The 104,124-nt window shown below is 40.3% G+C and overlaps 1 protein-coding gene, 1 long non-coding RNA gene and 2 pseudogenes across 2 annotated transcripts; 1 reads left to right on the forward strand and 3 right to left on the reverse strand.

Annotated features, from left to right (window-relative positions):
• Positions 1–16,619: 16,619 nt before the first annotated feature.
• On the reverse strand, positions 16,620–66,128 carry LOC116812611 (probable C-mannosyltransferase DPY19L2; annotated as a pseudogene).
• LOC116812610 (E3 ubiquitin-protein ligase ZNRF2-like) lies at positions 29,611–30,904 on the forward strand (annotated as a pseudogene).
• Positions 66,129–80,175: 14,047 nt separating the features above from the next.
• On the reverse strand, positions 80,176–80,286 carry LOC116809588 (thymosin beta-4-like). Its single transcript, XM_032753418.1, has one exon. It carries the CDS (start codon positions 80,284–80,286, stop codon positions 80,176–80,178), a length of 111 nt encoding a protein of 36 aa, XP_032609309.1.
• Positions 80,287–81,786: 1,500 nt separating this feature from the next.
• Positions 81,787–94,671, reverse strand: LOC131382288 (uncharacterized). Its single transcript, XR_009211610.1, has 3 exons — positions 94,506–94,671; positions 93,668–93,757; positions 81,787–81,833 (listed from the first exon to the last, which is right to left on the reverse strand). It is a non-coding gene; the product is annotated as an uncharacterized LOC131382288 (long non-coding RNA).
• Between the last annotated feature and the right edge of the window lie 9,453 nt (positions 94,672–104,124).

Below are 104,124 nucleotides of genomic sequence, written 5' to 3' on the forward strand. Positions count from 1 at the left end.
CAATAAATATTTTGAATGAATAGATGCTCAACTACTCATAAGAGAAATCTCTACTGTAGATTTTTTGGAAAAAAAAATTATTTGAAGATACTCTAACCAAATCAATGATTAATGAAAGTCAGTATAGCAAGAAAGGTATATATATAAAATATATATGCTATATATTATATATACTATATAATATATAGTATAGTGTGTATACATAGTATTAACAGATCCTGATATATGTAGTATTAACCGATCCTGATGTTATGAAGAAAGATCTAGAGAAAAGTAACATTTGTCTCTGGATGGTTTACTAAATTTTCCCAATTTAAAGACTCTATGATCATTTAATGTAAGTTTTGAAGATGCAAAATATCATTATTCAGAGAGAGAGAGATTATTATGAAAGATTGGCTCCTGAGATAATGGAAGCTGTGAAGTCCCATAATCTGCCATCTACAAACTGGAGGCCCAAGAAAGCCAGTGGTGTCATTTGTAGTTTGAGTCAAAACGTGAAGGGATAAGGGTCAGGTGAGAAAATAGTATAAATCCTGGTTCAAGTCTGAAGGCCTGAGAACCAGGAGCACCAACGTCCAGGAGCAGGAGAAGATGGATATCCCAGCTCGAGCAGAGAGCGTTTGTCATACTCGGTCCCTCGATGGATGGGATGATGCCCACTTGTGTTGGTGAGGGAGATCTTATCTTCTTTACTCAGTCTAAAGATTAAAATGCCAGTCTTTTCTGGAAACACCCTCACAGATACGCCCATAAATGTTCTACCAGCTATCTGGGCATGCCTAGTCCAGTCAAATGAACACACACAATTAACCATCCCAGAGATACTCTGCACCAGCCCTTGTTGCTGTCTTCTGGGGCTGAGTTCAAGCTCCAAAGCGTCCCTCTGGACAGATTTTGTCTCATTCAAACTTAAGGAGGACTAGGGCTAGACCCTGTTTCCCAACTGCCTCAGAAAGCTTTTTAGGCTTATGCCTTGGTAAATGAATCCCTCTGTGAGGATTCAGGACTAATATTACTTTTAGTTGAGAGCCCTGGATCACAATTTGTATGGATGTTTGCCTATTTGATTGGACTACACTTGTGGATTTCTTTGTCAGACTACATGGATTAGACTTTTTTTTTTTTTTTTTTTTTTTTTTTGAGACAGGGTCTCATTCTCTTTGCCTAGGCTGGAGTGCAGTAACACTGTCTTGGCTCACTACAGCCTCAACCTCCTGGGCTCAAGCGATGTGCCCACCTCAGCCTCCAGATTAGCTGGGACTACAGGTATACACAGTAACATCTGGCTAATTTTTGTATTTTTTTTTTTTTTTTAGAGATGGGGTCTTTTCATGTTGCCCAGACTAGACTTGAACTCCTGAACTCAAGCCATCTGCCCACCTTAGCCTTCTAAAGTGCTGACATTACAGGCGTGCGTCACTGAGCCTGGCTGGACATTGTAAAATATCAGTCCAAGGAAGGGACACAGACGCCAGATGAGCACCCACACTTTTTTTGCTACTGCAAAAGCTACAGAGTTACACTCCTAGGAGTTACCTGATTTTACTGTGCTAGAAAAGATTTTTCTGTTGAAGTAGAATTACATACCAGAAGAGGTTAAATGTAGGCCAAGATTAAATGCCCATTATCTACCAATTCAACAGTACAGTTTGGCTGGTCAAAAATCTGGAGGTAGGGACTGGGCTTGATGCCTGACTGTGGATAACAAGGACTAAATAAAGAGGTGGTTGTATAATAGTTATTGAACTGATTGAGGCTACTATCTACACTTGGTATGTTACTCTAGGTCTGCTATTGCCTCTTCTTCCTGATTCTTTAAGATGTAGATCAAGAGCACTTTGCTTTCGCTTAACATGACATGTAGTATCTCTTTATTATTCTGTTGCAGGGATGTTTGAGCTCACTAGAAATAGGGTCTTGATCCCTAGCACAATGGCAACAACTCATTGAGATTCAAGTATTTTATTAAATTTATGACATCTTAATCATGGCTCCAACTAAGAAAGTGGCTTTTACTGTCCTCCATGCTGACCAGACAATGCTATTCACAGTCAGCTGGGCCTTGAATCAGAAGAGAGTCAACAGCCCCACTTCCCAGATGTCTTTCTTGAAGGGTACTTGGGCAGCAGTCCAAAGAGCTACTTTACAACTGCCAAAGACACATTGCTAACCTTATAGCTATAAGGTACAAAGAAAGAGCCCTAACGCCTAGTTTGCCTCTTTGGAAACAGTGACTCACACATACACATTTTATCAAAGCACTTGTGATACTTCACTGGACAACCAGGCCGATTTAAACATCTTCCCCCGCCCCCCCCACTCTCTAGTAAGAAGCCTTGGAAGCTGTCTAGGGTACATTAACACAATCTCTGGCCTTAAGCCCCTTTTCCCCTTCAGACCCTGAGAAGTTACATGTATTCATGACTGATTGCCTTGGTTCATTCCATCCTGCTGCAACAGAATACCTAAGACTGGGTAATTTACAAAGAAAGGAAATGTATTGGCTTACAGTTGTGGAGGTTGGAAAGTCCAAGATTGAGGGGCTGACATCTAGTGAGGGCCTTCATCACATAGAGGAAGGTGAGAGGGCAAGAGGGGTCGAGAGGTCAAGAGGTCAAGACAGAGAGAAGAGAACTGAACTCTTTCTTTTGTAACAAGCCTACTCCTTCAATAACAAACCCACTTCCATGATAACAGCATTAATCCATCCATGAGGGCAGAGCCCTCATGGCCTAATAACCCCTCGTTAGGCTTCAGCTCCTAAAAATGTTGCATAAGGGTTAAGTTTCCAACACATGCTTTTTGGAGAACATATTTAAACCATAGCGCTGATCTCATAGATTATTGAAATTTTTGGCAATGAGATTCTGTTAGCATTTTTTGATCTTTAAATTTTTGCACTTTGAGACTTCCTTCCATTGCTGAATATTTCAACCCTGTTTCTGAGCTCTAACAGGGAGAGATTGTCTCACTAAAGAAAAAATGTGACACTCTAACCTAACAACCCACCTCACTCTCTCTGAACCAAAGAACTTTGAGGTGGGAAAATGCCAAGAAAACTCCTATGAAATGGAAATGGTATATCCAATTGCAGGCCAAATCTGGCCCTCAAGTCCTGAGCAAAATTCACGAGCAAGTGGCTGTTCACATCTGGTGGCTTATAGGAAGAATCCATTGAGTGTGTTAGGACCCTTGTGTCTCTATACCTAACCACTTTCCTTCTTTTTTCATCCCCACCTTGACTCCAGTAGGTGGCTGGGAAGGTTAGCCTGGGTTGGGAACAACTTCATGGACATAAATTTGGATGATTTCTGCCCTGTGAAGTCATTTCATGGTAATTGCCACAAAGTAGGTGACTGGCATTTTTGTGTGTGTTGACTTTTCAATGCTTCTTGCATGTTCTTCTATGATGGGGATGTGGTTGTGGCATTAGGCCTATGTAGCAGGTTCCCTCTTCTCTGTAGTAGACCCTCCTTGATCTGTGAAGGTAGCCTGGTGGCCTTTGGTGGCAGAATGATGACTTCCTGTCTGCACATAGCTTTTGCTGAGGGAAAAGGAGGGATGGTTTGGATCAACTCAGAGTTGTACTGGGAGTGGGTGGAGCTGAAGGTATGAATTACCTTTCTTCCATTCCATTCCAGATATAAGTAGGGAATATATTCTTTGGGGGACTCAGGCAATGGCCTATTGTGTAAACTTAGTGTCACCCTTAACTTGAACTGGAGGCAGGGGATTTTATTAATATTCTGCTCTCTCAGACAATGGTACAGGAGTAGCTGTCATCTAGCAGTGGTGCAACTACTTCCCTTGGTTCCATACAACCATATTCCTATCTTCTGCCCAGATGATGCCTCTGGCAACTTGATACAGAAAGTCACCTTAAACCAGACTCAGATTGGCACCATGTGACCCCAGGACTGATTTTTCTGCAAGGCAAGCAGGCCCTTCCTTGCTTTTTCCTTGGACCTAATACTGCCTGTTCCCTGAGAGTTATACATGACCCTTGACAAGGACTCAAGCCCTGATAGCAGCAGCAACATCTTAGCTTCTGGTGCCAATGGCAACAATTCCCTGAGGAAGACAAGGACACAGTTTTAACCATTTTACCTAAGTTTTCCTCCCAAAGGCATGATACAACATCTTCCAGTCACCCAAGGGAGATATTGCCAATAAGACAGTTAAGCCTCTTAATTTCAAGAGACTAGCTTTGACTCCAGAGTTTAGTTTTGTTACATAAACACTAGCTCTGAATTATTTGCTGGTTAGCCAGTGTGTTTATATATAATGGTCACCACCTTCCATTGCTTCTAGATTAATATATTTGGCCCAAAGTCTGGCCTTATTTGTAGTACTGCAGGGCCAGTCAAATGGTTGCAAACCCCCTCAAGCTGATCCTTGGGATTTTTTCCCTCCTGGATTGACCTGGGATCCGTGACTAAACACTCTGGGAGGCCCTACAGGCCTTCACAAAGAACTTTTACTGTGCTTTCCCTGTTTATGAAACTGTCTTATTTGGTGATGTCAACAAACGCTGAAATCTCCACTGAAAATTTCATGTTTCTGCCCCGAATGGGCAGGCTTATGTTTCATGGGTCTCCAGGGTCACTGGATGGATTGTTGGAGAGAGGCAAGCAGGGCTGTTTGTTGAATGACCCCAAGAGCTCAGGCTGACTGATAGTGGGAACACTGGGATGCTAACTCAGTTGCCCTTGGAACTGGGTGACCCTTCTTCTACCAGCCTGAATCTAACTTCTCACAAGGTTGCCAGGCACTGAATGCCTGAGTTTGCAGATAATTCCCTGCAGGGGTGCCTGTGCATTCAAACTGCTTGGTGCTTATGCCCCAATAGTTTATTCTTTACCTTCAAGGTTGTTCTCGTATTTGCATTATAAAAAGATGAAGAAGCAGAGAGGCAGAGTTCCTCCTCTGGGCCATAAGTGTGCCGTGTGGCCCGCAATATTGCCTCTCTGCATGGGATGATGAGAGAATGCGTGGGGAGGGGCAGACTGATGCCCTTTCTGGCTGGCCATGTAAGTGTCCCCCAAGAACCCTGGTTCCGTTGCCCACACCACAGGATACTTGGTATTTGGCTTCGTCCACCTTGCCACGATATCCTTTCCTTTATTTCACAGTACCTTTATAGGCCTGATTTTTTTCCCTTCTACCCATCTTTAAACATTCTCTGCTTAAGTCCTAGAATTTAGCAGAGATGCTTTTTTTTTTTTTTTTTAAACAGAGTCTTGCTCTGTTGCCCAAGCTGGAGTGCAGTGGTGCAATCTCGGCTCACTGCAACCTCTGCCTCCTGGGTTCAATCGATTCTCATGTCTCAGCCTCCTGAGTAGCTGGGACTACAGATGTGTGTCACCACACCCGGCTTGCTTGCTTACTTATTTATTTGTTGTAGAGATGGGGTTTTACCATGTTGGCCAGGCTGGTCAACTCCTGACTTCAAGTGATCCGCCCTCCTCGGTCTCCCAAAGTGCTGGGATTACAGGTGTGAGCCACTGCCCCCGGCCCATGTATTTTTTTATGTATATTCTTTTCTGTCCTGAGGAGAGATCCCCTACCTTCACTGCCTGGTTCTCTATTGGAGTCCATGAAATATGTACGACTCTTGCCTCGTCTCCTGACTGCTCCTGATCATCTCACAGCTTGAATGTCGTGCCAGTGTTGGTCTTCCCTACTTTTTCTGCTGTTTGTTTGTTCTTTTGGAATTGCAATCTCAAATGCATTTACAGACAGTGCTGCAGTGGGGGAAATGTGAATGGCACTCTCATCAATACCAAAGGCACCCAGGAGAGACAGCTGCCTAGTTCCCATGGGGTTCCTGACCCTGTCTCTCTGGTTCTTTGAGCAGAGGAGAAACATCTTTCAGGTGGACTGGCTTTGCTGTTTTATGCTGTAAAGTATTAGAAGACAAATAAGTATTTTTCTAAATATAGCTTCACTATTATTTTCTGTGACTGGAGAATCACATTCTGGAAATTTTTGGTTTTCCTTGTGTTACAAGTTTCCACCTTTTTCTGCATCTTCATAGGCATTTTAACTGGAAGTTCAGAGAGACTTTCTCAGGGGCTGCCATCCTGACAGCTGTGAAAAAGGAGATGTCCTGTTTCCAGCTCTTCATGTGCACATGTTTGATTTGCCAGGTTACACTGGAAACTGTTCAAGGGAGGGGACCATTGCTTCGTTGAATCTCTTGCACAGAATAGGTGTGTAATATACAGTGAGTGATTAATTAATTGGCTATTTATTGGCCATTTTTTGTGATGGATTATGTTTTTCTAGAAGCTTATTTAGTAAATCTGTAGCCTAGGTGCAGTGAAGAAAACGTAAAGGCAGACTTTAGGACTGAGAGTGATCCCCTCTCAGTTCACCCTTCAGTCTTCAGATAAATTTTTACTATAATTAGCTGAACAATAAAAAATTTCCTAGTGAAATCTGGCTTTTCCTATTTGTTTCCCACATAAATCTTGACTCAAACATCATATTATTATAAGTTCCCGAGCAATGTCCTATTCCCCAGTCCCTGAAAATATTCATATAATAAATTTCCCTAACTATTCAACTATACAATTTAGAAAAATCTTGTTTCAAAAGCATATGGAATATCTGTGCTCCAGAATGAAAGAATTATGACATGTCCATATTAATTCACTGTGACTCAATTGAATATCATGTAGGATTATGTTCTGTTTAGGCAGCTCATTTAAACTTGTTCAACTTTTAGAGAGCTAGCTTAACTTCTGTTCCTCAATTAGGAGTAGTTCTAAGCTCTATTTCAATGTTGGTTATTCCAGAGCTGTCAGAAAAATAGACGTTTTATGGTCTAAAAATAAATATAATAAGTTCCCTTCTTCAAAAATGGCAGAACAGATTTTATACAACTGTTCCACCAAATTTACTGCATGACACCGGGTTTGGAAAGTCTCAGCAACCAGAATAAAACCATGGAAACTTTGGGGTTGGAAAACAAGGGCAAGAATGGAAAGTACTTCATTTCCTTCCTTGTGCGAAGAAAGATAACATTAGCTCAGTGTGCTGGCCAAGAGGTGTGCAAATGTATACAGTGTTTCTGCAATCCACATTGGACCACCACCACCACCACCACCACCATAAACAACAAAACCCCAAAACAAAAACAAAAAGAATCCCCACAACCCTCAGGAATGCAAAGACAATTTGTTTGCAAAGTTTTCCTTGGCATTTCCCCAAGTTTATCAAGAATGACCTCTATTAGTAGCCAGACTCTATTACTTATTATCACCGTTTAAATCATTAGACCAGTGTTTCCTAAAGAACATTCCAGGAATTACTAGCTCTTAAAGATAGGTGTTACTGGCCGGGCACAGTGGCTTACACCTGTAATCTCAACATTTTGGGAGGTCATGGTGGGCAGATCATTTGAGGCCAGGAGTTGGAGAGCAGCCGGGCTAATATGGCAAAAACCTTGTCTCTACTAAAATTACAAAAAGTAGCTGGGCATGGTGGCATGCACCTGTAGTCCCAGCTCCTCGGGAGGCTGAGGTGGGAGAATCACTTGAACCTGGGAGGCAGAGGGTGCAGTAAGCAGAGATTGCGCCACTGTACTCCAGCCTGGGCAATAGAGCAAGACTCTGTCACACACACACACACACACACACACACAAAAGATAGATATTATTTAAAGAAAAGCTTTCAAGGTAAAAGAAGTTCAAGAAATACTGACTTAAACATGACTTTACAGGTTTATCGATTTCAGGACCTCCCAATGTGCTGCTATGCAATGCAAATATCTAAAAGTGAGATATGGAATATAGTCTGGGGACTCCATTTTCCAGCAACATAGTGAACCAGCATCTTAAAAAGAAAATCATCTTCACAAAACACCTCAGAAACTTTGGGCAAAATACAGAATTGTATATACGTGCTTGAGCAAAATTAGAGGAATCTTCATGGGAAAAAAACAAAGAAGAAAAAAACTGGACCAGTAAGCTAGTTATGCTTCTGCCTATCAAGTGGCAGGCAGGTTAAATAGGTCTAATCTCTCTCATTTGCAAGCCCACATTTTTCAAGAAGAGGGTTATAATAATAAACTATATATGTGTAGTGCTTTTTAAATTTACAAGATACTTATCACTAACATTAGGAAAGTGGCAATCAGGACATAACTTTACCTGGAATGCAGATGTCCTGCCCCTGCTCCCTCACATGATGTTATTTATGTATGCAAAACATACGTAAATGTAAATGGCACAGGAGAAGAATAAACATCTACTGGTTTTGCCAGGCCAGCATTTGTTTCTTCTTCCTTCTGTTAAAACCTCCCAGTTTTGCTTTGGGAAGCTGTCCTTTTGAATATAGTGTTGTTGGAATGGTCAATCATAGTGCTGAGGGGCAGTCGTAGGAGCAAGTAGAACCTCTTACCATGGGTTTGAATCTTGGGAGCAGGCTCTTAAAGTGGGGAAAGGCAACATCTTTAAGCTGTTGCATCCTTGATTCTTATGGGCACCTTAGTTCTTAACTTTTCTGAGGCTATTGCATTTCATTGGATTCTGTGATCCAACCCATATGCTTTCATTAGTTTTATTTCCTCAACTTAGCCAGAGTTTGTTTCTGTTGCTTGCAACCAAAGATCTCTAACAGGTTAAAGTTATATCTATACAAACGTAGATGATGATGATTATTATACGTTGGTGTGAGCCACTGAATTTTTTCCTAATTGTCTTACATTTTACAGAGTGGTAGTATGTGAAAAACTTCTCCCAGGGTCAGGATTAGGGTGAGTCAGGGCGGTATCTAGGGTGCAAAACTGAAGGAGGTGTGTACTCTCGGATTCTTGCAAGAGCAGAAGTGGTACTTAGGGTCAGTTTTTTCTTAAGGGCCTGAGAGAAGCACTTACCTCTGCATTAAAGTGAGCCAATCCTACAATGTATGCATTATAAGCAAGTAAAAGGTTTGGAAATCCCCCATGAAGTATCCTTACCTCCACTGCCTGTTCAGAGATTGCCCCTTGGAGAGGGAGGAACAGATATTATTCCAAAGAGACTTTTGATATGAGGGTTTTGGGAATTTCTTTTTAAAGTTTCATATATTCATTGAGAATGGCTTTAAGGGGAGTGGTTCTCAACTCCAGCCACCCAGTAGAGTCATCCAAAGAAATCTTACAAAACGTCCAAAGCTTTGGTCCCACCTTCCAGAAAATTGAATCCGCGTGGTCTGAGGAGGACCCGGTGGATCAGCTCCCCAGGTGATGATCTCACGTGCAGATGGAGTTGAGAACCAGTGCTGTAAGTGTACTGCATCATCTACATTCCCTGGAAGCTCTGAACTAGGCCCAGAGCAGAAGCCCGGAGCCATAGCGTCGGGGCAGCTGAAGAGTTACTTCCATATCGTCGGATAGAATTAAAAATCTAATTCCTCTCTTGCTAGATGTATGACTTGAGTCAATTACCTAGATTCCTTTTCTGTACAATAAGGATAATGATGTTATCAAAACTAACAGTATTGGCTGGGCATGGTGGCTCACGCCTATAATCCCAATACTTTCGGAGGCCAAGGTGGGAGGACAGCTTGAGGCCATGAGTTTGAGAGCAGCCTGGAAAACATAATGAGACCCCATCTCTATAAAAAAGTTAGCCATGTATGGTGGCACATGCCTGTAGTCCCAGCTACTTGGGAGGCTAATGTGGGAGGATCACTTGAGCCTGGAAGGTACAGGCTGCAGTGAGCTACTCCATTCTAGCCTGAGTGACAGAGCGAGGCCTTGCCTCAAAAAACAAAACAAAGCAAAACAAAAAAACCAAAACCAAAAACCTTACAGAGACGCTGTCCCAAAAAACAAACAAAAAACCCAAAAACGTACAGTATTGTTGTAGGGATTAAGTGAGGTGACATGTGCAAAGCACTTAGCGCAGTACGCAGCATGTTAAAAAATCCTAGCCTTCAATTTCATCACAGGTACCCCTAGGATTAAGTTAGGCTAGGTACCCACTGCCTGACAAGACACAGAGGTTCTCATGCATTTCTGGCCACTTATGAAGTAAAGGGTGTTCCTTTAACCAGGTACCATTGAGATGTGCAGAACTCTGTGGCTGCAGACCCTGAGTGTCAGTGTGCATTGTTTCCTGATAGGTACGAAGGCTTTTCCTGGGGTAGCAGCCCCCAAAGCAGAGCAGCTTCTGACCTGGGAGTCTGGCACAGTTCCAGCCACCCAGCTCTGTAGAGTTGAGGAACTGAGGGCCAGTGGGGCTACTTATGCTGCTTTCTAGCTGCTCCCTGGGCTGTGGGCAGCCTTCCTCCCTTGGTTTCACTTTCTTAATTTCAGTCTCTAAGGCTCAGCCTTGAAACTCCAAAGGATACTGATGCAGGTTGCCCTCTCTAACCCCTGTCGGAAATTTTGCACAGGGGAAGGGAGCTGAGGAAGTCACAGAAATTCATGGGGGTGCCAGGCCCACACATACCTGCCTGTGGGGCTGAGTGGATTGACAATGACAATGATGACAGCTAACATTTACTGAGTACATGCTATGTTCCAGATGCTGCGTCTCCGTTTCTCAGATGAAGAATCTAAGTTTCAGGGCCTCATCCAAAACCATACAGTTAATAAGCAGTAGAGTTGGGATCTAAGCCCAGGGAATTTTACTCTAGAACTCACAGTATTAACCACAGTGCTCTCTTGGCTTATATTTCTAAGGCACATGCTGTAACTACCTTTTTTTTTGTTTTGTTTTTGAGATGGGGTCTCACTCTGAAACCCAGGCTGGAGTGCAGTGGCATGATCTTGGCTCATTGCAACCTCCGCCTCCCAGATTCAAGGGATTCTCCTGCCTCAGCCTCCTGAGTAGCTCGGATTACAGGCTCCCGCCACCACGCCTGGCTAATTTTTGTATTTTTAGTAGAGACGGGGTTTCGCCATGTTGGCCAGGCTGGTCTCAAACTCCTGACCTCAGGTGATCCACCCACCTTGGCCTCCCAAAGTGCTGGGATTACATGTGTGAGCCACTGTGCCCTGCCTATAACCATTCTTTTTTAGGGAGATGTGGTATATGGCACTACCCTGGATCTGTAGTCAGGATTTGAAGAGGGGAGAACAGACCAGTATAATTCTTCAGTATTTGCTTGTGAAGAAGGCACCATGCATTGTGCTCTGTAGTGGTGACTGGAGAGAGAGCTGGGAGGGGCACAGGCAGCAGGGTCCCTGCTTAAAGGCAGTTATCTAGTTTGGAGAAACTTAGCTGGATAGTCAGTTGTTACATGCATTTGGCAAGCACTTATCGTACACTGTAAAGAGGCAATGTGTCTAGCTTGTTAGAGGGTGGGCTCTGGAGTCAGACTCCTGGCTTTGAACCCCAACTTCCTTGCTATTTTCAAATGACACTGAAGAAGTCGCAAAACCTATTTCTGTCTCAGATTCCTCCCCAGTAAAAGTGGGATATTAATAGTACCTCCTTTGGCTTGATATGAAAATTCAATGAGTTGATATATGCAGAACATCTTAGAACAGCGACTAGCTTAGAGTAAATCTTCAGTAATTGTGAACTGTGAATATACTGTGTTTTTGGCACTGAAGCCACGTCGTGGTGAGTAAGACAGTGCCTGACCTCAAGAAGCTCAGAGTCTAGTACTGGAGACAGGTAAACAAATACTTGCAAAGTGTGTGGTGTGAGAGAGGTGTGACAGGTGGGCGGGAGCCTGCAGCAGGCACATCTGACCCATCCTAGGTGTGTATGGTGCAGAGAAGTTAGCCTCGGCTTTCTAGGGGCACTGATGTCTGGGCTGAGTCTTGTAGGGCAGGGGAGTTAGGGGGAGCTGTGGTGATCCAGCTGGGGGCTGAGCAGGAGCTGAAAGTGAGTAGCTCACATCTGTAGGGTTGCCAGATTTAGCAACGGAAAGTACAGGATGCCCTATTAAATGTGAATTTCAGATAAAATAATGAACAACTTTTAAGAATAAGTATGTGTCATGCAATATTTTTAGTATAAGTATGTCCCAAATATTGTATAACCGCACAAATTATTCGTTGTTTATCTGAAATTCAAATTTCACTGGGCATCCTATGAAAAGTCTGGCAATTTTACCTTTCCACATTTAGGAAGGTGCAGTGTGTTTCAGAGTAGCTGGAGTGATTGATGCAGGGAGGAAAGGCAGAGTGGGCCAGATGGGGCTGAGAGGCACGCAGGAGGCAGTTCATAAAAGATGTATGCTATGTTAAGGGTTTTGGATTTTATCCCGAAATTAATGATGAGCCCTTGGAGAGCTTTAACCACAAGGACCTGAAATCACGTAGACAGCAGTGTCAGGTACGATGAAATGAGTGTTAGTTTCTATGGACGAATAGCAAATTACTCCAAATTTAGAGTCTTAAACAGTAAACATTTATTATCTCCTAGTTTCTGTGGCTCAGGAATTCAGAAGCAACTTAGCTGGGTGGTTCTGGCTGAGGTTTCTCATGATGTTATAGATAAGATGGTGACCAGAGTGGCAGTTATCTAAAGGATGCACTGGAGCTGGAGAATTTGCTTCTAAGGTGACTCACTCTAATGGTTGGGAAGGCACTGCTGGCTGTCAGCAGGAGAGCTCAGTTCCTTGTCACAGGACCCACCACAGGACAACTTGAGCCTCCTCACAGCATGACAGCTGGCTTAGTGATCCGAGAGAGCAAAGTGACCTTAACTTTGGAAGTCACATGCCGCCTTGCCATTCCCATATATCCCAGTGCTAATACAGCTCAGCCCTGCTCAGTGCAGGAGGGTCCTACACAAGGATGAACATACAAGGAGGTGGGGATCATGGGGTCATCTTGGAGGCTGGTTTTCTGGGATGGGAGGCTTACGTGGTGATGCCTGTGACCTTGGAGGTGGAGGAGAATGGTGGGTCTACAGAGGAGTGAAGAAAGACTTGGAGGAATAGAGATGTGGGAGAGGAGGGGAGGCAAAGAAAAAAAAGGAGGAAGGAGTGTTGGAGAAGAATGTAGTCTGTCCGCAGCAAAGGGCATCACCAAAGCCATTCCAGGAGGAACTAGATCCACCTCCTTCTCTCCTGGGCATGCTCCAAAGATCGTTGTGACCTCTAGAGAGGACTCCAAAAGAAAGCACAAAAACTAGACAGTGGGACGGCAGTACCCAAAAGCCCTGAGTTTCTGAGCAAAATATTGAACGTTTCTGTGGTGAAATAGGAAGTTAACACGCTTAGGAAGAAAAAAGTGGTAATGATTCAAGGAAATATAATCACACACGGTTTCAGTTTTAATGGACATGGGAGGAGCTATAAAAGTAATCTATCTATCATTTATCAATTATCTATCTATCTAAACTATCATGTATGTATCTATCCATCTATCAATCATCTATCATCTGTCGATTACCTATCTATATCAACTATCTATCATCAATATATCCATCAATCATCTACTACCTATCAATTATCTATCTATATCAACTATCATCTATACATCTATCCATCTATCAACCATATATCTAATTATCTATCATCTATCAATTATATCTATATCAACTATCATCTATACATCTATCCGTCTATCAACCATCATCTATCTAATTATCTATCATCTATTAATTATCTATCTATATCAACTGTCATCTATATATCTATCCGTATATCAATCATCTAATTATTTATCTATTATCTATCAATTATCTATGTCATCTATCATCTCTTATCTATATCTATCATCTTTCTCTATCATCTATATCTATCTATCTATCTATCTATCTATCTATCTATCTATCTATCTATCTAATCTGTCATCTATTTTTTAAAGGGCCATAAACTTGTTAACATATATATACACGGGCATTTTGACAAGTGTTTTCCTTGGAGAAGTGAGGATGGAAACTAATCTGTAGGAAGAGTGCCCTCTGCTGCCACTTCTTCAAAATAGCTCTTCTGTCTGGCCATACCAAGGAAAACATCCTAAAAGGTTCTTTGCCTTCTGGCTGCTGTCTATAACAAAAAATAAGTAGCATCTTTGCCTCTTAAAATATCTTTAAGATTTCTGTTTTGTAGACAGCCATGTTGCTACATTTTTCCATTTGGTTTTATTCTTTCCATGGTAACTGTAAAGCAAACATAACTAAGAAACAGACATTGGATACTTATGCAATACACAGAAAGCATTTCTTCCAAACTCTTCACTAAATAAAGTAAATCCTTTTCTAGGTGCACAAATCCATAGGTCAGAGGTGAATATTACCCCACCAGGAATAGCTCATCATTGTGGGCAGGAGGAAATGGCTTTATTTACTCCAGAGCACCCAGGAAAAGGTGCTGACCTTTACAGCTAGCTCTGCTTGCTATTCCAGGGGAAAGCAGGAAGGGAGGGGCGGAAGGACAGACCATAAATGTTCTATGACAATTACTTGGCAGCACCGTTTCAAAGAAATAAGGGAAGCCTTTACTTGGCATTCTGTACTAAGCAGTGCATGGAAATGGGTTGGTTCCAGCTCTGGACTGCCCACCCACACCTGGCCCCTCTGGGCATAATAAACACAGACAGGAATGACACTACTGCCCCAGGTGTTAGCCTGGAAACTTCCCTTCCTCCATGCATCATCCTTGCTTTCATCTCCGTAGTTGACAGATTCTCTGGGTCTGTTGTGTGGACTTTGGGATCAGCTTCTGAGCTCTTGCTCTTCTCTGAAACATCACTGTTGGCTCAGTCTTTAACTCAAGACTCTGCAGGGCTCCTGATTCTGAAATACTTGCAACTTCAGGGAGAAGACACTCCCTTGGCCAGCTTCATCCCAGCCTCTATCTGGGGAAAGAGGATTGGACATGCTACATTTTTGGGCAAGGTATTTATCTTCTCCAAACCTGTTTCCTCATCTGTAAAATGAGAATGATAAGAGAACTCACATCATCAAGCTTTTGTGAGAATTGTAACTGATAAAGGATAAATGTCGATTATTATAACATAGCAATAAATGTCGATTATTATACAATATTAATAAAACAAGTATTATGGAATATTATTAAGGTTTTCTTTTTCTTTTTTTTGAAACAGAATTTCGCTCTTGTTGCTCAGGCTGTAGTGCAGTGGCACAATCTCGGCTCCCTGCAACCTTTGCCTCCTGGGTTCAAGCCATTCTCCTGCCTCAGCCTCCCGAGTAGCTGGGATTACAGGTGGCTGCCACTACACCCAGCTGATTTTTTGTATTTTTTAGTAGAGATGGGGTTTCACCATGTTGGCCAGGATGGTCTTGAGCTCCTGACCTCAGGTGATCTGCCCACCTCGGCCTCCCAAAGTGCTGGGATTACAGGCGTGAGCCACCATGCCCGGCCCTGGACAGAGGACAAATATTAATATACGGGTATCTAGTGGCTGTGGCCAGGCCAGAGGGAAGAAGTTTAAAAAATCAAGGGAAGGAGTTTTGTCCATATGTTAAGTTTAAAAATACATAACATTAAGTCTGGAGATAAATAGACCAAATACTAACAATGGTTATCTTTGGCTTTTTTGTTTTATTTTCAGCTTTAAGTTTTTCTTTTTATTTTTTGTGGATACGTAACGGATGAATATATTTATGGGTTACATGAGATATTTTCATACAGGTATGCAATGTGTAATAATCACATCAAGGTAAATAGGACTTCCATCACCTAAAGTGTTTATCCTTTGTCTTACAAATAATTCAATTGTACTGTTTTATTTTAAAATGTAAAATTACATTATTTTTGACTATAGTCACCCTGTTGTGCTATCAAATATTAGGTCTATTCATTATTACTTTTGTTTTTGAGATAGCCTCACTCTGTCACCCAGGCTGGAGTGCAGTGGTGTGAACCCGGCTCACTGCAACCTCCGCCTGCCGGGCTCAAGCGATTCTCCTCCCTTACTATCCTGAGTAGCTGGGATGACAGGCACATGCCAGCATGCCCAGCTAATTTTTGTATTGTTAGTAGAGACAGGGGTTTCACCACTTTGGCCAGGCTGGTCTCAAACTCCTGGCTTCAAGTGATCCTCCTGCCTCAGCCTCCCAAAGTGCTGGGATTACAGGTGTGAGCCACCACACCTGGCACTATTTTTTGTACCCATCAACCATGTCCACTTCCCCCCAATCCCCAATTACCCTTCCCAGCCTCTGGTAACCACCATTCTACTCTCTGCCTCTGTGAGTTCAATTGTTTTAATTTTTAGCTCCCACACAAAAATGAGAACATGCAAAGCTTTTCTTTCTGTGCTTGGCTTATTTCACTTAACATAATAAATTCCAATTCCACAACAATGGTTATCTTTGAGGGGGGAATTTATAGGTGATGACTTTTTTTTCTTCTCCTATTTTTCAAATTTTCTAAAAGAGTACTTTTTTAATACTTTTAAAATAAAAAATATGAAATTTTGTGTTAAAAGGCCATCATTTGTTCTTTCTTTTCACTGACTTACACATTTAATACATGATTTTATTCTCAATCTAAAGCTTACAAGCCAGAGGTAAGGCTAAAACCCCTCATGGACACACGCACAAACACGACTGCTGTCACACCAAACGCAGTCACTTCCCAGAGGTAGTCATGATATTAATTTTGTGCTGACCCTTCTAGATATTTTTCTATCCACTTATGTGTTACTGGCTCATTGATCAAGGACAATTTGTGACATGATTAAACACGCTTTATTTTTCTTCCCACCGTCTCTTCAGAACGTGTGGTAGGATAATCATCTCTTGCCACTAGATGAAGAATAGGGCCTTTCTGGAGGCTCTATGGTCAGTCATAGGTGAGGGACACTTCCACATTTTCTTCCTTGTAAGACAGAGGGTCCATTTGGAAATTCTGAATATCCAATGTAAGGTACACAACAAACCGTCCTATAGCAGAGGGGAAAAACCTGAGCCTAAATATGATCAAAACTATAGATCAGTGGTTTTCAGTGTTGGTTGCATACTGGGATCATCTGAGGTAGTTTAAAAAACTCCTGTGTCTCAGTTCCCGCCCCCACCCCCGGCCCGAGTCTCTGGTATAATTGCTCTTGGATTTGCCTGGGCTTCAGGGATATTTATTTATTTATTTTATTTTTTTGAGACCCAGTCTCACTCTGTTGCCCAGGCTGGAGTGCAGAGACGTGATCCCAGCTCACTGCAACCTCTGCCTCCCGGGTTCAAGTGAGTCTCCTGCCTCAGCCTCCTGAGTAGCTGGGACTACAGGCACCCGCCAACACACCTGGCTAATTTTTGTGTTTTTAGTAGAGTCAGGGTTTCACCATGTTGGCCAGGCTTGTCTGGAACTCCTGACCTCAGGTGATCCGCCTGCCTCGGCCTCCCGAAGTGCTGGGATTACAGCTGTGAGCCACCGCGCCCGGCCAGCTTCAGGGTTTTTAAGAGCTCCCCAGATAATTATTGTGGGCTACCTTTGAGAATCACTGCTCCGGATTTAACACCCAATTTATAGAAAATACAGGGGAAAGGACAGAAGAACAGCATGGAGTGCACTAAGCAATAGCCACACTGGGACACGCTATAGGACAAACACTCAGTTTCTTTATAAAAAGTTGTGAGAAAAAAAGGTGAGGAGGAGAGAGGAACCTACAGGTTAAAAGTGACTTACAAGAATTACTAATTGCAATGTGTAAAGAGATCTTTTTGGATCTTCTGGTGAACAAAGAAAACATATGAAAAGTTTTGCACATCAAACAGGAATATTTGAACATTCAGTAGATATTTGATATTAAGGATTGTTTTTAATTTTGAGGCTGTAATAATGTGGGTTTTTTAAATTTTAATTTTTTAAACTTTTATTTTAGGTTCACCGGTACATGTGCAGGTTTGTTATACAGGTAAACTCGTGTTATGGGGGTTTGTTGTACAGACTGTTTTATCACCCAGGTACTAAGCCTAGTACTGAATAGTTATTTTTTTCTGCTCCTCTCCCTCCTCTCTACCTGAGGCCTCGGGTAGGCCTCAGTGTCCGTTGTTTTATTTTTAAAACAGTTTTTCTCTTTCAGAGACATGTTGAAATAACCGAATGAAATATCTCCAGATTATATATCTGAGATTTACATGAAAAGAAGCCTATGAGAGGGAGGAGTGGGTGAGGGTGTAGATTAAAAAAAATGATTGGCCATGAGTTGATAATTGTTGAAGCTGGGCAATGGGTACATAGGGAACTCGGTATTCTATTTCCTCTATTTTTGTATGCCTAAACGTTTCCAAAATAAGTTTTTCTGGAATGCTCAGTCCAAGATATTAACAATTTAGTCCTTAAAGATAGAACATCTTTTTCCCCCTACAGAGTGCAGTTCTTGGCCGTCCGCTTTTGGGGAGCCAGGTGTGACCATCTGTCCTGCTCCTTGCCCATCCCCACCACCTCTCCCTTGCTGAGCGTTGCTTCCCAAGGCCAAGGCCAGAGGGCGGAGGAGACATGAGGGCATGAGACCATTAGACAGCTCTCATCTACTGGGTGGCCTTGGGCTCCCACCCTGGCTGGTTTTACAGCTGGCTTTTCCTGGGTTTGGTCACTTTGCTTGTGTTATGAATCAATTCTGTTCTCCCAAAAGACTTTTTTTTTTTTTTTTTTTGACAGAGTCTCGCTCTGTTGCCCAGGCTGGAGTGCAGTAGCATGATCTCAGCTCACTGTAGCCTCTGCCTCTCAGGTTCAAGCAATTCTTCTGCCTCAGCGTCCTGAGTACCTGGAATTACCTGCCACCATGCCTAGATAATTTTTTGTATTTGTAGTAGAGATGGGGTTCACCATGTTGGCCAGGCTGGTCTCGAACTCCTGACCTCAGGTGATCCACCCGCCTTGGCCTCTCAAAATGCTGGGATTATAGGCGTAAACCACTGCATGGTGGCTTATGCCTGTAATCCCCAATACTTTGGGAGGCCAAGGCGGGTGGATCACAAGATCAGGAGTTCGAGACCAGCCTGGCCAACATGGTGAAACCCCATCTCTACTAAAAATACAAAAATTTAGCTGAGCATGGTGGCACATGCCTGTAATCCCAGCTACTCAGGAGGCTGAGGCAGGAGAACTGCTTGAACCCGGGAGGCAGAGGTTGCAGTGAGCCAAGATCGCACCACAGCACTCCAGCCTGGGCGACAGAGCAAGACTCCATCTCAAAAAAAAATAAAGTACTTCTACCCTATGAAACCTGTGTCATAACATATTAAATATTTTGCTCCCAAGAGCTAGTAGTCAGAATCTCTCTCTTTTTCATTGCCATATCCTCAGCATCTAACAGAGCATGGACATGGTATGTATCAATATTTTGTTGAATGTATCCATCGTATTTGAAATAAGCTTCTATGAGCTCTTTTTTTTTAATTTCATGACCACATTTATTTAACCACACTGTCATACTAGGGTGCACTAGAGATTTAAATGGTAGGAAGACAGAACAGGAGATGCAAAAGATTAGAAAGGGCAAGAAGCACTTTGATTTATCAATACATGAGCACCGTCCCCAGCACCCTGTCCCCCAACACCCCTTTAATGAAACGCTGGATTTGGTGGTGTGATATAGCACACACCGGTGGACTATGTTTCATTGGGCTGAATTAGTAAGTTAATGTCTATTTTGAATTCAGCATTTTGCATTACTGAACAGATAGCATGACATAACAGAAAGAAGTGAAGCGAGCAAGTGGCAGTGTCTTAACTGTGTCCCTGCTGTCAGGCCTGAGGCCTCTTTCATTGTTGTTAAGGGGAGTGCAATGCATAAAGTTTCAGTTAGGCAAGATGAATAAGTTCTAGAGATCTGCTATACAACATTGTGTTAATACTGTATTTTACACTTAAAAATCTGTTAAGAGGGCAGATCTCATGTTACTTATTCTTACCACAATAAAAAAGTTGAATATATGTTATATATATAAAATATATAGAAGTTTTTATAAAACATAATTTTATAATTAATAAAATATAAATTAACATATATGTGAGGTTTTAGAGGGAGACAGACATAGAATGGGAAATCCAGCTTCATCATGTAGTAAATGTGGAATGTGGATAAGTTAACTTTCTCTAAATTTAAATTTCGTAACTTGTATGGTGAGGCTACCACCACCCACAAAAAATGTTTAGTGGGAATAAATCAGATAATGTGCATGACGTGATTCAACTCAACAAGTACAGTACTTCCTTTTCTCTACAGAATATATGTATATTTATATATTTACCAAAAATAAGGCAAGAGATTTCATGTTTGAAATTCTAGCTATTTAAACATTTCGATCAGCATGATTAAAATATCAACTTATAACACAGGGGTCTTTAAAATATTGTAAAGTCATAAGTAGTACACAATTATATATTGTTTTGATGAGTATATTTCCTTGTTCCTCTATAACCCCTTCTATTTCATAAAAATTGCTTTCTAGAAAACAAACCTCTCCATGGTTGAAAAAGCAGCACAGTGCTCTAATAAGACCTCCTAGTTGAGTCCCACTGTAAAAAATAATAATAATAACAGAGTATACAATCAAAATTCATATAAAATATAGTGAGTTTTTCACAAAATTAACTCAGAATTTACAACCATAGTTTACATCATATTTAAAACATAATAGTACTAAACCATACCCATGTGGTTGATGTTGAAATCCTGAATGTACAATTCTAAAAAGTGTACACATAATCTCAATTCTATAATTTATTATAGCTAAAATACTTTCTAACTAAAATACATAAGGTGTAAACATAACTTGTTTTTTTTTTTTTTGAGACAGGGTCTTGCTCTGTAGCCCAGGCTGGAGTGCAGTGGTGAAATCTCAGCTCACTGCAACATCGGCCTCCTGGGTTCCAACGATTCTCCTGCCTCAGGTTCCTGAGTAGTGGGATTACAGGCGTATGCCACCATGCCCGGCTAATTGTTTTACTTTTAGTAGAGATGGAGTTTCACCATGTTGGCCAAGCTGGTCTCAAACTCCTGACCTTGTGATCCGCCCACCTCAGCCTCCCAAAGTGCTGGGATTACAGGTGTGAGCCACCACGCCCCACCACGTAAAATAACTTTTAAGAAACAGGCTAGCACTTTAGAGTCTAGATCACATCCTTTGAATACCCTGAATAAAGGCAAATTTTTATCTTTTGAAATTGGATTTAAGGGATTGAGAGATGAAGACAAGATTCTAACAGTTTCATGTAGCATGAACTTAGAACTCTCTAAACTACTGCAAATATTCTTTACTTGAGTTCCAGAGAAGCAATAATGCAGAATACAAAAATCAGATGAAAGATAAAAACCATTTCTTTTGTTGTTGTCTTTTTGTTTTTTTGTTTGTTTGAGAAGGAGTCTCGTTCTGTCACGCAGGCTGGAGTGCAGTGGCGCGATCTCGGCTCACTGCAACCTCCGTCTCCCCGGTTCAAGTTGATTCTTCCGCCTCAGCCTCCCGAGTAGCTGGGATTACAGATGCCTGCCACCATGCCCGGCTAACTTTTTTTTTTTTGTATTTTTTTTTGTATTTTGTATTTTTGTATGGGGTTTCACCATGTTAGCCAGGATGGTCTCGATCTTCTGACCTCATGATCCGCCCGCCTTGGCCTCCCAAAGTGCTGGGATTACAGGCATGAGCCACTGCGCCTGGCCCAAATACAGAACGTTTTTTAAAAAAATAGAACATGTTTAAACCTGCCCAAACAATCTCCAAGCAATCCTTTTCCCTCAAAATACTTTAATGAGCTTATATTTTTCTATATGACATATAGAAAAGTGCATAAAATTTCTAACTTATAGAACTACTGTAAAGGGAATGTCCATGTAGTCACCATATAATTAATTGAAATAGAGAAGTGATTATACTGAGTCTTCATTTGCCAGCCTCCAAGATAAGAATCAGCTACTGACCTGATTTTTGAGATTATCAACGTAACTCTTTCTATACACATCTCAAACTATTATTTACTTTAATCTGTTTTTAAACAATAAACAAATGGAAGAATGCAGTATTTTTTAAAATTTTGTACCTGGATTCACTCATTCAAAACTATATTTGTTAGATTCAACCATGTTGTGTGTAGCTGTATAATTCATTCATTCTCATTATTGTATACTGTTCCACCATGTTAATAAACCAAAATGTATTCATTTCTCTGTTAATGGATATTTGGGTTCGTTTCCAGTTTGAAGCTCTTGCAAATAATGCTACTATATTATTGTATGTACTTCCTAGTACACATGTGCAAGACTTTTTTGGGAATATATACTTTATATTAGAATTGCTGAGTTACAAGGTATCTATCTATACCTTCAACTTTACCAGATAATGTACACTGTTTACCAAAATAGTTGTACCAATTTATATGTCCACCTGGGGTGTATGAAAGCTCCTTTATCAATCTATTAGATGTGAGTTGGTATTTCACTATGGTTTGAATTTGTACTTTCTTTACGACTAATGATGGTGGTCAACTTTACATATGTTTATTGACCATTTGGTGTTCTTCTGGGAAGTATCAGTTCATAAACATTTTGTCCATTTTTCTATCAGGTTGTCTTTCTTCTTTGTCTTTATCTTCCCACTCTAATATAAACTTCACAAGGACAGAGATTTCTGTTCTGTATTCCAAGCACCTAGAACAGTGTTCCTGGTCACAACAGGCTTTCAATAAATATTTATCAAATTAATGAATGGAATTTCTGGATAGTAGATGGGGTATATACTTTGTAAATACCTTCACTCACTTTCAGGTTTTTTTTATCCTACAGTTCTTTTGAGGAACTGAAGTTCTTTTCACCAAATTCATCAGTTTCTCTTCATGGCTGGATTTTTGTATCTTGTTTGAGAAATCATTTCTTATTCCAAGTGACTTTTTCTGCATTATATGCTGAACACTGTTATAAATTTGCCTTTCATATTTGAGTGTTTAATCCAGCTTGGATTTATTATTTATATAGTTCCAAGTTCTCTTTGTTCCATATGATCTCTCAATTATTCCAGCACTATTTATTAAAATGCCTGTCCTTACCCACCAGTCTGTGATACCCACTCTTCCATATATCAAATGCCTTTAAATGTACATTTCTGCTTCTGGGCTCTACTCTATTTCAGTTATCTATTTGTCTATTCCTGTGCCAATATCATAGCATCTTTTTATATTAGCTTTATAATATAGCAACAATTGATAGTGCAAATCCTCCTTTTTCAAGAATATCTTGACTGTATTTGGCCCTTTGCATTTCTGAATAACTTTTTTTTTTTTTTTTTTTTTTTTTGAGACGGAGTCTTGCTCTGTCGCCCAGGCTGGAGTGCAGTGGTGCAATCTCGGCTCACTGCAAGCTCCGCCTCCCGGGTTCACGCCATTCTCCTGCCTCAGCCTCTCCGAGTAGCTGGGACTACAGGCGCCCGCCACTACGCCCGGCTAATTTTTTTGTATTTTTAGTAGAGACGGAGTTTCACCGTGGTCTCGATCTCCTGACCTCGTGATCCGCCCGCCTCGGCCTCCCAGAGCGCTGGGATTACAAGCGTGAGCCACCGCGCCCGGCCCTGAATAACTTTTAAATCAGCTCATCAAAGTCAACAAAAAATATGTTGGAATTTTGACTGGTAGAGCATTGAATCTATAAATCTTTTTAATATCAAGTCTTCAATCAATGAATGTGGAATATCTCTCCACTTAGATTTTCCCAGACATATCTCAGGAATGTTTTAATCATTTTCCCATGGCTGTCATATATATCTTTTGTTGGATTTATTCTGAGGAATGTCATGCTTTTAATGCTATTCTAAATAGCATCCTTTCAAAATTTCATTTTCTATTTGATCCTAAAGTATAAAATTTATAATTTTGAATTTTAATATTAATGTTTACATCTAGTAACATTGTACATTTTCTTATTAATTTTCTTATTGCAAATACTGTATCCATAAACTTGTAAAATTTTTCTAGATCTATGATGTAATCTACTTTTAAGAACACGTTTCTTTTTTTTTTTTTCAAGTTTTCCAATCCTTATACTTATTACTACTTTTCTTTTTATGTACTGTGCTGGATAGTATCCCTGGCACAATACTGACTATGTCACTAGTTTTCATTGATTCTATGCTAGTCTTCTTTACGCTGAAAACTTCCTAAAACAAAGAGTGTGTATATTTACTAATCTCTATATTGACATAAGCCCTATGAAAACTCAACAAATATTTGTTGAAAGAGTAAAGCTATTAATTAATTTTAATTTTAATTTTAAATGTTTTGCATGACAAGAATAACATTGTAAAGAAATCTGATGATTCAGCTAGGAATATGCTCCACTGAAAGAAACAGAAAACCTAACAAAAGTGGCTTACACAATATGGATGTTGTTTATTATATCATTCAACAAGAAAATGAAAGATAAGTATCTGTTGGCATTGGTTCAGCAGCAGAAGGATGGTAGGCCAGATATATCTGCTATTTTTATGGCCTTTCCCTTATGGTCACAAGATGACTGCTGCAGTTCTGGGCATGACATCCTAGTGTAATAAAAGCAGGAAGAAACAGAGAAGGGGCAGCTAAGTCTGTCCTTTTGTGAGAAAGGCAGATACTTTCCTAGATGTAACCAAAACTGACTTCACCTTAGTTTTCATTGAAAAAACTCGCTCATTTGGCTATCTCAGGGAGCAATTAAGTGTGGGAGCAAAACACATGACCGTTGAAATTAATTTCAACTTACCACCTGAGACCGGCCTCACTGCTTCTTCATGGTGGTACTCTTATCAAGATAGGCAGACTAGCAGATGTAAGTGCCTGCCACATGTGATACACAGTTTTTCCTACTGCTTGCTTAATTTCATCCTTAGAGAATACAATTAGAAATAAGCTGCTGTTACTGCTAACCAAAGATCTCCTCCAATGTTTCATTAATTTTACATATGAACTAGGAGATATTCCATTAAAGCCTTTGTTAGGAAATCTTAATTAGTTAAAAAAAAATCCTTACAGGATAAAAGGGATGCCTTTGAGATAGAATTTTAGTGACATCTCCAGTTTCTGGTTACATGATATTGGTTAAGCTTCTGAAAAAATCAAATAAATCCACAAACTTTCCTGATATGAATCTAATCTCGTTAATTTTCCTTTTCATTCAATCAAAAAATATCAGCCAGTCTGTATAAGCCCACTGAAAGGTCTCTTAATTCAGTAGTAGTCTTACCTCAGGTATGCTCCATACATGAAGAACAATCCCATCATTAGTCCATTTAAAATAAAGACTACACCAACATAAAAGCAAGCAGGATCTCCTAATCCTTTGAAAAGATACAGATAATCAGTGTTTAATGAATATATGACTCGAAAGCAATTGGAAATAATTATCTCAGTGCTTTGCAATCAATAGCTCATGAATTTGCTGAAAGCATTTGCTTTCCAGATTGCTGCTGTGTTTAATTCTTTACCCTTATAAGAGTTTGTGTGTGTGTGTGTGTATGCAGACACATATGTATGTATGTGTGTGTATATATACACATACACATATGTAAGCTCACCCTTAATGATGTATTATATAGTTACACTTTATACTTTTTATAATTGCATTTGTACTTTCCTCTAATGAATTACCATTATACTGTAATGATTTGTTGGGGATTCACATTTATTTAGGTGATGCTGCTAGTGTTCAGTGTCTGGAACTGTCTGTAGAACCACTTAATGAATACAAAAGAAAATCCATTGCATTATTTTTATCTTTTGCTAGGCTCTAGGAAGAGTTAAGATATGGTTTTGACCTCAGGGTACAGCTTTAGTCTATACAAAATGATCCAGTCATTTGATCCATTATTATGTATAGCTAGAATCTTAGTATATTCCATGTAGAAGATCGTGTGTATGTGTGGCAATATGTACTTTACAATCATCCCACATTTTTCTCAGAACAAGTTTATGATATTAGCTGGTATAAAAATACTTTTCATATGATTAAGAAAACAGAACATAGAATATTCAACTTGTCAAAGGTTAGTTCACTTTAACTGGCTGGAGCCAAGGTCTGAAGGCTGGCCTTCTGATTCCCCCTGTCTCTCTGGTCACTCCTTTCAATCAGTTCCAGTAACTTCTCTTGTTTTATGTACCACTCTTTAATACTGGACCACCTTAGGTTCTGTCATATGCCCCCTTCATTTCTCCATCTGCACATTCTCCATAAAGAAATTCTTCCACATACATGGCTCCAATGATCTATATACAGATGACTCCAACTCTACATTGAATCCAGAACTTTCTCCTTATTCTTATACCCTGATAGCCACTTGATGTCCCCACTCTAAGGTCTTTCAAGTACCTCAAATTCATGCATACACAATGAAACATAACAATACAAACCTGCTGCTGTTCAAATGTTTCCTACCATTCAAAGGAGCTCAGTTACTTAAGCTAGAAACCAAACTGTGTTTCACATGATTCTTCACTCACCTTCCCCTCTCTTACCAAACAATCACCAAGTCTTGTCCATTCTACTTCCAAAATCTCTCTCACACCCAGGCATTTCCATATTATCTTTCCTGCAATCACTTGCTGAGAACATAATAGTCTCCTACCTGGCCTCCCTGAACCTACTTTTGTCCCTTTACTAATATTCTTTCCATACCATTGACTAAACAATGTTTTAAAATGAAACTCTGTTAAAATTCTTCAATGGATAAAGTGTAAAATCCTTCACCAGTGCACGCCTTTCATGATCTGATCCTTGCTTATATTCCCAGCACCATTTCACATCATTTTTCTTCTCTATCGCTTCCAGGAATTCTAGCCTTCTTTCAGTTCTCTCTTGCTTCAGGATATTTGAATATGTTATTCCCTATTCTTAAAATACTTATCCTCTCTTACTCCCAATGTCGGTAATCTTATTTTCTTATTTGTAATATCCATCACAGTTGTAACTGCTAACGGCCCCCTTACAGCATAAACTCTATGAGGGTAAGGCCCCATGTCTAGCTGGTTCATCTCTGTGTCCCAAGTGCCAAACAATAACTTATCACTTATTGGGAATGTAACTAATACCATACTTAGGTGATCATTTTCACCACTCAGACAGGGTCACACCTAGCTGATTGAATCATTGCAAAGTATCTCATTTTATGAAGCATTTTCTCCAATCCTTTACATTGTACACAAAAAAGTATAATTGCCCCTCAAACATCCTCATCAATTCTATTTTTACTGAGGGAATCAGTAAAAAATGTAAAGAAAATAGATTTAGTTTATATTCCAAGAGTTGAATGTTGTTACAAACAAGTCTAAAAATTTATTCATAAAATATAATAAGTCATGTTGTTAAGAATTTGAAGAAATGCAGAAAAAACAACAGTGTTAGTGTTATAAAAAGAGATACATGTGGCTCTCAACAAGAGTCTCAGGGGACAGCACCATATTTGAATTATAAAAGTGCTGAAATGCAAACATCTTAAATGCAAGTGACCACTATGTATCCTGGAAAGCTGTTAGATGATTCCAAAAGTGGTTCTTTGACAAAGAAACCAATGTAGAAGATAAATAGGAAGAGTTTTATTAATACTACTCATGGACTATGAGCATATATAAAAAAGTAATGTTTCTAAATCAATCTATTATTGCATATCCGATTTTCAAATATGTATGCATAATTAAATTTATACATTAGCTATTACAGATAGATATTTGACTATTTAATCTATCCTCAAAATTTATACGTTGAAGCTACTCCAAAAAACATCTTTCTGTTATCTTCACATTCTGAAATAGAAGACTAACTTATAGTCAAGATTGCCTTACAATGGGATATGTTAATACTCAAATTCCAAAATTTATACTCAAATTTGTAAGTACACAGCCTTCTCAGAAAACTACTTTAAAATGTAAAATACTCATTGAACTGAGTCAGTTCTAATTTGTTTTAAATCAACAACAGTATTTTACAATAATTCTTAATATTATTCAATCAATATTATTAAGTGTTTACGAATGTTTACAAATGACAACATTTTTGGAAGAAACATGCCTTCACAGCTTTGAACTTCATTAAGAGGTTCTATTCTGGTGACATTCCAGCAGGTCTTAGTTGCTAGTCCAAATAAATTCATTATTCCCATGGATGTGCGATACCAGGAGGCTATGATTACCTTTAAAAAGATACAAACAAAGAGATAATGGAGGAAAATATATTCTCTTCATAATAATAATCTTTCCAAAATACCATTTTGTGATGGTTGCCTTAGACATTATAAACTCAGAAAAATTTATTTAGATCATTTCACTTAGGAATCAGTCACTTCAAAATTATACATTATGCCTCTATATAGAAAAATATTATATATGTGGTAACCAATTCTGTAATATAAATAATAGTAAGTCAATATAAAAGTATATAATTAAAATATGGTGATTAATAGAAAAATACAAAGATTTATAGAAACATTTCATAATTCACTTCATTTAGATCCTTGAATTTATTCCTTCATAAAATATATAAAATATATTATAAAAACTGGAACAGAATGGAATAATAGCACCTGTGCCCATTACAATTTTAACCAAGCAGAAGATTTAATTGACCAATTGTTTCCAATCCGCAAGCTATTTTTAAAAGTTCAAAGACAAAGAAAAAATAACAACAGAAAAAAATTTCCAACAGAATGTTCATGTCTCAGAGGTTTTTTAATAATAACACTATACATTCTGGAAAACTAATGTGAAATCACCGGGGGGGATAAGTCAAAAAATAAAGAGTTGAAAAGAGAAAGTAAGCATCTCTTAGAGCTAACCATTTTTAATATTTTGGTGATTGGCCAGGTGCGGTGGCTCACGCCTGTAATCCCAGCACTTTGGGAGGCCAAGGCGGGCGGACCACGAGGTCAGGAGTTCGCGACCAGCCTGGCCAACATGGTGAAACCCCATCTCTATTAAAAATACAAAAATTAGCTAGGCGTGGTGGCAGGCGCCTGTGATGCCAGCTACTCAGGAAGTTGAGGCAGGAGAATCACTTGAGATCGGAAGGCAGAGGCTGCAGTGAGCCAAGATCACACGACTGCTCTCTTGCCTGGGCAACAAGAGCGAAACTCCATCTCAAAAAAAAAAAAAAAAATGTTGGTGATTATCTTTCCAGTCCTCCCCCTAGGCATTTAAAACATGAAATTAGAGTTACTCAATACTACCTAATGAGATCACATTATCAATGTTAATGTAATATACATCACTAAACATCAGAAACATCTTTCCACGTTTCAGAAGTGTAGTTTTATTATGCAGGTTGACATAATAGGAAAAGCATAGCTTTGATGTCAGAATTGAACTCAAATTCTGACTCTGCAAGTTATAGTTTCCATGGTCTCAAGTAATCCTTAAACGGCTGTCAATCACTTCACCTCTCAAATGAGTTTAATAATAACCATTCTACAAGAGAAGTGAGATAAGCACTCACATGTACAGTCATATATGTCCTAAGTACAGTGCTGGCACATAGTATGCAGTGAATGCTTTTACCTTTTTAAAACATTCTGTTCTAAACTTACATTTTTATTTGTAAATGAGAACTTAATCCCCTGTGAAATTAATCTCGCAGGGGGAGCGAAGCGACGGTTGCCGGGAAGCGCGCGCCACCCCTTTTCTCCCTCCCATTCTTCGTCCTCCCCTCCCGCTCCACCCGTTTTTCCTCTTTCTCCATTAATAACAGCTGGGTGGCTAGGGGAGGAGGGAAGGTGGCCCCGGCGGAGTCTGGGCGGGCGCCTCCCACTCAGCCGCCAGTCGCCATGGGAGCCGGAGGATGGCGGAGGTAGCAGCGGCCGCCCGAGAGGAGGCGGTGCCGAGGCCCGGGGCGCCAAGCGCGGCGGCAGAAAACGGCAGCGGCCCGTCGTGGCGCACCAGAACCGAAACCAGCCGCAGTTACACGGCCACCTGAGCCGCCCCTTCCTGCTGGAGCCAGCGAGGGGTGCCTGCAGCCGGGACACCTTCCTCTCCGCGTCTCCTCGTCTCCCGCGCCCGCGTCAGGCAGCCAGCTTTGCCCACCGCCCCGAGAGGAGCGCGCCGGGCGCCGACTGCCTCTCGGGGCGCCGGGCGGCGGCCCTGGACGTGCGCGGGCCTCTCTGGGCTGGCTGCGGCGCCTCGGCCCTGCCCTCTAGCTCCTGCGTTCGCTCCTGGCCTCTAGGCCCTCGGGGCGCAGCGCGCGGACGGGTACGGGGCAGGGCGGCCATGAGCGCCAAGCAGAGCGGCTTGGCCGCCGCTAACGGCGCACGCGCGCGTACTCGGGCTCGGATCTACCTTCCAGTAGCGGCGGACCAGGACCAGGGCCGGGGGCCGGGAGTCAGGGGACGCCGCCGCCGCTGCTGCCGCCGCGGGGAGGTTCCTGGCTCAGGTGCCCAGCGCGCACCAGCCCAGCGCCTGGGGCGGCGCCGCGGCGGCCCCGGCAACCTCGCGCAGCTGTTTCCTCGGGGGGTGCGTGGCGTCGGGGGCCCGCGCGGCGCAGTCCTCCGTCAGCATCCCGAACAGCAGCAGCGGCCCCTACGGCTCGCAGGACTCGGTGCACAGCAGCCCTGAGGATGGCGGCGGCCGGTGGGCGGGAGCCCCGGCGGGCCGCGCCTGGTGATCGGCTTCTTACTAGCTCACCTCTCACCGCACATGTTTGGAGGTACGGACCCCTCTCCACGCGCCCGCGCTGGGTCCTCCCGCGGCTGCACGTGGGGCGTGGCCGCCGGCTATTTTTATCCTTCTCCTTTTCTCCTTCGGCCGGGGCTCCGGGGGCTGCTTCCCGGCCCAGCCCGCGCGGGTCTCCATCCTGGGAAGAAACCAGGCACTTAACACCTGCGGTGTCGCTACCGCGTAGACACGTGGTTTTGTTTTTAAACATCGTGAGCACGCGCACATCAGCGGCTGCCCAGTAGAGATAGTCTATTTTCCAGTGAGTTGACTGGAGCAGATGTTGTTTTACAGCAAACCCACGAAACAGCCCTTGTGGTTGTGGCTTTTAGTACCAGGAAGTCAGGAGGAGACCCGTTGCTAAATGTAGTTCTATCTGGAGACTCGAGTGGGGAACAATTTTTAAAAGCCAAAAGTCAAAGGGTCTCAAATGGACTCTGAGTTACCATCTTTGGACCGACTTTTAATATAAAGCTGTAATCCTTAAATCTGTGTCAGTAGTCCTACTTACTATGTCACTTTAATTGAATGAATGCGTTAATGAAAAGTTTGTTTTTAAACCTCACTAAACTGCTACTTAAGATCACAGTTAATGTGAGTCCTGCTTAATTTGGAAAGCATTTAAAAAATGGAAAAGTTTCTTAAGGAAGTAAAAATTTTGCACATCTGCCTACAAGGTACAGTAATTGGCTAGGTTCTTTTGAAGAGCAGTGTTGACTAGAGTTAAGGAAAAGTCAGTTGTGAAAAATGGACATTTTTAATAGCAAAATGATGTGCTTTACTATAGAAACAGGAGGAACGGTGCGTTATCCTGGGGAAAATGAATTCTTCTTCAGTTATGTTTTATGCTGATCTACTTTATTGCAAAACACTAATAGTAAATGAATCAAGACCACCTCCCCTCCCCGCTTTATGAAAATAAATAGAAGTATAGAAGATAAGCATTCCCATTTCATCGCATTATGTATCTGATATTAGAAGAATTCGCAACTGAGCACAGATGAGCAGCGAAAACACCGTCCCCTACATTTTTGTGCCTCTTTTACTTATATATTTGTAAACGTAGAAACTTTGAGTGGAGGCTTAGTAAAGTGGAATACGTAGTAATTTATCTGTTCTGATGTTCTGTACTATCAGCATACACGCCAGCATAAATTAAAAATAGGAATGTCATGTTTCGTTTTTCCCATCTTTTTAGTAACGCTTTGTACATTCAATATGGAACGACGCTTGACTTTTAATTAGCTACCTTGTTTTAAAGTAATGTTTGCTTCTTAAAAATATTCATCCCTTTTAAAATTGGGCCATTTTTAAACGTCATTTGCTTTTGAGTAAAAGAACTGTACTGGTGTCTTTAAAGTGATTTGATCACAACTAACCCAGCAGTTGAAGTTGCTGTAGTCCGCACTGAAGAATATAAAAGGCAGTTTCTGAGAATTGGTGATTAGTGCGAGAATGAAGGGCAAACTGGTTTTTAATATTTATCTTTATCTTTTTAAAGTGAAAATTTGCATTTAGCGGTTATCAAAAGATGAATATTTAAGTTTACTAAAGAAGGGTACGAGACCACGGTGAAACCCCGTCTCTACTAAAAATACAAAAAATTAGCCGGGCGTGGTGGCGGGCGCCTGTAGTCCCAGCTACTCGGAGAGGCTGAGGCAGGAGAATGGCGTGAACCCGGGAGGCGGAGCTTGCAGTGAGCCGAGATTGCGCCACTGCACTCCAGCCTGGGCGACAGAGCGAGACTCCATCACAAAAAAACAAAAAAAGGAAAGGTGAGTAGGAAAAGCCTTGTCAAGTTAATAGTTAATATTTATTTAATATGCTGATTTTTAAAAATTCATTTTCTAAGAGCTGATAATTCCCTTTGAGAAACGTTGTATTTCTATGGGTTTATTTTGTTAAGTAAATGCATTCCATTCAGAGCAAGGGACATTTGAGCCCCATGCTGTTCTAGTAAATGAGTAAGTAAAAATACCTAGTTGCTTAAGGTTGGAGATAAAGCATTTATCTTTTTTCTTATCTAAGTTCTAGATTTGTGCACTCATTATAGTTCTTTTAGTGCTGTTGGGGTTGGGTGACTGGGGCCTAGTAGTACAGTGACACTTTCTGAGGAACTTATAGCAGCCTTTCTCACTCGGCTTTCTGGAGAGAATTGTGCCGTAGTGTGCAATGAATTTTAACTTTTAGCACCAGTCCATTTAGGACGGTTTTAGTTATGTATCATTCTTAGAACTATTGAGAAAACAGTCACTGAAATAATTTCCTGTGTTTGGTGATTCAGATGAGGAGCCTCAGTTGAGAATTGCTGGAAAGGGATCAGAGAAATTACCTGTTCTTATTATATGACAGGATCAGATGAAAGTGCCACATCCTGAAATCTCTGTTGAGACAGGGAGATGAAGTACACTTATGTAAAAACCCATCTTTTTTTAAAAAAAATTTTTATTTTATTTTATTGTTATTATACTTTAAGTTTTAGGGTACATGTGCACAACGTGCAGATTTGTTACATATGTATACATGTGCCATGTTGGTGTGCTGCACCCATTAACTCGTCATTCAGCATTAGGTATATCTGCTAATGCTATCCCTCCCCCCATCCCCCACCCCACAACAGTCCCCGGTGTGTGATGTTCCCCTTCCTGTGTCCATGTGTTCTCATTGTTCAGTTCCCACCTATGAGTGAGAACATGCGGTGTTTGGTTTTTTGTCCTTGATAGTTTACTGAGAATGATGATTTCCAGCTTCATCCATGTCCCTACAAAGGACATGAACTCATCATTTTTTATGGCTGCATAGTATTCCATGGTGTATATGTGCCACATTTTCTTAATCCAGTCTATCGTTGTTGGACATTTAGGTTGGTTCCAAGTCTTTGCTATTGTGAATAGTGCCGCTATAAACATACATGTGCATGTGTCTTTATAGCAGCATGATTTATAATCCTTTGGGTATATACCCAGTAATGGGATGGCTGGGTCAAATGGTATTTCTAGTTCTAGATCCCTGAGGAATCGCCACACTGACTTCCACAATGGTTGAACTAGTTTGCAGTCCCACCAACAGTGTAAAAGTGTTCCTATTTCTCCACATCCTCTCCAGCACCTGTTGTTTCCTGACTTTTTGATGATCGCCATTCTAACTGGTGTGAGATGGTATCTCATTGTGGTTTTGATTTGCATTTCTCTGATGGCCAGTGATGATGAGCATTTTTTCATGTGTTTTTTGGCTGCATAAATGTCTTATTTTGAGAAGTGTCTGTTCATATCCTTCGCCCACTTTTTGATGGGGTTGTTTGTTTTTTTCTGGTAAATTTGTTTGAGTTCATTGTAGATTCTGGATATTAGCCCTTTGTCAGATGAGTAGGTGGCAAAAATTTTCTCCCATTCTGTAGGTTGCCTGTTCACCCTGATGGTAGTTTCTTTTGCTGTGCAGAAGCTCTTTAGTTTAATTAGATCCCATTTGTCAATTTTGGCTTTTGTTGCCATTGCTTTTGGTGTTTTAGACATGAAGTCCTTGCCCATGCCTATATCCTGAATGGTATTGCCTAGGTTTTCTTCTAGGGTGTAAAAACCCATCTTAGTGGCATTGCCTTACTGAGATTTTTACCTATATTTTAGTGGACGGGTTATTAGGAAAACGATAGAAGCATGTTTCTCATCATCTTGAGATTTAGGGAGCTAGATGAAGAATCTTATAATTTAAAAAGTTAGACTTGACTGTACTTCACATTTACTTAATTTTTTAGTATCTGTTACAGCATTATTGTGTTTATTCAGTTACACGTTGTATAAATGGTTATATACAAATAACTCCATCTGAAAATTGATAAAAGGATTATTTCAGAATTAATGAAAAGTTCATATTGTTTTTTGTAAAACTATTGTTTTAATTGTTGTTTATATTATTAACGTCTCTTAATAAGAAAATGTGGTACTAATAAGATTCAAAATTATTCTCTTGTGAGCTGTCATGTAATTTATAGAAAATGAAAAACGGTCCCTCCTTTTATTTTTAACACTTGAGAGTCTAGCAAGTGGAATTGTTAGCAGTTCCCTCATAATGAATTGCCATATTGAACTAGGAAGTTTTCTGTGTTGGTTTTATGTTTTGCTGTCTTTTGGACATCTATTTTGGCTATATACACTCTTATTCTCTCTAGAGAACTGGAAGAAAAATGCCTAATCCAGATATTTCAGTGTGTAGAAATTTCCTAGAATTGAGTTGCCGGACATCAGAATATGATTATATAGGAGTTTTTAGGTGAAGTAAATCTTGTCCTTGTTACTCTTTTCAGACTGGGGAGTGTTAAAGTGAACAGACTCTTTCTTGACTACTGCTAGTGTTGTCCATCACCTTTGTTTTAAAACAGGTCTTAAGCGTATTTCCTAATATTTAAAAATCTTGATGGTATCTTAGGGTTTGTTTGGCTTTAATTTATGTCTACGTTTTTTTTCCACTATCAAGTAGCTATTGTTCATAAGAGCATAATATGAGTGGTAAAATAGCCTTTAATGATGCAGCAAGGACGGGGTAGATGAATTGGGCTGTAGAAATATACCAACACATGGAGATTATTTCCAGAGAAATCGTGTGGGCTTCTATAATGTATCCTTCAGTCCGGAAGTGAAAATGTAAAATGACTTAATCTAAGACAACCAGTGGTGTTGGGTTGCTTTTGGCCTCCTGGTTTTCTTGAGCTTTTTTGGGTGTGGCTTTCTCATGAGTATTTCAGTAGTCTGATTGTGATTCAGGTGCCTTGTTACTTGTGAAACATGTTTTCTTATATTGAAGGAGTGTGGGTTATCTCTTAAAACTGAATATGTTGAATAAGACCTGTATTTCTAGGAAGATTTCTCTTAATTTTTAAGGCAGATGTGAAGTTTTATGGTATTAGGTTATCTTCATCAATTAACCATTATGGAATTGGTCTCAGTTATCACTTCTTACCAATATCAAGTGCCAAAATGTTTGAATTTGGGATATTGTAATTAATCTACTTCCTATTCCTGAATGTTATTTTGTGCCATTGAAGGCTTTTACGGGGAGTGGCAGAAGAGGAATGTTTTCCTCTAAGAAAAATGAGCCTTCTAACCACAACCCCCGCCACTCCTGAAGTAATAAGAATTTTGGTGGTTATTGTTTCTCACTTGTAATTTCATACCTTCGTGTTGTATGTTTTGCTGTGTGTAAGTGTGGCCTGTGTCATGGAAGTTTCTGCTTTGGGAATTTTTTGGAACTATTCTTGACTGCAAGGTGGGGAGGATTGGTGAGTTGCACAGGGCATCACCTGATCTGAGAGCAGCGTGACCTAAGAACCTGGTATTTTGATGCTTTGCTGGCTGGTGCAGTGCCCGAGGGAGTAAGAGCCCTGTTGTTGTAAGGTAGTGTCTTACTCCCTCAGGCACATCTCCAGCAAGTCTCTTGCTCTCCTCCAATTTGATTGCTTTGCCTGGTGACCAGTAAGTAAGTTCTTCTGATTGCCAGATATCATTAATTAGATATCAACTTTTAAACTATTTATTATTATTTGGGTTTGTAAGGAGAATTGCCCTAATATTAAACTTATTACATGTACTATTATGTACAATTGGATATATTGGCAAATGTGTTAAAAGAGAGTGTAGGAACTGCTTTATGTAGCAAATTACTTCCTAAGTTTTACCTTATGTAAATATTCTTAACTATTGTTTATTTTAAATGTTAGTCTGTGTTTTAATTTTGCACATACATGACATTTGTTTAGAAATTGGACAAAACATAGGCCTTTTTGTGAACAAAGGGTTCAGAAATACCTTAGGTTCTGATTTTATTCATTTTCTTTTTTTAATTTTATTCATTTTCTAAGCTGCTTATTCACAAATGACTACAAATTTAGTGGTTCTAAGCAACACATTTATTACCTCGCAACTTCTATGGGTCAAGAGGCTGGGTACAACTTAGCTGTGTCCTCTGTAAGACTGCAGTCAAAGTGTAGGCCAGGGCGGGGTTGTTATCTGGAGACTCAACTGGGTAGAGGTCTGCCCCCAGACTTCCTTGGGTTATTGGCTGAATTCATTTCCTTGTGTCTGTTCGGTTCAGAGCAGCTTGATTCTTCAAAGTCAGCAAAGGAAGAGAGTCTGTCAAAGGTGAACTGGTGCTATGTTCTTACATAATCGTCTACATGTAATCACATACGACCCATTGCCTTTGCTGTATTTCATTGATTAGAAGCAAGTCATAGGTCCAGTTCATGTTCAAGGGAAGGGAATTATACAAAGGTTTAAACACCAGAAAGTGTAGGAATCAAGAATAGTCACATCAGTTCTGTCTGCCACATGGATTATAGACTTAGATTGACAACTGAACATGTAACTTTTTTTTTAAACTCAGTTTTTATTTACTTTTAAAAAGTTGTACTAATGCATATGGTAAGTATAGTATTTATAAACATGAATTGAGCCCCTTTTAGGGGCTGGGCATTGTAGATATTCAGGGTTCAAATGTGGGGCTTCTTTATGCACTGCTCAACTCTCCACTGAATTTGAGAGATGGATATATGTGATCATTACACAGTGCAACAAATTCAGTGATAGAACTGTTAACAAAATGCTTAGTGAAGTATCTTTGTCTAGGCTAGTCAAAAAATGCTTCACAGAGGAGGATACATTTGAACTGTATTTTGAAGGATTTAGAAGTTTTATGGAGAGAGGGCACTATAGACTAGAGAAAAATCCACAAAAGCTTGGGTTTTGATAGGGCATACTGAAAAGTTAAATATGTCTGGGTTGTAGGGTGCATAGAGGAATGATGAGAACCTGAAGCTAGAAAAATAGAAAGTGGAGCCAGTTGAAGGATTTTATAGTGCTGTAGGTTTGTTTTATCTAATGAAGTTTGAAAGCAGGGGGAGTATCATAATTAGGCCATTGGGCACAATTAACACTCATAGTTTACATGGATGGCGACCTTCTCTAGTGGTGCAGACTCCAGGCTGTATGCAGCAACCCTGATCAGGATTCAGTTCTTAAGGAGGAGAGTGTGATAGCAGGAGAATAAGTTAGGATTCTTTTAAAATGTAACTGATAGAAGATGCCTACGTTGAAAACATGGCATTGGTGAGAGAGAAGAAAAGTTAGATTTGATTGAGGTTTCTAAGGTAGAACTGATAGAATTGAGAACCTGGGTACATAATGATGTCTTTAACCAGTACTAAAGATGAAAAGAACAAGTTTTAGGAAATGATAATGGGTTCCTTTTAGGCCTGTTAAATTTGAGTGGCTATAGGATTTCCATCTGGATAGAAGTATCCTTTAAGTGGTTGGAAACATGAGTCTCTAATTCAGGATATTACAAAAAACTGAGAAATCAATTTGCAGGTTATAAATGAATCCCGAAAGTGAATAAGATTACTAAGGGATGAATATAGATTGACGAAGGACAAGGATGGAATCCAGAGGAGCAAGTGTTTTAAGAGACAGGCAGAGGAAGAGGCCAGCAGTTAGAATTCAACCAGAGGGAAAAGAAGTTTTTTAAAACCTTTTTTTTAAATTATAAAAATAATACCTGTTCACTAGAGAAAAACTAACATACAGAAAAGCGGTGGCTCACGCCTGTAATCCCAGCACTTTGGGAGGCCGAGGCGGGCAGATCACGAGGTCAGGAGATCTAGACCATCCTGGCTAACACGGTGAAACCCCATCTCTACTAAAAATACAAAAAAGTAGCCAGGCGTGGTGATGGGCGCCTGCAGTCCCAGCTACTCGGGAGGCTGAGGCAGGAGAATGGCGTGAACCTGGGAGGCGAAGCTTGCAGTGAGCAGAGATTGCACCACTGCACTCCAGCCTGACAGACAGAGTGAGACTCCATCTAAAAAAAAAAAAAAAAAAATTCGCAAATCGCTTGTAATCTTACCACTAGAAATAACCAGAAAAAAGTGTTAATGTCTTTTATTTATGTATTTGTTTTAGACACAAAATTTGGAACATTCATTTTTATATTGTTTTGATTTTAACCTTTCTGATGTTCTAATACAAAGTTTTAAAGCTACACATTTTCCTCCAAGAATTCCTTTACCTGAATCCCACTGATTTTGAAGTGTTCTTGTTAACATTCAGTGAAAAATGTATTTTAATTTCCCATATGATTTCTTCTTGATCCATGGGTTACATATTCTTTGATAAGGTGCTCTTTCCATTTCCACCAGTTTCTAACATCACATTAAAATTTTTTATAACATGATTTTAAATTATTACCCAGTATTCCAAAAATCACTCAAATATTTATTGAGGACCCACTCTTCCGGACACTATTCTGGGGATACAGCAGTGAAGAAATAAGATAAAAATCCCTGCTTTTAAGGGCCTTATTGTTCTATTTTGGAGAGATAGTAAACAAACAAGTAAAATACATAGTATGTTAGGGCATTGAGTGTAATGGAAAAAAATGGAGTGCAAAGGCTGATAGAGATTATGGGGTGGACGCCTATCTATAGTTGCTATTTTAAATCGGGTTTTAAGGATGACCTCACTGACAAGGTGACAATTCAAGCAGAAAGTGAAGGAGCAAGCCATGAGGATGAGGATCTCTGGGGGAAAAACATATTCAGGCACAGGGAGCAGTAACTGTAAAGGCCCTGAGGCATGAGTGTACCTGATACGTAGGTTTACTATAGCTGGAGTGCAGAGGGCTGTAGAAGATGAGAGCATAATGGGGTGGCATGAGGTTGGGACAGAATCATAAACTGCCTCATAACCACTGACCTGTGGTTTCTGACTTTTGTTTTAAAGAGGGATGGGGAGACACTGGAGTATTTTTGTGCAGAGGATTGACATAATCTGACTTGGGTTTTAAAGGATTACTCTGGCTATTGTGTGAGGTGGCAAGAGTCAGCAAGGAGGCAAAAATCCAGATGAAAGATAACAGTGGCTTGGACTAGGGCGGCAGTGCTGGAGGTGCTAAGCGGTGGCCAGATTCTGGATATCCCGTGTTTTGAAGATAGAGCCACCTGGATTAGATGTGGAGGTATGAGAGACAATGAAGAGTCTAGGATTTATTTGGTTGTTCCTTACGGTTGAGCATTTAGTTTGTTTGCAGTTTGTTACAGTTATAATAAAATACTGTTGCTGTGAACACCCTGGTAAGCAAATTTTTACAGTGTTTTTTTCTTTTTGGATGGAGTCTCGCTCTGTCGCCTAGGCTAGAGTGCAGTAGTGCGATCTTGACTCACTGCAACCTCTGCCTCCCAGGTTCAAGCGATTCTTGTGCCCTAGCCTCCCAAGTAGCTGTGATTACAGGTGTGCATCACCATGCCTGACTAATTTTTGTATTTTTAGTAGAGACTGGGTTTCGCCATTTTGGCCAGGGTAGTCTCGAACTCTTGGCCTCAAGTGATTTGCCCACCTCAGCCTCCCAAAGTGCTGGGATTACAGGTGTGAGTGCCCGGCCAGTTCTTAGAAATTTATCAGCGACATGGGATTGCCAGAAACAAAGATATGCTTTTGTTCAAGGCATTTGATCTTTATTGCCAAATTGCTCATTAGAAATGGAAACAGCTTCTAGCAAGGTATAGTCTTTAGGACTATGTAAAATTTTTTAACCAATAAAAACTTGTGAGGTTTTTGATATTTATAAGTGCAGCTTGGTAGATATATTTCGAGTAATATCACCTGTCAGGGTCATTATTTCATTCAGGGCTCTTTTTTTTTTTTTTTTTTTTAGCAACGAAAAGATTTAGTGTGTCAGAAAATTATAGGTGTATTCAGTCATTTGAATTTCATAGGTTCTGACCATGTGGAATATCCTAATTTTTGCTTGAATTGCGATTAGTGTGTAATAGTTCTTTAATTTACCTATTTATATATGAGCTGAGGAAAAAAAAGAACAAAGAAGCCATATATACATAATGGGTTATTTATTATGTATAGTATGTTTCAGAGAGCCAGTGCTCAGTTGAACAATACATTTTGCTATTTTTGTTGGTTTTTAATTTTTTCTACTGTTACTTCTATTCTGTTCTTTCTCATTTTGTAAAGTTAATTTTGTTCTTTATCCTAGCTTCTTAGTTCTTTTATTTTTTATTTATAATTTTTTAATGATAAAAGTGTTCAAGGCTGTGTTTACTTCTCATTACATGTAGTCGCTTCCCATAGCTTTGGATACTTACCATTTTCATTATCATTGAGTACACATTTTTTTTCTTTTAAAAGTCAGTTCTATCGAGGAATAATCATGTTAACTGCATTTTGATATTTTCTTTTACTTGGAAGTTATTTTAAAGCGTGGCTTTATTGTGGTTATCCTTACTACTACCCTATTGTTACTTCTAGTGTTAATTAAGAAAGATTGCACCGTGGCTGGGCCCTATGGCTCACGACTGTAATCCCAGCACTTTGCGAGGCCGAGGTGGGTGGATCATCTGAGGTCAGGAGTTCGAGGCCAGCCTGGCCAACATAGTGAAACCCCATCTCTACTAAAAATACAAAAATCAGCCAGGCATGGTGGCAGGTGCCTGTAATCCCAGCTTATTAGTGGGTGCGGAGACAAGAGAATTGCTTGAACCTGGGAGGCGGAGGTTGCAGTGAGCTGAGATCGCACCACTGTACTCCAGCCTGGGTTACAGAGCAAGAGCCCATCTCAAAAAATATAAAAGTATTGCACCATGGTCAGAGAATCTTAAGTCTTTTAGTTGTAAAGGGTAGAAGCATAACTCAAAATAGCATTAGGTGGAAAAACTATATATTGTTTCAAATTATTGAAAAGGATCCTAGGGTAACTTAGAGAATTGAAGGAACAAATGCAGGAACCAAGGCCCCTGGAGCTGAAATTTAGAGAGGGAGAGAGGGAGGGAGGGAGAGAGAGTGTGTGTGTGTCTTTGTGTCTGTGTGTCTGGGATTGCAGGTGTCAGCCACTGCCCCCAGGCATTATGGGCCTTCTTTAAGCTGGGGCCTTGAGACTCTCTGTACTTGCAACTACATGTGATCTTTCAGGCCTGAAGGGAGTACCTTTCTCTACCTCCAGCAGAAAGGACTCAGATTAGCTCAGTTTGAGTTCTTTGTCTGTCCGTAAATTAGAAAAGCAGAGCTGGGATGTACTGTATTTCCAGGCTGTATTCTGTTATTGTGGGGAAGAGTTTAAGTCTTCAAGTCATATTTCTTGGGCTGACCTTAAGCAAGTTTCTTAGTTCCTCTGTACCCCCATTTTCTCATCTCTAGAATCAGGCCAGGTGCATTGGCTTGCACCTGTAACCCCAGCACCCTGGGAGGCCGAGGGGGGCGATCGCTTGAGCTCAGAAATTTGAGGCCAGCCTGGGCAAAAATACAAAAATTAGCCAGGTGTGGTGGTGCATGCCTGTAGTCCCAGCTACTCCAGAGGCTGAAGCAGGAGGATCGCTTGAACCCAGGAGGCTGAGGTTGCAGTGAGCCAGGATTGCATCACTGCACTCCAGCCTGGGCGACGGAATGAGACTCTGTCTCAAAACAAGACAAAAACCTGCTTTTGTAGTATTGTGAGGGTTAAAGTAGTCCACATACTTCATACCTTTATACTTTTAACTATTGAACGAACCTCTTCAGTGAATGAAAAAATTAAAACATCCAAGATTTATGCCCCACTTCCAGTCTCACCCTCCTCAGAATGACCATGTGCTTTACTCTGATACCATATTCCTTTCTCTTCCCAACTGCTCAGACTTTGCAAAAACAATCCAGTTTTCATTATTTTTATAATGTGTCTTCCTTATATTTACAGAATTCTCCCCTGAACATTTGAATTTTTTTCAGCACATTTACTATGCCAAACACATGGTAAAAACTTTTTAAATATTGAGTGTTTCCCAAAATGTATTTGATAACTACATTATTATGTTTTAAGATAAGATTATTATCAGAATTATTGCTGTGTTTAAATTATCTATAAAAATGTATTGCTCTAGAAAGAAGTGGTAGGCTGTGTTTTTATTTGTATAATGTAAATATAGGTAAATTAATTTTTGAACCAAATAGCTATAATGTAGATTACACAAATGGAGGCAGTTATAAAATTGCCTTAGAAGTAAAATTATACTGTGCTTATAGCTCTTTTATAACCATTTGAATGTGTTACAAAGTGTTATCAATGTGAGTGTGTTTTGTGGGTGGTTGGAGATGGTTGGAAGGATGGTTGATAAGGTAGGTCAGTATTTTCATTAAGTGTGTGCTGCTGCTTCAGGGCAGAGGCTGAAAAACTTAGATTTTTTTTAGTTACATGATTTACTACATTGCAGGCAACCTGGATGACACGGCATTTACTAAAGCAATTCACTGCTTTCTGGTGCTTCAGCACCCTTCAGTCTGAGAGCCCTGAAGTCTTGATTTGTAATTCTCCAGATTTCCTGTCCATCATAGCACTTCTTCAAAAACAGTGTATGTGGTCACCTTGAAATGTCAGTTCCCTAATAACTCCTTTTTCCACTCTTCCTCCACCTTACCATACACAGAGTTCTTTGGAGGATTGCCATTAGTTTCTTTAAAACAGAATAACTAAAATTAAGAATATTTAATATTATTCGCCACTTTAAGTGTCTTTATAAATATTTAACTAATACAGTTACTTTCATACAGTAATTTATGTGTTAGGAAAGTTACTTCATAAGCACTATCTCTTTTGAGCCTATGTCATAAGAAGTCGGTGGTAGAGTAGATAATTTCTTTAGCTATTATCTGGAGATGAGACTCAGAAGTTAAATCAACCACTTGTAGTATTTTAAGTGTGAGTTATTCTGTATTTTAGTTGTGAAGGGTACAGAATTGAATTAGCTTTTAATAATTCAGAGTCCTTTTCACACTTGGCTGCTTTTCTTTTCCTGTACAATTTTGTATTTTCTCTTTTGTCTTTTAAAAATTTGTTAGTTAAAAAAAATTGTTTAGTTTTACAATCCTCCCTCATTTGTATAAATCTCCTCTCAGATTATTCATATAATGAGTGTTGCCTGAATTTCATTTTCTTGTTAAAGCCTCTTTTGAGACCCTCTGACCTACCCTGTTCTGAATTGATTATCCTATGAGATCCCTCTTTGTTCATCCTCATCTTGGAAATTGCATTTGCCTGCCTCTCTCTTATGTTCAGTTTCCTGGTTCCTTGAATTTATGTGTCTTCTTTCTTGATGTCCTCCATTGTTTTTAGTTGATATAATCTCGTAGTTCCTACTGAGAAAGAATATGTGTAAGGTAAAAATTTTTTGAGGCTTCCATTCCTGAAAATATTTTATTTCTGCCCTCATTTTGATTAGTACTTTGACTTGATATAGAATTCTAGGTTGAAGTTATTTTCCCTGAGAATTTAAAATGTTTTGCCTTGTTGCCTTCTGGCGTCTAGTGTTGCTGTTGAGCACATAGATGTCATTATGGTTTTTGATCCTTTGTATGAAAATTTCATTATTACGTGCCTTGGGAGGGAACTGTTTTCATTCATTGTGCAACATATTTGGTAGGCTCTTTGAGTCAGCTGCTTTCTGTTATTTTTTTTTTGCCATTTTTTTCTTTGATGATTTAGATGTTGTACACCTAGAGTAATCTTTTGCTTTTTCTTTTTTGTCTTCTATTTTTTTATGTCTTTGCTTTGTGTTCTTTTTTTCTTTTGAGGGATTTATTTATTTATTTAAAGACAAGGTCTTGAGGCTCTGTCACCTAGGTTGGAGTATAGTCATGTGATCCTAGCTTACTGCAGCCTTGAGCTCCTGGGCTCAAGTGATCCTCCTGCCTCAGCCTCTTGAGTAGTTGGGACTACAGGTGCATGCCACCATGCCCAGATAGGGACTTTTAAAAATGTGATCTTATAACTCTTTTGTCAGCTTTTATTTGTTTCTGTAATTTTAATTTTTAACTTAATTTTTAATGTTTTTAAAATTTCTGAGGTCTTTAAAAAATAGTGTTTTTTAATACATTCCATTTTTGTTTTGTGGGTACAATATCCTTTTCTAAGAATATTACTGATACGTATTTACATGTGCATCTGTTTGTGTATATGTGTATTTACGTATGTGTACGTATGTATATGTATGTGTATGCTTTGTTCCCTTTCCTCATTACTCAGTTTCTTCCCACTTGCTTTTTCTGTTTGTTTGGCTTCATTCTTTTGTTAGGTATTTTCTTTAAATGTTTGGTGATCTTTGGCTAACTCCTGATACTTTTAAAGTGGGGGGCACTAAAAAGCAAATTGGAAGCTCTCTGTGCATATAGTGTCCTCTATCTGGGCCATTTTCTTAGGAATATTACTGTCTTTTTTCTTGGGCTGGTCATATTTTCCAGAAATGACTTTTCTTGCCTGGAAGACACAATCGTTTATGCTAGTGATCTAGGAGCAGAGTGAGAAGAAGATTGAGAGTCTTAATACTCAAAATGATACTTTCATTTAATCTCCATATTTGGTATCAATACAGGACCTCTGCCTTCAGCTATTCCTGTTGTCTGCAAGTGTAGAAACTTTTCCCTCTCCAAATAACAAACTTCTAGTATAGTGCCAGGGTTGGGGTTGCTTAGCTGCTGCAAGTCAGGGAGGACAACTGGGAGATCTCACAGCTCCTTACACAGACTGGCGATGAATCTTTCTCTTTTAGGCCTGCCTTCACCCCTGCTTCCAGGGATATCTTGTGCTTGCCAATTCTTGTGCCTGCTGTAAATCAGTTTGCTTCTCTGCTTTCCTAGTTCTGCAGTGAAAATTATTACTCATTAATTTTCTCTCCAGAGTCTAAAGGTACTGCTTTTTATTTCATCTTCTTGATTTTTTTATAGGCGCATTCCCTTTAAAAATTACATTTTTATCATTTTAGTAGGATGTTTGGACTAAGCAGAAACTAATGAATGTGTACAACTAGTTATCTTTACTTAGAAGTTTTCTTTTTTTAATTGCAGAAGAAATAAGAATTCACTCCTATAAAACTTTAGATGATGCAGCTGGGCATGGTGGCTCACACCTATAATCCCAGCACTTTGGGAGGCTGAGGCGAGTGGATCACCTCAGGTCAGGAGTTTGAGACCAGCCGGACTAACATGGTGAAACCCTGTCTCTACAAAAATTAGCCGAGCATAGTAATGCATGCCTGTAATCCCAGCGACTCGGGAGGCTGAGGCAGGAGAATTGCTTGAACCCGGGAGGCGGAGGTTGCAGTGAGCTGAAATCACACCATGGCACTCCAGCCTGGGCAACAAGTGGGAAACTATGTCTAAAAAAAAAAAAAAAAAAAAAAATTCAGATGATGCAAAAAAAGTGAAAGTAACTTTCAGTCCTCTGGTATGAACATGTTCAACTAGTCCTCTAATGAATCTAATGGTTTTCAAACTTTTTTTCTTTTTTTCTTTTTGTTTTTGAGACGGAGTCTCACTCTGTTGCCCAGGCTAGAGTGCAGTGGCACCATCTCAGCTCACTGCAACCTGTCTCCTGGGTTCAAGCAATTCTCCTGTCTCAGCCCCCCAAGTGGCTGAGATTACAGGTTTGTACCACCATGCCCGGCTAATTTTTGTATTTTTAGTAGAGACAGGGTTTCACCATGTTGGCCAGGCTGGTCTTGAACTCTTGACCTCAGGTGATCTGCCTGCCTCGGCCTCCCAAAGTGCTGGAATAAAGGAACTGTGTATTAACATGTTAACAATTCATAACTGCACTTTTTATGACATTTTGAAAATCTATAGTTACAGAACAATGGGTTTTGTTAAACTGTATCACATTTATACTTGCAGAAATTATTTCATTGTTATTAGTAGGAGTTTTATTGGTTCAATAAAATTGGCAAAAGTGAAAAAAAAATAGAAATTTATATCTCACAATTCTGGAGTCTAAGAATTCTGGAGTCCAAGAAAGTCCAAGATCAAGGCGCCAGCAGATTTAGTGTCTGGTGAAGGCTGCTCTCCGCTTCTAAGATGGTGCCTTGATGTTGCATCTTCTGAAGGAGAGGAACACTGTATCCTCACGTGGCAGATAGTAGGAGAGTAAGAGAGCTTTAATCTCACTCATGATGGGGGAGTCCTCATGGCCTAATCACCTCTTACAGGTCCCATTTCTTAATACTATCACATTGGCCATTAAGTTTCAACACCTGAATTTTGGAGGGGACACATTCAAACCATAGCAGTACCCATTGGAATTTCTGGATTGCCAGCCTCTTTAACTCCAAATCTGAGAAAATTAGTCATAAAGAGAGCACATGGAACTCATAACCATGTTGTTCTTTGGGTCTCAAGTCTGTCTTCTCTCTACTTTTCAGAGTCTTCTTATGTTTGATTTGTATATAACTCAAAGGGTTTTCAGTTGTACTTCACGGGAGTAATCAGGAAAAGTACATCCACTCCATCTTCCCAATAGCAAACATTTGTATTACTTAAATATTTATATATTGTATAGGCAAGAGAGAAGGCAGTGCTGTGAGGGAAATGTATGGCACTAAAATGAATATGTTAGAAAAGAGGAAAAAAATCAATAATCTAAGCTTCCAGTTAGGAACCTAGGAAAAAAAGAGCAAAATAAACTGAAAGCCAGTAGAATCAAAGAAATAATAAAGAGTAGAAATCAATGAAATTGAAAATAGAAAAATAATAGAGAAAGCTGTATTAGTCTTTTTTACATTGCTATAAAGAAATACCTGAGGACTAGTAGTTTAGAAAGAAAAGAGGTTTATTTTTGCTCATGGTTCTGCAGACCATACAAGAAGCATGCATGGTACCAGCATCTGCTTCTGGTGAAGACCTTAGGAAGCTTATAATCATGGTGGAAGGCGAAGGGGGAGCAAAAGAGAGAGAAAGATTCCAGTGGGGAGGGGGCAGGTCAAGACAGAGGGAGCAAGAGAGATGAGTGAGGTCCCAGATTCTCTTAACAATCAGATCTCACATAAACTTACAGAGGGAGAACTCCCTTATTACTGTGGGTCGGGAACCACGTCACTCATGAAGGTTCCACCCCCATGACCCAAACACCTCCCACTAGATCCCATCTCCAACACTAGAGATCACTTTTCAACATGAGATTTGGAGGGAACAAATATCTAACTATATGAAAAGCCAAGGGAAAAAGGGAGATGGTTCTTCAGAAAGGTCAATAAAGTTGACAAACCTCTGACAAAAAGAGAAGACACAAATTATCCATGTCCATATCAGTGAAACAGGGGCTATCACTGCAGACTCTGCATACATCAAAAAAGATAATAAGGGAATACTGTAAACAACTCTACACATTTAAATTTGTCAATTTAGATGGAATATACCAATTCCTTGAAAAACTCAAACTGTTGCTATAAATAAAATCAATATAAAATAGATCATTTAAATATTTCTATAACTATTAAGAACTTGAATTCAAATGTAGAAATTCTTCAAAAAGAAATTTTAGACCCAGGTATTTTCACTAGAGACTTCTGCTAGAGATTTAAGAAAGCATTAACATCAATTCTATACAATCTCTTCCGGAAAAGAGAAGAGGAAACACTTCCCAATTCTTTACCTCAAACTAGTATTACCTTGAAACTAAAACCAACAAATTACCAACAGTATCAAAACAAAGTAAACTTCAGACTAATATCCCTTGCAAATATAAACACAAAATTCCCAAACAAAGTTGCAAAAATAGATTTCAATAATATATTAAAATAATTATATACCATGACCAAATGAGGTTTTCTTCAGGGATGCAAGGCTGTTTCAATATTCAAATACCTCATATTACATGTTAACAGGCAAAATAAGAAAAATCACATAATCATATAAATTGGCACAGAAAAAAAATTTGAAAGAATTCAATACCCATTCATGGTAAGAACTCTCAGGAAAAAAAAAGAAAAGGGAGATTTTCTCAACTGTGTAAAAATCACATGCAAAGAACTTGTGGCTAACATTATGCTTAATGATTAAATACTGATGCTTTCTCCTAAGGCTGACAACAAGGCATGTATGTTCACATTCACCACTTATTAAACACAGTGCTAAAAGTTTTAGTGCAAAAGGCAAATAATGGAAATAAAAAGCATACAGATTAAAAAGTAAGAAATAAAACTGTCCCTATTTGCACATGCCAGAACTATGTAAAAAATCCCAACAAATCTAAAACAACAACAAAAAGATAACCACAACAAAACCCCTAGAACGAGTGAGTTCAGCAAAGTTGCGTGATAAAAGATAAACATAAAAAAAGTATTTTATGTGCTGATGATGGACACCAAAATTAAAATTATAATTCTATTACATGAAAAACTTAAATGTATATCTAGCAAAATACATATAAGACTCAGATGATCAAAACTATACAATGCTGATGAAAGAAATCAAAGGTGATCTAAATAAATGAAGAGACATACCATGTTCATAAAATAGAAGATTCAGTAAGGATGTCAGTTCTTCCAAAATTGATTTACAAATTTAATGCAATTATTATCAAAGTCCCAACAAGATTTTTGTAGATATAGCATGTTGTAAAATATATATGAAAAAGAAAAAAAGAACCTAGCCAAACCAATTTTGGAAAAGAATAAAGTAGGAGGAATCAGGCTACTTGATTCTAAGACTTACTACATAGATGCATTAATTAAGACAACTGGCCAGACACAGTGGCTCACACCTGTAATCCCAGCGCTTTGGGAGGCTGATGTGGGCGGATCACTTGACGGGTGATGTTCAAGACCACATTGGCCAACATGGTGAAACCCAATTTCTACTAAAAATAAAAAATTAGCTGGGCATGGTGGCATGTGCCTGTAATCCCAGCTACTCACGTGGCTGAGGCATGAGAATTGTTTGAACCCGGGAGACAGAGGCTGCAGTGTGCTGAGATCATGCCACTGCACTCCAGCCTGGGCAACAGAGTGAGACTCTGTCTAAAAAACAACAACAACAAAAAAAACCTATATGGTATTGGCAGAGGGGTAGATGCATAAATCAGTGGAAGAGAACAGAGAACCCAGAAATAGACCAATACAAAATGTGTTCAACTGACATATTTGGCAAAGGCACAAAAGCAATTCAGTGAAGGAAAGAAAGGAAAGATCCACTTTCAACAAATGGTGCTGGAGTAATGAACATCATATGCAAACAGAATCTTGACTTAAATTTCATTCAAAATGGATCAGTTAGATATAAAATGCAAAACTCTTAACCTTTACAAAAAATGCAGGAGAAAATCTTTATCTTTAGGGCTAGGCAAAGAATCCTTAGACTTGACACCAAAAGCACAATCAATAGGAGAAAAATGGACATTCTGGACTTCATAAAATTTTTAAAATTTTTCTGTGCAAAAGACCCTGTTTAAGAGAATGAAAAGGCAAGCTACAGACTGGGAAAATATGTTTGCAAGCAATATATATATAAAGTAATTAGCATCTATAATATATAAAGAACACCCTAAGATCCAAAATTCATAAAACAATTCAAATAGAAATGGAGCAAAATACATAAAGACACGTTTCACATATGGATAGCAAATAAGCACAAAAAGATGTACATCATCATTAGCCAATAGGGAAATGTAAATTAAAACCATAATGATACATCACTACATATGTGTAAGAATGAGTAAAATAAAAAATAGTGACAATACCAAATGCAGGTGAGGATACAGATAAACCTAATTTTGGTTGTGCTTAGGTTGTATCCATTGACTAGTAAGTATGTAGCACAAGGAAATTTGCATAGTTTCATTCATTCAACAAATATGATATTGAATCAACTCCATATTCCAGGAAGTAGGCACCTGGGATACAGCTAGGAAATACATAATGGGCACGGGAAGACAGTAGAAAACAAGGTCATTCGCTGAGAGTGAAAGCGGGAGAGGAGGTTTGGGATAACTGGAGAGAGAAGATATGAAACAGGCATCAAGGGGTTAGCAAAAGTAGGGCTCAAGGACCATATCAGGATCTGTGGCCTATTTTTGTACTAGTAATGTGAAAAGGACAGTGTTTGTCACCTTTCCCCCAGCAGTTTAAGCTAAGAGAGTTTAAGACATAGGAGAGATAAGGAAGAAGGGGGGTGGGTGGGTTTCATGCTTTTCTCTAAGTGGCTCCTGTTCTCCCAGACTTTACCATGGAGGATGCTTTCTGAGCACTCTTGCTAATCTTTTGTCAGCACCTTATGAGCTCTGTGTAAAAACGTCTGTAAGTAATTGTAAATTCTCTTACTAAACCATACTAGGCATTTACCGACTGACTGGTGAACAATTTGAGCTGAATTCTTTACCATTGTGTCTAGTGGCATGGCCCGTGTAATTAAATGCTTGTTTCTGTTCTCCTTGCAGGTGCTTTTTCTTTTTAATTTATTTTGGGTTATTTGATTGTCCTGTGTGACCTCAGCTCCGACTGCTTCAGGAAAAGTTGTAAATTTGAAGACTGGCTTTAGTTGTTGTTGCTGCTGACGTTGCTGGAAGGCCACGAGCAATGTTCTTTTCGGCTTTCTACATCCAAGGGAAAGCTGACCCAACATGATTAATCCAACTCTCCATTTTCTCCGTGTTTGTACTCGGGAATCTGATTATAGCTGGAGAAACACAATTCTGTTGGCTGGTTTTGTTCTCAGTTCAAGACCATTAACCTCAAATGAAGCCCTTGGTGCTGCCCAAGAAACTCACATTATATCCCCAGTCTATTCATTCTCCTAGATAAGAGGTCAGCAAGCTTTTCCTATAAAGAGCCAGACAATAAGTATTTTAGGCTTTGTGAGATAGTCTCTGTCTCATACTCTTTAATGTGTTTACATTTACTCCTAGGTTTGCATATGCATGTTTGGTTTGTTTATTCATTCATGCATTTGTTTGGTATTTATCTTTTTTGATGTTCTCTGAGTTTCTTGGATCTGTGGTGTGGTATCTGTCACTAATTTTGGAAAATTCTCAGTCATTTATTTTTCAAATATTTATTCTTCCTCATCCTTTCCTCTCCCACTGGGATTCTAATTATGCATATATTAGGATATCTGATATGGTATCACAGCTCTTAGATGCTCTATCGTTTCCTTCCTCCACTTTTTTTCCTCTCTGCATTCCTATTGACCTATCTTCAGACTCACTGATTATTTCTTCTGCTGTGCTGTGTCTGCTGATGAGCCCATCTAAGGCATTTTTTACTTTTTTTTTATTTCTAGCATTTCCCTTCGATTCTTATAGTGTCCAACTCTGCTAAAATTATCTATCTGATCTTGCATATCATCTGTCTTTTCCATTTGGGTCTTTAAAATATTAGTCATAGTTACTTAAATCTCCTGTCCAGTTGTTCCAGTATCTGTATCTTCTTTGGGTCTGGCTGATGACTGCTCTGCTCTTCGGACTGTGCTTTTTCTTACCTTTAGGTATGCCTCATAATTTTTGCTGAGAGTTAGACAAGTTGTATAAGACAGTAGACATAGAGGTCAGTATTTTTATGCTTGAAAATAAGAACATCTTTCTTACTGTTAGGTCTTTATTGTAGGGATTTCTGTTAATCTAGTTGGGGGGGCTGGATTTGAAGTTTGTAATTGCTATAGTTACCAAAGCTGGAGTTTATTGCCGCTATGGACACTAGCGATTTCAAATTCCTCTAGTGGTACCTTGTTTTGAACTTGGTTTTGGGTTGTCCTTTGTGCTGCTCTCTAGAAAGAAAATGCCGTGCAAAACTCACTCAGTCACATTCCACTGTGATTTTTACCAAAGGCTTGTTAATGTAACGGGGGAAGAGTGACAGGTTTTCTGATGTTCCAATTAAGCTTCAATCTTAGGCAGGTACTGTGAATTTGGGACTTGGGGGCTGTACCCTTCATAAGTGTTCCCTTCTCAAGGAATATGATTGTTTTTTAACATTTAGGTTTTTTTTTTTCCTGCCTGTTCTCTTTCACCAGCTTCACTGGATACCCACCAGTGTCCTCAGACAATGGGTTTGATACTGTTCTCCCTGCAGATCATGGCTTTCTTTTCCTTAGGAGAGATTTCACAACATGGGTGTGAGCGGAGTCTGAGCAATGATTGCTTTTCCTGTCCCGTAGCCAGCACCATAGGGAAAGCTTTCTCTAAATACTTCCCCAATCTTCCCTGACAGAGCCTGCTCACCTTCGCATTTCATGCCAGCTCACGCTAAGCCTGTAGCAGTTCATTAAAAATTTCTGGTTTAATCTTTATACCAGCTTATATGGCATTCAAAAGCATCTATCTCAGTCAAGCAGTTCCTATTCCAGAATGCTCACTTCCTGTTGCTTTCTGCAGGCACCTGTCCTTCTTGAAATTTAGCGTTGGTTGTCTTCTGACCTCAGTTTTCTGAAGGGTTCAAGAAAAGGTTTTATCTTGCAGTTTGTCCAGCTATTTTCCTTGTAGGAATGAGAGTGTCATCATTCCAGCTCTCTTCATCACCAAACTGACACCTGAAGCCTCCGGAAGCTAAATAAAGAATTAAGAGTTCTTTATATATTAGGTGTATTAGCCCTTTATCTGTGAGGTATATTACAAATATTTTCTCCTGGCCGGGCATGGTGGCTCACGCCTGTAATCCCAGCACTTTGGGAGGCCGAGGCGGGGGGATCACTGGAGGCCAGCAGTTTGAGATCAGCCTGGCTAACATGGTGAAACCCCGTTTGTACTAAAAATACAAAAATTAGCCAGGCGTGGTGGCACGCATCTGTAATCCCAGCTATTCAGAGGCTGAGGCTGGAGAATTGCTTGAACCCGGGAGGCAGAGGCTACAGGGAGCCGAGATCACGCCACTGCACTTCAACCTGGGCAATGAAGTGAGACTCTGTCTCAAAACAAACAAACAAACAAAAAGAAACCAAACAAATATCTTCTCCCAGTTTGTCAACTATCTTTCGATTTTGTTTATTTCTTTTCTCTTTTAAACTCTGCCCGGTTTTGCCTTTCCTATAGTAACCCCAATAAAAGCAGAGGCCTAGGCTTTACCCTCAGTACTGCTTCCGCCTGACCAAACTATCTCTCCTGTGGCTCTGTGTGATGTGACTTGTCCTCTTCTCCAAGGAAGTATTACTCATAAATTCTTCTTTCAGTGGCACTGATGTATTTGTGTCATCACTCAGTCAACCGCATAAATTAAGACCTAGGCACAGAACAACTCTGTTTCTATAAAATTCTAGAAAATGCAAACTAAACCATAAAGATAAAGAGAATATTAGTGGCTTCCTAGGGATGGGATGTGGGCAAAGAGAGGCGAAGGAAGGAGGGATTACCAAGGAGCACAGGGAAACTTCGGGATGAGGGATATGCTCATTGTTTTGACTGTGGTGATGGTTTTACAGGTGGGCCAAAACTAATCAAACTTTACACTTCATCTATATGACCATAATATGGTCATATATGATGCTTCATTTAATTGACCATATGTCAATTATACCTCAATAAAGCTGTTTTAAAAACATTTAGGGTATATCAACTGGAAAGTAAAACTGTTTTTAATTACAGACTATATCATCATGTGCATAGAAAAATCCAAAGGATTCTACAAACAAGCTACTAGAACCACTGACTTCATCAAGATGCAGGTACAAAGTTAATATTCAAAATCAACTATATTTCTATACAAAAGCAACAAAAATGGAAAAATAACAAATTTTAAAATAATACCATTTATAATAAAAGAGTACTGGGGAAGACTGTACATTGAAAAATACAAAACATTGCTGAGACAAATTAAAAATAATCAACAAAATGGAGATCTATACCATGATCATAGATTAGAAAATTCAGTATCGTAGAGATGTCAGTTCTTCCCAAATACATGTACAAATCCAACATAATCCCAACCGAAATCCCAGCAGGTTTTTTTTTTGAGAAGTTAATAAGCTGACCCTAACATTTAGATAGAAATGCAATTTTAAAAAGGAAAAAAAAAAGTTGGAGAACTATCTACTTTCAAGATTTATTGTGAAGTTACAGTAATCAAGACAGTGTGGTACTGACATAATTATAGATCAAGAGAATAATAGAGTCCAGAAACAGATTCACACATAATGTGGTCATTCAATTTTCAACGAACATACCGAGACAATTAATTCAGTGGGGGAAAAGACAGTTACCACAATGGAGCATTTTTTGGCATTCTGAAAATGTTTTGTAACTCAATTGTGGTGATGGATATATAGCTTCATACATTGGTCAAAACTCAGACAATGGTACACTCAAAATTGGCACATTTTATTACATGTAAGTCATACCTCAAAAAAGCTGATTTGGTGACAAAGATTTATATATGTTGTTGGTAGAAGAAAAAATCCACATGCTTATTAAACATGGAAATATATTTATCCCCATAAATAATAAGAGAAGAACAAATTAAAACAAAAAAGCATATCACAGCCATCATAAGAGTAAAAATCACAGGGTCTGACAATTCAAAATCTAATAAGGATATGAGAAAATTCTAGACAGCAGTGTGAACTGCTACATTTGCTTCAGACAGCAATTTAGCAATATCTGGTAAAGCTGAAAAAGCACACACTCTGTAACAGCAATTCCACTTCTAGGTATATATCCTAGACAAAATATTGCACATATAAGAAGAAAACCATACAAAAGTGTACATTTTATATTACATTGCTTGTAATCGACAAATTAGAAATAATATATTAAGATGGGGAAATACATAAACTTTAGAATTCATAAAACGGTTAAAATTAAAGAAATGTGTATATACAGAAAGTTCAAAAATACAATTTTGAAGAAAAAATCCTACAGTGACATATACAGTATGAGATCATTTATGTGGACTTAAAGCACATAATAAATCAATCTGAAAACAGAGATTGGATGGATACACACACCAAATTTTAATAAAGGTATAAGTTGGACTAGAAGCAGAACAAAGGTGATTTTAACTGTATTTATAATAGTTTAATTATTTTAAAACAGCTGATGCAAAAATGACAGATTAGCATTTATTTATTTTAGATGGTTGGTCACACATATTTGAATATTATTTTCTAAGTCTCTGTAGTTTTAAGCATTTCAAAATCTAAAGAATAATTTTTAAAAGCTATAAAAATATGAATAAAGGACTAGAAATCAGTAACTTTTAATTAATATGCTGGATTCTGAGACAACTTTAAACTCAACAGTGGTATTTACCATGGTGTCAAATTTAGCATTTTTCTTGAGTTCACAAACTGAGTTCACTAATTTTGTCTGTTTTTTAAATTTCTAGCATTTACAGGCTACTATAACAACCATACTCTTTTAGGCTAAGTGTTGGAAGATAGTAATAGATTTCTGGCTGAAAAAGAAATCCTACTTTACTAACGTAACTCCAAGATCACTATTCAAGCTCGTCACTCTCACTGTCCCTTCACGTGGTCATCGTGCCCACCTACGAGGTGTCCAAAGCCAAAAGCCCATCCCCATTTAGAACCTTTTTGGCTCCCATGACTCTCTTTTCCATTTGGCTTGTCTATTACCCTGGCCATTGTTTACACACTAAGGTTCATTCTTTGAGTTGATGAGAGAAGAGTCTCTGGGGTCTTTAAATTTTAAGAGAGGAACTTATGATATTGTACTCAACTATAAGGATACACACAACTAATAAACCTGAAAGGTCCCCTGTCTTTCTTTTTAACAAGATTGTTCTTACTATTTTTATCTGATAAAAAGGATCACTCTACAAATATTATTTGTCTCAAATTATGACTCACCTCTGGATAAAGATGGAAGCATTTTACTGTATTAATTACAAGAGGATATTCAGTAAGCCTGTCATTCATAATCATCCACAGTGCTTCCAAAAATGAAGGTGCTTCAATAATGGTCTTGAAGTAGGAATAATAAAGTCCCTTTTTTTTTTTTTTAAAAAGGCACATATTGTCAATGTAATTAAAACTTTAAAATGTTTATTTTTATCACTTCTTTAGAACTTTTTTTTTTCTGAAAAAAAAAAAAAGGTCAGTAATAAAACTTCCTAATTACTCCTTGCTATTTTGCATTCTTGGACTTTAAAAAGCACGTATTTTCAGGTGATCAGTGTACTATTCTTTCAAATTGTCTATAGGTTTTCAAACCTAAAGAGTTGGAGGGATGGTCCAATGATTTAAAGAGTTTCTCTAATGTTGTCTTAAAATGTATAGACAGTGTATGTTTAATTTTACCAAATCTGGGTTTTATCCCCCACATTTGAGATGCTTGAAGATTGACCTCTGATTAATTCTGTCATAAACAGGGTTGCCTTCATGCCTCTATACAACTTTGCATATAGAAAATTACTTCTTTTTTTCCCGTGCTCTTAGGAAATAAAATATAATGACCATAAGCATCATGGTCAAGGAATCCAATGCTTCTAGCTTATTCATAGCTCCATCTAATCCTCTGTACAAAGTGAAAGCTCAATGTCGATTGACTATTGTTGCTCACAAATGCTGTGTACTAAAAAGCAGATTATTTTAGTGTCTTACACTTCAGCATATAAAATAAAGTCTTCATTAGGATAGTAAAAGTGCTGTTGAGTTTAAATTCATGGATTAATCTCAAGGATCTAGAACTAGAAATACCATTTGACCCAGCCATCCCATTACTGAATATATACCCGAAGGATTATAAATCATGCTGCTATAAAGACACATGCACACATATGTTTATTGTGGCACTATTCGCAGTAGCAAAGACTTGGAACCAACCCAAATGTCCACCAGTGATAGACTGGATTAAGAAAATGTGGCACATATACACCATGGAATACTATGCAGCCATAAAAAGGACGAGTTCATGTCCTTTGTAGGGGCATGGATGAAGCTGGAAACCATCATTCTCAGCAAACTATCGCAAGGACAAAAAACCAAACACCGCATGTTCTCACTCATAGGTGGGAATTGAACAATGAGAACACATGGACACAGGAAGGGGAACATCACATACCGGGGCCTGTCATAGGGTGAGGGGAGGGGGGAGGGATAGCATTAGGAGATATACTTAATGTAAATGACGAGTTAATGGGTGCAGCACACCAACATGGCACATGTATACATATGTAACAAACCTGCATGTTGTGCATATGTACCCTAGAACTTAAAGTATAATTTAAAAAAAATTCGTGGATTAACAACAGCATGTTGTGTCTTATTTCCCCATCAATTTCTTGTTTTCACTCCTAAAATCTAAAAGCAAAAAAGGGCCACATTGTTTAAAATGCACTCTCCCTAAAAAATGCTATATGCCATAATCGTATCTGCCGCATCCAACACGAGTAACTACTAAATTAAAGGTTTGTTTTAGCTGATGTCTGAAAGGCCATTACCTCATAGTTGATTGGCAAAATATGAGTTCATAAAGAATTTTCCTTTCTGCTTAGGAGGATAACAAAGCAATACAATAATTAAAGGATATCTAATATGCAAAAGTCTATATGTAAGGAAATATTAAATATATAAATAAGTTACTAATAACAGCTATTGTTTTGTGTTAAGTATTCTGCTATGTGTTGCCTTTCATTATCTCCCTTCATTTTCCCTAAACCCCTCTAAGGTTGGCGTTATTTCTATTGAGCAGATGAGATTACTGAGAATCTGAGAGGTGACCTGACTAGCCATCATACAATAAAGCACAGAACTGCTATTAGAATCCAGCAATCTGTCACCAAAGTCCAGACCCTGCCACAGTTACACTCTTTATTTAATACTAGTTTATATTCTGTCTTTGGAAATACCTTTAAAATGTTCAAATGTCATACATATGTTAATGTATCCAATGCTTTGAAACTTTATAGGGGCAATATAGGGATGAAAATTAAAAAGCAGTGACTGAGGGGCCTGGCATAGGCAAAATCATAGAGACAGAAGATAGAGCTGGGTGTCATTAGTGTTTAGTGGGTGGAGTTCCTGTTTGGGATAGCAAAAGGTTCTGGATGTGGACAGTGGTAATAGTTGCAAGACAACAAGAATGTACTTAATGTCACTGAATTGTACGCTTCAATGATAAACATTGAAATTTTTTTATTAGAAATTTAAATCTAAATTTTACCACAATTTAAACAAAAAGCAATGGTTAGAGTGAGGAGAGTCAGTTTCAATGCTTCACTAGGCCCCCGACCAGCTGCGAGCAGATCTGGAAGATGGATGGTTGTGGTGTCTTCTAAATGTAAAACTGCAATTTTGGCATTCGCTATCCCACTTACTCCTCACAATAATTATGTGAGATGTGTACGGCAGAAAACTCCATTTTAAAGATTAAGTATCGAAAAACAGAAAATTATTTAAAATTTATATCAAAAGTTATCTCTTAAAAGAGATTATCTTGAAATCAAAAGAGAGCCAAATAATAATCATCATCAGTAAAAGACCCAGTAAAACATGGGATCTCCCAGCTGTAGCCAAAGAGAAAGCAATTTCTGATAACATCTCATTTCATTCCCCTTTATCACTTCTTCAGTGCTTTCTTTGTCCTCCTTCCTCAGCTATTATAATTCATCTTTATTATCTTAAAAAGTCTGCATTAGAAAGGGTGAGAGATAATGAAATAAGTAACAGAAAAATAATCTCAAACACTTTACTATTTAAATAATAAACCTGGGTTATAGCTTACAAAACAGTGCAGTTCACCAAAAGCTGGTTTCAATTCCTAATACATTTCTACCTCATAGTCTCACTATTCTTAAACCACAGATTAATTCATTAGAAGAAATCTAACCATTTCAGTGCGAAAAGTCATCTAAGTCATCTCCCGTTCCAAAGATGAGAGGTGAGAGAAATGATGATCATTTTCAAAAAGTGTTACTAAATGTAACCTAGAAAAAAAATGAAGTATCATATTACAGTGAGAACAAGTTTCAAAACCAACACTAAAATAAGCGATAAGCAAAGTAAGAAAGCCATAAAAAAGAAAATAATAAATTGTTATAATGTTAATTTTATAATTTGCTTACTAACTTGCATGTTTTTAGGCATTTATAATCCAGTATGGCACACACCTGAAATTCCTTAACTCAGTGGTTTTTAAACTTAATTGTGGTGGGGTGCGTTGGTTTACGCCAGTAATCCCAGCACTTTGGGAGCCCGAGGTGGGCAGATCACTTGAGGTGAGGAGTTCAAGACCAGCCTGGCCAACATGGTGAAACCCTGTCTCTACTAAAAATACAAAAATTAGCCAGCCACGGTAGTGCACGTCTGTAATCCTGGCTGCTAGGGAGGCTGAGGCAGGAGAATTGCTTGAACCCAGGGGGCGGAGGTTGCAGTGAGCAGAGATCATGCCACTGCACTCCAGCCTGGGCGACAGAGTGAGACTCTGTCTCAAAAAAAAAAAAAACACCTAATTATATATCTAAAATTCTTGTGGCTTTTTTCCCCCTCCCTTCCGTCCCAGGCCTCTAAATCAGAACAGAGGCAGGTTAGTGTTTGTTTTTTAAGTTTCAAGTGATTCTAATGTACCAGCCTTGGGAAATACCTCCGTAACTGTTGAAAAGGGTTCAGAATATAATTTTAAATAAAATTACTTTAGATCAAAGCAGACTTACAGTAAGTATAATATCACATAAGGGATCAACTTGCAAGTGCCAAAGAATACAGGTGTGTACTTGAAGACCTTTTAGTAGTGAAACTCAACAGCTGTAGGCAGTGAAGATAGAAGCATATGTAATAAACAAAATTAGCTATGGTCAACAATTATGCTATAGCTAACTTAGTAATCAGTACTTTCCAGTGAAGTTGAAAATAAAGCAAAGTTCCATATATTAACCCTGTTTTCCACTAACCCTTCTTTACATGTAGGCCATATGCCAGGATACCAAAAACTGCAGGAATATTCCCTACCATTGCAGCCTCAGTTCTAATACCAAAATCTCTCTGCAGACTAAATATCTAGAGCAGCACTGTATCAACAGAACATAGGGGCAGATCTCATACCTCCCAAGGGTAGAAATTGCTGAGCACAGGTAAAAATAAAATATTGCAGAGGGAAATATTATTTTACAAATTTTTATAAACACTTTTGTAAAATAATGTTCACAGGCTTGCACACTGAAAGGCTCAAAGTCATTTAATTCTGCAATTAATAACCACTGCAGAATCTTTGTCTTCTTTTTTACCTGATTTCCAATTGGCAGGTGTTACTAAAACTTTATCACCAAAGTTTTTTTTTTTTTTTTTTTTTTTTTTTGAGCCTGTCGCCCAGGCTGGAGCGCAGTGGCGCGATCTGGGCTCACTGCAGGCTCTGCCTCCCAGGTTCACGCCATTCTCCTGCCTCAGCCCCCGAGTAGCTGGGACTACAGACGCCCGCCACCACACCTGGCTAATTTTTTGTATTTTTAGTAGAGACGGGGTTTTACCATGTTAGCCAGGATGGTCTCGATCTCCTAACCTTGTGATCCACCCGCCTTGGCCTCCCAAAGTGCTGGGATTACAGGCGTGAGCCACCGCACCCAGCCATCACCAAAGTTATTTCACTGGCTGGGTGTGGTGGCTCATGCCTGTAATCCCAACAATTTGGGAGGCCGCAGGTGGATCATTTGAGGCCAGGTGTTTGACACCAGGCTGGCCAACATGGTGAAACCTCGTCTCAACTAAAAATAAAACAAATTGGCTGGGTGTGGTGTTGCACACCTGTAATCCCAGCTATTCAGAAGGCTGAGGCATGCGAATCACTTGAGCCTGGGAGGCAGTGAGTCAAGATTGTGCCACTGCACTCCAGCCTAGGAGACAGAGCAAGACTCTGTCTCAAAAAAAAAAAAAAAAAGGAAAAAAAAAGTTATTTCACTAACAACATATAATTACCATAAAATAAAGGAGGGTTTTAAATGAACTACACATGGAAAATACACTAGAAAAGCTAGATATTTAAAGAAACATGTAGTGAATTATTTGGTAAAGCAAAACTATTTTAATCATAAATTACTATTCCCTTAATGCATCTATTTTGTAAATGCTGCTTCACATATGAGGTTTGTAAAAATGCAAAATATACATATAAATTGGTGCACATAAAGATGTTCTACAAATACAGCCAGAAGTTATTGTTTTACTGTATGCAAAGAGTGATGGCAATTTTTAATTCAAATGTTTTTAAATATTTCAAACTCAAACTAAATCTTACCAATGTAAAATTGCCACAAAGATGGCTGGAATAAAGAAAAAAAGTTATTAAAAGCTACTTTATTATAAAATACCATTAAAACAAGTATTTCAAATGTATTATTTTACATGTCTAGGAAAGATAGCACACAAAGCAAGACGGCCAGCTAATCCTGTCTCTATGAACATAGGAAAAAATCCAGGACACAAAGCAAATTCTGAACAGAGCTTATCTCTCTGCAGCGGGGCTTGGCAAGCAAAGGGAGAGACTTGAAGAGGGTTTTTTTACTTCAGGTAATTGGTAAGAGTGATGGAATTATGGAAGATTGTGACCTTTTTTTTAGTATTATTTTCTATTCCTTTATATGACATTTTTTAAAGAAGTAAATATATACAGTATGCTTCAGCTAGTTCTAACCAAGAGGAGCCACTCTAGATCAGTTTTGCTAGCATTCATCAGAAGACAATTAAATGCAGGCAATCACTTCCTCAGCGACACATCTAAAAGCCCCATTGTGCAGCTCAACCCTTGATGAATTGCAAGCTCTTTGCAAGTGCCCAGACCTAGGAGCTACTAGATGGCCTAGGAGACTAATCTGGAGTCACCTGTGCCAGCATCCCATGTATATATAAGACTCCACCAGGGAGCTGGGAGACACTGCTCTGGGTATGGAGCTTTTACAGGAGCTGCAAATGCAGCTTGTGCCCCTGTTTGGTTGGGGAATTGCTTGTTTTCAAGGATACCATGGAGCTGGGGAGAGAAGAGTGGGGAATAGAACAAGTTAAAGCACCACAAACTTTGCTGTTCTTATAGAAGTTCAGCAGCTTTTCTTGAACTGATGTCCTTTAGATTATTGTAAACCTTTGGTTAATTTCCAGAGTTTTAAAGAAAATGATTTTGATAAGTTTCCAAGTATTTTCACTGTCGTCATGGAGGAGTGCATTTCCTTGGCTATTCCAGAAGTCCTACCTCCCTTCTGAGATCTTATAATGGTATTTCTTATAGTTATCCCAAATATACTTGGCAAGTCGTCTTATAAACCACCAATAATAGCCTGTTAATTCAAAAATTACTCCACTTGGCTAACAAAATAAATGCAAATTAATTCAATAATTATTGAAGAAATTAAATTTTTTAAAATTAAAAAATTGCAATGTTGAAATTCTCAACCATGCTTATTCAGATCTTTTCCTATATTACTGTCGTGGGCTTATCTTAAATACTTCTCAGAAGATTTACTTGTTTTATACCAGGATAGGCAAAATATGGCCCATGGTGTGTTTTTTGGACTGTCTGCAAGCACGGTTGCTATAATTTTTAAAAGGTTGAAAAATTTAAAAGGTTGTAAAGATGCTCATTAACTGTTTATTAGGCTTCATTAATTTTAAAATATACAGAGACTATCCTATTCAACTATATTTGTATCCTTTTTCTAATTCTCCTAACAACTATATACACTGGCAAAAATGCTTCAGATGATATATAAGGAAAAGGTCAAATATACTTCCAAATTCATCCAGCTTTCCAAAGATGCTCAGAATCTTTGTGTCTCTCCCTCCCTTAACCCACATACCACATCTGAAAAAAAAAATGATATGGTGTAATGATGCCAGTATTCTAAATGCTTGAAGGGCTTATCACATGCCCTTTCCAAGCTGTGACAGAAGCATGTCCCCTGGACCCCGGCATCCTATCAATCTCACCTCTGAAAGTGACCCAGCCTCATACTTCACTGAAACAAAGACCATTGACACCAGCACTCCTAACTTCTTTTATCTCCACTGTAACATTTCTGCACATAGTAATCCTTGCTTTTCTACTCCCTGCCATCTCAGAAAAGGAATTCCCTCTCCTGTTTTCCACAGTTAGCTTCTCAAATTTGTGCCTTTAATTCTACCCCTCCCAAATATTCTAAGACTTGCTCCACTAATTATTTCCTCTCTTGGAATCTTAATCTCATCCTCTTCCCTTGATCCTTCCCCTCCGCCTTTTAAACTCCTAGACCTTAAAACACTCTCTGCGATCTGACAGCCCTTCAAACCAATATCCTCCCCATGTCTCTCTCTCCCCTGGTTCAATGACAAGATCTTTGGCCAACTGCTTTCTACTAAGTTCCGTAAGTTTTTTTTTTTTTAAATGACCAACAACCTTTTAGTTATCACAATTCTTTTGCGTCTTTCTGTAGCATTTGGTTAGATTCTTAGATCTCTTCCCCTCTCATCTTTCATCACACCAACTTTCCCAGTTCTATTTCTGTGACTACTCTGATTTTATCTGGTGTTTCCTTTTCCTCTCATCTCTTAAAACCAAAAGTTTTCCCCAAGTATCTGTCCTTTGCCAACTTTTCTCTCTTGGCAGTTTCACTCACTCTTAAAGTTTCGGTGCTCATGTCTAGAGAGATAACTCCCAAATCCAAAACCTTCATTCCTGAACTTTCTCCCTTCCCAGGCTCCTCTTCTACCAGGCCACTCATCCAGTCCTGTCAAATGTCTCCATCAGCTCTCACCTGTCCTCTCCTCTCCATGTCTGCTGTGGCTACCCTCGTGAAGACTATTATTGCCTGGATTCGAGTGCTAGTTTTCCAATTATTCTTTCTGCTCCCTTTCTCAGTCTCTCTCACACACTGCTGCCAAGTTAATCTCTGAAGCTCACTTCTGATCATGTCACTCTATTTAAAAATCGTTTGGTGTCAACGTTGGGAATGTGCTATATGCCACTAAACTCTTCACTTTAAAAGGATTAATTTTATGTTATGTGATTTCATCTCATTAAAAAAATTTTTTTTAAAGAAAAGAATTAACGCCTTCCTACAGATGAAGTTCAAATGCCTTACACCTAACCTTGAATTAGACTCTCCAAGGCTGGTCTCGATCATCCTTCTCAACTTATTTCCTACTACTTCTTTCTTGTGCCCTTCATTTCAGCCTACTTGGCTTTCATGTTTTCTGCCTCCTATGACTTTGATCATGCTGTTCTATCAGCCTCTGACACTTACTGATCTCAGCTCCACATATCCAAATATAAGCCTTTTGTCACAGTTCGAATCTCACCTTTTCCTAAAAGTCTTCCCTGATCTTATTTCCCATTTCCCATCCTAAAGCACTTGTTCACACTTCTGAACTCCCATAACACTCATGATAGTGACGCATTATTTCACCCAACCCTAGGGTTCCTTCAATGCATGAGACCTTGGTGCACTGGAGCTTGTATTGGGGATGGCAATACGGCTTGGTTTCCAGGACCACGTTGATTCCGGATGTGGGATGTGTTCACTGGCATAATTAGATATCTGATAAAATCCAAGTCTGAACCTCCATCATTCCTCAAGTACTGTTAACACTTCAAGTGTGGGGACACATTCTACTTTGACATCAACAGTCAACTTACAGTGAGAAAATTATAATAATTGACATTAAGAGACATTTATCTATGACAGTTTATATCAGCAGCCAGTCTGACTTAGGGCCAGGCTCAAAACTGATTCTACACCAACGGCAACAACATTTAAGTTCCCTCTTATGCTACAGAAAATGAAGCGAATGAGGGAAAGGGAATGGGGGGAAGAAAAACCCTTCAGGTGCATAAATAAGGAAATCTCCCAATTGTAGGCACTGAAGCTCCACAGCAAGACGGAAGTCAGTCGGACAATATATATCTGCTTTGGCCCTATTTCCATTATAAATGTTCTCAACTAATTTTTTTTTACTCCATTTTATTCTGCTTTCAGGTGCTGAGAAACATAATGTCTGTTCCCCAAGAGCCAGCTAATCATTTTTACCAAGTACGATAATTGGCTGCCCTGATTCAGATAACATTTCCTTATTGTGACATAGGGGTGACTACTGTCAGAAAACCCTGAAAATGTTTTAAAACAAGAACTAATGGGGCTTGGCGATTCTTGCCACGCTTTTCCAGAGCTGGGACCTTGCTATTATTTGCTACTAGGCACCCACAAACCCTTGCTTGTTAAACTGATCTCCTTCAAGACTCAAGAAAAGCGCCATGCGGCTCCCTCCTAGGGCTCTCCTGACCTTTTCCTCACCAATGCCGAGAGTGGTCCTGCTGGAGAACTGACTAGTCTGCAGTTGGTGCACCTTTTCCCGGAGCTGCGCCAGGAAATTATGGATCAACTAGAAGCGGCCAAGAAGGAGGGTCTTGGCGATCACATCCAGCTATTTAGCCATCTCAGACTGCGGAGCTCCGCGCTCCCCCTGGCAGGTTCCCTCCGCCTAGGGTCGAAAGCTGCAGAGGCAGCCCCAACTCTTCCACCTCCTCCTCCATCTCTCGCTCCCAGGCTTGGGAGGCCCTGCGCCACCGCTTCGACTGGCTGGGTTGGGAAGATTGAAACGGCTGAGACTCCACTTTTGAGCTGACTCCTCGTTTGCCCGACTGTTTTCTCGTAGTGCCTGTTCCGGTCAATTTCTGGCACAGTCCAGCTTGAAATGGCTCTTGAGCCTCCGCTTTTGAGCTTATTCCTCGTTTGCCTATTTTCTTATAGCCCCTGTTCCAGTCAATTTCCGGCGCAGCCCAGCCCAGTCCGGGGAGGTCTGGAAAGGCCTGACTCGCCTCGCAGCCTGAACGACTTGTACCCACCGCCTATGCGGACCCGGATGCGGACCTCCCGGTCCTCTTGGCGACTGTGGGGTGGGGGGCATGCTGTTGAAGCCGTTCATGCGGGCAGTCCCTGCATGTCCCCCCACGTGCTCCCCAGTGCAGGCAGCACCCCCGCCTCCACGCTTCCCCGAGCGTGCAGCCTTTGGTGAGGGCAGCCCCACACGCAGCCCCCCACACCCTCCCCAGCGCCTGCAGTCCCCAAGCCCGCATGGGCAGCCCCCACCTTGCGCACAGCTCCACGTACAGCCCCCCACACCCTCCCAGCCCCACTGGCGCAGAACCCATCACCGCGCGCCCTTCACGCGCTTCACTGGGAGTGCAGCCTCCCCAACACGCAGCTCAATGCAACCTCTCCACGTGCTCCCTAGGGCCTACAGCCTCCTCTTAACTTCTTTTGCCAGGCCCACACATACCTGCCTGTGGGCTGAGTGGATTGGCAATGACAGTGGTGACAGCTGACATTTACTGAGTACATGCTATGTTCCAGATGCTGCGTTTCCATTTCTCCGATGAAGAATCTAAGTCTCAGGGCGTCATCCAAAACCATACAGCTAATAAGCAGTAGAGTTGGGATATAAGCCCAGGGAATTTTACTCTAGAACTCACAGTATTAACCACAGTGCTCTCTTGGCTTATATTTCTAAGGCACATGCTGTAACCACTTTTTTTTTTTTTTTTTTTTTTTTTTTGAGATGGGATCTCTGACACCCAAGCTGGGGTGCAGGGGCGCGATCTCGGCTCACTGCAACCTCCGCCTCCCAGATTCAAGGGATTCTCCTGCCTCAGGCTCCTGAGTAGCTAGGATTACAGGCACATGCCACCATGCCCGTATGATTTTTTGTATTTTTAGTAGAGACGGTGTTTCGCCATGTTGCCCAGGCTGGTCGCAAACTCCTGACCTCAGGTAATCCGCCCACCTCGGCCTCCGAAAGTGCTGGGATTACAAGTGTGAGCCGCCACGCCCTGCCTATAACCATTCTTTTTTTAGGGAAGTGTGGTATATGGTGCTACGCTGCGTCTGTAGTCAGGATTTGAAGAAGGGAGAAGGTATTTGCTTGTGAAGAAGGCACCATGCATTATGCTCTGTAGTGGTGACTGGAGAGAGAGCTGGGAGGGGCACAGGCAGCAGGGTCCCTGCTTAAAGGCAGTTACCTAGTTTGGAGAAACTTAGCTGGATAGTCAGTTGTTACATGCATTTGGCAAGCACTTATGGTACACTGTAAAGAGGCAATGTGTCTAGCTTGTTAGAGGGTGGGCTCTGGAGTCAGACTCCTGGCTTTGAACCCCAACTTCCTTGCCATTTTCAAATGACACTGGAGAAGTCGCAAAACCTATTTCTGTCTCAGATTCCTCCCCAGTAAAAGTGGGATATTAATAGTACCTCCTTTGGCTTGATATGAAAATTCAATGAGTTGATATATGCAGAACATCTTAGAACAGCGACTAGCTTAGAGTAAATCTTCAGTAATTGTGAACTGTGAATATACTATGTTTTTGGCACTGAAGCCACGTCGTGGTGAGTAAGACAGTGCCTGACCTCAAGAAGCTCAGAGTCTAGTACTGGAGACAGGTAAACAAATACTTGCAAAGTGTGTGGTGTGAGAGAGGTGTGACAGGTGGGCGGGAGCCTGCAGCAGGCACATCTGACCCATCCTAGGTGTGTATGGTGCAGAGAAGTTAGCCTCGGCTTTCTAGGGGCACTGATGTCTGGGCTGAGTCTTGTAGGGCAGGGGAGTTAGGGGGAGCTGTGGTGATCCAGCTGGGGGCTGAGCAGGAGCTGAAAGTGAGTAGCTCACATCTGTAGGGTTGCCAGATTTAGCAACGGAAAGTACAGGATGCCCTATTAAATGTGAATTTCAGATAAAATAATGAACAACTTTTAAGAATAAGTATGTGTCATGCAATATTTTTAGTATAAGTATGTCCCAAATATTGTATAACCACACAAATTATTCGTTGTTTATCTGAAATTCAAATTTCACTGGGCATCCTATGAAAAGTCTCGCAATTTTATCTGTCCACATTTAGGAAGGTGCAGTGTGTTTCAGAGTAGCTGGAGTGATGCAAGGAGGAAAGGCAGAGTGGGCCGGATGGGGCTGAGAAGCACGCAGGAGGCAGTTTGTAAAGACCTATGCTATGTTAAGGGATTTGGATTTTATCCTGAAATTAATGATGAGCCCTTGGAGAGCTTTAACCACAGGGTGGCGAAACCACAGAGACAGCAGTGTCGGGCACGAAGAAATGAGTGTCACTTTCTATCGGCTGAATAGCAAATTACTCCAAATTTAGAGTCTTAAACAGTAAACATTATCTCCCAGTTTCTGTGGCTCAGGAATTCAGAGGCAACTTAGCTGGGTGTTTCTGGCTGAGGTTTCTCATGAGGTTGTAGATAAGATGGTGACCAGAGTGGCAGTTATCTAAAGGATGCACTGGAGCTGGAGAATTTGCTTCTAAGGTGACTCACTCTAATGGTTGGGAAGGCACTGCTGGCTGTCAGCAGGAGAGCTCAGTTTCTTGTCACAGGACCCACCATAGGACAACTTGAGCCTCCTCACAACATGACAGCTGGCTTAGTGATCCGAGAGAGCAAAGTGACCTTAACTTTGGAAGTCACATGCCGCCTTGTCATTCCCATATATCCCAGTGCTAACACAGCTCAGCCTTGCTCAGTGCAGGAGGGTCCTACACAAGGATGTACATAGAAGGAGGTGGGGATCATGGGGTCATCTTGGAGGCTGGTTTTCTGGGATGGGAGGCTTACATGGTGATGCCTGTGACCTTGGAGGTGAAGGAGAATGATGGGCGTACAGAGGCGTGAAGAAAGACTGGGAGGAATAGGATGTGGGAGAGGAGGGGAGGCAAAGAAAAAAGAAAGGAGGAAGGGGTGTTGGAGCAGATTGTAGTTGGTCCACAGCAAAGAGCATCATCAAAGCCATTCCAGGAGGAACTAGATCCACCACCTCCTCTCCTGGGCATGCTCCAAAAATGGTTGTGGCCTCAAGAGAGGACCCCAAAAGAAAGCACAAAAACTAGACAGTGGGAGGGGCAGTACCCAAAAGCCCTGCGTTTCTGAGAAAATATTGAATGTTTCTATGGTGAAATAAGAAGTTAACGTGCTTGGGAAGAAAAAAGTGGTAATGATTCAAGGAAATATAATCACACACGGTTTCAGTTTTAATGGACCTGGGAGGAGCCATAAAAGTAATCTATTGTCAATTATCTATCTTATCAACTGTCTGTCTGGGATACCCTACCCTGTTTTAACCTGAGTGACTCTTTCTTAGCTGAGAGAGCCGGACAGACTCCATTTTAGCTTCTTCACTTGCAGTCCCCTTATCCCTCTCCCTTAAGGGAATAACTAGTGCAAGCTGACTCCAAGCACATCCAGGAATGCACTTACTGATAAGATATTGAGGCAAGCTGTACCAGCAGCTCCTGGGGACATGCTCGATGGATGGTACCCAAGCCCCTGCATTTATCTCTTTGTGATAGTTTAAGCCCCTGCACCTGGAACTGTGTAGTTTTCTGTAACTATCTCTGTAACCATTAATTTTTTTTAACTTTTTGCCTGTTCTGCTTCTGTAAAAATTGCTTCAGCTAGGCTCCCCCTCCCCTATTTAGACCAGGGTATAAAAAGAAGTCTATCCCCTTCTTCGGGGCTGAGAGAATTTTGAGCTCTAGCCATCTCTTAGTCACTGGCAATAAAAGGACACTCCTCAGAGTGTCGCGTTTCTCTATAACTCCCTTGGTTACAACATATCGTCTATATATCTATCAATCATCTCTCTATCTATCATCTATCAATTACCTATCTACATCAACTGTCATCAATATGTCTATCCATCTATCAATCATCTATTATCTATCAATTATTTATATCAACTGTCATCTATATATCTATCCCTCTATCAATCATCTAATTACCTATCAATTTTCTGTATCAAGTATCATCTATGTAGCCATCTATCAACCATCTATCATCGATTATATCAACTATCATCTATGTATCTACCCATATATCAATAATCTAATTATCATCTATCAATTATCTATGTCAACTATCATCTATCATCTCTCATCATATCTATATATCATCTATCTTCTATTTATCTATCTATCATCTATCTAATCTGTCATCTATTTTTTAAAGGGCCATAAACTTGTTAACATATATATACACAGGCATTTTAACAAGTGTTTTCCTTGGAGAAGTGAGGATAGAAACTAACCTGTAGGAAGAGTGCCCTCTGCTGCCACTTCTTCAAAATAGCTCTTCTGTCTGGCCATACCAAGGAAAACATCCTAAAAGGTTCTTTGCCTTCTGGCTGCTGTCTATAACAAAAAATAAGTAGCATCTTTGCCTCTTAAAATATCTTTAAGATTTCTGTTTTGTAGACAGCCATGTTGCTACATTTTTCCATTTGGTTTTATTCTTTCCATGGTAACTGTAAAGCAAACATAACTAAGAAACAGACATTGGATACTTATACAATACACAGAAAGCATTTCTTCCAAACTCTTCACTAAATAAAGTAAATCCTTTTCTAGGTGCACAAATCCATAGGTCAGAGGTGAATATTACCCCACCAGGAATAGCTCATCATTGTGGGCAGGAGGAAATGGCTTTATTTACTCCAGAGCACCCAGGAAAAGGTGCTGACCTTTACAGCTAGCTCTGCTTGCTATTCCAGGGGAAAGCAGGAAGGGAGGGGCGGAAGGACAGACCATAAATGTTCTATGACAATTACTTGGCAGCACCGTTTCAAAGAAATAAGGGAAGCCTTTACTTGGCATTCTGTACTAAGCAGTGCATGGAAATGGGTTGGTTCCAGCTCTGGACTGCCCACCCACACCTGGCCCCTCTGGGCATAATAAACACAGACAGGAATGACACCACTACCCCAGGTGTTTGCCTGGAAACTTCCCTCCCTCCATGCATCATCCTTGCTTTCATCTCCGTAGCTGACAGATTCTCTGGGTCTGTTGTGTGGACTTTGGGATCAGCTTCTGAGCTCTTGCTCTTCTCTGAAACATCACTGTTGGCTCAGTCTTTAACTCAAGACTCTGCAGGGCTCTTGATTCTGAAATACTTGCAACTTCAGGGAGAAGACACTCCCTTGGCCAGCTTCATCCCAGCCTCTAGCTGGGGAAAGAGGACTGGACATGCTACATTTTTGGGCAAGGTATTTATCTTCTCCAAACCTGTTTCCTCATCTGTAAAATGGGAATGATAAGAGAACTCACATCATCAAGCTTTTGTGAGAATTACAACTGATAAAGGATAAATGTCGATTATTACAATATAGTAATAAAATTAGTATTATAAAATATTATTGAAGTTTTCTTTCTTTCTTTCTCTCTTTCTTTCTTTCTTTCTTCTTTCTTTCTTTCTTGAGACAGAGTTTCGCTCTTGTTGCTCAGGCTGTAGTGCAATGGCGTGATCTCAGCTCCCTGCAACCTTTGCCTCCTCGGTTCAAGTCATTCTCCTGCCTCAGCCTCCCGAGTAGCTGGGATTACAGGCACCTGCCACAACACACAGCTGATTTTTTTGCATTTTTAGTAGAGATGGGTTTTCACCATGTTGGCCAGGCTGGCCTTGAACTCCTGACCTCAGGTGATCTCACCACCTCGGCCTCCCAAAGTGCTGGGATTACAGGCGTGAGCCACTGCGCCCAGCCCTGGACAGAGGACAAATATTAATATATGGGTATCTAGTGGCTGCGACCAGGCCAGAGAGAGGAAGTTTAAAAAATCAAGGGTAGGAGTTTTGTCCCTAAGTTTAAAAATACAAAACATTAAGACTGGAGATAAATAGACCAAATACTGACAATGGTTATCTTTGGCTTTTTTGTTTTATTTTCAGCTGTAAGTTTTTCTTTTTATTTTTTGTGGATACATAACGGATGAATATATTTATGGGTTACATGAGATATTTTCATACAGACATGTGATGTGTAATAATCATATCAAGGTAAATAGGACATTCATCACCTAAAGCATCCTTTGTCTTACAAACAATTCAATTATACTGTTTTATTTTAAAATGTAAAATTAAATTATTTTTAACTATAGTCACCTTGTTGTGCTATCAAATGTTAGCTCTTATTCATTATTTCTAACTTTTTTTTTTTTTGAGACAGCCTCACCCTGTCACCCAGGCTGGAGTGCAGTGGCCTGATCTCGGCTCACTGCAACCTCCGTCTCCTGGGCTCAAGCGATTCTCCTGCCTTAGTATCCCAAGTGGCTGGGATGACAGGCACATGCCAGCATGCCCGGCTGCTTTTTGTATTGTTAGTAGAGACAGGGGTTTCACCACTTTGGCCAGGCTGGTCTTGAACTCCTGGCTTCTAGTGACCCACCTGCCTCAGCCTCCCAAAGTGCTGGGATTACAGGTGTGAGCCACCACACCTGGCACTATTTTTTGTACCCATCAACCATGTCCACTTCCCCCCAGTACCCGACTACCCTTCCCAGCCTCTGGTAACCACCATTCTACTCTCTGCCCCTGTGAGTTCAATTGTTTTAATTTTTAGCTCCCACACAAAAATGAGAACATGCAAAGCTTTTCTTTCTGTGCTTGGCTTATTTCACTTAACATAATAAACTCCAATTCCACAACAATGGTTATCTTTGAGGGGGGAATTTATAGGTGATGACTTTTTTTTCTTCTCCTATTTTTCAAATTTTCTAAAAGAGTACTTTTTAAATACTTTTAAAATAAAAAATATGAAATTTTGTGTTAAAAGGCCATCATTTGTTCTTTCTTTTCACTGACTTACACATTTAATACATGATTTTATTCTCAATCTAAAGCTTACAAGCCAGAGGTAAGGCTAAAACCCCTCATGGACACACACACAAACACGACTACTGTCACACCAAACGCAGTCACTTCCCAGAGGTAGTCATGATATTAATTTTGTGCTGACCCTTCTAGATATTTTTCTATCCACTTATGTGTTACTGGCTCATTGATCAAGGACAATTTGTGACATGATTAAACACGCTTTATTTTTCTTCCCACCGTCTCTTCAGAACGTGTGGTAGGATAATCATCTCTTGCCACTAGATGAAGAATAGGGCCTTTCTGGAGGCTCTATGGTCAGTCATAGGTGAGGGACACTTCCACATTTTCTTCCTTGTAAGACAGAGGGTCCATTTGGAAATTCTGAATATCCAATGTAAGGTACACAACAAACCGTCCTATAGCAGAGGAGAAAAACCTGAGCCTAAATATGATCAAAACTATAGATCAGTGGTTTTCAGTGTTGGTTGCATACTGGGATCATCTGAGGTAGTTTAAAAAATTCCTGTGTCTTAGTTCCCGCCCCCACCCCCGGCCCGAGTCTCTGGTATAATTGCTCTTGGATTTGCCTGGGCTTCAGGGATATTTATTTATTTATTTTATTTTTTTGAGACCCAGTCTCACTCTGTTGCCCAGGCTGGAGTGCAGAGACGTGATCCCAGCTCACTGCAACCTCTGCCTCCCGGGTTGAAGTGATTCTCCTGCCTCAGCCTCCTGAGTAGCTGGGACTACAGGCACCCGCCAACACACCTGGTTAATTTTTGTGTTTTTAGTAGAGTCAGGGTTTCACCATGTTGGCCAGGCTTGTCTGGAACTCCTGACCTCAGGTGATCCGCCTGCCTCGGCCTCCTGAAGTGCTGGGATTACAGGTGTGAGCCACCGCGCCTGGCCGGCTTCAGGGTTTTTAAGAGCTCCCCAGATAATTATAGTGGGCTACCTTTGAGAATCACTGCTCCGGTTTTAACATCCAATTTATAGAAAATACAGGGGAAAGGAAAGAAGAACAGCATGGAGTGCACTAAGCAATAGCCACAGTAGGACACGCTATAGGACAAACACTCAGTTTCTTTTTTTTTTTTTTTTTTTTGAGACGGAGTCTCGCTCTGTAGCTGTGGCTGGAGTGCAGTGGCGCGATCTTGGCTCACTGCAAGCTCCGCCTCACGGATTCACTCCATTCTCCTGCCTCAGCCTCCCGAGTAGCTGGGACTACAGGCGCCCACCACCACGCCCGGCTAATTTTTTGCATTTTTAGTAAAGATGGGATTTCACCGTGTTAGCCAGGATGGTCTGGATCTCCTGACCTCGTGATCCACCCACCTCGGCCTCCCAAAGTGCTGGGATTACAGGCGTGAGCCACGGCGCCTGGCAACACTCAATTTCTTTAGAAAAAGTTGTGAGAAAAAAAGATGAGGAGGAGAGAGGAACCTGCAGGTTAAAAGTGACTTACAAGAAATTACTAATTGCAATGTGTAAAGAGATCTTTTTGGATTTTCAGGTGAACAAAGAAAACATATGAAAAATTTTACACATCAGACAGGAATATTTGAACATTCAGTAGATATTTGATATTAAGGGATTGTTTTTAATTTTGAGGCTATAATTGGTTTTTTAAAATTTTTATTTTTTAAACTTTTATTTTAGGTTCATTGGTACATGTGCAGGTTTGTTATACAGGTAAACTCGTGTTATGGGGGTTTGTTGTACAGACTGTTTTATCACCCAGGTACTAAGCCTAGTACCCAATAGTTATTTTTTTCTGCTCCTCTCCCTCCTCCCTACCTGAGGCCTCGGGTAGGCGTCGGTGTCTGTTGTTGTTTTATTTTTAAAACAGTTTTTATCTTTCAGAGACATGTTGAAATAACTGAATGAAATCTCTCCAGATTATATATCTGAGATTTACATGAAAAGAAGCCTATGAGAGGGAGGAGTGGGTGAGGGTGTAGATTAAAAAAAATGATTGGCCATGAGCTGATAATTGTTGAAGCTGGGCAATGGGTACATAGGGAACTTGGTATTCTATTTCCTCTATTTTTGTATGCTTAAACGTTTCCAAAATAAGAAGTTTTTTTAGAATGCTCAGTCCAAGATATTAATTAACAATTTAGTGCTTATTTAAAGATAGAACATCTTTTTCCCGCTACAGAGTGCAGTTCTTGGCTGTCTGCTTTTGGGGAGCCAGGTGTGACCATCTGTCCTGCTCCTTGCCCATCCCCACCGCCTCTCCCTTGCTGAGCGTTGCTTCCCAAGGCCAAGGCCAGAGGGCGGAGGAGACATGAGGGCATTAGACCATTAGACAGCTCTCATCTACTGGGTGGCCTTGGGTTCTGACCCTGGCTGGTTTTATAGCTGGGTTTGGTCACTTTGCTTGTGTTATGGATCAATTCTGTTCTCCCAAAAGCCTTTTTTTTTTTTTTTTTTTGACAGAGTCTTGCTCTGTTACCCAGGCTGGAGTGCAGTAGCATGATCTCAGCTCACTGCAACCTCTGGCTCCCAGGTTCAAGAGATTCTTCTGCCCCAGCCTCTGGAGTAGCTGGAATTACAGGCACCCACCACCATGCCTGGATACTTTTTTGTATTTTTAGCAGAGACGGGGTTCACCATGTTGGCCAGGCTGGTCTCAAACTCCTGACCTCAGGTGATCCACCCACCTTGGCCTCTCAAAATGCTGGGATTATAGGCGTGAGCCACTGCACGCAGCCCCAGAAGACATGTTGAACTCCTAGCCCCAGTACCTGTGAATGTGCCTTTATTTAGAGAAGAGGTCTTTGCAGATGTAATCAAGTTAAGATGAGTTCAGACTGGGTGTGGTGGCTCACACCTGTAATCTCATCACTTTGGGAGGCCGAGTTGGGCAGATCATTTGAGGTAAGGAGTTTGAAACCAGTCAGACCAACATGGTGAAACCCCATCTCTACTAAAAATTCAAAAATTAGCCCGGCATGGTGGTGCGAGCCTGTAATCCCGGCTACTCAGGAGGCTGAGGCAAGAGAATCCCTTGAACCTGAGAGGCGGAGGTTGCCGTGAGCCAAGATGGTGCCACTACACTCAAATGAGGTCATACTGGATTACAATGGGCCCTAAATCCGATGACTGGTATCCTTACAAGGAGAGAAATTTGAAAACACAGAGGAGACACAGGTGAAATAAGGCCATGTGAAGACAAAGGCAGGGCTTGTGTAAGCCAAGGAATGCCAAGGTTGGCAACCAAAGGAGTTAGAAGCAAGGAAAGATTATTCCCTAGAGACTTTAAATTCCCTAGAGAGCATGGCTCTGCTGACACTTTGATTTTGAACTTTGAGTCTGTAGAACTGTGAGACAAGTTTCTGTTGTTTTAAACCACCCAGTTTGTGGTACTTTCTTACAGTTGCCCTAAGAAACGAATACACTCCATCCAAAACTTCCCAGCTCTGGGGGTGTCTCTTCGGCTTCACGCTGTGTTATTTGGTCCCCAGGGATGCCAGCTCCAACTGTGACTCCCAGGAGCCCAAGCAACACATACTCCTGCAATTGGGGTCCCTCACCTTTGCCGCTGGGTCCACTTGGGCAGGACTTGAGCACCTCTCTCTCCCACATGCCTATCCCAGCCCAAGGGAAACCCTCACCCATCCCTGACTTCGCCCACGCAGAAAGAAGTGGCTTTGCTCAGCGCAGTAGCACTTTCTGGCTCCCATAGAAAACACTTAGTTGGCCCCTTTCCTCTGTTTAGATTTCCTGGGCATGAGCCAGGAAAACCCCCCTTTTATATACCTGGTTTTGACTCTCTTTACACTTGAGTGTGAATAACAGAAATTTTCCTTCCCCTGGAAGTCTCCTCTCTCATCTCTCTGACCTTTTCTTTCTTTTTTTTGTTTGTTTGTTTGTTTGTTGTTTTTTGGGGGTTTTTTTTGGTTTGTTTTTGTTTTGAGATGGAGTTTTGATCTCGTTGCCCAGGCTGGAGTGCAATGATGTGATCTCGGTTCACTGCAACCTCCGCCTCCCAGGTTCAAGCGATTCTCCTGTCTCAGCCTCCTGAGTAGCTGGGATTACAGGCGCCTGCCACCATGCCCAGCTAATTTTTTAAATTTTAGTAGAGACGGGGTTTCACTATGTTGCCCAGGATGGCCTTGAACTCCTGACCTCAGGTGATCCGCCTGTCTCTGCCTCCCAAAGTGCTGGGATTCCAGGCGCACTGCACCAGGCCCACTCTGATCTTTTCATATCCCAGGTCTATCTGAGGTGTGCGAGAGCCTAGGAATCGGTGCTGAGCATTTCCTTTGTAAATTATTCACATGGGGTTGCCTCATAATCACTCTAGTAACTGAATTACGTGTCCCTAGAACTTGGTTAATTGTTTTGTGGGTTGTTCTCCTTTTTTGGGTTGTAAATAACATCATATCATATATACTAAAACTAACTTTTAAATTCTACAGTATGTCCTAAAGATCCTTCAATGCTTCAGTGATAGTACATATCATCTTATCTTATTCTTTTTTTTTTTTTTTTGAGGTGAGGTCTCACTCTGTTGCCCAGGCTGGAGTGCACTGGTGGGATCACAGCTCACTGTAGCCTCAAAATCCTGGGCTTGAGCGATCCTTTCACCTCAGCCTACCAAGTAGCTGGGACTACAGACGCACAGCACTACACCCAACTAGTTTTTATTTTATTTTATTGTTTGTAGAGACAGGGTCTCACTGTCCTGGCCTCAAGCAATCCTCCCACCTTGACCTCCCAAAGTGCTGGGATTGTAGGTGTGAGCCACTGTGCCTGGCCCTGCTTTCACATTTTAAAATTCTGCCAAATGCTCTCTAACATGGGTACCTCAGCTTATATTCTCTCCCATTGGCAACCTGTTAGGATATTCTTTTCCTCTAGTCTCACAACTCAAGGTGTTCTTCTCCTTCTCAATGTAATGTTCCAAATTGTTGTGAACTCATATCAACTAACTCACTAGAGTGCCTACTGATGAATTTCTTCACCTTGATATTATCAGCTGATACTCAGTATTCATTGCCTCTTCATTTTAGTGCACCTTCCAGTATGGCAGAAATTGGAAAGCTTTACAACACATAAACAAACTATGTTTTGATACTTTCCTGCAGGTAAGGTTCTGGATGCAAATTAAGTCCTGCCAATGAGATGCTTCATTGGAAACTGGAAGGTAGAAATGAGGTTGCAGCATTTTTCTCTTGCTCTCTTGACTGTTTTCTGATGTCAGATATAGCCAGAGGATGGAGTTCCTCACACCCCCCCGAAGCGGTCCGGTGTCCAGTCTCTCCAGATTTGTGGGTGGTAAGGGGCATTTGCTGTGGTGCCAGTGATTCCCAGATACCAGCTACTTGATCTTGGATCTTATTTGCACTAGCGTTACCTTGGACTATGATCTTGGACTCAGTCATTCCAGGGGCAATCTCTTGATATTCAAGCTCCCTGGTTGGGACAGTTGTAATGGCTTCTCTGGTGAAACAGTTCTGCAGTGTTCTCGGCATAATTCCTGGAAACCTAGCCTACAGCCTAGTTCTGCCAAGTTTATAAACATCCAATTCCCTGTATTAAATCCCATTCTGCATAAAATCCCTAGGGTGGAATCTGCTTCCTGCAATTGAACCCTAACTGATACAGGCTTGCTATATGGCTTCTAATTTTACTTCTCAATTATAGGCAATGGCCCTGCTTAACCATAATTGATGGCCTCGGCTCCCTTGTTGGTAGACCAGGAAGAGAAAGTCTTGGTATTCAGCACAATGGAGTTCCACAAAAAAGTATTTAGCTGAGCCTCAGGTACTGGAACTAACAGATGAAAGAGACAATATCGTGTTGTGAGTAAACAGGATTCCAGGCTTAAATTCTGTATCCCATGTTCTGTTTGTGACTGTGTCCCTTACCAGCAAAATGACCTTCATTAAATCCCTTACTATGTCTGGGACTGAGTCTCCTTGACTTTAAAATAAGGGGTTCCAGGCTGGGCACAGTAGATCACATCTGTAATCTCAGTGTTTTGAAAGGCTGAAACGGGTGGATCGCTTGAGGTCAGGAGTTCGAAGCTACAGTGAGCTATGATCTCGCCACTGCACTCCAGCCTGGGAAACAGAGCAAGACTCTGTCTCTAAAAAATAAACTAAACTAAAATAAGGGGTTTCAGATGACTTTTAAGGTCTGTTTTAGCTCAAAGATTCTATGGTCCTATGAAATCATTATTACAAACCTAAGCATAAAATGGTTAAATGTTAAATAACGTCATGGTTCACTAAACCCTAAAACCCTTGCAAATGACAGGTCCGCTCCTCTTCCTCCTTGCTTTGCCAGTCCGTCTTGAGGCGTTAAGGTTTCTCCTGTTCTGTCTGCTTGCTTTTGTTCCATCTTCCATTAATAGTAAATTGACATAAAATTGCAGTTCCGGAGAAGTAGAGGTGTTGCTATGGAAACAGCCTTGATTCATTGATGTAAACATTAAGCTGTGGATGCTTGTTCCTGAGGTGCTGGCAAAAAGAAAAAAACACAAAATAAATGTTATAGTAAGAATGACATTTTGTTTTCAGAGAAGGTGGACCACACTCTAAAGGCTTGCTCTGAAGGTATATGTAGCACATTCTTACCAGGATTCAGATATACCCCAGGTGTCATGATGCTCCCTAACTCACAGTGTCTGATGTGATGCAGGAAGACTGCAATGTGGTATTAGTCCGGTCCCCCTGCACTTGTGTTATAAGGAAATCCCAGAACTCATCATGATGAACATAAAATAAAAATACCTCCCCTTTAGGCTGATTGGTTGTGGCTCAAAATTGTCCCCTTTTTGGGCTTAATGAAATTTCATTTTTTCCCTTCAAACTGAATATCTCATTTACTTTCAGAAAGAAAATTTCCTAATTTTGGCTCTTTCTTTTTTCTTTGGGGGGGAGTGTTTAAAACTGTTTGTTTTTCAAACAAACATTGTGCATTCCTATAATTAAAATCATTTTAAACACACAAAAAAATGGCACTGTGACTAAATGGCATTTAGTAGCCAGCAGGACATCTTGGGCCAGGTTGGTTTTACTCTAGATTTCATTGTCATCCCACCCCACTTCTTCCTTCACCAACATGCAAGCTCTTTTCCTCCCATGACAGCCAGATAGGCAGAAGGGAGAGGCAGGTGTGGCCCTCATCATCAGTGGTTCTCAGTTCCTTGATGTGAACAGGACAGCACAGGCATTAAGCTTGATCTAGCCTCTTCGCATTGTACAAAGTTAAACAGCCAAACAAAGTACAATACGCAGGCAGTACCTGTGGAATGCATACCGCACGTTGGCGTGCATGCCTCATGGCAATTTGCCTCCTTGTTTCTATTCTGTCGTTTGTTTGGAAGGCAGCAGATTTTTCTCTTGCGTTTCTGTATTCTTCAATTTCAACTTACTGAATTTCTTGATCTCAGCCACATCAGGTTTGTCAGGCATAGAGGAAGTGGAGTGAGGCATGAGAGTAAATGGAATCTTGGTCTTTTCTATTTCCCTCTCTCCCTTCCCCTTCCCTTTCTCCTTCCCCTTTCCCTCCCCCTCCCTCCCTCCCTCCCTCCCTCCCTGCCTGCCTGCCTGCCTGCCAGCCTGCCTGCCTGCCTGCCTGCCTGCCTGCCTTCCTGCCTTCCTGCCTGCCTTCCTTCCTTCCTTCCTTCCTTCCTTCCTTCCTTCCTTCCTTCCTTCCTTCCTTTTCTTCTTCCTCTCTCCTTCCCTCCCTCCCACCCTTCTTCCTTCCTTCCTTTTCCTTTCTTCCTCTCTCTCTTCTTTATTTCTTTTGTTCCTTAGCTTTATTGAAGTATAATGTATATACAATAAAATCCACTCACTTTAAGAGTACTGTTTGGTGAATTTTGATGATTGTATGCAGTATTTAACCTCCACCAACATCGAGGTACAGAACGGTTTCATCATCCTAAAAAGAACCCTCTTGTCCCTTTGCAATTGATCCCCTTCACCCTTATCCCTAGTCCCAGATAACCACATATCTGATTTCTGTCACTATGGTTTTACCTTTAGTAGAATTTCATGTAAATGGAATCACACAGTATATAATCTTCGTGTTTCACTTCTTTCACTTAAAATTAATGTCTTTGATATTCATCCATATTGTATACATGATTTCATTCTTTTTTCTTGCTATATGATATTCTGTAATATGGATACACCACAATTTGTTTATTCACTCACCAGCTGATAGAAATTTGGCTTGTTAGCAGTTTTTGGCTATTGTAAATAATGCTGCTACATACAAGTCTTTGTATGGGCATGTGTGTTGTTCCTCTTGAGTAACTACCTTGAAGTTGGATTGTTGGGTTGTATGGTAAGTGCATAAAGTTTCATAACTGTCTAATAATCTGCCATGCTGTTTCCAAAGTGGCTGTACCAATTTGCATTCCCACCTGCAATGTATGAGGGTTCCAGTTGCTTCACATCCTTGTCAACACTGGGTATGTTCTCCCAATTTCTGTACTAATTTCTCGGTGGACTAGCACCAATCTGTAGACCATACTTCATGCAGGACCACTCTAACCCATTCATAGGAATATGTCCACGGTCCTAAATATCATGGAATAAAGAACTAGGCATTCTGGTTATTGCTGACCAGAACAACAGGTTCTAATGCAATACTCCCCCCAGATCAAGAAAATAAATATAATACAAGTTTAGCTTTGTAGCTTTTTTATGGATTCTACTTCAGTAAACACTGGGGTATACATTTGTTTGCAAAGCACTTTGAGTTTTCTTTCTTAAATAATAGAAAAGAAATGTAATATCTATTTTTTAAAAATGAATACAAATCTAGCTCTGACATACCTTGTGGCATTGACAGCATGTCCATTGGCATCGTTTCTGGCCTCTTTAGCAGTGCCTGGATTGAGCTTGGTTGAGCCAGCCTATAATGGGTAGACACACAGCCAGGCTCAGGAGCAGAGGCAGTGACACATGTATTGGATGGGGTGGATGGAATCAAGGAGATGCATCTTGAGCTAGAGTAGGAAAAAAAGACCAAGTTGAAAACTAATTAGGAGCCATGGAGAATGGAACATATTGCCGGAGGGAATAGCTGCAGCAACTTTTCTAACTCAAGTTTCTCAAAATTTGGTGATAGGAAGGAAGAAAAACCATTGATCTGAGATGTCAGGATAGCCTGTTAGCTTTTCAATTTTCTGCCCCTTTAGAGACACACTTGAGTCCCTGCACAGCCAGATGAATAAAGTGCCACACAATTATGTGTGTGGATTAAAATCTGGATGCAACAGCCCCAAGAGCAGGTTGACTCAGCTGCTTATTTGTGAGTAGAGAGCACATTAGAATAGAATATTCAGAAATGCACAAAACACACTTATCTCTAATCACTTATAGAAAGTAGGTTGGATCTGAGTGGGGTTATTTTGCTGAATGGTACAGAAGAAGTTCTATTAAAAGATTAATTCTGCTGGGCATGTTGGCTCACATCTGTAATGCTAGACTTTGGGAGGCCGAGGCGGGTGGATCACCTGAGGTCAGGAGTTCGAGACCAGCCTGGCCAACATGGTGAAACCCCGTCTCTACTAAAAATACAAAAATTAGCCAGCAGATGCCTGTAATCCCAGCTACTCAGGAGGCTGAGGCAGGAGAATCACTTGATCCTAGGAGGCAGAGGTTGCAGTGAGCCGAGATCGCACCATTGCACTCCAGTGTGGGTGACGTAGCAAGACTCTGTCTCCAAAAAAAAAAAAATTAATTCACTAAGCAGAAATTGCACTGTACTCTGAATAAAAGTAGCCATAAGATGTGGGAGATCCTGTTGAAATAACACTGCCACCTTGCTAGTGGGTTATTTTCAGCAACATATTCTGGAATGGGATACAGTTATTGGAGACACATGAAGACCTGCTTTAGAACAGGACACACATTTTTTCACACAAAAAAATAAGTTTTGGGAAAGTTTATGTTGAAGAGTTATTTTGGATAAGACAGGGCTACAAAAAGTAAAGTATTGTCATTTAGAATTTTGAAACTCTTCTCTTTTCCCCTTCGGTATAATTAGCTTTAAGTGCATTTACAGTGGCTACAATAATTAAAATGTACTTATCTTTTTTGGGAGGCCGAGGCGGGTGGATCAGTTGAGGTCAGGAGTTTGAGACCAGCCTGACCAACATGGTGAAACCCCGTCTCTACTAAAAATACAAAAATTAGCCAGGTATGGTGGCAGATACCTGTAGTCCCAGCTACTCGGAAAGGGCTGAGGCAGGAGAATTGCTTGAACCCAGGAGGCAGAGGTTGCAGTCAGCCGAGATCGTGCCATTGCACTACAGCCTGGGCAACAGAGGGAGACACTGTCTCAAAAAAAAAAAAAAAAAAAAAAAGGACTTATCTTTAAGGCATAAAATACCAGTTAAAAATATCCAAGTTTATGAATAGGGAAGCAAAGCATTGTCAGATGCTTTATATAGTTTATATACATTAAAATTTATTGTATACTCATTGCGTTAGCAAGTATGAGGTCTTCTCTAAAGGACTGATTTAAATGTAGTAAATCATTTAAGTATGAAAATAATTAGTGGACAGCTGGGTTACAGGGCTGGGCTGCTAGGCAGAGAGATGCCTGACTCACCTCCCTGCTCCTCAACATGCATGCTTTCCAAAACGATTCATGAAAGCCTTTCACAGAATCAGCTGCCAGTTGCAACTGCCCAGGCAGGAAACACATTAGTCAACCATCTGTCACACACCAGGAGAAGTGTTATTAGCCTGTGTCTAAGGGGCTCCTGTCCCAGGTTGAAGAAGAGGTTTCCATGTATCCTGACACCCCAGAGATTTGGAGCCTTCGTTGTTGAGCAACTGTCGGTTATCTCTCCACTGCACAGGGACGGCTCTAGGAGGTAGCCCTGGTTGCTTCACCCCAGATTAATACCTGCCTCTCTGCTTCTGCTCCAGGGCTGCAATGGACTGCAATGCACTTGGAGGAGGACGGGGTTGATCAGGAGCTTACTGCAGCCAGGAACAGAAAGATAATACAGATGCAAAACCAGGAAAGGTGTGGGGACTAATTGTCGCCAGAGGTTTTAGTTTCTCTAGATGCTTTTTCTAACAGGCAATGAACTATAAACTGCTTCAAATTATTCTTGAAAACCCCTCTAACTGGCCCAAAGGCCTTAGTAGATATAATAATTTAGTATCTTAATAGGTGGTTAACCATTTGGGAGAAAATAATTTAGATCTTCATCCCATATCATACATCAACATAAATTCCAAACGAACTGAAGAATTAGATGTAAATGATTAAGCTATAAAATAAGGAAGAATAAGTAGCTCACTGGGTTTGGGATGGGGAAAGGACTTTCCAGGCATACAAATCAATACAATATTACAAAAGAAAATTTGGTAATAGATTTGGCTGCATAAAACATTTATTACATCTGTATATATATTTTTTAAAACCACAACCAACAGAATAAAAATAAAAAATATAAAAATGAGTAAATATTTATAAATATTTGTAGAAGTGAGTTCATGGCCTTATTATAGAAAGATTCCCTTCCCTCAATTTAAATTTAAATTAACAAAGCCTAGGAAAGCGTAATTCATAAATTTAATATTTTATGAAAATAGCAAATAACATTAAGATGTCCACCCTTTCTAGGAACTAAACAAATCTAAATGAAAACAAGATTGTTTCCTTTTAATTATCAAAGAGCAATGATATTTTTAGAACAATAATACACAAATATAACTTGATAAAGACCCTGTAGTTATTAGGTAGGGAAATTTGGCCATATTTGTTTAAATTTATTTTACTTTAGTAATTTTTTATCTATATCCTAATGAACTAGTCAAACATTCAAGAATTTATATATAAAATATTCATCCATTAATTTATCAAAAGTTTGAAATGACCCAAACACCCAACATAAGAGAAATCTTATATAAACTAGAGCACAGACACATATAAAATACAATTTTTAACTATTTATTTTTAATTTAATTATTTAAATTTCTTTTTTTAAATGTGAATAGTTATTTGAAATGATAATTAAGTTATGTGAGCAATGTTCAGTGCACTTTGTGGAGCATCATAAATACTTTATTTCACAATGAAAAGAGTTTCTTATGTTTTTGATAATAAAATTAAAATGTAAAAGTAAAATTTAAGGCCGGGCGCGGTGGCTCACGCCTGTAATCCCAGCACTTTGGGAGGCCGAGGCGGGCGGATCACGAGGTCAGGAGATCGAGACCATCCTGGCTAACACGGTGAAACCCCGTCTCTACTAAAAATACAAAAAATTAGCCGGGCGAGGTGGCAGGCACCTGTAGTCCCAGCTACGCGGGAGGCTGAGGCAGGAGAATGGCGTGAACCCCGGGGAGCGGAGCCTGCAGTGAGCCGAGATCGCGCCACTGCACTCCAGCCTGGGTGAAAGAGCGAGACTCCGTCTCAAAAAAAAAAAAAAAAAAAAAGTAAAATTTAAAAAGTAATACAGAAAGCTCAAAGGAAAAGGTAAAAATTAACCAAAACATCATCTCTAAGTGATAAAAGATGTTAAATTATTGAATAGCCTTTTGTATAGTTTTCTGTGCATATATGTAGACACACAATCTCATGTAAAAATTTACAAAGTATTATTTTTATGAACTAGAGCATACTTACCCTGAATTTAACTAATTTCCTTTCCTTCAAGATATTTATTTATATCTTTTAATGTGAAAATTATACATCCTCATCATCATTTGTAATGACTGCACAGTATTCTACTGTATATTTGTTCCAAAATTCAGCTAACTAGCTTTCCATTGATGGATATATTTAATAAGTAAACAGGACCAGGGCAATGCAGCTGGACAGAGAGCTCAGTTTTAAGAGAGAGTCTCTGTTCCCCTGCTAATCTCTTTTCTAAAGCTGCAAATACAATGACAATCTTGTTTGCAGCTAATAAGCTCTAAGCACACAAGGACCAGGCACGCAAACATGTTCCATACCACCTGTGCAAGACATTGTCTGACCCCGTCAACTGTAAACTCCTGGCAACGCTTTAAGAAACAGGATTCAAGCTGCAAGGGTGAGGGGAGTCTTGATCCTTTGGGAAGCTGAGTTTTTCTGGTTCCAGTCCACCCATTCCAGGCAACCTGAGCACATAGTCATTGACTGAATAATCCTGCCCATCCCTCTCCCCAAGAACATTGTCCTGAAGACTCACTCAGAGGAAGATCACACCTCTAATAAAAACCTGCTTTTGGAAAAATTTAAAATGTTAGCTACTGAAAGGCCCTCCTGGGGCTAGAGGCGGAGCTTGTCTTGTTTCTTCCTTTTCAATCTGGAGTTACTTTACAATAAACTCATTGGTCTATTCCATGGGCTTGGCTCAGCCTTCCTTGCAAATTACTTCCTGCAAAATCCTACTTTGCATATTCGAAGCTTATCCTTAACTCTTCCCTGTTGCACTTCTGCTATGACAATCCTAATTCTTCCCAGTCCCTGCCCACAATTCCTACCTAACTAGGGAAAACGTGGCATAATGCAGAAACACACAAAGCAAAGCACATGAATATTTTCCAAAATATTTTTCTTATGGCATCCACACTTAAGTTCACATCCTTCAAAAAATAAATTTGTAACATGTTTTTAAGCGATTGGTATTGTTAACACCAAGTATGAGATCCCATTTTCAGAGGTGTTTGAACCACAGCAACTCCATCTTGAATAAGGGCTGGGTAAAAATGATGCTGAGACCTACTGGGCTGTATTCCCAGACAGTTAAGACATTCTAAGTCACAGGATGACTCAGGAGTTCGGCACAACATACAGGTCATAAAGACCTTGCTGATGAAACAGGGTGCAGTAAAGAAGTCAGCTAAAACCCATCCAAACCAAGATGGCGACAAGAGTGATCTCTGGTCGTCCTCACTGCTACACTCCCACCAGCGCCATGACAGTTTGCAAAGGCCATGGCAACATCAGGAAGTTACCCTTTATGGTCTAAAAAGGGGAGGCATGAATAATCCACCCCTTGTTTAGCATATGATCAAGAAATAACCATAAAAATGGGCAACCAGCAGTCCTTGGGGCTGCTTTGTCTATGGAATAGCCATTCTTTTATTGTTTTACTTTCCTAATAAACTGGCTTTCACTTTACTCTGTGGATTTGCCCTGCATTCTTTCTTGCCTGAGATCCAAGAACCCTCTCTTGGGGTCTGGATTGAGACCCCTTTCAGTAACACAGCTACACCCTGCTTTAAAAATTGTAATGGCATCTCAAGGCCAACAGTGTAAGGGGACTAAGCTCTTATCCTGTGTGGTATAAAAGACTTCATAATCTGACCCAGGTACCTCTTTCCTCGTTTTCCACCATCCCTTATTATGTTCGCTGTAGAAAACAGTAACGGTAACTAACTTGTCATCATTTCCCTCAAATGGCTAATGGTATTTTATCACTCTGTGACTCAGCTCAGATTTCTGCTTTTCCCTAGGGCTTCTTAATGTTACTGGCTCATCAGAATCACCTGGTGACATTTTTTAAATGTTTACTTGTTTATATTTCAAAATTTTTTAAATTTTGAAATTGTTTTAGATTTACAAGAGTTGTAAAGATAGCACATAGAGTTCCTGTCTATTCTTCTTTAGCTTCCCCTAATGTTAACATTTTACCTTAACTGTGGTACATTTATCAAAACTAAGAAATCAGCATTGGCATTTTACTAACTAAGCTATAGACTTCCTTTGGATTTTGCCAGTTTTTCCACCAATGTCCTTTGTTCAAACATCCAAACTAGGAAATCATATTTGTATTTACTTGACATGTCTCTTAGAGACATCTTCAATCTGCAAAAAATTCTGTTTTTTTCCTTATTTTTCAAGATCTTGGCACTTTGAAAGAGCACTATTCAGGTATTTTGTAGAATGTCCCTCAGGTATGTCTGATATTTTCTTATGATCAAGCTGAGGTCATGGATTTGGAGGAATAATACCACAGAGGTATGCGCCCGTCTCCCTGCATCCTATCGGGGGCACGTGATATCACCAGGAGTTTTCACTGGTCATATTAACCTTGATCACTTGGTCAAGGTGGTTTCTGCCAGGTTTCTCTAGTGCAAAGTTACGTTTTTCCCTTTCCATACGTATTAGTCAACAAATCACTAAGTTCAGCCCACACTCAAGGGCAAGGGAATGAAGTCTCACCTTTTGGAGGAAGAAGTATCTATCTATAAAAATAACTGTGACGTGTTAAAACTACCACACTAACTGAAAATATCATGAAGGAGATACTCTGAGGCTATGCAACTCTCTTGTTTTTCTTTAAAGTTTTGCCCGTGAATTTTAGTATGTAATATGTTAATTATTATACTGGTGTTCTAAAGGTGATTTCTTTATTTCCCCCATTTCTTCTACATTCATTAATTGGAATTCCTCCTGTATTTTTACTACACAGTTCTATGGGTTTTGACAAACTCATACAGTCATGAACCCATCACCACAATCAAAATGTAGATTGTCCCTAAATGTTCCCTCAGTCCCTTTGTATCAACCTGATCGATTTGCTGTCTATATAGTCTTACTTTTTCAGAGCATCATCTAAATGGAATCTGGCTTCTTTCACTCAGCATAATGCATGAGAGTCATCCATGTTGCTGCATATGTCAATAGTTCATTCATATTTAGCAAAGTAGTATTCCATGTACAGATACAATTTTAAAAAAAATCTGTTCTCCAAGGGATGCACATTTGGGTTGTTTCCAGTTTTTGGCAATAACACATAATGATGCTATAAATATTCACAGGTGTGTTTTCATTTGAACATAAATTTCCTCTTTTTTGGACAAATAGCACTTGCTTAGGATTGCTGGATATGAGAATAATAATGCCCCCCCACCCCAAGATGTCTACATTTTAATTTTTTAATTGCCAAGATCCGTGAAGATGTTACCTTACATGGCAAAGGGGAATTGAGTTTGAGGATGGAGTTAAGGTAGCTAATCAGCTGACCTTAAAATAGGGAGATTATCCTGGTTTATTTGGTGGGCCCAATTTAATCACATGGGTCCTTCCTTAAAAGCACAGAAGTCCAAGGGATACAATGAGATGTTGCTAGGTTATATCATGAGTTAATTTTCTTACATTTCTGGAAGTCAGAATCCTAAAATCAAGGTGTTGGCAAGGCTCCATTCCTTCCATTCCTTCTTCAGGCTGCAGAGGAGAACCTGTTTTCTTGCTTTTTCCAGCTTCTACAGGCGCCCACATTCCTTGGGCTGTGGCCTCTTCCTCCATTGTCAAAATGCATCATCACTCCAACCTCTGTTCCATAGCCATTGCCTTCCCTCTACCTGCCTCCATCATCCCATTGCCTTCTGTCTTTGACTCTAAGGTTCCTTGTGATCACATTGAGCCCACCAAGATAATGCAGGATAATCTCATCTCAGGATCCTTAACTTATCTGCATAGTCCCTTTTACCATAGAGGATAATGTGTTCACAGGTTTCAGAGGTTACAATGTGGGCATTTTAGAGGGCCATTGTTCAGTCTAACACAATAGCATTAAAAAAAAAAAGTAAAAACCAAAAAAGCACAGACTATTAGGATAATCATCTCATTCTGGTTTGCCTGAAACTTTCGAGTTTTTAGCATTGGAAGTCTTGCATCCCTCAGTCCTGGGCATAGTAATGGTTGCTTACCCTACCTGGTAGACACAATAAATGTTTAATAAAATTAACAAATAAACAGCAAATAGATCATGAACTTGCTAACCTAGAAAGAATCTTAGCATGTCATTTTGGATAGCACTTTCTGCTTTCACTAGGTAAATGCTGACATTACCAAAGATTCTCCACCAGTCATATCGATTCATGATCTGAGGCCTGAGGAATCCCAGAATAGGGAGAAGGGATTTCAGGTTATTTGGGGCAAAAAGAACATGCATTTCCCTTGTTTCTCTGGTGGCACAAATGTATTAGACCCAGGTGACTTCATCTTTGACATGAAAGGGAGTGGTTTGAGAATAGAATTTTTAAAATATGAGACCTAAAACACATGTTTGAGGGTTGAGGAAAGTGAAAAAAGTACATAATAGGAATGTAGGCTTCTGGCACAGCCTAGGGTTTCCTTTGAGGATGATAACCTTAGAAGTCTGGACCTCAGTTTCCTCATCTGTTATATGGGGTTAGGCCTGCCCGTCCTTAACTCACAGAGTTGCTGAGAAGAACAAATGAGATCCCACATTAAGAGCATTCTGACAGGGGAGAGAGCCTGGAGTAAGATAATTTGCCTCTTTTTGCCTCAATTTTCCAACCCATCAATGACATTTCATTCATTCAACAGATATTTATTGAGCATATTCTATGTGCCAGCATTCATTTTGCACTAGAATACAGCAGTGAATAAAACACAAAATCCCTGTTCTTCTAACAGTTATATTCTGGGACTGGAGACAAATAAATATATATTGGGATGATAAGTGCTAAGAATAAGAATTAAAAAAATAAACTAGGAAGAAAGTCAACGGGAGAGTGTGTGGTTTTTGTTTGTTTGTTTGTTTGGTTGGTTTGTTTTTTGTTTTTGAGACAGAGTCTTGCCCTGTTGATGAGGCTAGAGTGCAGTGGCACAATCCTGGCTTGCTGTAACCTCTACCTCCTAGGATCAAGCGATTCTCCTGCCTCAGCCTCCCAAGTAGCTGGGATTACAGGCATGTGCCACCATGCCTGGCCAATTTTTGTATTTTTAATAGAAATGCGATTTCATCATGTTGGCCAGGCTGGTCTCTAACTCCTGATCTCAAGTTATCTGCCTGCCTCAGCCTCCCAAAGTGCTGAGATTACAGGTGTGAGTCACTGTGCCAGGCTGGGGGAGTGTTATTTTAAAGAAGGTAGCTAGGGAAGGTGACATTTGAGTAGACATGAGTGAAATGAGGGCAAGAACCATGAAGATGTCTGGGACAAGAGAGTTTCAGACAGAGGGAAGAGCAAAGTGTGTGCAAAGCCCCTGTGACAGAGAGTAGTTGTAGTCAAGAAGCGCTAAGAAGGCCTGGGTCGCTGACTCACCAAGTGAAGAAAGAGGCGGGCGACAAAATCAGAGAGGAAGACAGAGGTAAGGCAATGGTGATGTTTGCATAGGCTGTGGAAAGAAGGACTTTGAATTTTAACTCAGCCACATGAAAGTCTACCAGAAGATTCTGAGTGGAGGAGAAATATGATTTAACTTTCCTTTTAAAAGGATCGTTCCAGCTGATATCAGAAGATAGACATCAAGGACAAAGGCAGGAGCAAAGAGATAGTTGGGAGCCTCTTGCAATAATGTTAGGGTGGAGGTGGTGGTGGTGAAAGTGGTTGCATTCAGGTTGTATTTTGGAGATACAGAGAACTTTCTGATTGATTGGATGTGGGCAGGGATGCCAGATAAAATAAAGCACCTGTTTTCTACTTTTATTTGATAAATCTGACAACCCTAGGTGTGGGGACAGAGAAGAGAGGAATCAAGAATGACTCCCATGTTTTCAGCCTGAATAAATGGAAGAATGGGGTTACCCTTTTGTGAGAGGGAGACAATTTAGTGGTGAGGGGGTGTAGTTCAAGGGTTTGATTTTAGACATATTAAGTTTGAGATCTATTTGGTAATTGTAGATGACGTTTGAGGCTACAAGACCGGATGAGATCCCCTAGAAAGTGAGTATAATTACCAAAGAGAAGATGCCCAGGAGTCTGCCAGTGTTCAGAGGAAACAGCCAAGGAGATGGAACTCACAGGCTTTCATTCATACAGTTGTTGAGCAGTAAATGAATAAATACATGTAAAGTACTTACAATGAGCACGTAGGAACCATTTAATCAGTGGGAACCAGCCCTGCTTCTTTGCTTTTCTCTTTCTTTATTTGATTTTTTAAGGTTTTGAGTGAGAAATAAAGCAGTGCATAATTACAAGATTTACTAATTTAACAAACACATTGAGTGTCTACTGTCTGCTAAGTACTGTGCTGGGTACTGGGGAAATGGCCATGACACAATGGACAAAATTGTCTGCCCCTATGGAACTTACATTCTAGAAGAGAGGAGACAGACAATCAACAAGATAATAAATCAATTACATGGTATAGCAGGTGGAGATGAGAACTGCAGCTGCAAACAGAGTGCTGGGGCAGCAGGTAAGGAGGAACCATTTTAAATCTGATGTTCATGAGAGGAGCTGCTGAGATTTAAAGGTGAGGGAGAAGATCACATGGAGGACTAGAATTCCCGGCTGGGGGAACAGCAAGTGCAAAGGCCCTGGGGTGGAGGCCTGCCTGGGGTGTCCAAGGCAGAGCAAGTAGGAGAGTGACTTGATTAGGGATAGTGGAAGGGAAAAGCAGCAGGCAATGGGGTCAAAGTGATAGCCACGCGGATCCTGTGTGGCCTTGTAGGCATTGTCATGACTTTGGCTTTTACTCCCAGGGAGACAGGAGCCAGTGGAGGCTGACTGACCTTTACCCAATTCTCATTTTATAAGAATTTTTGTTGGCCGGACATGGTGGCTCACGCCTGTAATCCCAGCACTTTGAGAGGCTGAGGTGGGCGGATCACTTGAGGTCAGGAGTTCAAGACGAGCCTGGCCAACATGGTGAACCCCATCTCTACAAAAAAAAAAAAAAATGAGTCAGGCATGGTGGCATGTGCCTGTAATCCCAGCTACTCAGGAGACTGAGGCAGGAGAATCGCTTGAACCTGGGAGGCAGAGGTTGCAGTGAGCCAAGATTGCGCCACTGCACTCCAGCCAGGGTGACAGCGAGATGCTGCCAAAAAAAAAAAAAAAAAAAGAATTTTTGTCATCTGCCAAACTTATTTGTGAGAAAACACTAATAGCAGAAAGAATACTAGTTATATTCAAGGTCACTAAAAGCAAACACTGGAGAACAATTTGGAATGAATCAGCATTAGGAATTTAAAAATTCATTCATTTCTTCATTCAACAGGCATTTATTGCCCAGGAAACAAAAACAAGTCTTACAACATTGCCTAAGAAAAGTAACTGGCACCAAGATTAAATGCTTAATATTTATGTGACAATTATAATGCTATGCCCTGGATTAATGTCAGCTTACAGAAATACTGCCCAAATAGGAATTCCAGAGTTCAATTTACAGATGAGGAAACTGAGGCCAGAAATATTAGACAACTTCCTCGAGATCAATGGTGGAGAAAGTGGTGCTAGTGACTCCATGGCCACAGAGGGATCTATAGACCACGGAATACCTCTCTTTCTTTTTGTACCTCCATTAGCACCTGATACAGTGTTGGGTAAAATAATATGGCTGAACTAAAAAAGTACAGGCAGATTCCCACAATGTTCTGCTACTAAGAGAAAAGCTAATGAGAATAGGCTATACCCTCCCTTCTTCCCTTTGTATCCAAATGCAGAAAGTGTTGTCTGCGGGAATTCAACCCCATTGTCATTGCTCCACTGACCCATTCAGCTGCCTGGGTCTGTGCAACTCAAGGTGTGTCCCACTCAGCTGCCAATATTATGGAAAAGCTGCTCAGCCTGGGACAAGGGATTTAACTCCCTGGCCTCATGTTTTATATCCTGAAAATGAGAAGCTTAAAATGAATACATGATATCTGAGGATCTTTTCAGCTTGGAAATGTTAGGATTCTGATGAGATAGTTGCTTGAGATTTAGAGGTGAAAAACAATTGGCTCTTCTCTGTTTTCACATTATTTGCTGTATGGCTAAAGCTGGTACTTGAAATATAAATATTCTGTGTCTCCTGACCCTTTAAAAAAATCTCTCTCTCTCTCTAACCTCTCTCCTTTTTAATGTCTTTTGTTTTCTCTGATTCACAGTCAACTTTGGGTTTCTATTAAACTTTTAAAAGGCTTGAGCCAACCTTTCTTGTAAACTGTGGTGGCCAGGGGGCAGCGTGGGAAGAAAGAAGAGAAAAGTTCTTGTTTCCACATGAATCACCATGGAGCAGCATCTGTCCTCAATTTTGACAAAGCAAATAAAAGGGGAAAAGAGTTCTTATTCACTGGGAGAAAACGGAGACAGCAAAGCCCAGAAGCTTCTCTTTGGTCAGCCTCTCAATTGTATTTCCCCCTCTTTGCTGTCCTCCCAAGGGCTAGACATCCAACACTCCTACCGAGGTTCTCATGACATTGACAGTTTAGCTGGAAACCCAAGACCCACTCCTACTTTCCTGTGGGATTTCTCAATGCCTTCCCATGAACTGTCCATCCTGCAGCCCATGAGGGCGTGTCAGACCCAGAGAGAATAAGAGAAGGCCATGCAGCAGGTGCCAGGCAACATGTCTGCTCCCAGTGGCCCCCAGTGGCTAGGCTTGGCCAGCCAGGCTGTGAAATAAGAGACAGCCCAGCCCTCCAGAGCACAGAGACTCCCGGCCACTCTGACTTCATTATCATGCAACTAGGGCATCGGGGCCTTTCCAGGGGCTGCTGCAAGCAAGTTTGCTCAGGGAGACAGCTGGAAAGATGGATACCATGGGCTTCTTGGTTCTCTTTGTTTCTTTTCATTTTGTCTTCTTTCTCAGCATCTCTTTCTGTCTTTTTTCCCTTCCTCACTTTCTCTTATCTTCCTTTTTCTCTGCATTTCCCCTTCTCTTTCTTCCTTCAACCTACCACTCTCTCACTTCTCTCCCTCCACATTCTCCCCATCTCTCCCTTCTCTCTCTATTGCCTCTTCCCTTTCTCTTTCTTTCTCTCTCTTACCTTTTGCTTACATGGAGGGTTTACCAAAGAGTTGCTCAAGGATTTATTAATCAGCTGCTGATGCACCAGGTGACCAGGTAGATGAACTCATCTCAATGAATTTTCAACATGGACACTTAGCAATCATTGCCTGGAAGATTGAAGGAGGTGCAAAACATTTTCTTGATGTTTGTTCCTGCAAAAAACATTAAAAATAATAACTCAGCTGAACTCATGAGTCAGCTGAATTACTGTCTTTGGGTTTTCTCTCTGTCATTGTCTGCGTGTCTCTCTCTATTAATCTTTTTCTCTCAACTCTCTCTCTCATACCCTAGTGAGAAATTAGAGAGCATTATTTCAAGTGTCAGTTAATCTGAAGAGAAGCATTATGGGATTATTAATAAACCAGGACTGAGTTTCACTGAGATTTAGAAAAAGGAAGTTACCCAGTAACCTCCATTTCATTACATATCAAAGTATTTTCTACTTTGGTAGAAGAGAAGTGACCTCTCTCTTCACTCAGGTAGGGAGTCCCAGAAAACCAGAGCCCCAGTGAAGTCCATCCAGAAGTAATTTTTCACACGACCAACAGATAAATTTTCTTTCCAAGTAAAGCCAAGTGCTGGTTCCAGGGTGCTAGGCTATCAACACAAGCACAATGAGGAAGACTTCTCTTCCCCTCATAGCAGGAAAGAGGACAGCCATAAATATGTCCTGTGGAGTCTAGCAGGGCCCCTGTGAGGCTAGATGGGAGAAAGAACCCTTTCTGTGCCTCCCAGGGCCTGGTTGGCAGCTGCACAGAAGGCTACTTCTCCTCAGGGCCACAGAGAGACAGGCCCTGAGGCAAAAGCCTTTAAGAGACCTTCATGGCAACCTGGAAGTTCATAGAATCCATTCTTAACCTCTTTCTTACACTCAGGCCAGGCCTCTGGCCCAGTGATTCTCACATTTAATTCAAAGACCACTAGACTCCACCTGCACATCTGGGTGAGGGTCTTCTGAGGGAACCTCTGGTTTTGTTTATGTGGATTTACACAAGAGACTTCTGTTGTCTAAGTTTAATAAACTTCAATGCTATTTCATCTAATGCAGCCTATCTTTATTTTGGTTATTTTATGGTAAATGTTGACATTTAATTGACTTCAATAGTCTCAAAAACCACAATGGTGGAGGTGGTATTTTCTTTTCACTGTTGATGGAAAAAAGAGCTGAACACAGCTGGGTGTGGTGGCTCATACCTGTAATCCCAGCACTTTGGGAGGCCAAGGCAGGTGGATCACCTGAGGTCAGGAGTTCAAGACCAGCCTGACCAAGATGGCAGAACCCGTCTCTACTAAAAATACAAAAAATTAGCTGGGCATGGTGGTGGGCGCCTGTAATCCCAGCTAGTCAGGAGGCTGAGGCAGGAGAATCGCTTGAATCTGGGAGGCAGAGGTTGCAGTGAGCCAACATCATGCCACCGCACTCCAGCCTGGGCAATAGAGTGAGACTCCATCTCTCCAAAAAAAAAAAAAAAAGAGCTGAACACAATTCTGGGACCGGAAATGTCAACACTCTTTCCACTTAAAAAATGAAGTATTAGGGAGATACTGTATTTATTATAGACAGATGTGGGTCTTATACATTCTGTCAATTTTAACTGTGGAAATGGAGGTCCATCTATCTAAAACATGCACTACTATCCAACTTTAAATTTATGAAACCTTTCTCTTACATCATTTCTGAACTTCTTGGCATCTACTCAAAATCATGAAAAGGTATTACTCCTACTAAATTCTGGTGTCCAAATTGTACAAACTGCATCTCTGTAGCTTTCTAGTTTCCTTCGTGTGTGTTGCGGAAAGAGTACTGTTAATAGCTTTGGAGCGAGGGTTAGAATCCCAGTCCCACTCATTATTTCATCCCTCGGTGCCTCACTCTAGGGAGATTACAATATGTGAGGATTAAAGAAGATCATGACAAAGCACTCTGCAGGGCACAGGGACTGCCACGCCATGGGAGAACAATATATTTACAAAACCAAACATTACCTTCCTCTGTGCGTTCTATGACCTGGGCTGCAGACCTTACTCTATCCAGCAAACCGCTAGGTGGCACTAATTTGGGGACTCCTTCCTTTGCCACCTAAAAGCATCCCGGAATTTACCACCATTCCGTCTCCTCAACGCTTGCCTAAGTGTTGTTGACGCAATCTGTGGATTCCACTCCTATTGGCTTAAGCCCAGTCATTTTGGGGTGAATAATTGGCACTGCCATTACTCTAGCAACAAGGCACATATTCTATCTAGACCTGCAGGGTAAGTCATACGGAATGTAGTCCGTGGAAAGAGACAGGTACAAAGAAGAGGAAAGAGACAAGGAGAGTGAAAGAGAAGCAAAAAAGGAAGGATCCCTCCGAAGAGAGAGACTGAGTGATGGTCAGAGAAGGACAGAATAAAAGCATGATGGGGAAAAGGAAAGGGGAAGTGGGTTAATATTCAACTAAAAAAGGAGGGCTTTATTTTCATTTCTCATGCTAAGGAGCAAACAAACTAAAACACTGAAAGAGAGACTGCCTTTCCTTTGCAAACCAAGAGGCTTTGAGGGCTGTGTGCACAGAGCAGGTGAAGGCACCGGCTGCCCAGCTTGTGAATGCCAGAGATAAACAAACCACACCCAGTTGCTTTTCAACTATCCAAGATACCGTCTCCTCCCTGCATTGAGGAGGTCGGATGACTGAGAACACAGCCTAGGGTCACTAAAAGGTCTGGAGTATGAGGGAAGGTACCCGTCCTTATTGTTCTTCACTCTGAAAATGCTGAGGCAGAAGCGATTCATGGGACATGAGAACTTCTTAGGCTCAAGGTTAGTTCTTCAAGACACTGAGCTGTCTGTCTCTGGGAAGATACAAACCAAGGATGGGACTGCCCGTTAGGATTCTAGGGGAGGAAGCGTGCCCTGAACTGAGCAAGAGGGTCTCCCAGACCATCGGGGTCCTTTCTGAAGCTACCTTGTTTCCTATAAATATAAAAAACAGGCCCAGCTGTGACAAGCTTCCTGGCTGTCTTTACCCACACCCCATCCACTTGGTGGTCTGAATTCGGGGCTGCAGGTAGGTGCAGGGAGAAGAGGCTGTGGCCACTTAAGGTACGAAATAAACATTCCTGCCTTTTAAGCCAACACCTGCAGATTTCACCTCCTCAGTACTGGGGTGGAGAGGAGAGGTTAGGCATTCACTGCATGGGCCACAGAGGGCAAAAACTGAAAAGAAGTCAACCTTCTGAGAACTTGCCACTTTGAGAATATGATACCCTTGCAACCACCTAACTAAATATCTGCAATTAACTTCATTCTAAAAGCATGAAGTACTGTATTCTCCTGAGATTGGGGGAAAATATGCCTCACTGTACCAGTGCGTGAATAATCAAAGTGCTCCTTTCCTTCCCCATTATTCTCCCCTTTCTATTGATGTTGTTTTCGTGTGTATTCATTGTCTCAAAAGCCTGATAACTCATTGTTTTAGAACGATTGTTAAGGAGCCAGAAGCTAGACAGTCTGGGTCTGAATATTAACCTTGTGGCCTTGGGTAACTGACAATCTCTCCTAACTTCAGTTCCTTCATCTGTTAGGTGGAGCCAAGTTAGGTACGTACCTCAGAGAGCACCTGTATAGAAGAGGTGAGATCATATAAAGAGCTTAGTCCAGGGCCTGACACCATGCCATTAGTGATACAATTATGATATAAATAACTTCTTTTGCATTTCTGCAATAATTCAGGTGGAGCCTGGCCCATGGACATGTGAATTAGTTCGTGTGCTTTCTTGCAGAGGTCAATTTACTATTAGTTTTGAAGAGCAATTTGCAAAGCCAAGAGAGAAATTGTTTAGTGTGATAAAAACTGACTCCAGACCTACAAAAAGTGCTGAGTGAGTTGGAAGCTGAAGCACACACAAGAAAAGAAACAACTGCCAGCTTATAGTCACAGTCACCAGCAAAGCCCGAGGCATGCAAGTTTGCTTTACAATTGCCCTATGCTAAGTAGCCAACCTCTCCAAGAAAAGATATTCAGCAGGAACTCTGATACCACCATATCACCGTAGCCTGGGATGAATTGAAAAGATCTCACACAGATTGCCAGTCAGATAATTCTTTGAAGAAAATGACCAAACTTTAAGTCCATTTTTGCACTAGTTCCCACCTTAAAATATAATCTCATTTTAGAAGGCTTTAGATGATGCTTTATAAGTTGATTTGGAAATGGAGTTCATGTTTCATCTCCTGGTCCAACCGAAGACAACTCCAGAAAATACTTGCTGGTGGCCAACCTCTAGTTGGTTCTCGCTCCTTCAAACTTATTGAAGATATTCCCCATGCTGTTGAGACAGCAGAACCCATTTTATTTTTAGTGCGCAGAAATTCTTTCACTGTCAAAATGTTTCATGGACACCAACATGACATGTGTGGTTTGTAGTTTTCCAGCAACTCTAGTTCTCTTGACAGAATCACTTCTTTCCCCTGCTCCTTTGAGGGAGCAGGACCCATGAAACTGGGCAAAGCCAATCACCAATCCTATTCCTCTGGTCACAATGATTGACTCAGAGACAGCCAAATGACCTGTTCGTAACCACGGAGACAGAATGAGACTTTGCTGAGAAGCCTGGGAAAGAGTCAGGCTGCCTTCTGCTGCCCAGGTGATAGAGTTGAGAGCTGGAAGCTTCTGCAACCTCTCTGTAAACACCTAGAAAGGAGCTGCTCTGTGGAAGTTGAGCTGAGAGACAGAGAAAGTTCCTGGTGCATCACTAGAGCCATATCTTTCCCTAGACTTCTCATTTAAATGAAATAATCACCTTTTCATGTGTGAATCCAGTTTGCGTTGGGGTTTCTACCACTTGTCACCAAGATATCAACACCTGCTACACAGGATTGTTGTGTAGATGTAACAAGAAATGAAAGAATCCACAAGGAAACACCTAGCACGGTGCCTGGTTTAGGGATGTGCTATGAGCCCCACCCATCTGTGCCAGCAGCGGCAGCCCCAGGAGCGGTCTCACTAGGATGTGAGCTAGGATGCTCAAGGAAAAGGACCAAGCTAGGTCTGAAGGTCTGAAGGTTTGGGAAGGGCATAGAGACCTGCAGAAGAGGAGAAAAATGGGATGGGAGTTTCAGGCATGAATGTATAATGCACACTTGGGGTACACTGAATAGACAGACCAATGAATAGAATGAGGACTCATGGACAGGAAAATGGTCAACCAGCTGGCCAGGCCGAGGTCTGGATTACTGCAGATCTAGGGTGCAGCTAAAGAGCTTGGACTTTTCCTGTAAGACACAGAGAAATATTGCTGCCTGACCTGACCTGACATATCAGCATTAATCTGACACTTCCCTGGCTGCACTCAATGACTTGTCAGAGAGGACATTTACGAGGCTCCTGCAGTGATGAAGGCCAGACATAGCCCAGGCCTGACCCAGAGAGAGGGCAGTGGATGGAGGGAGAGGCCAGCCTTGGTGCAAATGCTGTGTTCTCACACTGTGCACGTAGTTCAGCTCATGACCTCTTCTGTGCAGGGGATGAAATACTAGCCTTGAAACACCAGATCCCTTATTAGCCTTTGTCCCTGGGCAAGAAGAATGGAGATTCCGGGGCATTTGCTTTGTTTGGCTTGTTGAGTGATTATCAGTTTTCTGTTTCTGTTCTCTCACCACACCCTCTGACTCACCCTGTGTGCTATAGGCGTGGACTTCTTTTCAGAGCTTTATAGCAAATTTCTTTTTCTTCTGCCAATACCTCTTTTTAAATAACGCATTCAACATAATTATAAAAACACTCTTCTGATGTGAAAAATTCTCCACATATGCAGATAAGAAGGGCTTATTTTGAAAAGAAGTCCAAAGCTAGGAACATAAAGGCAAGTGTTTTGAATTATAAGAATTGATATGGTTAATTTTATGTGTCAATTTGGCTGGGCCATAGTACCTGGATCTTTGGTCAAATGTCACAGGTGTTTCTACACAGGTATTTTTTGAATGGGACTCTGAGTAAAGCAGATTACCATCCATAATGTGGCTGTACCTTATCCAGTCAGTTGAAGGCCTTAAGAAAAAAGATTGACCTCCCGCTAAAGGGAGAGAATTTTGTCAGCAGACTGCTTTTGGATTTAAGCTACGGCTCTTCTCTGGGCCTTCTGCCTGCCAGCTCACGCTGCAGAATTTGGACTTATCAGCTGCCACGCTCATGTAAACCAATTCTTTAAAATAAATCTCTTTATCCCTGCATATTTATACACACACATACATGCTATTGATTCTGTTTCTCTGGAAATCCCTAATACAAGGATAAATTTTTAAAAATTCCTACAAGCATTTTGGTTGGGAAATCAATGACTCAAACAGCCCTACCCCCACCAAAAAGTAGGAATAACAGAATAGAGAGTTCTCTTTGCCATCCTTAATTGTGATTTTTGCTTTCTTTTTGACACTTGTTATGTAAGAGATTTTTTGTCAATTTCCAAGAATAGCTTTTCAAATTTAAAATTTATTTCCTTATTTATAATTTTCTAGTATTAGAGAATGTAGACTGTATGCTTTCTGCTTTATGAAAATTTTAAGAATTTTTCTTATGGACTCGTAGAAGTCTGTTACCACAATTTTTGTAATGTCTCATAAATATTTGAATGAATAGTATATTCTCTCTTTGTAGGGTAGGGAGTTTGATAGGATAGAAAATTCTATACATCTACTAGATTACTGAAATACTCAATAACTTTTTTTATTTGTCTAGTAAACTGTCAGATATGGAAAGTGATATAGTGAAATATCCTCCATAATAGTCATCCTCCGATTTCTCATGTATATGAACTATTTGGCCTTATACATGCTGATACTGTATGAAGATACAGATAAAGCATCTATAGATAAAGATTCTTGGATACAGGGGCATATTTTTCTATAATATAATATAACTTAATAATATTAATATGACCCTACTTCATATATTTTTTTACATTGAATTCAATCTTATTTAGAATTAATATAACCTCCTCCATGTAGTTAACTTTGTTCTCTAAAAAATTTTGCTTTGCTTTCTTCTGTTTCATTTTGTTTCAGGCCTCTTATAAGCAGTAACTGTGATTGCATTTTAAAAGTCTTTGTTATTTAACTCTCAGACTTTAATCCATTTATACTTATTCTTGCAATTAGTATGATTAGTTTTATTTCTTTTTTATGCTCTTTTTATTTAGACTTCTTTACTCTTTATGGTTGTTTTTCTATATAAACTATATTTTGTTTGTTTTTAATATATAAATTAACATTTAAAAATTATAGTAGTTTTAGCAATATTATTTAATCCATAGTTTTTTGAATCATAATTCCATTTGAAATGATGTTTTTTTTGCTGTGCAGAAGCTCTTTAGTTTAATTAGATCCCATTTGTCAATTTTGGCTTTTGTTGCCATTGCTTTTGGTATTTTAGACATGAAGTCCTTGCCCACGCCTATGTCCTGAATGGGATTGCCTAGGTTTTCTTCTAGGGTTTTTATGGTTTTAGGTCTAACATGTAAGTCTTTAATCCATCTCGAATTAATTTTTGTATAAGGTGTAAGGAAGGGATCCAGTTGCAGCTTTCTACATATGGCTAGCCAGTTTTCCCAGCACCATTTATTAAATAGGGAATCCTTTCCCCATTTCTTGTTTTTGTCAGGTTTGTCAAAGATCAGATAGTTGTAGCTATGCGGCATCATTTCTGAGGGCTCTGTTCTGTTCCACTGATCTATGTCTCTGTTGTGGTACCAGTACCATGCTGTTTTGGTTACTGTAGCCTTGTAGTATAGTTTGAAGTCAGGTAGCGTGATGCCTCCAGCTTTGTTCTTTTGGCTTAGGATTGACTTGGCGATGCGGGCTCTTTTTTGGTTCCATATGAACTTTAAAGTAGTTTTTTCCAATTCTGTGAAGAAAGTCATTGGTAGCTTGATGGGGATGGCATTGAATCTATAAATTACCTTGGGCAGTATGGCCATTTTCACGATATTGATTCTTCCAACCCATGAGCATGGAATGTTCTTCCATTTGTTTGTATCCTCTTTTATTTCACTGAGCAGTGGTTTGTAGTTCTCCTTGAAGAGGTCCTTCACGTCCCTTGTAAGTTGGATTCCTAGGTATTTTATTCTCTTTGAAGCAATTGTGAATGAGAGTTCACTCATGATTTGGCTCTCTGTTTGTCTGTGATTGGTGTACAAGAATGCTTGTGATTTTCGTACATTGATTTTGTATCCTGAGACTTTGCTGAAGTTGCTAATCAGCTTAAGGAGATTTTGGGCTGAGACAATGGGGTTTTCTAGATATACAATCATGTCATCTGCAAACAGGGACAATTTGACTTCCTCTTTTCCTAATTGAATACTCTTTATTTCCTTCTCCTGCCTGATTGCCCTGGCCAGAGCTTCCAGCACTATGTTGAATAGGAGTGGTGAGAGAGGGCATCCCTGTCTTGTGCCAGTTTTCAAAGGGAATGCTTCCAGTTTTTGCCCATTCAGTATGATATTGGCTGTGAGTTTGTCATAGATAGCTCTTATTATTTTGAGATACGTCCCATCAATACCTAATTTATTGAGAGTTTTTAGCATGAAGGGTTGTTGAATTTTGTCAAAGGCCTTTTCTGCATCTATTGAGATAATCATGTGGTTTTTAAAGAAACTACCATCAGAGTGAACAGGCAATCTACAAAATGGGAGAAAATTTTCGCAACCTACTCATCTGACAAAGGGCTAATATCCAGAATCTCCAATGAACTCAAACAAATTTACAAGAAAAAAACAACCCCATCAAAAAGTGGGCAGAGGACATGAACAGACACTTCTCAAAAGAAGATATTTATGCAGCCAAAAAACACATGAAAAAATGCTCATCATCACTGGCCATCAGATAAATGCAAATCAAAACCACAATGAGATACCACCTCACTCCAGTTAGAATGGCCATCATTAAAAGGTCAGGAAACAACAGGTGCTGGAGAGGATGTGGAGAAATAGGAACACTTTTACACTGTTGGTGGGACTGTAAACTAGTTCAATCATTGTGGAAGTCAGTGTGGCGATTCCTCAGGGATCTAGAACTAGAAATACCATTTGACCCAGCCGCCCCATTACTGGGTATATACCCAAAGGACTATAAATCATGCTGCTATAAAGACACATGCACACGTATGTTTATTGTGGCACTATTCACAATAGCAAACACTTGGAACCAACCCAAATGTCCAACAATGATAGACTGGATTAAGAAAATGTGGCACATATGCACCATGGAATACTATGCAGCCATAAAAAATGATGAGTTCATGTCCTTTGTAGGGACATGGATGAAGCTGGAAACCATCATTCTCAGTAAACTATCTCAAGGACAAAAAACCAAATACCGCATGTTCTGACTCATAAGTGGGAATTGAACAATGAGAACTCATGGACACAGGAAGGAGAACATCACACTCTGGGGACTGTTGTGGGGTTGGGGGAGGGGGGAGGGACAGCATTAGGAGATATACCTAATGCTAAATGACGAGTTAATGGGTGCAGCAAACCAACATGGCACATGGATACATATGTAACAAACCTGCACATTGTGCACATGTACCCTAAAACCTAAAGTATAATAATAAAAAAAA

The sequence above is a fragment of the Hylobates moloch genome, unplaced genomic scaffold (assembly GCF_009828535.3).
Source record: "Hylobates moloch isolate HMO894 unplaced genomic scaffold, HMol_V3 SCAFFOLD_1, whole genome shotgun sequence".
Taxonomy (NCBI): domain Eukaryota; kingdom Metazoa; phylum Chordata; class Mammalia; order Primates; family Hylobatidae; genus Hylobates; species Hylobates moloch.

Bases quoted from the DNA above. Each gene is read 5' to 3' on its own strand.
- LOC116809588 (XM_032753418.1), bottom strand. From the start codon at position 80,286: ATGCCTGACAAACCTGATGTGGCTGAGATCAAGAAATTCAGTAAGTTG.